The 144,179-nt window shown below is 42.5% G+C and overlaps 2 protein-coding genes across 3 annotated transcripts; one reads left to right on the top strand and one right to left on the bottom strand.

Annotated features, from left to right (window-relative positions):
- The first annotated feature begins 8,363 nt into the window (after window positions 1–8,363).
- On the top strand, window positions 8,364–98,991 carry waplb (WAPL cohesin release factor b). Of its 2 annotated transcripts, XM_052102775.1 has the most exons (21): window positions 8,364–8,598; window positions 9,446–9,927; window positions 31,901–32,585; window positions 40,328–40,650; window positions 42,868–42,995; window positions 45,738–45,776; window positions 61,135–61,230; window positions 74,696–74,857; window positions 77,805–77,941; window positions 78,054–78,165; window positions 79,091–79,318; window positions 80,139–80,250; window positions 80,437–80,534; window positions 81,578–81,654; window positions 85,178–85,350; window positions 88,948–89,063; window positions 89,791–89,955; window positions 91,174–91,381; window positions 91,509–91,597; window positions 94,009–94,104; window positions 96,814–98,991. In XM_052102775.1, exons 2-21 carry the CDS (start codon window positions 9,468–9,470, stop codon window positions 96,877–96,879), a joined length of 3,570 nt encoding a protein of 1,189 aa, XP_051958735.1. In that variant the 5' UTR covers window positions 8,364–8,598; window positions 9,446–9,467; the 3' UTR covers window positions 96,880–98,991. The 2 variants fall into 2 exon arrangements, with proteins under 2 accessions (XP_051958735.1, XP_051958736.1); XM_052102776.1 differs by lacking the exon at window positions 45,738–45,776.
- Window positions 98,992–100,750: 1,759 nt separating this feature from the next.
- On the bottom strand, window positions 100,751–101,310 carry atoh1c (atonal bHLH transcription factor 1c). The gene has a single exon (XM_052103471.1). The coding sequence runs from the start codon at window positions 101,249–101,251 to the stop codon at window positions 100,751–100,753; it is 501 nt and encodes a 166-aa protein (XP_051959431.1). The 5' UTR covers window positions 101,252–101,310.
- Window positions 101,311–144,179: the final 42,869 nt, after the last annotated feature.

Genomic DNA, 144,179 nt, shown 5'->3' on the forward strand with positions numbered 1-144,179 from the left:
TTACATTACATATCTACTGTAGAATATTGGAGCACCTTTTTGGGGAGGGGGGTTGTTGTTTTTTTTACATTTTTTTTTATTTTTTTTTTAATTTTACTGTTTTTGTTTGTTGTTTTTGTAAACTGAAAAACTGAAAATAAAGTATTCCAAAAAAAAAAAAAAGATTTGGGAGACTCATCAAGCCAGTTGACAGACTTATACAGACAATGTCTACACAGGGAGTATATGTAATTCATGACATTTAAACCATTAAATTAGAAAGAACAAAAAGGTTTGTTAAAGGGTGGATTAACAGAATTTATTTCTTTGTTTTTTGTTTTTACTAATTACATGTTTTGTGAGTGATGTAATTTACAGGTACATTGTTGGTGTCATAAGTAGAACTATGTAAAAGGCATAGTTTTCTATGGGTATTTTGGGGATTAGCTACCCCTGGGATACCTTAATCTCAAAAGAGAGTTCAGAACTGAACGGATCTAAAGTGATTTCAGATATGGTGACATTGTTAATTTGCGAAGACTTTGTATGTACTTCATAATCTGGTGTAAAACAGTGGGGGTGGATGTAGCAGGGATATGTTGTTACACCAGATTATAAATCATTTTTGTTATTTTAATTTGTTATTCTTTTTAATTATTATTATTTGTTTTTGGGGTGTTTTATTTTGAAAGAATATTGCGTGCTCTTATGAAAGGTAATGATCTCTGTATGCACGTCGGCTGACGTCATACGTAGGTGAGAGATTAAAATAGCAGCGAAATCAGAGTTCGTCCTCTTTCCTGCAATGCTATTAGAGAGGAAAGGCAAGAGAGAATATGTTGCAGATATCAATGCCTGTCTGTTTATGTGTTTTATCACACAGGTGCTATAATTAAATCACCTTTGGCACGACCAGATTAGTGTGGAAAATTGTTTATTAAACATATCATAGAATAAAAATAACACAACGCAGAGGAACAACCACTACACTGAGGATTGGTTCTCTTACGAGAGGTTCTCTCGTATTGCGTAAGCTAGCTTACGCTACGGGAAAGATTCATCTTTTCTGAGATATTGAAGCCAAAAAATTATCCTTAATTTTTGTATCCATTGTCAACGCAGTGCGGCAGCTGCAGACCTTGAGCGGGCTAGCTAGCGAGCTCATAGGTTGCTCTGCGGCAACTGCTGCAGCCTATAGACGAGCTTGGGCTAACTCGCGATCCAATGAGAGGCGTCCACGCCACTGCATCAAAGCCCGCCAAAAGGGCGTGACTAGAGTGCATATAAGCGTAGTTCAGTAGGCTGGAACCCTGATTTTCATCTCTTCAGCGAAGCTCTCCGCGATCGCTGACCTGGAAGCCGGCCGCCGCTTGAGGGGCATCTAGCAAGCGTGGACAGCGCTAGAAGAAGCCGGCCGCCTCAGCCACCTTCAGCCATCCTGCGAAGCTACGCCATCCGACGACGTATCCTTTTATTAAGCAAGCTAGTTCTCACGAACTATTCACAAAAGAGTACGAGCGTCTTTTTCAAGATGCCTCGCTCCACTTGCGCCTCATGTCGCGCCCTTCTCAGCACAGGAGACCGCCACATCATCTGGCGCTTCTGCCTGGGACTGGGGCACGCAGAGCTCGCCCTCACTGAGGGCGGATGCGATTTCTGCGAGGAGCTACCGATGTCGACCCCGCGGGCTCGACTCGAGCGGTCAAAGCAGAAACCGCCGCGCCGCCTTACCCTCAGCCGCTCAGGAAGAAGCGCCGCTCACAAAGGCTGCCGGAAACTGTGGTTGAAGCGACTGCCTCGCCGAGCCTCTCCTCGAAAGCATCGCTTTCACCCTCCCCGCCCCGGACGCGCAGTTGCCGCCGAGCGGCCGCGACTGCTGCCATCTCGGATGACGGCGGAGGATAAGGGCTGCTGTTCCATCATGGCTTCGACAGCGAGGAGTGGACAGGCTCCCAAGCCTCCTCCTCAGCCCAGGAATCCAGCAGGACCCGCGCCGAGTCGGCGGGAGTTAACACGCCTCACACAGGCCGCCGACCGCCTCGGGCTCGAGTGGTCACCGCCCCTGAGCAGGCACCCAACAGACTCGACGGCTGCTTTCTTCAAAGCCATCGCCGCTCTACACCCGCGGCCCGGCCGCTCCCTTCCTGCCGGAATTACATACGGAGCTTGCAAAGTCGTGGAACGCCCGTTTTCAGCCAGGACCCGCTTCACACGTCTCCACCTCTCTCGCGTCGGTGGACGGCGCCACTGAGAGAGGCTACTCCTCCATCCCCCGGTCGAGGACTCGGTAGCAGCACACCTTTGTCCGCCCTCCGCGAGATGGCGTTCCAAGCCTGTGCTCCCGTCTAAGGCCTGCAGAGCGACTTCGCCTATGTTGGCCGCGCCTATTCCGCCGCCGGCCAAGCCGCATCTGCTCTGCACTCAATGGCCATTTTACAGATCCTACAAGCAGACCTTCTTCGGAGTGGGATGAGAAAGGCAGGCACCCAGAGGCTGTTACTGATCTACGGCGCGACAGACCTCGCCCTTCGGCTACCAAAGCTGCAGCCCAAGCTCTAGGGAAGTGCATGGCCTCGCTGACTGTGACCGAGAGACACTTATGGCTAACACTAGCCGACATGGGAGAAGCAGAGCGCTCCACGTTCCTCAACGCACCGCTCTCTCCAACCGGTCTCTTCGGCTCCGCGGTGAGTGGCATTGTTGACCGCTTCTCAGAAGTCCAGAAAGCCACCCAAGCCATGAACCTCTTCCTGCCGCGTCGCTTAGCTCCTCTGCAGGCCGCTCACGTGATCAGCCTCCTGCACGAGCCTCTTCACAGCGCCCAGTTCAACAATCTCAGACTTCTCAGCGTCGACAGGGCGGCCGCCTCGATCAGCGCTCAGACAGCCGCCGCAGACCGCCTCCCGCGGGCCTCGATCTAAGGTAACGCTGAAACCCGAGCAGCCAAGTCTTCCTAACTGTGTTGAACAAACGACGGCTCAGTCCCGCCGCGCCGGACCACTGTCAAAGCTTTACCCCTGTCAGTCCCCTTCTCTCAGGCTACTACAGTGGTGAATTTAGCAGCCAACAAGCCGGTGACACTGCCCGCTTGCTCAGCACTCAAACGCCGCTTTCACGGCGACCCAAATAAATCTTGTAAAGAGCAAACATGTCTTATGTGTAGAAAAAGTACCCACAACCCAGTGTTCGCCCCTACACACAAGCATAACACATCCCGTGCCCCTATCAGAGCACGCTCTCATAAAGCGGTTACTGAACCGCTCGAAGCGCCAGAGTCAATGAAGGCGCCACAAATGCGTCGCGCGCCCATTCTCTGCCCGCTCTGTCACACGACCAGCCCTATGTGTAGAAAATGTGCCCACAATCCAGTGTTCACTTCTGCACACAAGCACTGCATGTCTCGTGTCCCCACCAGAGCACGCTCACATAAAGCGGTTACTGAACCGCTCGAGCGCTAGAGTCAATAAATGCGCCCACAAATGCGCGCGCGCGCCCATTCTCTGCCCGCTCTGTTACACGGCCAGCAACCATTCCTCTGTGTGTAAGTCCCGTGCCCATGACTATGCTTAGCGATCACGTAACAGATGTGACTCTTTCCCCATTCATTCCAATCGGAAGTCACTCACAAAACAGCCTGTTCATGCTGTCTGCGAGCAATCATGCATGAACACACTAAACGCGCTCACACATTTTGTTCAGCGTCTGTGTGCGGCAATCAGAGCGAATTGGCCATTCACCCTCTAGCGTTACGCTTCAAAGCGTGGGAAGCTATTCCAGGGATATCCAAGTGGGTGTTAAGCACAATACAACAGGGCTATTTGCTACAGTTCGATCGCCGCCCCTCGCTTCAGAGCGCGCTCGAAACCACTGTGAACACGGAAGCAGCGTGCATGCTTCGTTCAGAAATAGCAAGCCTTCTGTGCAAAAGGGCCATAGAAAAGTGCCACCCTCTCTGAGCGAGTCGGGGCTTTACAGCCGTTATTTTCTTGTTCCCAAGAAAGACGGCGGCCTCAGACCCATATTAGATCTCAGGGTTTTGAACAAGGTGCTTGCAAAAGACCGTTCAAAATGCTTACAATCAGGAAACTCCTCGCGCATGTGCGCCAGGGGACTGGTTTATTTCTCTCGATCTGAAAGATGCATACTTTCAGATTCAGATAAATCCCCGTCACAGGCCATTCTTGAGATTCGCCTCGACGGCCAGGTTTATCAATACACCGTCCTTCGCTCGGCCTGTCCTTAGCACCCGTACTTTCACGAAGTGCATGGATGCGGCGCCGCACCCCTGCGGAGTCAGGGTTTGCGAATTCTGAACTATTTGGACGACTGGCTGATTATGGCTCAGTCACATATGGAGCTTCTGTCTCACAGAGCAGTTCTCCTCAGCCATCTGAACAGTTTGGGTCTTGCAGTCAATTGGACCAAGAGCTCACTACAGCCCAGTCAGACCATTTCCTTCCTGGGAATAGAACTAGACTCCGTGGCAATGACGGCTCGCTTATCTACACAGCCACGACGCCGTGTTCAGCTGACTAGCCGCATCTTTTCAGATGAACAGCCTCACGCCTCTGAAGAAATTCCAGAGAGTGCTAGGTTACATGGCCTCAGCCGCAGCAGTACTTCAGCTGGGTTTACTGCACATGCTCGCTTCAGCATTGGCTAAACACCAGCGTCTCGCCGGGCTTGGGCCACAGGCCGCCAGCCCATCAAGGTGACTCAGACCTGCATATCAGCTCTGCAGCCCTGGACAGTGGCCGAATGGTATCAGCGGGGAGTGACAATGGGAGCTGTATCTCACCGAAAGTCATTTCGACAGACGCGCCCAACACGGGTTGGGGCGCGGTCTGCGAGGGCTCTCCGGTTTTCGCCTATGGTCAGTTCAGGAAAAGCTCCTTCACATAAATTGTCTGGAAATGATAGTGGTCGAGCACGCCGCGGCGCTTTCTCCGGTCATTCAGGGTCACCACGCCCTGGTCCGCTCGACAACAGATCTGTGGTATCCTACCTAAACCGCCAGGGCGGTGTCAGATCCAGGAACCTCTTCCATCTGACAAAACGCATACTGAGTTGGTCCCAGTGCCACCTGCGCTCGCTGAGGGCGACGCGACGTGCCAGGCCACCTGAACGACGGCCCGGACAGACTGTCCAGAGACAATATTCCCCAGGGAATGGTCCCTGCACGCTCAAACAGTCCAGACGCTATGGCACCTATTCGGCAGAGCAGAGATAGACCTCTTTGCGCCCAAAGAGAACTCTCACTGCCCAGTATTTTTCTCGAAGCGAGGACGCCGCTGGCCCAGGACTGGCCCAGACGCCCGCTTACGCCTTCCCTCCCGCCTCGCTATTGCCACAGGTAATGCAGAGGATCAGGAAACGCGTCACTCGGTGCTCCTCATAGCCCCGCTGGGAGAATCAGACATGGTTCCCGGAGCTTACGCAGCTGTCACTGACAGCCGTGGCCCATCCCAGTGAGAGCAGATCTCCTCTCTCAAGCTCAGCGGCACAATCTGGCATCCCCACCCAGAGCTGGCGCTGCATGCGTGGGTGATCAACGACTACCCGTCGCTCTGCCAGAAGGAGTAATAAACACCATCATACACGCTAGAGCCCCTTCCACGAGAAGACTCTATGCGTCAAAATGGTCTGTGTTCTCAAAATGGTGCACCGACAGAGACCTGGACCCACGGACATGTGGGGTGTCGTCGCTGCTCAGTATTTCTACAAGAGCTGCTGGATGAGGGCAGATCCCCATCCACGCCAAAGTGTATGTGGCGGCCGTTGCGGCGTTCAGCTGAACCCCTGCACGGCCAGTCATGGGGTAAAACGAGCTGGTCATCCGCTTCCTCAGGGAGCTAGAAGGATGAACCCCCGCGCTCCCATCGGTTCCTATCTGGGATCTTTCTATAGTTCTCGAAACTATGAAAGCCCCCTTTCGAACCACTTCAATCCGTGGATTTGAAATACCTTTCACTCAAAACCGCTTTTCTGACTGCCCTGTCATCAGTCAAACGTGTGGGAGACCTTCACGCGCTGTCTGTCAGCCTGCGTGTCTTGAGTTTGGACCAAGTGACTCCAAGGTCATTTTAAAGCCTAGACACGGCTATGTTCCCAAGGTGATCGGTACTCCTTTCAGAGCACAGGTCATTTCCCTATCGGCGCTGCCAGCACCGGATAGCGAACGCGACGCCAATCTCCTTTGCCCGGTCAGAGCACTGAGATTGTATACTGCACGCTCCGCTGCTTTCAGACGCTCGAGCAGCTTTTCGTTTCGCTCGAGGGCGCACCAAAGGTCTCGCCGCCTCGAAACAGACACTATCTAGATGGATAGTGGACGCTATTGCTGCTGCATACGCGTCAAAAGACCTGCCATGCCCGTTGGGCATTAGGGCTCACTCCACTAGAGGCATGGCATCCTCGTGGGCATGGTCCAGCGGAATTTCCATTCACGACATATGTGTGGCAGCGGATGGACTTCCCTCCACCTTTGTCAGATTTTACAATATGGAAGTGCCCGCTCTGCAGGCAAAACTACTAGCGGTTTAATACGCTACAGCTCCCTGGTGAGCTGCACTGATGGGACACATTCCACACAGACCGGCACCGCCGCTCTGTCGTTCCCGTCCTACTATGTGCTTATGTATTACACAATCAATGACCCGCATTCTTGCCGGCCAAATATTATTTCCCCACTCATAAGGGCTCCCCGGGTCCCCCTTAATTCCCTGGGGCTTATACAGTGGATGCTTGAGCGCGACGGCGTTGACAATGGGTTCCCGTGAGCGTAAGCTAGCTTATGCAATACGAGAGAACCTCTCGTAAGAGAACGTATCGGTTACCTAACGTAACCTCGGTTCTCTCTAGATGAGGGAACGAGTATTGCGTAGCCGGCCGTGCTTCGCGCCTACGAGCGACTTTTCGCTTCAGTCAATGAAAACCAGGGTTCCAGCCTACGAACTACGCTTATATGCACTCTAGTCACGCCCTTTTGGCGGGCTTTGATGCAGTGAGCTGCGGACGCCTCTCATTGGATGCGAGTTCAGCCCAAGCTCGTCTATAGGCTGCAGCAGTTGCCGCAGAGCAACCTATGAGCTCGCTAGCTAGCCCGCTCAAGGTCTGCAGCTGCCGCACTGCGTTGGCAATGGATACAAAAATTAAGGATAATTTTTTGGCTTCAATATCTCAGAAAAGATGAATCTTTCCCGTAGCGTAAGCTAGCTTATGCAATACTCGTTCCCTCATCTAGAGAGAACCGAGGTTACGTTAGGTAACCGATACGTTTTCCCAGCAGGACAATGCTCCATGCCACACAACCAGGTCAATCAAGTTGTGGATGGAGGAGCACCGGATCAAGACCCTGTCATGACTAGCCCAATCTCCAGACCTGAACCCCATTGAAAACCTCTGGAATGTGTCAATCAAGAGGAAGATGAATGGGCACAAGCCATAAAACAAAGCTGAGCTGCTTGAATTTTTGCAGCCAGGATTGGCTTAAAGTCACCCAAGAGCATTTTTAAAGACTGGTGGAGAGAATGCCAAGACCCATGAAAGCTGGGATTGAAAATCAGGGTTATTCCACCAAATATTGATTTCTGAACTCTTCCTAAGATAAAACAGAAGTATTGTGTTGTTTATAAATGAATATGAACTTGTTTTCTTTGCATTATTGGAGGTCTGAAAGCACAGCATCTTTTTTGTTATTTTGACCAGTTATTCTGCAAATAAATGCAAAAAATAATAACAATATTTATATTTGGAATTTGGTAGAAATGTTGCTAGTACTTTATAGATAAAAGTTTTTATTTTTATTTTACTCAAACACATACCTATAAATAGTAAATCCAGAGAAACTGATAATTTTGCTGTGGGAGCTGTACATTGCTAGTTGGACTTCTGGTTGTATGGTTCTATGTTTAATGGCTCTGTAGGCTACCTGTACATGGCACCATTATATAAAGTTTAGTCTATTCTAATATCTTAACACATTGAACAAACCAACAAAAACACAACAAATTCTTGTTCTCTGTCACTTCATTTGTCCTATAATGTTGTTGATAATCTTGAACTGACATATACTTCATAAATATACCAAATTAAGGCATTGCATATTGCATTGTGGTTCTGGTTGAATATAGCCAACATTTACGTGTATATACTTTTCACATAGTGAATTCCTTAAAAATTCCTTCATTATAAACCTAGTTGCTTCTCCTACAATTCCCAAAATTCAAGCACAAGTGCGTTTACCCCCATCGCGTTCAAGTTCAACTCCCTGTGTGAACCGACCAATCACACGCTTTGAAAATCCCACAGTGGCCCCTGATTGGACAATAGTGTTACGCCTGTATCGCGACGAGAGTATTGTGACGCAATAACGCAAGTGAGGGGGTACGCGAATGGAGGCAGTTGATGTTTCCGAGCCGAAACAATCGAGTCTGAAATAAATGAACGACAGTTAAAAAAAAGCCCGTGATTGTTTATCTTCTGTTAGAGCGCGTCAGACCTCAAATACCCGTGCAGCTGTGTCGGTGGAGGCCGTGTGTGTGTGTGTGTGTGTGTTTCAGGATTTCGTGTTTGTTGATCTGCTGTTAGAGGCCCGGATTCACTCTCTTTAACAAGCAGGCGAGTATTACACCTGCTTCAGTCCTGCTGTTAAACTTCTACATACATTTAAATCGAGGATTGAATGAGCTTTAATCATAGATATTAGATGATCTTTCATAATATTTCCTGAGTAGTCTGAGAGCATGTTTGTGTTCATCCTTATTCTAGCACTTTAGCCGTTAGCATTGTTTTTTTTTTTTTTTTTTTTTTTTATCAGCACAGAGTGATTTTAGTGTATTTGAAGTCGCTCTTTCGATTTAGTAGAGGTTACAAAGTTGGGTCAGTGGTGCTATTTGCTTAAAGAGGAAAAGGAAGTTGGAAAACTGTCAGGTAAACAGAAAACAGCTGCTATAATCTGACCCACTGATTAGCATTAGCATGTAGCTTACAAGACTACTGCTTAATTTTGTCTTTATTACTGTTTACTTGCTACTACCATGTTATTTGTCCTAAAACATGGTTATATTGGGTACGTTTTAGTGTTGTTAGTTATGCAGTGTTTTGTGTAATTGGTTTTATCTTTGCTTTTAATTGATTATTGTTGATATCAAAGCTTACAACTTCTCAAGAAGTGTTTTTCTTATGTAGGATTAAAGGTGACCTTTATAGCAACCCTGCTGTGAATCTTTATAGAGACGTACATGATCAAAAAGTGTTGATAGTTTTTTTTTTTGTTAGCACAGAAATGCAAGTATTGTAAGGTTTTAAAGAGGTTAAATCTCCTATAGCATACATGATGCGTATTTAACCTAGTTTTATTGATTATTTTCTGTTGGAAACATCTTGAGGCAAATTGTTAACGATCAGCATTCGTTTGTAAAACAGCCTGCAAGTTATTCATTAAACACTTTCTAATTGTTCACAGGGAATATGAGACAGATGCCACAATGACGTCTAGATTTGGAAAAACATATAGCCGAAGGACAGGAGATGGGACCTCCAAGTTTGACGAGGTGTTGTCCAATAAAAGGGCGACGCTCAGCACCAAATGGGGTGAGACGAAAGCCAAGGTGGGAGCGAAGAGACCTGGCTTGATGACTGATGTCTCCGATCAGACCAAGGTGTCCAAGGTACAGGAAGGTGACTGCTCAGAGGATCCTTTCGGGTTTGACAGTGACGATGAGTCTAGACCGGTCACATCTCGTAGTGTGTCCCAGTCCAAGGCCAAGGTGACGTCCACAGGGGGTTTCCAGGCCAGCATGACCCTGGAGCCCAACAGCAGGGTGAACCAGCCCGCCAGTGTGGAGGCCGTGGCTCCCAGCAGAGTCCCGTTCACTCTCAGCACTGACAGAAGTGCTCACAAAGTGCCAGAGGATCCTGGGAAGTTCTTCAACACTTCTACTACTGGTAAGTTTTTGAGTCAAAAATAAAAATTCTATCATTAATTACTCACCCTCATTTTGTACACTAAAGAAAGACAATTTGATTCATTGTACCGGTTGTTTATTATCATGCAATAATGAACACCAACTTTAAAAAGGATGCAAATGCACCACAACAGTCCTATTAAAAGTCCATATGACTTGTGTGCTTAAATCTAAGTCTTCTGAAGCCATATGATACATTTGTGTGAGGAACAAATGCAAGTCGAAGACTTCAAATCCAGTGAGCTGGTTACCACTGTGGCCAGATCATCAGATTCAGTGTGCTGAACTCGAGAACAGGATCTGTCCAGTTTGTGAAGCAGTCACTCATTCATTGAAAATTTCAGACTCAGAAGAATGATTTGTCATGAATGACTGACATCTCTACTTGATGAATAAACGTCATAACTGGCAACTTCATCTTTTTATTTAGTTAACGTTAAATTATATTTATCCTTTGGTACACATGTTTTGTTTGTGTCGATACTTGAGCCTTACTGAGGGTGCTGTGGGGTATTAATGGTAAAAAAGTTTGTTTTTATGCTGTCAGTCATTCAGATGTTTGAAACAAACTTGACTTGTTTAACTTAACAAGGATGTGTGTACGCTTTACACATTTTCACAACTCGCACACCTGACCTAGTTTTTTTTTTTTGTGGTTGTTCATTTAATCTGAAAAGTTGGAAATAACGTGTTTGATTTCCAGAACCAGTCTGAAATGTAAATATTGCTAAATTTGAGTTTACACCCCTTGTTACCTCAGAATGAGAAGACATGTGAATCACAAACATCTTGAAATGTCCTTTAGGAGTGTCTTTGCCAGTTTCTGGAAGGTTCCTGTGCTTCTGTGGTTTTTGCTGAGAGTAAGAGGTGTTTTAAGCAGGTTGTGAAAGAGTACTAGTGAGGACAACTATAGCTACGTCATCATATGTTTCTGATAGGTGCTCAGCATCATTTACTAATGGACATGAACACGTAGAAGAAAAGCATCATGGTAACCTGTCATTACTAAGGTAGTGTGGATTTTGTGTTGTAGCATCTTTGCTGTGGGTTGTTTATTTGTATGACCAAAATACAGATTTTCCGATGCATTACAAACTTCATTTGAACTATTGCGAAATACATTCTTAAATCCCAAGGTCAATCTAAAGGCTGATTTCTGCTTTTGCAGCGAATCTACGGCGTATGCTCTGTGTACTGGCCAACACGTTGGTTTGCATTTATAGTTCTGCGTTGGTGTCGGCGTCGTTCTGCGGTTAAACAAACCAAAATGCAAATTATAAATTGTAAATAAACAAAAGCAACATTGTAAATAAACAAAAGCAATGTAATTTGTGGAGACAAAAGTATTCATTAAATTATTGTAGCTAGGGTTGGGTGATAAAACGATATCAATATGTATTGCGATAAAAAACTCCATGATATCGATGATAAGCTTTTGAGTAATTTTAGATATTTAGCCTGTGATCTACATCTAGACATAAAAACACTAGCAGTTTGTTGTATGTTTCCAATGGCGCGTGCTGAGCGAATGTGAGCGAGCGCTTTCAATTCCTTCCTATGGAAGCCGAGTGTCAAGCTTGCGAGGTGGATTGTAAAATTGACAGCAGCGCGGGGCAAGCGGTTCCCAAGCGTTGGTAGTAGCTTTGTGCGGATTTCTTCCGCGTCAGTGGAAAGGCAGCCTCAGACTGTATGAAGTTGCTATTGCCCCCGCTACGCAGGTCACCGCGTTCCAGATCCGGACCCCAGATTGATTCCATCTTGACTGCAAGACATCATGACGACGGTTATGCCTTCTCCTCGTCTCTAGTGAGCAGCAAAACAACAGCGCCGGTTACATCACATCTAGTCTTTCTCACTTAAATGAAAATAGAAAAATGGTCGATTCAGACTTTTACATTTTCAAAAGTTTCTCTCTGGAGATACCCCTGAACCCCCATACAGTATCATTCCTCAGTCACGAGGGCTTCTATGCCCCCATACTTGGATATCTGTATGTAAAGAAATATGAAAGTAATTTGAAAAAAAAAAAAAAATATATATATATATATATATATATACCTTCATTATGATTCAAAATGAACAGATCATCTTATAACATTCATATCCAACTGCACACAATTGATAAATCCCTCAGACACCACCTCATTGGTGGTGTCTGGGCCCCCAATGCAGTTTTGTAAAGACTATTTAGACTGTTTATGATTTAGTTTTCTCTATTCTAAAAATGTGCAAATGTGATTGAATATTGTGTTCACGATATTGAATGATATGAAAAAGAATATCGTGATAATATTTTTTGTCATATCACCCAGCCCTTATTGTAGCATAAAAAAATGAGTTCAAAGTATGATAAAGGGCACCTATTATGGCATTTAAAATTTTCCTAATATTGTTTTGGGAGTCCACAACAACAGTTTTACATGCATGCAATGACAAAAAACACTTTTGTTGTCTTATAATATGCATTTATGTTTACCTGATTTGCTCACCGACTCCCAAATGAGTCGTTCAACGACTCATTTTTCCAAACCCCTCCTTTGCGTGACGCTAATCTGCGGTGATTGGTCGGATGACCCAGTCAGTTGTGATTGGTATACTCTGTGCAGAGATTGTCGGAAACGGAACGCCCATCACCGCTTTGTAGTAAAAAAAATCAAAATCAGAGAAGGAATTAGAGTTGATTTATGTTAGCGATCATGGCCCAAAGTTCGGTGGTAAACACCCAATCAGTTATTGTTTGCGTTAGCCCAACGCATAAATATATTGGTAAAGCACTGCATTACTAAAAGTTATTGCTCTATTCTTTATGATAACTCCAATAACATCGACAAACATTTCACATATTTCAAAAAAATTGACATTGGAGACTTAGAAGCTGCGCTGAGCGTAACTTACACAACACACACAAATACTTATTAAGCATGCTAAAAAACACATAAAAGCAACAATTATTAATAATACTTACAGGTTGTGATTCGGAGGAGGAAGCTGATCCAAATAAACTTGGTACTGAACCTTGCTTCAGTATCAACCGCTCGCTGAATCCACACTTGAAAGCATTCATGTTCAGTAAAGCAATCGTCATTAAAATGACGTGAACACAGCACAAGGTTCGGGCTATACTTGTGTGGTATAGTTGTAAATATAAACTCTAGCCACTGATTCTTCACATGCTCGTCCCTGGGCAGTGAAAAAAAGGTCGCTTTTGATATGCACTTCAGAACACAGCGTCTTGTTGTCGACATGATGTTTTCAAGTTTTCCCTGGTGTCTGCGCGCACAATGAGTGGACGCGGCCAATTTGATCACTTTTCGTCTTGACGTCACAACGAAAAGGAAAATGACTCGTTGGAAAAACGATTCATTACATTGACTCAGAGTCAACTCCTACTTTTGAGAGACAATAACTTTTTTTACGGTGAACTTTCATATGTAAAACTTTGCAGGATGTTTTTGTTCACTTAAATCTGTTACACACTACATGAAAGGTAATTTTCAAAATTCCATAATAGGTGCCCTTTAACATGTTGAAATGTAGGTACATATGATTTATTATACATGTATAAATGAGAAAAATACTGTATGCTTGCTCTTGAGTCACATAATATTAAATAAATATTTTGTCATACTTTTGAATAATAACTGTACCTCACTTGTCGAACACTAAATGGATGTCTTTTTAAAGACTTTACAATACATATAGGCAATATAACCAACTCTTACCAGGTGCTTTTAATTTGCTGACAAATTAGATTTGTTCCATTTCCATAACTCATGAAATATGTTATTTACTGTCAAACATACAAATCACAGCTGTTGAGGTCTGCGTCGACACAACGTGCAGTTAAATCTTTTACACACACAGTTACACATCAGCTTATGGCATAGGTTCAATGCAGGACTATAAATTGGCTGTTGAGAGTACAAGTTTAGTTTGATTGTTCCATGTAATGTGTCCAATAACAAACTCTACACGATCCATTTGTAATTGAATAATGTCTCTTTTAATATCCTTTCTGTTCTTTACAGTCAGTTGTTGATCAAAAACCACACTTCTTTACCACATCTGTGCTACGTGTGATTAGAAGACATGTGACTCCACTCTCGTTCATGTGCGTTCACTGAAGGCTGTTTTACACTACTTTAACACAGATTTTAGCCTGGATTTTCAGTCAGGCCGTGTCCGTGTTTGTCGGCACTAGTTGACACGCATATCTGCTCCAGTTGGAGTTGACAAAATTGTGATGTACACTCACTTAAAGGATTATTAGGAACACCATACTAATACTGTGTTTGACCCCCTTTCGTCTTCAGAACTGCCTTAATTCTACGTGGCATTGATTCAACAAGGTGCTGAAAGCGTTCTTTAGAAATGTTGGCCCATATTGATAGGATAGCGTCTTGCAGTTGATGGAGATTTGTGGGATGCACATCCAGGGCACGAAGCTCCCGTTCCACCACATCCCAAAGATGCTCTATTGGGTTGAGATCTGGTGACTGTGGGGGCCATTTTAGTACAGTGAACTCATTGTCATGTTCAAGAAACCAATTTGAAATGATTCGAGCTTTGTGACATGGTGCATTAACCTGCTGGAAGTAGCCATCAGAGGATGGGTACATGGTGGTCATAAAGGGATGGACATGGTCAGAAACAATGCTCAGGTAGGCCGTGGCATTTAAACGATGCCCAATTGGCACTAAGGGGCCTAAAGTGTGCCGAGAAAACATCCCCCACACCATTACACCACCACCACCAGCCTGCACAGTGGTAACAAGGCATGATGGATCCATGTTCTCATTCTGTTTACGCCAAATTCTTACTCTACCATCTGAATGTCTCAACAGAAATCGAGACTCATCAGACCAGGCAACATTTTTCTAGTCTTCAGCTGTCCAATTTTGGTGAGCTCTTGCAAATTGTAGCCTCTTTTTCCTATTTGTAGTGGAGATGAGTGGTACCCGGTGGGGTCTTCTGCTGTTGTAGCCCATCCGCCTCAAGGTTGTGCATGTTGTGGCTTCACAAATGCTTTGCTGCATGCCTCGGTTGTAACGAGTGGTTATTTCAGGCAAAGTTGCTCTTCTATCAGCTTGAATCAGTCGGCCCATTCTCCTCTGACCTCTGGCATCAACAAGGCATTTTCGCCCACAGGACTACCGCATACTGGATGTTTTTCCCTTTTCACACCATTCTTTGTATACCCTAGAAATGGTTGTGCGTGAAAATCCCAGTAACTGAGCAGATTGTGAAATACTCAGACCGGCCCGTCTGGCACCAACAACCATGCCACGCTCAAAATTGCTTAAATCACCTTTCTTTCCCATTCTGACATTCAGTTTGGAGTTCAGGAGATTGTCTTGACCAGGACCACACCCCTAAATGCATTGAAGCAACTGTCATGTGATTGGTTGATTAGATAATTGCATTAATGAGAAATTGAACAGGTGTTCCTAATAATCCTTTAGGTGAGTGTATATGATGGGTACACACTCCAATTTTCAATCTAGTCTGAGGATATACATTTTCTTTTTCTATTTTTCAGCTGACTATCCATGACTCCAGATGAAATCTCGTAGTGTATTATGCACCACGACTTAAATCTAAAGTTAAACGGCGAGCAGACAGTGGAAATGGAGCACTCAATAGAAACTCAAGAAACAGAGATAGTGAACAAGCTCTCAAGTGGTGTTTAACTTTTAACGATACTCACTTACCTCATCTCCCATTTCTGTCTCTAGAGGCCACGATGGCTGCGTCTTCACACTCAAAAAGGCACCTGAATGTGCTTGGGAACACAGAGGAGCAACAACAAAGCCGTTCTTATATCCATGTTTGTGTAGTCAAGTCAATTTGATTTGTATAGCACTTTTCACAACACGCATCGTTTCAAAGCAGCTTTACAGAAGATAAAACTGTAATGTCAATAATGTCCATGAATTGTGTATCATCGTTGTGTAATTAGAAAAAATATGATTGTGAATTTAGTTTAAAAATAATTAAATAATAATTGTATTAATATCCCCAGTGAGCAAGCCGAAGGTGACTGAATGATGATGACTAAATGCAGCCGGTGCCAGCCAAACATCACTTCAATCTATTATGACGGACTTCAGAGGATGAAATGATGCCAACTCCAACCTGCATCACCTCAGTCTATTTATGGACTTCGATCTTGAAATGAAATGCTTAAACTAACAATTGCCAACAAAAGCCTTCATCAGCCAATTAACAAGGACAATTGCATCTATGTGAACTTCTGCTATTAATCTAGATGGACTTCAAAGCCTGTGGTCATTAATCTTACAGTTCAAACACAATCAATGTTTAAACAATGACCCTTAACCCTTACTTAGTTTAATAATTTTAAACCATGACTTTAACTATACATAAGTAATATTTACATTACATTCATAATGTTAGTCAGAGGGGAACTGGCCCCCACAGTGAGTCTGGTTTCTCCCAAGGTTATTTTTCTCCATTAATCTACATCTTATGGAGTTTTGTGTTCCTTGCCACAGTCGCCTACAGCTTGCTCACTGGGGTTATTAATACAATTATCATTTAATTATTTTTAAACACTATTAAAAATCGTATTTTATCTAAATTATACAATGATGATTAATTGACTTTATAGACATTACAGTTTTATCGTCTGTTAATGCTGATCTTCTGTAAAGCTGCTTTGAAACAATGTGTGTTGTGAAAGGCGCTATACAAATAAAATTGGCTTGACTTGACTGTGGCAAGGAACACAAAACTCCATAAGATGTGGATTAATGGAGAAAAATTATCTTGGGGGAAACCAGACTCACTGTGGGGGCCAGTTCCCCTCTGACTAACATCATGAATATAATGCCAATGTTACTTATGTTTAGTGCAAGTCATGCTTTAAAATTATTATGTATGAACTAAGATTGATGTCTAATGTTTTTGAAGTTCACATAGATGCACTTGTCCTTGTTAATTGGCTGATGAAGGCTTTTGTTTGGCAATAGTTATTCTATGTATTCCATTATAAGAGTGTAGTCCATCAGTAGATGGATGCTGGCAGAGATCAGTGAGGTGCATCGCAGTTCAACCTGGCCGGTAATTTTGGTGAGGTTCGGTGTGGTCCATCCTAAATCCAAGGTTCAGACAATGGCATATGAAGTATCCCATGTCTTATGGTTGTAGTTGGCATCAGTTCATCCTCTGAAGTACATCATAATAGACAGAGGTGATATTTAGCTGGCACCAGCTGCATTTAGTCATCATCACTCAGCGGCATGTAGCAGTGGAGTCCAACACGAAGCAGGAATTGAGCTGGATCCAGCCGGTTCTGGTGACCTCAGGATAGAAGTCCCGAGGTTGAGACAGGGAAACAAATAAAATAATATAAGCATAGATGCCATTCAATTTATTACAGAGTTATAGATCATGATCAATGTTTCTGGTTCCGGCAGACTAAACTAAAGCAGCCCAATTGTGGGTTGGAGGATGAATTAGGTGTCTGCCTGGCTAAATAGATGAGTCTTTAGTCTAGACTTAAACTGAGAGAGTGCATCTCGAACAGTGTTAGGGAGACTATTCCACAGTTTAGGGGCAAAATATGAAAAGGATCTACCTCCTTTTGTGGATTTTGATATTCTATGAACTATTAATAGGCCAGAATTTTGCGATCTTAATGAACGTGTTGGAATATAGCGTGGTAGAAGATCACTTAAGTTCTGTGGAGCTAGACCATTCAAAGCTTTGTACGTAGTTAACAGAATTTTTTAATTAATATGAAATTTAACAGGTAGCCAATGTAATGATAATAAAATGGGGCTAATATGATCTTATTTCTTGGTTCTCGGTAGCACTCTGGCTGCTGCATTTTGAACTAATTGAAGTTTTATTTATTGATCTTGCTGGACATCCTTCCAGTAATGCAGGTCATGAATTAATTAATTCATTTTTCGGCATCAGCAACAGAGAGCATGTGCCTTAATTTAGCAATATTTCTTGGGTGGAAGAATGCTGTTCTACAAACACTGGCAATTAGATTTTCAAAGGACAGATTGGTATCAAATATAACACCTAATTTCTTCGCTGTTGAAGATGATGTAACAGAACATCCATCGAGAGTCAAATTATAGTTTAGTGGCTTATTTTTAGACTTTTTTGATCCAATAAGTAGTACCTCTGTTTTGTCAGAATTGAGTAGAAGGACATTTCTGGCCATCCAATCTTTTATTTGATTGATGCACTCTGCTAATTTCGAGAATTGTGAAATCTCGTCAGGTTTTGAAGAAATATAAAGTTGTGTATTGTCGGCATAGCAGTGGAAACATATTCCACGATTCCTGATAATATCTCCCAGGGGAAGCATATACAAGGAGAAAGCAGAGGCCCTAAAACTGATCCCTGTGGCACTCCATATTTTACTTTTGTTTGGTTTGACAATTCCTCATTTACATAGACAAAGTGGTAGTGGTCTGCTAAGTAGGACCTAAACCATGCTAATGCAACTCCACTAATGCCAACATAATTCTCTAGCCTTTTCAAGGGAATGTCGTGATCTATCCTGTCAAATGCAGCACAAAGATATAAAAGCACTAGAAGAGAAATGCAGCCGCGATCAGTTGATAAGAGCAAGTCATTTGTAACTTTAATAATTGCAGTCTCTGTACTGTGATGAGGCCTAAATCCTGACTGAAATTCTTCGTATATACTATTTCTCTGTAGAAAGGAACATATTTGGGAGGATACTACCTTTTCTAGTATTTTCAACATAAATGGGAGATTTGAAATCGGTCTATAATTGGCCAGTTCTCCAGGATCAAGTTGTGGCTTCTTAATAAGCGGTTTTATAACTGCCATTTTAAAGTTTCTTGGGACATGTCCTAAGCATAGCGAGGAGTTAATAATATTAAGAAGAGGTTCAGAAATTACAGGAGATACCTCTTTCAAGAGCTTAGTTGGTATAGGATCTAACAAACATGTTGTGGCTTTTGATGTTTCGATAAGTTTAGTTAGCTCCTCATGACCTATGATAGCGAAGGATTGAAGTTGCACATGAGGGAAATTATTAGACACTGTTTTCTGAGGTGCTATGACAGATGATTGCATTATTCCAATTTAATTTCTGATTATTTCAATTTTATCTGTTAAGAAATTCATGAAGGCATTACTTTTGTGCTGTGATGTAATATCTGGTTCTGTTGAAGCTTTATTCGTAATCAATTTAGTCACAGTACTGAATAAACATCTAGGATTGTTGTGGTTATTTTCTATGAGTTTGCTAAAATATGCTGACCTGGCAGCTTTTAGTACCTGTCTGTAGCTACCGACACTGTCCTTCCATGCTCCACGAAATACATCTAATTTTGTATTTTTCCACATGCGCTCCATTTTCCGAGCTGCTCTCTTGAGAGCATGAGTGTGATCATTCTACCATGGTGCAGGGCTTATTTCTTTAATTTTCTTTAATCGAAGTGTGGCGACATTTTCAAGAGTGCTAGAGGTGACTATATTTAGATTTTTTGTTATTTCATCAAGTTCTTCTGGGCTTTGGGATTTATTGAGTATGATATAGATCTGGAAGACTATTAGTGAAGCTATCTTTAGTGGTCGAAAGAATTGTTCTACCTGAACGATAGCGTGGTGTAGATTGAGTAACATTAGCTGATCGCAGCTTACAAGAGATGAGGTAATGATCCGAGATGTCATCGCTCTGCTGCAGAATTTCTATATTATCAACTCCATATCATAGAATTAAATCTAGCGTATGATTATGGCGATGAGTTGGTCCTGTTACATTTTGTCTGACTCCAAGAGAGTTGAGAATATCGATAAATGCTAATCCCAATGTATCATTTTCATTGTCTATGTGAATGTTGAAGTCACCAACAATTAAAGCTCTATCTACAGTAACTACAAGATCTGATAAAACAAATTAGCAAATTCACCAAGGAAATCAGAATAAGGCCCGGGTGATCTATACATTGTAGCAAGGGCAAAAGACGACAGAGATTTTTTTATTTAAATCTGACGGTGTCACATTAAGCATTATTAGTTCAAAAGACTTACATTTATATCCGGTCCTCTGAGTAACACCAAAAACGTCACTGTAAATGACGAGACGAGGACGAGGCTCATGTATATAACTATAACCTGGGGGATTAGATTCATTTAAACTAATATATTCATCTGGTTTAAGCCAGGTTTCAGTCAAACAGAGTGCATCCAAACTATGATCTGTAATAATTGAATTAACAATTAGTGCTTTGGGAGAAAGAGATCTAATGTTTAGTAGCCCTATTTTTATATGTTGTGTATTTTTAATTAGTTTGTTTTGTTCAAGTTTGACTTTAGACACATTTTTTCTAAATGATTTAGTGAGGGTATTGTGTTTGGTAGTTTGGGGAACAGACACAGTCTCTATGAGATATCCAGGAGATACAGTCTCTATGTGTTATAGTTTATGTGACCTGTGTGATGTCTCAAGGCAGCTAGCAGACGTTCGGATTAACCAGTTTGTCTGCTTCTTGACCTGGGCCCCAGTTAGTCAAATACTTCATTATTAAGACTATGAGCCAAATTACTAGAGAGGAGAGCGGCACCTGCCCTGGAGGGATGGTGTCTGGCTCTCTTTAGCAGGTCAGGTCTACCTCAAAAACTCTTCCAATTGTCTAGAAATCCTATTTTATTATTCACTTCTGTACCTCTGTCAGGCATCTTTAAATATGTGAGGGCATGTGTTTCCATATAGTGTTGCCAGATTGGGTGATGAATTGTGCGGGGATATTGTTTTTGGCGGGTTGACAAAATTTGGGCTAGTTTGGGATGATTTGGGCAGGTTTAAAAATGATAAAATCAAGAAATGCCATTGATCATGCAACTAAAATAAATAAAATGATCACACACAATTATTCAATCAAACACTGACTAAATGTGTTCAGTCCTGTTCAGATAAGCAATGAGTTGCCACATCCACTAGCATGTTCTAAATAAGCACGTGATGTGCAGGTAATGCCGGTGGATTTTAGCGATAAAAGTTAGGAAATCGTAACCATAACTACGTTTTCATCCAAGGATTTTTTGCGAAAAAAGTTTTGAACTGGGCCATGACAATCCGTTTTTGGGTCTGAACCGGTGGCAACCTTTGATAAGCACAACATCAGGACCAATATTACAGTCCTATCAGAAGGGTAACTGCTCCCTTTTGATTGCAAATCCTCCTCTTCTGATTGCTTTTATTTGTTAATTAAAATGACAGTAAGCTGGCTAATTTCAATGAATTGTTTCAATGCTCTCCCCATTTTACCCAAACTGCAGAGGAAGCGAATTACACACACATTTCTGAATGGAAACGGCTTCTGGGCAGATTTCTTTTGCGCTAAACCAAAACCTATGCGACAAAGTGTTTTAGGCATGAAATCACGCGCACCATTTTTATCGATAAAAGGCCATTTGAATGGAAATGGGCAGTAGGCGGTAAATGACTCAAAGTTTAGCATTTTCACTTTGTCGATAACAAAATAGCACGAAAGGTGAATGGAAACTAGGCTAATGACAAATTGGTGAAAAATGGGCTAGAAGTTAAATGATGCTGGATGAGTACACTGCAAATTATTTTGAGATTTTAGCACATGGTGATCATATTATTCACTCTTCTAATAATCATGTGGAGAGATCATTTTCATGAGTGAATTCGTCACCCCTCTTTAACTCATAGATGTGCGCACAGGCCTGAACACAGAATGGATGAACATCACTGTGTTCCTTCCTCACAGCTGTCTGGAAACTTTGACGACTCTGTGTATTAGCCACTTTAACTGACTGTATAATAACAGTTACGTTCAAGTTCTATTACAGTGTAAAAAGGTAGGGCAGATTATATATAATCTTTATTTTACATAATAGTTCATAAAATATTGAACGGCAAAAAGAAAATTTGAATTGTAGCACAGTGAACGACACTCATTATTTGGCTTCTTGACATGCCAGGGCAGCATTGTGTGTGTGTGTGTGTGTGTGTGTTGTCTATTTGTGTGAAAAAGATAAAAGGGGGCTAAATGTATTTTCTTTGGAAACTTTATCATTTTGTAGCTTGTGTCGTTAAGGTTGTAATGGCTATATTTTGGTATTATGGTTGGAATGCACTTAAATTTTGTTTACACTATTTGGGCTTTTTTTTTTTTTTTTTAATACATTCAGGATAGTTTTCCACAATCATTGGGCTGAAAAACTAATCAAACTATTCTGTCAACACTGTTTCCACACAAGTTTGTGATCAGATTTTGATCAGATCGACTTGACCGGTTTCGGGTAGTGAATGATCCGCAGTCATTTGCTGTGTGATTCCCAGTTTTTGTCTATAGTGATTAGGGATGCACCTATCCGATAACTGGATTGGTATCGGCTCCGATACTAAGGCTTTTAGACTGATCGGGTATCAGTCCAACGAGCCCGATCCAAATCAGATACTGTGTGTTAGTCATGTTCGTTACGATCAAGCTCCACAAATGACATAAAAGAACCATTAAAATAGTTCATATGATTTGTGCATTTTATTCAAAGCCACTCGAAGACGTTCGATAACTCTGTGAATCACAAAAGACTGTTTAATAAGTAAATATATTTACTGCACGCACAGCTCCAGCTCGTCATTGAATGATGATGCTCTGTTTACACACACACACACACACACACACACACACACACACACACACACACACACACACACACACACACTAGCTGCTATTTTTAGCCTTCACGCAATATTTGAGACATCTCAGAAGTAGATGTTCACTTCTAATATACATTTAGAACGGCACCGGATGTTCACTTTACCAGAATTTCAATAAGAAGCGAATTAAACTACTGTGAACTTTCCTACAAACAGACACATACAGGACTTCCTGTAGAGTTCAGAATGTCAAAACAAAAGCGTGAGGGTTTAAAAGTTATAGGTGCATGATTGAGATATATTATTATTATTATTATTTGTTTACAAGTTAAATGGGCTCCAAAATTAACTGTGAATGAAAAGTGAGCTGATATCTTACAACTAAATGAACAAAAAGAGATCTGAATCCTCTAAAGTCCAGATACAAGTTGAAAAAATTCAATAATAAAAACGGTTTCTTTTCTACTGATGACTTATACTGGAATTACTGTTCATTTAGCTGCTGCATTATTCAGTATACTATTTAATAATAAAGCGTTTCTTAATAATCTATACATTTATATTGAAATAATGTGTAGTTAGAGGTTTGTGTTTCTTTACATATTACAGAGTACTCCCAATTAGTTCCACACAATAATGTAAAGATATTCAAATCTAAAGATACTGAGATTTTATAGAATCGGTATCGGTGCATCCCTAATAGCGATTTTTTTTTTTTAAAGTCGCTTCGTGTGTGATGCTTAATATTTTAAAACCTGTTCAGATTTTAAAAGTCATGTTGTGTAATCAGCCTTTAAACAAGGGCTGCCAGATGATAGTCAACCAAAGGTTAGTCGGTGAGAAGAGTCTTGGTCGACCAAGTTTTGTTTGGTCGGATGGTTTCAGAAAAAACCATGAACGCCAATATTAGCGCTGGTTGGACGCTAGGTGGTACTATGGGGTAATTTTCATTCAGCAGGGTTAGGCTTAAGCCTACACAATAAAGCAAGACACCTTCAAACTTGGAACATTTTTTATTTTTCATTGATTTTTAACTCAAAATTCAAATGAATCAACTGGAAAATATTAAGTGCAATTAAAACGTGTGTTTCAACTTTTTGAAAGATGGCTTTACAACATTTGTGAACATCTCTCTGGCAAAGAACCTCATCCGTGCATTCTCTACAGGACGGGTATTTTGTTATCTGGGAAATACGTCATGTGTGTGATGGATACGAGAGGCTGACTCTTACAACGACAGCCCGGAGCTCCCAGCTGATTAAAAAGAATGAAAATCTTTAATTGGCTTGAACTCCATTTTACTTTTCCTCTGCGTAATTGCTTTTTCATGTCGTTACTCCTCCAGGGTTTGCAAATCATTTGGCTGACTAAGTAATCAATGAGGTGAAGTTAGAGGAAACTTTCACAACACTGCCACTGCATCAGAAGAGGATGTTTATACGAGGAGAACATTTATTCGGCAGTGGAGCGAAGTGTCTGGACCTGCTTATCTCATTTAGATGCTCGGCACCTTCTGTTTGCGAATGGTGAATGATGATTCTCCAATGACAGTGCATGCCGATGAGATGTTTCTTTTCTGATTAACATTTTTTATTGATTAATATAGATAACAAAGAAAAGAAAACATATATACACAGAATCAACATTTACACAACAACATCCCTGTGGTCACTCATGATTATAGACACACACAAAATATTTCAATAATAATCACACACATTTAAAGTTTAACTTTTCTCTCCACTGCCCCTAGCTTAGAGCCTTCCAAAAATGCCAAATAGCTGCCCCATTTCCCATCAAACGAATCCCAACTCTCCAGCCTTCTACATGACACTTCCTCGAAAGCTGGCATATTCCCCATCTCCGTGCTCCAGCCGACTTCCATCCCCTTAAAATAATCTGTCTGCCTGCCTTCGCATTGGTCAGAACCCATTTTTGTATGTGTTTATCCCCTATTTTGATTGGACGGTAACTCTTACACTCGATTGGATCGTTGTCCTTTTTAAGAATGATTCCATATAATCTTCTAGCAAAAGTCGAGCCAGTTCTGTAGCATAAGATCTAAAAAAAAAAACACTGCGGCAAAGCAATTTGGCCCCGGAGCCTTGCCTGTAGGCAAGGCCTTAATTACCTCTCCAAGCTCCTCCAAGGTTATCTCAGAATCAAGAGAATGTTTTTGCTCAACCATGAGTTTAGGAATTTCTAATGGTTCCACAATGTTTCTAATATCCTCATCAGTAGATGAAGACATGGAACTATAGAGATCAAGATAGAACTCTTTAAAAGCATTGTTAATATCAATGGCTGAGGTGAAAATTTTACCACCAGCAGATTTCACTGAGAGAATGGTAGAAAAAGACTCTCTCTGCTTTATATATCTAGCCAAAATTATTCCTGCCTTGTCCCCCGACTCAAAGTTTGACTGTTTTGCCTTGAATCGCCTTTCTGCGACAAAATAGTATTATATCTGTATTTCAGTCAGGTCAATTCTCTGAGGCCATCAGACGACATTCGGAGCTTCAGCTCTCCCCCGGCACTTTTAATATTTCCATCCAACTCCACGAGTTCTCGGGCTTTGGATTTTTTTGTGAATGAGGCATACTGTATGATCCGACCCCTAAGAACTGCCTTAAGTGCCTCCCAAGCCACACCCACAGAGGACACAGAGGACCAGATGGTCTCCATATAAACATTGATTTCAGTCTTTAACATTTGTTGGAAATCAGAATTTTGCCAAAGGGATACATTAAAGCGGCAACTATATGAATTATTTTTGTCTGTAAGTGGCAACATCTCTAAACTCACCAGGGTGTGATCTGAGAATAATATGTTTCCAATTGAGCAATCAACAACAGATGAAATGAGGGACTTAAAAAATGAACTATTGTTGAATAGATTTTGTGGACTGATGAAATGGTTTTTATAGTCCCTAGCAGATGGGATCAAAAGTCTCCAAATATCTGTAAAACCAAGACCTTTACGTGTTTGGATATTTAAAAATGGCAATAGGAGGAATTCAGCCATAAAAGAGTCTGATCCCGAATCTGAAGAAAATGAACCCCCACCACATACACCACGGATACTGCAGTCTGTGACAGCGTGTTAAGTAATCACTCTAATTTATATTTATTCCTTATCTATTTGTGTTATAGATATTACTTTTTATTCTTGTTTAAACAAAAACGCAACATAATGGTTAGGGCTGCAACAACTAATCGATAAAATCGATAATAATCGATTATGAAAATCGTTGTCAACGAATGTCATTATCGATTAGTTGGTCTGCTTACGTCACAGGGAGCGTTTACTGATGACGTCACTTTCATGACAACAGTCACACGCGAAATGGCAGAGAGTACAAATCAATCGGCGGCAGAAAAAGTGTAGCCCCAAGTCATCTAAGGCATGGGAGCATTTTACATTAAATGCAGCAAAGAAGATCGTTACCTGCAAGTTATGCAAAGCCGAGCTTGTGTGGCATGGAAGTACCACAGTGATGCACGAACACATGAAGAGGAAACACGTTGGTGTCACGGATGAAGGTGAAACAGCACGGTAAGCAAAAACTGTATCCTCATTATATGAAGATGTGAAAATGGTATACCCGTAAAACTTCAAATAATAGCCCGGGCTTTTATTTTCCCAAATCGTCGAACTGCACCGGCTTGTATTTGAGACAGGCCTTTATAATTTAGTTGAGATTTTGTTCATTGAGATGTTGTTCCTAGAGTCTCTAATCTCTAAAAATCTCCAAATGCTCCACGTGAAACTGCGGTCTTCCGACCTTTTACTATCGTGTCAATAGATTTTGATTAATATGCGCGAGGGAGAGAGAGCAAGACAGCGCTCGTGTTGTTTGAAGACCCGCGCGCTCTCTCTGCTCGTTTTCGCCCTGTCAAGTGCAGCAGTCATTCTATTCTACATCAATCACCGATTAAAAAAGGCTTTGTCGGGGAAAAAAAATGCGTAGCTCTACTACGTTCACAAGCTTGTTTTCAGTCTTTCTATATTTAATTTATCAATATATTCTTATAATTCATAAAAATTAAATGAATTATATATTTGAGATGTTTTTTGGAATATTGAATAAGAAACATGTTCAGTATGAACAACACTGAACAGTGACAGTTTTCCTCTTCTTCTACATTCTACCTCTGTATAAAACAGTAACATTTGTTTGTTTGTTTATTATTTATAATTTTGATATTTCAACTAAATCTGCTGCTTAATAGTTTATATGAGCACAACTCAATATTTTGTTTTGTTTATTTATATTTTGGATATTTAAGTTTTACTGTTTAAAAACTGGACAAACTTTTGTGTTTTAAGGTTTAAAATGTCCAAATTAAAGATTATATTTGTAAAACTCAATGTGTGGCTTTTGCACTTTTTAAAGTACACTTTTACACATAAATACACTGATTTAGGGTTTTATTTTGTTACAAAAAAAAATCAAATTGAATTTAAAAAACTTTATCCGATTAATCGATTAATCGAAAAAATAATCGTCTGATTAATCGATTATCAAAATAATCGTTAGTTGCAGCCCTAATAATGGTGTGTATCTTGTTGCATAGTTGGGGCATTTTCCAACATTGAAATATTTCCGTGTTTTACAAATGCTTTGTAATGCATGACAGTGCCAATTAAAGTTTACATACTTTGTACTAGCACATTTATAACTGTCAAAAGATATACTTGCAGTGCAACATGTAAACGTATGCAGGATAAAACTTACTGGTGTTTCTCGCACTGTCGTTCTTCATATATTCATCGTTCATCATATATTCAGTGTAGTGACAAACGGATATGTTGTTCATTACAATGAGTCATGTTTTTATTAAAAAAGAAAGACATTGTCTAAATAGATTGCTGTCAATACTCTATATATGCATTTGTGCTACTCTGAAAGGAATATACATGTAAAACAATGAGAACATGCTATGGGCAATTATTATTGAAAGCTGGATGCGACAAGATACACGAAGCATGCAATAAAACTAATACACATGTTCGACTGATATAACTAGGATCAAATCAAAAGAAAACTAAACAAATTCAGTGAATAATTTCTCATGAATAGTTCTAATAATAAGCTTGGAATTTTGGTGAAAACGTTCAAATACTCAGTACACATCTAACAGTCTGTAACAAATGAAGCTATACAATTAACATGGATACTCCCACTTGTCTGTCCAATATAGTTGGCACTGCGTCAACTTTTAATTTTAAGTTTCTCTGGAAAGCCTGCTTCAAACTGTGTCTTGTTTGAAAAAGAATCCACAGTAATATGAAGCGAGCAAACAAACACACTAATTCGATCTGGGACTTCATTAAAAATAAATGTCAGCCACTCTTTCCTAATGTAAGGGTCATTTGGAATCAAATGCAAAGAGTCTATTTTTCAACAACCTGGCACTGCACAATGTTTTTTAAACTTTACTGGCATCTCGGACCTCATGTTGCTCCATTAATCCTGTGTTTTACCCTGCCGTGCCGGCTCTCGTCTCATCACCCCTCTAACCACAAACCTGTGGGCAGGCCAAAGAGGTGACGATGAAGTAGTAGGCGTTAACCTGTTTATTCAGAGGCAGACTTGTTCTGATGTTATTCATCTCTATTACGTAATACAGATGAGGAAGTAGAAAACGAGTCATTTAGGAAAATCTGGTTTCAATAAAGCCTATTTTTGGACTAATGAATACATTTTGAGTTCAGAGACTTACAGTATGTTTTGTAGAACTATAACTTCTTGTATGTCAAAAGATCAAGGAAAATTTGTTTTCTCAATTCATGACAAAAGTTGGGGCGTTTGATGTGATCGTGACAGATATATGCGTATTTTGACATTTGGTCTCTTCAATAGGGGAATGTTCCAGTTGCAAAACTGGTGATATAACTGAAATTGTGTAAGTGCTGTTGTGTAATGGATTGAATTTTAGAATTTACAGCCTCTCTGCAGTTTTTTAAATGACTTCCTTTTCAGTGGACCTCAGTGGTGGTTTTGTATGTTGGAGGCCTTTTTCAAAGCTAATATTACCTGGAACATTTCACCATGTTTTGTTCTCTCTTCTAACGTGCTGTAAATAGGCTTGATTGCAGGGAATGGTACATTCATGTAAAATAACAAGTATTTTCTAGCAGACTGTAGTGCATATTGGGATTTGACTGCAGAGGTGTGATTGTGGTTTTGAAGTTCTCTAGCTGTGTTTAGCTCATTTACTTGGGTGTGTTTTACTAGTTATGGTATCAGAAAAGTTGATGATCTCAATCTGTGGTATTCAGAACGTAAAGGTGACATTTCATTGGCCTAGAAGAGGTGGTGGCTGTGGCCATGTTGAGGTCACATGTAGGGTTGCAGCGGTATACCGGTTTGAAAATCGACTGTTATCATGCCATGTACATTTGCTTCTCTATGATATTGAGAAAAAAATGCAACCGGACGGAGAATCTCACATGTGCGTGCCCATCTCCTTTATTCCTTGTCTGCCTGTCAGACTTGTCAACTTGCGACACGCACGCGCGCAGCGGAGAAAATGTCTGAGAGAAGCGAGGCGAGGGGGACTGACATGAGTGTGTGTGTTAAAGCAGTGTTTCTCAACTGGTCTATTCGGACCGGGTCGCGGACAGCAGGAAAAGAGCAATGCCATGGTTCTCCCATTGAAGATATATAATGGGGCCCGTGGCTCATTTATCGTAAAAGCGTTTTTATTTTTCATTGGATATTTCAGTTAACTTGCATTGGGCCATAGCGCGTCTCCACAAGCGTTTAACATGCTCAGGGTTGCCAGATAAGAGACGAAACACCCCCAGTTTGAGATTTATACTTGCGCAAGTAAAATATATTATTTTGTGAAATCTGGCAACCATGACTCTTCTAGCATGTAAACGGGTAAAGTTTTTGGGAAAAAAACAAGTAAACTCGCCCACTTTGCGACAAACATTAAAAGATCTATATATATATATATTTTTTTTTATTATTATTATTAAAACTGAATAATAAATTAACAGGGAAGTAGAGATCGCAAAATAAATGTATAATCTCCTCCTTTATTCAGTTTTTTAATGCCTGATAGAAAAGTATCTATCTTTGTAATGTATACATTTTAGGCAATTGCAGAATAGTCCCATTAGTCACAGATACACTTCAGAAAATTGAGTACACAACTATTTCTGGGCTTAAAAGATACAAAAACCAAATCGATGCAGAACATTGTATCTTAAAAGTAATACAATGTGACCCCCTATGCACTACTTTAAGCCCGATTTGGCCTCTTTACCAAAATAGTTAAAAATATGAATAATTACACACATCACCTTTACAAATTTGTTTCAGGATTTTACATGATTGAAAGAAACTGTTCTATTTTGACAAAATGTTATAGTTTCATATGAAATAATCTAAAGGTAGAATCTATTAGACCATTTTATATCAACAGTGGCAGTTTTAGTTAAACTTTCAAGATGTGTTTCAGCTAGTATTTATTTTTCATAAATGTATTATTATTATTACTATTATTTAAGACTAGCACACTGACCTAACCATGATAATGAGGACCCTTTCCTTCTGTGTAATATGTGTATAAATATGTAATATTAGGTAACAAACGGGAGAATAATGGGCTCATACAAAATATACTCTTTAATTTTTAAAAGGGGGAGAGAAACTTCCTGTAGATTTTGTTGTTGACGACAACAACAAAAATAATGTCACTTGATGCATGTCCTTGTACTGGAAAACCATGAACAAAACTATACAACATAAAAGGAAATGCGACCCAGGATACATTAAATACAGGTTATGTTTAATCTATGACTTCTGTCCTGAAGCAAAACCAGTAGAGAATCACTGAGTTAAAGATACAGACAGGAGCAGTCTACAGTATATGATCATTATTAATAATCATTAGCACATTACTTTAAAAGCTCACTCAGCTGATGTTATTTTTCATTTAGTAGTTCATTTAACATGTAAACTAACATGCTTTAGTTATATAACATGTTCTAGTTACATGCTATTTTTTATCATGTTTATAATTCTGTTAATTATAATTCTGTTTGCTTATTTTTTCTATTTATTTATTTTCAAAAGGGAGAATTTTTTTATACATCAATAAAAATGGTTTCAAGTTTCAATTATAATAAAGTGTTTGCTCAAAAATAAATAAAATAACCCTTTTGTTTTCACTGATAATATTAATTGTGTAATACTGTGAAACTGTGATATTTTCTGAGACTGTTATCGTACCGTGAATATCTCATACCGTTGCAACCTTACATGACCAACCAAATTCTGCTCATTTTAATCCTTGTAACCAAGTGACAATTATCTATCTGACCAATTTCACATCTTGCAAAATAAGTAAACCATGGGTGACAAATATGCCTGTGAATAGGATATTTCTGCAATGGCATCTGTACCTGAAAACTAGAGATGCACAGATTCAAAGATTGTGTGCCAATACAGAGGTACTCAACTTTTGAAAGCCGGGCGGCTGTAAAGCATGATCCCTTTAGCCTTGAAGCACACTTTTTGTTTTTTTATTGTTTTTTTTTATTTAATACAAAAAAGATTCTAGTCTAAATGTATAAAATACCCCCAAAAAATTACACTGATTGCCATATTAAATGTAGAAATGACTGTTGTCACTGTCAAAGATCGTGACACACTGGCTCCCTGGTAGGCTATACTGTAAATACCACACACACTCACACAAAATTGGGACCTCAAAATGTATGCCTATTTTATAATTGTAATCTAGATTATTAATTCGATTAATTGTGCAGTTCTTAATGCGCATGAACTAGATTGTAAATGATGAAGCTTAAGCAACCACTTTTTTAACTTTAACAAACTTATACTATTTCTTTCTGTGTCGAACTTTAAGGTGAGTAATCAAAGGAGTTGTAGAATGCAACTCTGCTGTCGTTGTCACCCATTTCAGAGTAATTCCACACATGACCTTTTCTTTCATGTTTATTCGCCCCATCAGACCTGATCATTGGCTGTTTTTAAACAATCGTCTGATAATTTTGAATTTTATGAATCGTAGTGCAGATAATTGCTTTTATCGGCCAATGCTGATGTGTTGGGCCATACATTGGTGCATTTCTACATAAAACTTTACGTTTCGCATTATTACAACCAACGTTTATACTATGTTCTGTTGTAGCCATTCTTAAACTTGCCTCTTTTCAGTATTCTACCTTCTGTTGAGAAATGAGTGGATAACATCCACTCATTTTAGTCAAATTACATCTGTCTGACTGTTTTTTTTTTTACTGTTGACTTCTTTTTCTGTAGGAAATACCCCGAGTTGGTCCATGGAGAGCACAGACCACCACAGCTACTCATGGTACAAAAACCCTTCTGAAAGTGACACGAGACCTTTAGCTCAGACCGCCACATTAAAGTCTGAGAAAACAGAGGACAAGGATTCCTATGATGCCTGGAGTGCTGTTGTAGGTCTTGGGGCATGTTCCACATCCCTTTTCACCGGCCCCAAAAACCCTTCATCTACCATGTGGGCGTCCAGTAGTTACAGTCTCAGCAGCATTCAGGACAAAACTGCCACAGAGACTCCGTTAGAAGAGCTTAGCCAAGGGGACTTTAAGGTTCCCGTAGAGCCGTCTGAAAGCGAGGACCACTCACAATCGCTGCTCAGGGCCTCCAACTGCAGAACGTACTGCAGACCCAGTAAAAGCAAGCAGCCTGGAGGAGCCGATGGCAGTGGAAGCGCCTCCGATTGTGGCTCTGTGGGAGTGTTGCACAACAGTGGGGCTGAGAGCGCTGTTGAGATGATGTCAAACAGAGGTCGTACAAGAGACTACACTGTGCTCAACCCGTCCTGTGTGTCGATGTTTAACGTCACCTTCCAAGGCTCCATGGACCGCAGTATAGAGGAGTACACAGCCAGCGCCACAGCTGCTGACCCGGCAGATGCAGGAAGACTGAAGAAGAAAGCAGAGATGGAGAGCAAACCTCTCAGGTAAAAGTGTGATACAGTAAATGCACTGTTATAATCACATGTTCAGATGAATTCTTGCAAGTGCTGCATTATTTTGAGTCATAACTCATACTTTTTTGTACGGGTGTAAGAATTCACTTGTTTTCTCGATTCATCGATTACTAAACCCATCTATATGCATAAATCTTAAAATATAATATTTAAAATCAAGGATTGTTTGTGTTGCTCGATAATCGATTAAAACAGCTAAAAATCAAATTAATTGTGATTTCAGAAAAATAGTATACGATATTTTTGAAAATATAAATATTGAATCACTTGTGCGATTTAAAGGAGTCATGCGCATGCGACTATCACATAAGCACACAGCTTGAAAGAGCGCTTCTGTCTCACGTTTAAACCATTTGATACAGCTTCCAACTTGTTGTGTGGCCACTACTGAAATAAAATGCTTTATTTGTGGGGAAACTTTAAAATAGTGATATAATATTGCCATTTTACTGGTATCATTGTTTAGTCGGGACTTGGCATGCAGAAAACATTTAAGTTGAAGTCATCTAGTTGATAGCTTTTCTGTTATAGCTTTAAAAATGTATGTAGTCAAATGTCAGTTACTTTAATGTTGTAATATTTGGATTAGTTCACTTTTTCAGGCCCCCCACAGTCATGAAAAGCCTGGAAATATCAGGGAATTTTTTATTTTTAGATGTAGAATACTTATTATTGGCACATTGCACTCTGTTGTATTTCAAGTAACCTGAATGCACAAGTATTTAATGTGTTTTGTTTCAAGTTTCTTTTGGTGCAATTCAGAAAGTATTTAGACCCCTTCTTTTTTCACACTTTGTTATGTTGCTGCTTTATACTAAAATACTAAAAACATTCACATCAATCTACAACTCCATAATGACACTGCAATTTTTTTTTATAACTTTTCAAATGTGTTTTAAAAAGAAAAAAATGAAATATCGCATTGATTTAAGTATTGAGATTTGCTATGACAATTGAAATTTATTTCAGGTGCATCCCATTTCTCTGGATCATGTTTGAGATGTTTCTACACATTGATTTGGTCCACCTTTGGAAAAGTCAATTGATTGGACAGATTTGAAAGGCAAACATCTGTTTATATAAGGTCTAACAACTGAAAATCAAAAACCAAAACATGAGGTCAAAGGAACTGCCTACAGAGCTCAGAGACAGAATTGTGTCATGGCACAGATCTAAGGAAGGCAAAAAAAAAGAAGAAAAAAAAGATTTGGCTGCATTGGAGGTTCCCAAGAGCACAGTGGCCTTCATAATTCTTAAATGGAAGAAATTTGGATCAACCAGGACTCTTCCTAGAGCTGGCTGCCAGGCCAAATGGAGCAGTCTGGGGAGAAGGGCCTTGATGGTCACTCTGGTTGAGCTCTAGAGATCATGTGTGGAGATGGGAGAAACTTGCAGAAGAACAAAGCTCGTCGTATAATACCCCAAAAACTTGAGGCTATAATCGCTGCCAAAGGTGCTTCAACTGAGTTAAGGGTCTGAATACTTCAGTTTTTACTTTTTAATACATTTGCAGTTATTTAAAAACAATTTTTGCATTGTCATTATGGAGTTGTAGTTTGATATGCTAAAATTCCTAATTTGTTTATCATAAGGCTTCAACAACAAAATGTGAAAAATATCTTGGGTCTGAATACTTTCTGAATGCACTGTAAAATCTTAAGTAGTTTTTCTTGCTTAAGACACATTAGGGAAGTATTTAAAGAATACTATAAGTGCTTTGAAAAAAATACAGAATGAAATCATTAATTAAATCAAATTGAATCTTTTTGAATCTGATAAATAAACAAACAAACAGTGAATTGTAAATGTAATCGATTTACTTTCAATCCAAAGATTCGCACCCCTGTTGGTTTGATATGTGCTCCACAACGACTCCTGCTATATCGTTGATACTTTTTTGATTCTGTTTTTTTGGTTTCTGTTTTATTATTTTTGTTTTGGTTGTTTTTGGTTTTGCTTGGTATTTTCTTTGTTTTGGTTTACCAATACCACTTACCCTCCCCTGAAATCGATTCTAATTTTTGAACTCTCAGTATCAGCTGAGTGTTGTTTTTTTCTTAATTGGTTCAGAGTTCTATACCTCACTTTGTGGAACTGATTGGGAGTACTCCTTTTATTTGTGAAGAGAAACAAACCTCAAACACATTATTTCATTATAAAATAGAGAAAACAATTATATAAAAAAAAATTGTGTTGCCTATTAAGAAAAACTTAACTAGTCTACTGGAATAGATAGTAATTACAGAAAAAATCTTCAGATAAAAAGGAGCCAGTTTTCTTGGGACATTTTTTTCACATTGTATCTGGACTTAAGTGGATTCAGTTCTCTCACTTTTTTCTCCCCAATTTTTACTCAACACAGTTATTATTTTCAAGCCCAGTCAACTTAAATAATATTGTAATTGGTAATATAATTAATTATCATAAAAAAAAAAATATATATATTATACAACAGTTAATTCCGGTCCTCGAATATGATTGGAAGAGATGTGTTCCAAGAGTGCTGATTTGTATGATTCCACATATGTTCAAGCTGTTCCAAATGTGTAAGAGCAGATAGATGTTTTTTTTTTCTTTAACATTAAAAATTTGAGCCAGCAAGTGAGGCAAAAGAATAAGTCTTGTGTGTGTGCTATGAGTGGTTTATCTGATGTTGACAAATTGTGTCGGTGTAACGATTACCCTGTCTTGTTTCTCTGTTGCCCTTTTGTTTACCATTTGTTGTCACTTTTGCATTTCTTAGTTTTCACTTTAGTCCCTTAGGTAACTCCATAGTCCTTGTTAGCGTTCGTGTTCACTGCTCATTGTTTACACCTGCCCCTGTTAATTTGCCTTTGGTTTCTGTTAATCACCTTGTTATCTTGTTTGAGTTCTGTTCTTTCATTGGCCCCTTTTCCCATGTTTGTGTATTTATACCCCGTGTCTTTGTTCAAGTCTTTATCGATCGTTGTTTGATGTTTGCCTGATGTTTGCGTCTCTCCCTTGTTCCCTGTTTGTCTCTACCGTGGTTACCTTATCTAGTTTATGTTTCTTTTCCCCATCGTGGGTTGTTCTTTTGTTCATTTAGTGTTTTGTTACCAAATAAACTCAAACTGCGTTTGGATCCGCATCTCTTCGTCAGCCTCATTATTCAGACGTAACAGAACGATCGATCACTATGGATCCAGCAGTTATACGGGCCAACTGCCGGTTGCTCAACCTCAAACAAGAGGGCCGCCCTGTTGAAGACCATATCAGCGACTTCCTCGCGCTGGCGAAGTTCACAGACTTCTCGGACTCAGCCCTGGTGGTCTTCTTCAGGGACACTTTACACGGTTCGCTCAGGGAGCGTTTGCCGCCGGCAACGCTTGGTTGGACTCTCCACGACTTCCTGGAGGCGACCTTACTGGTCTGCGGCTCACCCTACACCGTGGTCTTCGCCGAGGAGGATTCCACCTCTCCTCCCACTGTGGTGACTCCCCAATCGTCCAGCCCCACCTGTCAGCGAGCCCGTCCCCACGCCAGTCGCCTTCCATGAGCCAGCGCGGCCCACTGCGTCTGCCCGGAGGAGGGAGAGAAGACGGGCTTCCGCCTCCCGGCCCGCGCCAGCCCCGGTCTGCGAGCCAGAGCCCACGCATGTCACGGTGAGCGAGCTAAAGCCCACGCATGTCACTGTGAGCGAGCCTGAGCCCTCGACCGTCCCCGAGCCAGTGCCTGTAGCCTCAAATGTCAATGAGCCAGTGCCGCAAGCCTCAAACGTCAATGAGCCAGCGCCTGTAGCCTCGACCGTCCCTGAGCCAGCGCCTGTAGCCTCGACCGTCCCTGAGCCAGCGCCTGTAGCCTCGACCGTCCCTGAGCCAGCGCCTGTAGCCTCTACCGTCCCTGAGCCAGCGCCTGTAGCCTCGACCGTCCCTGAGCCAGCGCCTGTGGCCTCGACCGTCCAAGAGCCAGTGCCAGAAGCCTTGACTGTCCAAGAGCCAGTGCCAGTAGCCATGACCGTCCAAGAGCCAGTGCCAGTGCCAATGGCCGTGACCGTCCAAGAGCCAGCGCCTCTCGAGCCCCCTAGGGTTCCGCCTCCCAAGTCTCTCAAGTCTCTCGAGCCTTCCAGGGCTCCTCCTCCCGAGCTTTCCAGAGCTCAGCCATCCGAGTTTCCCGAGCTTTCCAGAGCTCAGCCATCCGAGTTTCCCGAGCTTTCCAGAGCTCAGCCATCCGAGTTTCCCGAGCTTTCCAGAGCTCAGCCATCCGAGTTTCCGAGCATTCCAGAGCTCAGCCATCCGAGTTTCCCGAGGTTTTCAGAGCTCAGCCATCTGAGTTTCCCGAGCTTTCCAGAGCTCAGCCTTCCGAGTTTCCCGAGCTTTCCAGAGCTCAGCCTTCCGAGTTTCCCGAGCTTTCCAGAGCTCCGCCTTCCGAGTTTCCCGAGCTTTCCAGAGCTCCGCCTCCCGAGCTTTCCAGAGCTCCGCCTCTCGAGCCTTCCAGGGCTCCGCCTCTCGAGCCTACCAGGGGTCCGCCCCTCAAGCCTCTCGAGCCTCCTAGGGCTCCGCCTCTCAAGTCTCTCGAGTCTTCCAGGGCTCCGTCTTGCAAGCCTCCCGAGCTTTCCAGAGCTCAGCCTCCCGAGCTTTCCAGAGCTCAGCCTCCCGAGCTTTCCAGAGCTCCGCCTCTCAAGCCTCCCGAGCCTTCCAGGGCTCCGCCTCTCAAGCCTCTCGAGCCTACCAGGGGTCTGCCCCTCAAGCCTCTCGAGCCTCCTAGGGCTCCGCCTCTCAAGTCTCTCGAGTCTTCCAGGGCTCCGTCTCTCAAGCCTCCTGAGCTTTCCAGAGCTCTGCTCTCCGAGCTTCCCAGAACCCCGCCTCTCAAGCCTCTCGAGCCTTCCAGGGCTCCGCCTCTCAACCCTCTTGAGCCAACCAGGGCTCTGCCCCTCAAGTCTCTCGAGTCTTCCAGGACTCCGTCTCTCAAGCCTCCCAAGCTTTCCAGAACTCTGCCTCTCGAGCCTGCCAGGGCTCCGCCCCTCAAGCCTCTCGAGCCTGCCAGGGCTCCGCCCCTCAAGCCTCTCGAGCCTGCCAGGGCTCCGCCCCTCAAGCCTCTCGAGCCTGCCAGGGCTCCGCCCCTCAAGCCTCTCGAGCCTGCCAGGGCTCCGCCCCTCAAGCCTCTCGAGCCTCCCAGGGCTCCGCCCCTCAAGTCTCTCGAGTCTTCCAGGACTCCGTCTCTCAAGCCTCCCAAGCTTTCCAGAACTCCGCCTCTCGAGCCTGCCAGGGCTCCGCCCCTCAAGCCTCTCGAGCCTGCCAGGGCTCCGCCCCTCAAGCCTCTTGAGCCTCCTACGGCTCCACCCCCAGAGCCTCTCGAGCCTCCTGCAGCTCCGCCTACGGGGCCTCCTACGGCTCCGCCTCCAGAGCCTCCGATTGCTCCGCCTCTCGATCCACTCAAGCCTTTGACGGCTCCGCCCCAGAGCCTCCTGAGCCTCCTACGGCTCCGCCTCTCGAGCCACTCAAGCCTTTGACGGCTCCGCCCCCAGAGCCTCTTGAGCCTCCTACGGCTCTGCCTCTCGAGCCATTCAAGCCTTCGACGGCTCCGCCCTCAGAGCCTCCCGAGCCTCCTATGGCTCCGCCTCCCGAGACTCCTCCGGCTTCCCCTCTCGAGCCACTCAAGCCTTCGATGGCACTGCCTCCCGAGCCTCCTACGGCTCCGCCGCTCGAGCCACTCAAGCCTTCGACGGCACCGCCCTCAGAGCCTCCTATGGCTCTGCCTCCCGAGCCTCCTCCGGCACCGCCTCTCAAGCCACTCAAGCCTTTGGCGGCTCCACCCTCAGAGCCTCCTACGTCTCTACCCCCAGAGACTCCAGAGTCTTCCTGGTCTCCGCTCCTAGAGCCTCCCACGGAGCCGCCTACCTCGGCTCCGCCTCCTGAGCCTCTCTCAGCTCCACCTCCTGAGCCTCCCGAGCCTCTCCCGGCTCCGCCTCCGAAGCCTCCATTGGCTCCGTCTTCAGAGCCTTCATCGCCCTCGCCTCCTTCGGCTCCGCCTCCTGAACCTCCTTCAATTCCTCCTCCCGAGCCTCTCCCGGCTCCGCCTCCGAAGCCTCCATTGGCTCCGTCTTCAGAGCCTTCTTCGCCCTCGCCACCTTCGGCTCCGCCTCCCTTGGCTCCGCCCAACTCTGTTCCGCCTCCTGACCTGCCCAAGGCCTTACCACCTGAGTCTGCCATGGCCCTGCCTAAGCCTCCTTTGGCGCCGCCTCCTAAGTCTTCTATGGCTCCACCTCCGAAGTCCTCCTTGGCTCCGCCTCACACGGCTCTGCCAGCCTCAGTCCCGTGGCCTCTTCCCAGGCCCCCCGACCCAGTCCCTGTCCGGTGGCCTCCACCCAGGCCTCCTGACCCAGTCCCTGTCCATTGGCCTCCTCCCTGGTCCCCCAAACCTGTCCTTGCCCTGTGGCCAGCTCCCAGACCACTGAAACCTGTCCCCGCCCGGTCGATACCACCCCGGCCTCCCAAACCTGTCCCTTTGTGCCCCCATGGACTGCCTGGTTGTCCCTTGTGCCCCCGTGGACTGTCTCATCTCCCTTTGTGCCCCCCGTGGACTGTCGCATCTCCCTTTCGCCCTCGTGGACTGTCTCATTTCCCCTCGTGGCCCCCGGACTTCCTGCCTGCCCTCTGTGCCCCTCGGACTGCCTCCTTGTTCTTGTGCCCCCCTGGTCTCCTGTCTGCCCCAGATTTCCTGCCTGCCCAGTGTTCCCCCCTGTTCTGCCTGTCTACCTATGTGCCCACTTGTACTGTCTGTTTGCCCCTGGTGCCCTCATGTTGTTCTTATGGACTTTTGTCTTTTGTTGTGTGTTTGTTAGGATCGTCTGGAATCCGATCTTTAAAGGGGGGGCTATGTAACGATTACCCTGTCTTGTTTCTCTGTTGCCCTTTTGTTTACCATTTGTTGTCACTTTTGCATTTCTTAGTTTTCACTTTAGTCCCTTAGGTAACTCCATAGTCCTTGTTAGCGTTCGTGTTCACTGCTCATTGTTTACACCTGCCCCTGTTAATTTGCCTTTGGTTTCTGTTAATCACCTTGTTATCTTGTTTGAGTTCTGTTCTTTCATTGGCCCCTTTTCCCATGTTTGTGTATTTATACCCCGTGTCTTTGTTCAAGTCTTTATCGATCGTTGTTTGATGTTTGCCTGATGTTTGCGTCTCTCCCTTGTTCCCTGTTTGTCTCTACCGTGGTTACCTTATCTAGTTTATGTTTCTTTTCCCCATCATGGGTTGTTCTTTTGTTCATTTAGTGTTTTGTTACCAAATAAACTCAAACTGCGTTTGGATCTGCATCTCTTCGTCAGCCTCATTATTCAGACGTAACAGTCGGTCAGTGAGCAAATTGTTTTGATGTCATCCTGAATTGTCTAATTCCATGATTGCTCTGATTACTACTACACAATAGCTGACTAATAGAGTTAAACTAACAGCTTCAACATTACTTCCGATCACAGCTAATTAATTATGTGATGAGTTTAAACTAGTCATTTTTACAGTTTTATTGGTTAGCTTTGCACAGATTTTTGAGTTGCCAAAAAGTATCCAAAATATTCATCCTAAAATTGGATAAATTCATTGAAAAACAATGAACACCAAATTATCAAGGCTGTGTGGATAAAACAAAACTGGATAAAAGTCTTTCATGTTCATTATTTATTGATTGATCAAGCTTTGCCTCATTGAAGTTACATGTGCACTGTTCTGACTGTTTGTTTGTTGGTTTTGCAGTCGATCCAGACCCAAACAGAGGAAAGTGAAGAGCAGTAAACTGGAGCTCTTTGGGTTTGATGATGCCGACGCTCTAGTCGAGGATGACGACAACTGTGCTTCCGGAAGCTCCAACTACAGGATCAAATACTTCGGCTTTGATGACCTGAGTGAAAGCGACAGTGAAGATGAAGAGGGTTCCTCTGAAAGGAGGAAGGCCAAGAGGAAGGCTGCTGCGGGCGTAGTGGGTCCATTGATTTCTATAGAGACGAATATGGACAGTTCTCCACCCAGAGAGACACAGAGCAGACACACAACAACTCATGGCCACAGTCTCAAACATGGTAAGTATTTACACGTACACATTCATACTGGTAACCTAGCTGTACTTTTAAGCTCCAAACATACTCTATTCAACACTTTGGCCAAGCATTCGTGTTTGCACATTTGATATTTATATTTAGTCCCCCAGTGAGCAAGCTTAAGGCAAGGAACACAAAACTCCATAAGATGTTGGTTAATGGACAAAAATAACATTTGGGGAAACCAGACTCACTGTGGGGGCCAGTTCCCCTCTGACTAACATCATGAATATAATGCCAGTATTAGTTATTTATGTGCTGTACAAGTCAAGGTTTAAAATGTGTAAACTATGTAAGTGTTAGGGGCTAATGTTTAAACAAAAGCTTTTGTATTAACTGTAAGATTAATGACTAATGTCTTAGAATTTACATTCTTATTTAACTGCGGAAGTGGAAACAGATGCATTTTCTTTTGTCATTTGGCTGATGAAGGCTGCAATTAATTTATCTATTTTTTTAAGAGTAGATCATCTTTTGACCAAGGTGATGCAGGCAGAGGTCATTACGGTGCACTGCAGTTAGACTATAAGCTTGTGGCAGGTTCATTTCCAGTGGAGTCCATCTTAAGTCCAAGTTTCAGGCAGCATCCATTGAAGTATCCCATATCTGATGGTTTGTGCTGGCATCAGTTTATCCTCTGTGAAATCCATTGCAGTAGACTGAAGTGATATCTGGCTGGTACAAGCTGCAGTTAGTTGTTCTCACTCAGCAACACATAGCAGTGGAAGCCATCATGCAGGACCAGAGTGGAACATCAGGCAGGACCAGAGCTGCATCTGGCAGGCTCTGGTAACCTCAGGAAATGTATTCTGAGGTTGAGACAGGGAAACAAATTAAATAATATAAGCATAGATGCCATTCACTTTAAAGCATCTTTATAGAATATGAGAAGTGTTTCAGGTTCCGACAGACCTAACTAATGCAGCATAACTATGTATTGATAGATAAATTAGGTGTATGCCTGGCTGTAAATAAAGAGTCTTTAGTCTAGATTTAAACTGATAGAGTGTGTCTCCACACAGCCATCATACCGCTCAGTAAGGAGACGCATTTCATCTCCTAGATATGATCATAATTTGGTGCGAAAAGTGCAAATTAATCCCAAAAGAACAGCAAATGACCTTGTGAAGATGCTGGGGGAAACAGGTAGACATGTATCTATATCCACAGTAAAACGAGTCCTATATTGATACAACCTGAAAGGCTGCTCAGCAAGGAAAACAAATACTGCTCCAAAACCAGCATAAAAAAGCCAGACTACAGTTTGCAAGTGCACATGGGGACAAAGATCTTACTTTTTAGAGAAGTGTCCTCTGGTCTGATGAAACACAGATTGAACTGTTTGGCAATAATGGCCATCCTTATGTTTGGAGGGAAAAGTGTGAGGCTTGCAAGCCGAAGAACACCATCCCAACCTGAAGCATGGGTGTGGCAGCATCATGTTGGGGGGTGCTTTGCTGCAGGAGGGACTGGGGCACTTCACAAAATATATGACATCATGAGGAAGGAAAATTATGTGGATATATTGAAGCAACATCTCAAGACATCAGACAGGAAGTTAAAGCTCCTTCACAAATGGGTCTTCCAAATGGACAATAACCCCAAGCATACCTCCAAAGTTATGGCAAAATGGCTTAAGGACAACAAAGTCAAGGTATTGGAGTGGTCAAATTTGTGGGCAGAACTTGAAAAAGCATGTACGAGCAAGGAGGCCTAAAAACCTGACTCCGTTACACCAGTTCTGTCTGGAGGAATGGGCCAAAATTCCAGCAACTTATTGTGAGAAGCTTGTGGAAGGCTCCCCAAAACATTTGACCCAAGTTAAACAATTTAAAGGCAATGCCACCAAAGATTAACAAAGTGTGTGTAAACTTCTGACCAACTGGGAATGTAATGAAAGAAATAAAAGCTGAAATAAATCATTTTCTCCACGATTATTCTGACATTCCACATCTAACTGACCAAAGGCTGGGAATGTTTTCGAAGATTAAATGTCAGGAATTGTAAAAAACTGAGTTTAAATGTATTTGACTAATGTGTATGTGAACTTCTGACTTGAAAACAACTGTATGTCCTTGTTTAATAGTATAGATTATCTGTACTTGTAAACAAATCAGAAAACTAGTTTTCATAATCCTTCAGAGACAGTAGCAGCATTCAGCAGAGACAAAGCTGATGTTTGTTTGCTGTTTTTTACAGCTTCATATCCTCTGGAGTTCCCAGAGGTCCATTTCCCCTCCCTGTCCGAGACAGTGAGGAAACCTCAGGTCAAAGCTCAGGAGAAAGCCAAGGACAGCAGCAGGAAGATCTTCAGTGGACCCAAGAAGGTGAGGCTGACATCAGCGCTTCATATTCTGTCTGTCTTTTTCATCTTTCAACTGATGCTTTGTGATGCCAGTGTGTGTTTGGAGAATACGTTATTCACTAAGAATTGCTCCTGCTGTTAGCATTGTTTATTTTAACATTTTACCACCCAAATTCACTGTATGAATTATATAAATCATGTCACTTTAAAGTGCAGTATAAATCTAAACAGTTTAGTAATTGTGAACCGGAGGAACAAAAACAATCAGACAAACAATTTCAACAATGTTTTGAAATATTTTATCTTGAATTTTATTGGATTTTAATTTATACTGAATAAATATATATTCGGATTTACAGTGCATCCGGAAAGTATTCACAGCGCTTCACTTTTTTCCCACATTTTCTTATTTTACAGCCTTATTCCAAAATGGATTCAATTCTTTATTTTCCTCAAAATTCTACAAATAATACCCCATAATGACAACATGAAAGAAGTTTGCTTGAAATCTTTGCAAAAAATAAAAAACGAAAAAATCACATGTGCATAAGTATTCACAGCCTTTGCTCAATACTTTGTTGAAGCATCTTTGGCACCAATTACAGCCTCAAGTCTTTTTGTGTATGATGCTACAAGCTTGGCACACCTATTTTTGGGCAGTTTCTCCCATTCTTCTTTGCAGGACCTCTCAAGCTCCATCAGGTTGGATGGGGAGCGTCAGGGCTCTCCAGAGATGTTCAATCAGGTTCAAGTCTGGGCTCTGGCTGGGCCACTCAAGGACATTCACAGAGTTGTCCCATAGCCACTCCTTTGTTATCTTGACTGTGTGCTTAGGGTCATTGTCCTGTTGGAAGTTGAACCTTCGCCCCAGTCTGAGGTCTAGAGCGCTCTGGAGAAGGTTTTCATCAAGGATGTACATTTCTGCATTCATACATCTTTCCCTTGTTCCTGACTAGTCTCCCAGTTCCTGCCGCTGAAAAACATCCCCACAGCATGATGCTGCAACCACCATGCTTCACTGTAGGGATGGTATTGGCCAGGTGATGAGCGGTGCCTGGTTTCCTCCAGACATGACCCTTGCCATTCAGGCCAAGAGTTCAATCTTTTTTTCATCAGACCAGTGAATTTTGTTTCTCATGATCTGAGAGTCCTTCAGGTGCCTTTTGGAAAACTCCAGGATGGCTGTCATGTGCCTTTTACTGAGGAGTGGCTTCCGTCTGGCCACTCTACCATACAGGCCTGATTGGTGGAGTGCTGCAGAGATGGTTGTTCTTCTGGAAGGTTTTCCTCTCTCCACAGAGAAACGCTGGAGCTCTGTCAGAGTGACCATCGGGTTCTTTGTCACCTCCCTGACTAAGGCCCTTCTCCCCGATTGCTCAGTTTGGCCGGGCGGCCAGCTCTAGGAAGAGTCCTGGTGCTTCCAAACTTCCATGATGGAGGCCACTGTGCTCATTGGGACCTTCAATGCTGCAGAACTTTTTCTGTACCCTTCCCCAGATCTATGCCTCGATACAATCCTGTCTTCGGAGGTCTACAGACAATTCTTTGGACTTCATGGCTTGGTTTGTGCTCTGACATGCACTGTTAACTATGAGACCTTATATAGACAGGTGTGTGCATTTTCAAATCATGTCCAATCAACTGAATTTACCACAGGTGGACTCCAATCAAGTTGTAGAAACATCTCAAGGATGATCAGTGGAAACAGGAAGCACCTGAGCTCAATTTTGAGTGTCATGGCAAAGGCTGTGAATACTTATATACATGTGATTTTTTCTTTCTTTTTTTTTTTTTTTTTTTTTTTTATAAATTTGCAAAGATTTCAATCAAACTTCTTTCACGTTGTCATTATGGGGTATTGTTTGTAGAATTTTGAGGAAAATAATGAATTGAATCCATTTTGGAATAAGGCTGTAAAATAAAAACATTTGGAAAAAGTGAAGCGCTGTGAATACTTTCCAGATGCACCATATATATAGTTATATTTAACCCTGTCAGAGAAGCAAGGTATTATATTTGTTGATTTTATCAAAATAAAAGGTGCCCTACTGCCATCATATAAAGAAGGGATGTTTGATTTGCTGTCCTTTGGTTTCTTTACACTACAGAATTTTAGTAAAGGTTAAAGGAACTTTACTGTGTTATTTTTGGCTTTTATCTATAATGGCAGTAATGTTGTTATGTGGCTCACTCCCGCTGACAGTTCAGCCATTATAAAGACTGCTACAGCGTTTCTTCTGTGCAGACCTGATGCTCTGGAGTTATCATTAATTTACATTAAACCTAAAAATAATAACTTGTTTTGGTCCATTCTGACCATAAGCACCCAGTAAGGGACAATTTCATTGGGTCCTGCATTTGACATTAGTAGTCTGAAGTTTTCAAGTATTAGTTCACTGTATACAAGTGTGCAGTTTAGGAATACACAAGTGCTAGAAGGACACTGCTGCTTTCAAGTCTAGCATACTGCTTAAATGTATACCATTATCCCTCAGGGTGTCTTGGACTGCTTTATGATGCATCCTATGAAAACAAAAACACCGGTGTGTTGACGGAAGTCTCCATTGTGCTCTTTAAGCAAACAACCCCATGTTACTCCAGTGGAACTGTTTGTCCACGTGTGTTGAATGACCACATTGACAAGTGTTTTTGTTTATTATAGGGTTTTGTCTTATATTGGCAACATTTTAAAGAAATGTTTGAGGTTCAATACAAGTTAAGCTCTATATAATTGTGACTCATCGTATGTTTTTTTTTTTTAAAGACCGGAAGAACTGTGGTTCCAGGAAGGCACATATTAAAGGTAAAATGGAAGTTAACGGAGCAATTCTATAAGCATTTATTTACTTGCTGTTTAGCCACAAGACCCACTCATGTGATGGTGTGATAGAATTGCCTTGTCTGTGCAAAGTTCCCCAGCTCTTTTTTTTTTTTTTTTGTAAAAAGATGTAAGATAAACAAATGATGAAAGGCAAAATATTAAATGCCATGGTGATATTTACGGAATAATCCATTATTTTGAAATATCAATTTCTGCTGATGGTTTTGGAGCAAAACTACAAGTCAAGTCTGCATCATGATTTTATTTTTATACAGAGATAGGTTGGTCTATTGCTAAATTCAATTGACCTCAGCACCCCTTTTTGCATTATACAGTGTTTTGAAAAATATTTGCCCCCTTCCTGATTTCTTCTGTTTTTGTGTATTTTTCCATTCTAAATATTTTTAGATCTTCAAACGAGATACATCATAAAACAAAGGAAATATATTCAATTCCTTTTTCAATTCATTTTTTTATTGAAGCAAAAAAGTTATCCAACAAAAAACTGCAGTCTTGAAATAAATAGCTGGTTGTGGCACCTTTAGCAACAACGAATGCAAACAAATGCTTCTGATAACTGGAGATCAGTTTTTCACAACACTGTGGGGGAATTTTTGTCGTACTCTTCTTTGTAGAACTGTTTTAGTTCAGCCACATTGGAGGGTTTTTGATTTAAGGTCCTGCCACAGCATCTCAATCGGGTTCAAGTCAGGACTTTGATCATTGGGTTGCTGCATAATCCAGTTTCACTTGAGCTTCAACCCACAGACTGATGACCGGACGTTCTCCTTTAGGATTTTTTTGGTACACACCATCACACTACCACCACCATGCTAGACTGTAGGTATGATGGTCTTTTTCTGGACTTGTGTGTTTGATTTATGGCAGATGTAATGGGACTAGAGGTGTAATGGTTCAAATTTCTCAAGGTTCAGTTTGTATCATGGTTTTAGGGTCACGGTTTTGGTATTTGCTATTCAGAAAAAAAATATATTACCTACAAATCCAAAGTAAGAATACTGTATTTTGTAACAAACACTTCAACAGGTTTGCCCTCATTAAAAATGTAGATTTTACTACAGTAACCATATTTTAATCACGGTATTTGTAGTGAAATTATAGCAACCACAAAATCAATATGATTACTGTCATGGTTATAATATATAGTAAAACCATGGTTAATTGTATCAAAACCATGATCTCTGTTAAGAAAACCCTTGGTAATAGCAGTCATGGTTACTACAAAATTACTACAGTAAAACCATGGTTCATTTTCTTTAGGGACCTAAACTTAATACCTGCACTGTTACGCTACATGCATCAACAAAGTGCATTTCAAACTCAACTCAAAATATATTTAACATTTGGATGCTCTATATCACTATAGAAGGAACCTTGCTATTAATATGGATATGAGAAGGATCTGGGATGTCGCAGCTCGAGTGTTTTAATCATATGCTGAAATTCGACATCTTTATCAACAAAGTATGGCAACATAACTTAATGGCAATGAACCCCACAAGCTTTTTAGTTATGGTTTCTTGTATGTCTGAATTAACACTGAGTGCCTGCTTAAAAACGGAAGGGAGTGTGTGTTGTTTCGGCTCACCTGCATCTGTCTGCGCCACACTCTATCTTTCCGCTCGTTTTCTCCGCTCGGCTCTTGCCATTTTTATCTACACTTAATGCGTGCAGAACAGTGATGTCATCAAGTTAACCCACATGAATCGGGCATCTGGTCATATTTCGGCATGTAAAGGGCAAGAGAAAAAACACATATGAATGCACGTGCTCTCAGATCCCTCAGATTTCACTGTCTTAAAAAACATCATTCATCTGTAATGGATATCATGAACATGGGTTTGGAATTACTTTAGTAAACATTTGTTAGTCAACACAACTCGACAAGACTTAATGTTCTTCTGGGTTAGCAGTGGTTTTCACCTCGCCACTCTTCCATGGATGCCATTTTTGGCCAGTGTCTTTCTGAAAGTGGAGTCATGAACAGTGACCTTTATTGATGCGAGAGAGTTCCTTGGATGTTGTCCTTGCCTTTTTTGTGATTTCCTGGATGAGTTGTCGCTGTGCTCTTGGAGTCCAAAATTCTAGCGTGAAAGCACCCATAGACCTCCATTGTTAAGTGCATTACTGTATGGTTATATATATATATATATATATATATATATAAAAACATTATTTTTTGGAAACATTTAAAATGATCAGTTATTTTCTGTGGTAATCGACAGCATGTCAATGATGCTGTCTATAGAGCATAAGTTGTATTAAGCCCAGAACTTTCCTATGTGTCTTGTCTTCATTTATGGCATAGTTGAGAGAGAGTGGAGAGGGATGATTTTATTCATGACAGTGAAGAATGTGAGGTGTTTGAAATGGGGCAAAGCTCAACATCATGGTGAGTTGTACTGCCACAGCAGAACATGCCATGGCAAAACCAGCTCGCCTCTCTACACTATGAATTTTCCTGCATGAGTCATTTATGTGAAGACATTTCTTTAGCCCTGTTGTGCACCTCTATATTTTGTTCCTCAGGCTGACTGCTGGCATGTATCTCTCTCTCATTATATTGTTTCCTCAGTATTTTACTGTTCTGTGAAGGGTTGGAATTCAAGAACTGGGTCCAAGTTCATGAAATGTTCTTAAGAAGAAAATACTTTTTGTGTGCTGAGTGACTCCAGCCAGGTCTCCTAAGCAACCAAATTGTCCCGGTTGCTAGGGAGGGTACAGTCACATGGGGTAACCTCCTCATGGTCGTGATTAGTGGTTCTCGCTCTCAATGGGGCGTGTGGTGAGTTGTGTGTGGATCGTGGAGAGCTGCATGATCCTCCACATGCTGTGAGTCTACGCGGTGTCATGCACAACGAGTCACGTGTGCTTTTTAGGAATACTAACAGCCCAATTCTAGAAGATTATTGTTTATTGTTTAGCTTACTTTTGAAAAAATACCGGCAATAAACTGAGTACACCCCTAAGTGAAAATGTCCAAATTGGGCCCAAAGTGTCAATATTTTGTGTGGCCACCATTATTTTCCAGCACTGCTTTAACCCTCTTGGGCATGGAGTTCACCAGAGCTTCACAGGTTGCCACTGGAGTCCTCTTCCACTACTCCATGACGACATCACAGAGCTGGTGGATGTTAGAGACCTTTTTCTCATCCACCTTCCATTTGAGGATGACCCACAGATGCTCAATAGTGTTTAGGTCTGGAGACATGTTTAGCCAGTCCATCACCTTCACCCTCAGCTTCTTCAGCAAGGCAGTGGTCGTCTTGGAGGTGTGTTTGGGGTCGTTATCATACTGGAATACTGCCCTGTGGCCCAGTCTCCGAAGGGAGGGGATCATGCTCTGTTTCAGTATATCACAGTACATGTTGGCATTCATGGTTCCCTCATTGAACTGTAGCTCCCCAGTGCCGGCAGCACTCATGCAGCCCCAGATCATGACACTCCCACCACCATGCTTGAATGTAGGCAAGACAAACTTGTCTTTGTATTCACCTGGTTTCCACCACACAGGCTTTACAAGTTTATCTTGGTCTCATCAGACCACAGGACATGGTTCCAGTAATCCATGTCCTTAGTCTGCTTGTCTTCAGCAAACTGTTTGCGGACTTTCTTGTGCATCATCTTTAGAAGAGGCTTCCTTCTGGGACGACAGCCATGCAGACCAATTTGATGCAGTGTGTGGCATATGGTCTGATCACTGACAGGCTGACCCCCCACCCCTTCAACCTCTGCAGCAATGCTGGCAGCACTCATACGTCTATTTCCCAAAGACAACCTCTGGATATGACGCTGAGCACATGCACTCAACCTCTTTGTTCGATCATGGCGAGGCCTGTTCTGAGTGGAACCTGTCCTGTTAAACCGCTGTATGGTCTTGGCCACCGTGCTGCAGCTCAGTGTCAGAGTCTTGGCAATCTTCTTATAGCCTAGGCCATCTTTATGTAGAGTAACAATTATTTTTTCAGATCCTCAGAGAGTTCTTTGCCATGAGGTGCCATGTTGAACTTGCAGTGAACAGTATGAGGGAGTGTAAGAGCGATGACACCAAATTTAACACACCTGCTCCCCATTCACACCTGAGACCTTGTAACACTAACGAGTCACATGACACCGGGGAGGGAAAATGACTAATTGGGCCCAATTTGGACATTTTCACTTAGGGGTGTACTCACTTTTGTTGCCAGCGGTTTAGACATTAATGGCTGTGTGTTGAGTTATTTTGAGGGGACAGCAAATTTACACTGTTATACAAGCTGTACACGCACTACTTCACATTGTAGCAAAGTGTCATTTCTTCAGTGTTGTCACATGAAAAGATATAATCAAATATTTACAAAAATGTGAGAGGTGTACTCACTTTTGTGCGATACTGTACATGCCTTTTCATTACACAAACTTAAATTAGCCTTACCATGTTCTGTAGACAAAAAAAACAATGACATTTTCAGAATGTTCTGGATTTTTCTCAAGACTATAAACTATCAGAACTATTTGTCCAATGCTGAGTTCACTTTAAGAAAACCAAATTTTGAACACTTTAAATCTAACCCTCTTTACCTAAGACCACATTTGCTGAACTTCTTCAGGAAATTTAAAATGTATTATGAAGCTAAAATAAATTTTAGATGACAGTCAACTTCAGTTGGTGGTTAAAAATTGCTGGAGAAATATGCAGGACATAATGCAGTTGTGATGGCGATGATTTAGATTAGATGATCGTTCAAAATATTGAATATCAGGAATGTATCATATGTAATCCCTGATACACCACATCGATGTTTCTTTAATATCTGTGCACACATCATATACACATCAATGGATGTTCTTATTCTAAGACTGAAAGTTTCTCCCACTAGTTGGTGCGATAGGTGCAACATCAGGACCAATATTACAGTCCTATCAGAAGGGCAACTGTTCCCTTTTGATTGCAAATCCTCCTGATTTCATTTATTTGTGAAATTAAAATTACAGTTAGCTGGTTAATTTAAATGAATTGTCTCAGTACTTTCCCAATTTTACAAAGATTTATAAAGAAAACAATTGGGGTCATCTGGCAATTAGCGATATACACTCACCTAAAGGATTATTAGGAACACCTGTTCAATTTCTCATTAATGCAGTTATCTAATCAACCAATCACATGGCAGTTGCTTCAATGCATTTAGGGGTGTGGTCCTGGTCAAGACAATCTCCTGAACTCCAAACTGAATGTCAGAATGGGAAAGAAAGGTGATTTAAGCAATTTTGAGCGTGGCATGGTTGTTGGTGCCAGACGGGCCGGTCTGAGTATTTCACAATCTGCTCAGTTACTGAGATTTTCACGCACAACCATTTCTAGGATTTACAAAGAATGGTGTGAAAAGGGAAAAACATCCAGTATGCGGCAGTCCTGTGGGCGAAAATGTCTTGTTGATGCGAGAGGTCAGAGGAGAATGGGCCGACTGATTCAAGCTGATAGAAGAGCAACTTTGCCTGAAATAACCACTTGTTACAACGGAGGTATGCAGCAAAGCATTTGTGAAGCCACAACACGCACAACCTTGAAGCGAATGGGCTACAACAGCAGAAGACCCCACCGGGTACCACTCATCTCCACTTCAAATTGGAAAAAGAGGCTACAATTTGCAAGAGCTCACCAAAATTGGACAGTTGAAGACTGGAAAAATGTTGCCTGGTCTGATGAGTCTCGATTTCTGTTGAGACATTCAGATGGTAGAGTCAGAATTTGGCATAAACAGAATGAGAACATGGATCCATCATGCCTTGTTACCACTGTGCAGGCTGGTGGTGGTGGTGTAATGGTGTGGGGGATGTTTTCTCGGCACACTTTAGGCCCCTTAGTGCCAATTGGGCATCGTTTAAATGCCACGGCCTACCTGAGCATTGTTTCTGACCATGTCCATCCCTTTATGGCCACCATGTACCCATCCTCTGATGGCTACTTCCAGCAGGATAATGCACCATGTCACAAAGCTCGAATCATTTCAAATTAGTTTCTTGAACATGACAATGAGTTCACTGTACTAAAATGGCCCCCACAGTCACCAAATCTCAACCCAATAGAGCATCTTTGGGATGTGGTGGAACGGGAGCTTCGTGCCCTGAATGTGCATCCCACAAATCTCCATCAACTGAAAGATGCTATCCTATCAGTATGGGCCAACATTTCTAAAGAATGCTTTCAGCACCTTGTTGAATCAATGCCACGTAGAATTAAGGCAGTTCTGAAGGCGAAAGGGGGTCAAACACAGTATTAGTATGGTGTTCCTAATAATCCTTTAGGTGAGTGTATATACTCACATTTCTGTATGGAAATGGCTTAAGGGCAAATTTATTTTGTGATAAATCAAAACTTATGCAACAAAGTGTTTTTTTTTTTAATGTCATCACGCACACCATTTTTATCAATAAAAGGCCATTTGTATCGAAACGGAGAAGATGTGAAATTTCTCCCAAAAAAAAATTACGATAAAAAAACACTGCGAAAAATGGGTGGTAAATAGGTTCTCTTACGAGAGTTTATCTCGTATTGCGTAAGCTAGCTTACGCTACGGGAAAGATTCATCTTTTCTGAGATATTGAAGCCAAAAAATTATCCTTAATTTTTGTATCCATTGTCAACGCAGTGCGGCAGCTGCAGACCTTGAGCGGGCTAGCTAGCGAGCTCATAGGTTGCTCTGCGGCAACTGCTGCAGCCTATAGACGAGCTTGGGCTGAACTCGCATCCAATGAGAGGCGTCCGCGCGCTCACTGCATCAAAGCCCGCCAAAATGGGCGTGACTTGAGTGCATGTAAGCATAGTTCGTAGGCTGGAACCCTGATTTTCATCTCTTCAGCGAAGCTCTTCGCATCGCTGACCTGGAAACCGCGTCGCCGTTCGAGGGGCATCAAGCAAGCGTGGACAGCGCTAGAAGAAGCCGGCCGTCTCAGCCACCTTCAGCCATCCTGCGAGCTGCACCATCCGACGACGTATCCTTTTATTCAGCAAGCTAGTTCTCACAAACTATTCACAAAAGAGTACGACCGTCTTTTTCAAGATGCCTCGCTCCACTTGCGCCTCATGTCGCGCCCTTCTCAGCACAGGAGACCGCCACATCATCTGCGCTCTCTGCCTGTGACTGGGGCACGCAGAGCTCGCCCTCACTGAGGGCGGATGCGATTTCTGCGAGGAGCTACCAATGTCGACCCTGCGGGCTCGACTCGAAGCGTTCAAAGCAGAAACCGCCGCGCCGCCTTAACTTCAGCCGCGCAGGAAGAAGCGCCGCTCACAAAGGCTGCCGGAAACTGTGGTTGAAGCGACTGCCTCGCCGGAGCCTCTCCCTCGAGCATCGCTTTCACCCTCCCCGCCCCGGGACGCGCAGTTGCCGCCGGCGGCCGCGACTGCTGCCATCTCGGATGACGAGGCGGAGGATAAGGGCCGCTGTTCCATCATGGCTTCGGACAGCGAGGAGTGGTCAGGCTCCCAAGCCTCCTCCTCGGCCCAGGAATCCAGCAGGACCCGCGCCGGAGTCGAAGGGGAGTTAACACGCCTCCTCACACAGGCCGTCGACCGCCTCGGGCTTGAGTGGTCACTGCTCCCTGAGCAGGCACCCAACAGACTCGACGGCTGCTTTCTTCAAAGCCATCGCTGCTCTACACCCGCGGCCCGGGCCGCTCCCTTCCTGCCGGAATTACACACGGAGCTTGCAAAGTCGTGGAACGCTCCTTTTTCAGCCAGGTCCCGTTCCCACGTCTCCACCTCTCTCGCGTCGGTGGACGGTGCCACTGAGAGAGGCTACTCCTCCATCCCCCCGGTTGAGGACTCGGTAGCAGCACACCTTTGTCCGCCCTCCGCGAGATGGCGTTCCAAGCCTGTGCTCCCGTCTATGGCCTGCAGAGCGACTTCCGCCTATGTTGGCCGCGCCTATTCCACCGCCGGCCAAGCCGCATCTGCTCTGCACTCAATGGCCGTTTTACAGATCCTACAAGCAGACCTTCTTCAGGAGTGGGATGAGAAAGGCAGGCACCCAGAGGCTGTTACTGATCTACGAAGCGCGACAGACCTCGCCCTTCGCGCTACCAAAGCTGCAGCCCAAGCTCTAGGGAAGTGCATGGCCTCGCTGACTGTGACCGAGAGACACTTGTGGCTAACACTAGCCGACATGGTAGAAGCAGAGCGCTCCACGTTCCTCAACGCACCGCTCTCTCCGACCGGTCTCTTCGGCTACGCGGTGAGTGGCATTGTTGACCGCTTCTCAGAAGTCCAGAAAGCCACCCAAGCCATGAACCTCTTCCTGCCGCGTCGCGCTAGCTCCTCTGCAGGCCGCTCACGTGATCAGCCTCCTGCACGAGCCTCTTCACAGCGCCCAGTTCAACAAACTCAGACTTCTCAGCGTCGACAGGGCGACCGCCCTCGATCGCGCTCAGACAGCCGCCGCAGACCGCCACCCCCCCGTGGGCCTCGATCTAAGGTAACGCTGAAACCCAAGCAGCCGAAGTCTTCCTAACTGTGTTGAACAAACGACGGCTCAGTCCCGCCGCGGCCAGACCACCGTCAAAGCTTCGCCCCCTGTCAGTCCCCTTCTCTCAGGCTACTGCAGTGGTGAATTTAGCAGCCAACAAGCCGGTGACACTGCCCGCTTGCCTGCACTCAAATAAGACCCAAATAAATCTTGTAAAGAGCAAACATGTCTTATGTGTAGAAAATGTGCCCACAACCCAGTGTTCAGCCCTACACACAAGCATAACACATCCCGTGCCCCTATCAGAGCACGCTCTCATAAAGCGGTTACGAACCGCTCGAGCGTCAGAGTCAATGAAGGCGCCCACAAATGCGTGTGCGTGCCCATTCTCTGGCCGCTCTGTCACACGACCAGCCCTATGTGTAGAAAATGTGCCCACAATCTCACACATTTTGTTCAGCGCTCTGTGTGCGGCAATCAGAGCGAATTGGCCATTCACCCTCTAGCGTTACGCTTCAAAGCGTGGGAAGCTATTCCAGGGATATCCAAGTGGGTGTTAAGCACAATACAACAGGGCTATTTGCTACAGTTCGATCGCCGCCCTCCTCGCTTCAGAGCTGGCTCGAAACCACTGTGAACACGGAAGCAGCGTGCATGCTTCGTTCAGAAATAGCAAGCCTTCTGTGCAAAAGGGCCATAGAGAAAGTGCCACCCTCTCTGAGCTGAGTCAGGGCTTTACAGCCGTTATTTTCTTGTTCCCAAGAAAGACGGCGGCCTCAGACCCATATTAGATCTCAGGGTTTTGAACAAGGTGCTTGCAAAAGACTGTTCAAAATGCTTACAGTCAGGAAACTCCTCGCGCATGTGCGCCAGGGGACTGGTTTATTTCTCTCGATCTGAAAGATGCATACTTTCAGATTCAGATAAATCCCGTCACAGGCCATTCTTGAGATTCGCCGACGGCCAGGTTTATCAATACACCGTCCTTCCGTTCGGCCTGTCCTTAGCACCCGTACTTTCACGAAGTGCATGGATGCGGCGCTCGCACCCCTGCGGAGTCAGGGTTTGCGAATTTTGAACTATTTGGACGACTGGCTGATTATGGCACAGTCACATATGGAGCTTCTGTCTCACAGAGCAGTCCTCCTCAGCCATCTGAACAGTTTGGGTCTTGCAGTCAATTGGACCAAGAGCTCACTACAGCCCAGTCAGACAATTTCCTTCCTTGGAATAGAACTAGACTCCGTGGCAATGACGGCTCGCTTATCTACACAGCCAGCGCCGTGTTCAGCGACTAGCCGCATCTTTTCAGATGAACAGCCTCACGCCTCTGAAGAAGTTCCAGAGAGTGCTAGGTTACATGGCCTCAGCCGCAGCAGTACTTCAGCTGGGTTTACTGCACATGTGCCCGCTTCAGCATTGGCTAAACACCCGCGCGTCTCGCCGGGCTTGGGCCACAGGCCGCCAGCCCATCAAGGTGACTCAGACCTGTATTTCAGCTCTGCAGCCCTGGACAGTGGCCGAATGGTATCAGCGGGGAGTGACAATGGGAGCTGTATCTCGCCGAAAAGTCATCTCAACAGACTCGTCCAACACGGGTTGGGGCACGCGCTCGTGCGCTTTCTCCCGGTCATTCAGGGTCACCTGGTCCGTTCGGACAACAGATCTGTGGTATTCTACCTAAACCGTCAGGGCGGTGTCAGATCCAGGAACCTATTCCATCTGACGAAACGCATACTGAGTTTGTCCCAGCGCCACCTGCGCTCGCTGAGGGCGAAGCACGTGCCAGGCCACCTGAACGACGGCCCGGACAGACTGTCCAGAGACAATATTCCCCCAGGGGAATGGTCCCTGCACGCTCAAACAGTCCAGACATTATGGCACCTATTCGGCAGAGCAGAGATAGACCTCTTTGCGTCCAAAGAGAACTCTCACTGCCCAATATTTTTCTCGAAAAGCGAGGACGCGCTGGCCCAGGACTGGCCCAGACGTCCGCTTTACGCCTTCCCTCCCGTCTCGCTATTGCCACAGGTAATGCAAAGGATCAGGAAAACGCGCGTTGGGAGAATCAGACATGGTTCCCGGAGCTTACGCAGCTGTCACTGACAGCGCCGTGGCCCATCACAGTGAGAGCAGATCTCCTCTCTCAAGCTCGCGGCACAATCTGGCATCCCCACCCAGAGCACTGGGCGCTGCATGCGTGGGTGATCAACGACTACCCGTCGCTCTGCCAGGAGGAGTAATAAACCCCATCATACACGCTAGAGCCCCTTCCACGAGAAGACTCTATGCGTCAAAATGGTCTGTGTTCTCAAAATGGTGCACCGACAGAGACCTGGACCCGTGGACATGTGGGGTGTCGTCGCTGCTCGTATTTCTACAAGAGCTGCTGGATAAGGGCAGATCCCCATCCACGCTCAAAGTGTATGTGGCGGCCGTTTGCGGCGTTCGCTGAACCCCTGCTTGGCCAGTCATGGGGTAAAAACGAGCTGGTCATCCGCTTCCTCAGGGGAGCTAGAAGGATGAACCCCCCCGCGCCCCCCATCGGTTCCTATCTGGGATCTTTCTATAGTTCTTGAAACTATGAAAGCCCCCCCTTTCGAACCACTTCAATCCGTGGATTTGAAATACCTTTCACTCAAAACCGTTTTTCTGACTGCCCTGTCATCAGTCAAACGTGTGGGAGACCTTCACGCACTCTGTCAGCGCTGCGTGTCTTGAGTTTGGACCAAGTGACTCCAAGGTCATTTTAAAGCCTAGACACGGCTATGTTCCCAAGGTGATCGGTACTCCTTTCAGAGCACAGGTAATTTCCCTATCGGCGCTGCCAGCACCCGATAGCGAACGCGACGCCAATCTCCTTTGCCCGGTCAGAGCACTGAGATTGTATACTGCGCGCTCCGCCGCTTTCAGACGCTCTGAGCAGCTTTTCATTTCGCTCGAGGGCGCACCAAAGGTCTGCCGCCTCGAAACAGACACTATCTAGATGGATAGTGGACGCTATTGCTGCTGCATACGCGTCAAAAGACCTGCCATGCCCGTTGGGCATTAGGGCTCACTCCACTAGAGGCATGGCATCCTCGTGGGCATGGTCCAGCGGGATTTCCATTCACGACATATATATGGCAGCGGGATGGACTTCCCCCTCCACCTTTGTCAGATTTTACAATGTGGAAGTGCCCGCTCTGCAGGCAAAACTACTAGCGGTTTAATACGCTATAGCTCCCCTGGTGAGCTGCACTGATGGGACACATTCCACACAGACCAGCACCGCCGCTCTGTCGTTCCCTTCCCACTATGTGCTTATGTATTACACAATCAATGACCCGCATTCTTGCCGGCCAAATATTATTTCCCCACTCATAAGGGCTCCCCCGGGTCCCCCCTTAATTCCCTGGGGCTCATACAGTGGATGCTTGGTGCGCACGGCGTTGACAATGGGTTCCCGTAGCGTAAGCTAGCTTACGCAATACGAGAGAACCTCTCGTAAGAGAATGTATCGGTTACCTAACGTAACCTCGGTTCTCTCTAGATGAGGGAACGAGTATTGTGTAGCCGGCCGTGCTCGCGCCACGAGCGACTTTTCGCTTCAGTCAATGAAAACCAGGGTTCCAGCCTACGAACTACGCTTATATGCACTCAAGTCACGGCCCATTTTGGCAGGCTTTGATGCAGTGAGCGCGCGGACGCCTCTCATTGGATGCGAGTTCAAGCCGCAGAGCAACCTATGAGCTCACTAGCTAGCCCGCTCAAGGTCTGCAGCTGCCGCACTGCGTTGACAGTGGATACAAAAATTAAGGATAATATTTTGGCTTCAATATCTCAGAAAAGATGAATATTTCCCGTAGCGTAAGCTAGCTTACGCAATACTCGTTCCCTCATCTAGAGAGAACCGAGGTTACGTTAGGTAACCGATACGTTAATGTTCTCAAAGTGCTGGATTATTTTCTGAAGCATCTGTTGGCAAATTGACAAGTCTTGAATGATCTTTGCTCTTGAAGGACTCGGCTGTTTTTGGAGGCTCCTTTATATACTATGACACAATTGCCTCACCTGGTTAACATCGGTTTCACATCGCCTTGTTATTTCAACTCATAAAATTGTTATTAGTCTTAAATTGCCCCTGTCAACTTTTTTGGAGCGTGTTGCATTCATCTGATTTGAAATGATTGTACGTAAAAAAAAGTTAAAAAAAGAGAGATAAATCATATAATGTGTAGTTGTGGTGCATTCAATATATTTATAGGGTGAATATAATTTACAAATCACTACTTTTTGTTTTTATTAGCATTTTCATACTGTCCCAACTCTTTCAGAATTGGGGTTGTATCTCCAGGTAGGAATCAGTAAAATTGGGATGATGAACACTGGTGTCTTAACTTGACACTGCATCCTTAACACAGCGCTTATGACTAGAGACACTAAAAACTAGTGAGGCCAAATTGAGATGCTCAAAGCCTCCATCTGACACGAGTACCAACAATAGACCAACAATTAAAAATAGCAGAATTAGGCCAATAAGAGTTATATTTAATGATATGAAAACTATATTTTGACTTGTAAAAACACTTTTTGAATTGTCTAAATGCTTTACTTGTCTGCTGCCATAGTATGTGCATATGATGTAATGTTTTTGAAAGATCTTAATTATATTTATTTTATATTATAGGCCATTTATAAATGTTTTAATAGGCTATACTTTTGAAGCAGTGAGGATTTTAATGTTTGCAGATTGCCCCAATTCACTTCCATTGTCACTGGAACCCAGAAGACGAGGAGGAACTAAATTAATTTATTGCAGAAAAGGGCAGTATACATGTGAGAGACCTGTCTAGCCCTGTTGGGTCTCTGACTTGGCAGCATTATTCCCAGACTTTACAGGGGATTCCAACTTGCTGATAAAACTCTTTTGGGGGTTGGTTTTGTTTTCCCTCTGCAAGACCTTCTGGAAGAGTCAAACCAAGTTTGAGCAATATTGTATGGGGTGCAGCTAGACTTTCACTCCCCACTAGCTTGAAGAACACTTCTTAATTACAGCAGATTAAAAGCAGTCTCCAGCATAGTTATGTCCAGGGCCAGACTCTTCTCTTTTCATTATTATTAATAACCCAGTCTCAGTGTTGGCCAGTGGACTGTGCCTACATCTCATATGGTTGCCAAGTTAACTTTTATCACCCCCTCCTCTCTTGGCTGTTTGTGCGCCATCAGTGCCTGCTGTTTGAATCTATTTGGCATCCTTTGCAAGTTGTTCTTCTACAGAGTGTTCCTGCGGTCTGCTTTCAATGCGCTCCTGCTGAGACAAACGACCTGCACTTCAATTCACACTCCGCCAATACAAACAAGCCGAGAAATGTAGCACTTCTTAATGACTTTTAATTACAGACTTGATTACAGATGGAGATGGAGTATAGCCACCTTTGTACAAGGTATAGCAGAAGGCTTTGTATATTGAATAATATTTAAAGGCAATTATCTGTACTAAAGTGTTTTTGGATGTCAGAGTTATTCTGTTTTTTCACGATTGTTTTGAACCAGAGTTTGAATCCTTCATCTTCCAGCCCCACAAGTCTCATCAGAGGTGTTTGCTTAAGCAAGCTTTGGTATTGTATTACTACTTTGGGAGTTTATTCAGATCTTTTACCCTAAGTGTTAAACTTCAGTGCATAACTTGTTCCGCACCGTTTGTGTGGTGGACTGATGATTGAATGATACCTCAATATATGTGGCTTGATGTGGAGAGCTTTGCTATTACTTTACCAAGCAATCAGACATATTATTTTTAACTGGAACACAATAAAACAGGCCTAAAATCCTGTGGACTTATATGGGATCTCCCATGGTTATTATATGGAGCAATTCGAACCATATCTATCTACTAGGGGGTGGGCTCTTTTAACCCAGCCACCAATAACACACTACACTCTGCCTAGCAATGCCAAGTGTGTACCCATAATCCTCTAGCAGTGACATAGCAATGCCAAAAAATGTAAAAATCTAGTTTCACACTATTAGTCTACTACCATTCTGAATATTAGTGACAGCTCTTTACCACCTTAGATAAAAAAACTCAAAAATGTTAAGAGTTTATGGATAGGACGACTCTTGCATCAGTCTGCTGCAAATGCAATTTAAGAGATAATTAGTAGCTCACTTGAAATTAGAGTGGATAGTGTTCATACGATTTTAGAATTGTACTCTTGTCCATTTTAACTACTCAAAACCCAAATTTTTAAACTAGACACACATTCACAAAAAATCTTGAGGCTAAAACTCTTAAAAATGATGTGCATGTCACATTTGTAAATAGGAGTCCAACACTTAAAATAGGACTCCAGAATCACTGAGTGAATCACAAACAATCTGAAGCATGGCTGCCACATAGAATTAGAATATTATAATGACCTTTTAAAAGTCAGGAGGGTATTTTCATTATTGTAAACCTAGTTAGGGATGCAGTCACCTCTCCCATGAACTGAAACAACTTCACTGCAAGGTTTTGAGTGAAATATTAAAAGTGCTGAAAGTGATTTGTATTTTGTATGGAATGTATGTAGAAAATGTTTCTTCTTCCTGAAAGATATCACTGACATTAGTGTCATGAGATATCTCACCAGTCTCTGTGACAGCTCTAGACTCTGTAAACAGGCGGCGTTTTCGTAAGAGTGTGCATGTCTAATTTAATGGTTCAGTCTCATGAAAGTTCCAGTTTTAAGGAGAAACTCTTAGCTGGGAACTCTATGGAGAACTAGTGGTAAGATAAAAATCTTTGTGAAAACGGGCCCTGAGCTCTAACATTTAAAGGACTCTGGTCCTCACTGATCACTCAGTGTGATAAGACCTTCATTATAAATATTTGTTTTTCATTCTTTCTGCAGTCTCCTACTAAAGCTGTGTATAATGCGAGACACTGGAATCATCCAGAGCCAGAAGATCTGCTTCCTCCACCTCCATCAGGATCTAAAGCTCCTCCAGTGAGTACGACAACACCTACTTCACCTTTAGAAACCCACATATATACAGCACAGGATACTTCAATGAACACTACAACACCTACACCCTTTCACACCAAACGCTTATTTTGTCCTCAATGAAGAATTTTATTAGAAATTATGGATTCCTATGGAGCCTTTCACATTCACTGACAAAGCGGTGTTTTTGTGTGAGTGTGTATTTTTTTTTAATTACTTGGTGATTAAACACTCCAACCAATAATATTTGGATGTTTGGATTATGTGTCAAGCCACTGCAATTAATAAAAACAGCGTAAAAGCTGTAGCACCGATAGCTCTTTTGGCCAATGACATTAAACGGTATCTTAAGGAAATAATAGTAATAAAATCCTAAACTGGCAGTGAGGATGTGTATTTCATTTGCATCCATGATAAAACCCCTGTGGATTCTGAAAATGATACTGCTGCATCTCCGCCTTTCCATCTCGTGGCATCTTTGACTAACACTATTTAATAATTAACTTTACGGATGTTACATGACTTTTCTTCACCAAATATGAACGCTATTGCTACTACTTATTAGTACACTCTCAATACTTGCATATTTGTTTTTGTTTACCACAAAATGATGTAATCGTTATTGCAGTGCTATCGTACTAGAGTTCTAAAATATTTTGAGTCAGGAGTCGGACATAAAATGGGTTTCGTTTGTTGCGATTTGTTTTTTAATAGTTGCATTAAACAGTCTCGAGGTATTTATATGTTGTCACATTCATAACTGCACAGTTAAAACATGCAGTGTTTTGAACAAATTTAAATAACACAAGTAGGTGTACATGACAATAGCATGTCATCAGTATTGTTCCAATTGACAAATGTTTTTATTAGTTAATGGGTCATGGGTATATGAGGACAGAGGTGATTAAAAATGTAAAACTGTTTTTAAAATCTAGTTTAAAACGCATGTTTTTTTTTTTTTACGTGAAATTGAATATCCATGTTTGTTTAGCACATTTTTGGATACATTTATAGCATTTTCTACAAATTAAACAAAAACAATTTAATGTTGTGTAACCCAAGTAAAAGGTATTCAAATACTTTCTCTGCAGCTGGAATACATGATTGTTCACAACTCAAAACAGTAGTGTGTGTTTGTGTGTGTGTGACTACTATCATGAATTTTTCATTTAAGAATATCAAGATGTTTATGGTTACAACAAATTACCAAAACAAAATGTGCCTTTTCATAAAAAGGTCCAAATTTAATTATATGACTAAAGTTTTGGTTTTTGGTGGGTTTTTAACTTCTCAAACAATCTTTTTGTTACACTACCAAATTTTGATTTGGTGGACAAAAGTTTTTAAAATATAAGTCATATTTTTATAAAAAAAATTATTCACTGCTTTATTTTAAAAAAAATAATAATAATAAATATTTTTCTGCACTTCTCGTGCAGAAATAATCCTGAAATATTTTCTTTTCTCAAGAATTTCAGCGTGGGGTTTTTTTTTTTTTTTTTTGGATCATGTGACTTTTTTTTTTTACTAATAAATAATATCAAAATTACTTTAAACTCAGTAATTGAAAACCTGTTCAGCATAGAAGAGCTGTATTCAAGTAATGGAAGATTAATTAATAACAGATTGAAAAGATCTGGACAAAATGAGTATCTTGTCTTTTGACCCAAATATTATTTTTACCCTCAATTCTTTCTAATCACCCCTCAGACTGCTGTGTACATATTGCCATTCAGGTGAATTGAAATGGTATGTGAAGTATCTCAAATGTCAAACAAACTCATCATTACTGCTTCATTTTCCCGGAAAGATGGAGTCTATAACAGGTGCCACTCACTGTACCGCAGTAAAATTGACTGTCCATCACCTTTTGTAAAGGCGTGAATATGCTAACACTGAGTTTTCTCGTTGCTTTTGGTGTGAAATAGCCTTTATAAACTCACACATACACAGTACAGGAGACTAGTGTGTATTCCACTCCAACTTCTACACACAGGGTCAGTCTTCTGTTATTCTGACACTTTTCATATACCACAATGTTTATTGTCAGCCATATGTGGAAACTCCTACAGCTTGGACTCGACTCTCACATGCACAAATGTGAAAAACATTGCTGCTCTTGTTCCTCTTTAATGCGTCTGACCACAGACCACTGAGCTGTTGGGCTGTGATTGTTTAGCACTGGAACTGGTCTGTTATAATCAACATGGAAATGGCATTCACAACCAATTTTACTTCTCTAAAGTGATTCTGAGTGAAACTGGATATTTAACAAGAAAAATGCACAGTGGGACTTGATTTTATTAATCTAGAATTGCCATGAATTTAGAATGGCTGCAAGTTATTACACTTTGATAAAAGATAATGAAGACAATCATTTTGATATATCTTTGTGATAATGTGCACTGATGAATCAGAATGAGCTTTATTGTCAAGTATGCTTACACATACAAGGAATTTATCTTGGTGACAAACTTCCAGTGCACAAACAGTGCAACAACAAAACATAGATAATAAAAAGTAGAATGCAAATAGAAAATATAAGTATATATAGAAATGCACAATAAGACTATATATATATATATATATATATATATATATATACACAGCGCTTCACTTTTTCCACATTTAGTTATTTTACAGCCTTATTCCAAAATGGATTCAATTCTTTATTTTCCACAAAATTCGACAAACAATACCCCATAATGACAACGTGAAAGAAGTTTGTTTGAAATCTTTGCAAATTTCTCATATGGGTTCTCACAAAAAAAACTCACATATACATACGTATTCACAGCCTTTGCCATGACACTCAAAATTGAGCTCATGGCACCTCATGAGTCCACCTGTGGTAAATTCAGTTGATTGGACATGATTTGGAAAGGCACACACCTGTCTATATAAGGTCTCATAGTTAACAGTGCATGTCAGAGCACAAACCAAGCCATGAAGTCCAAAGAATTGTCTGAAAACCTTCTCCAGAGCGCTCTGGACCTCAGACTGGGGTGAAGGTTCATCTTCCAACAGGACAACGACCCTAAGCACACAGTCAAGATAACAAAGGAGTGGCTATGGGACAACTCTGTGAATGTCCTTGAGTGGCCCAGCCAGAGCCCAGACTTGAACCTGACTGAACATCTCTGGAGAGATCTGAAAATGGCTTTGCACTGATGCTCCTCATCCAACCTGATGGAGCTTGAGAGGTCCTGCAAAGAAGAATGGGAGAAACTGCCCAAAAATAGGTGTGCCAAGCTTGTAGTATCATACACAAAAAGACTTGAGGCTGTAATTGGAGCAAAAGGTGCCTCAACAAAGTATTGAGCAAAGGGTGTGAATACTTATGCACATGTGATTTTTTTTTTTATTTATTTATTTATTTTTTTAAAAACATTTTTTATTTTTTTATTTTATAAATTTGCAAAGATTTCAAACAAACTTTTCACGTTGTCATTATGGGGTATTGTTTGTAGAATTTTGAGGAAAATAATTAATTTAATCCATTTTGGAATAAGGCTGTAACATAACAAAATGTGGAAAAAGTGAAGCTCTGTGAATACTTTCCGGATGCAGAGTGTGTGTGTGTGTGTGTGTGTGTGTGTGTGTGTGTGTGTTCAAATTCAAATCTGTTATATACAGTGCCAGGGAATGTAATGGCAGAAGAGGTTGGATGAATATAAAAGACTTAACTGTGTGTTGCACATAATTATTGCACAATGGGGCAGTTTTAACTGTTCATGAGATGGATAGCCTGAGGGAAAAAACTGTTCCTGTGTCTGACGGTTCTGGTGCTCAGAGCTCTGAAGCGCCGGCCAGAAGGCAACAGTTCAAAGAGGTAGTGGGCTGGGTGAGTGTGGTCCAGAGTGATTTTTCCAGCCCTTTTCCTCACTCTGGAAGTGTACAGTTCTTGAAGGGGCTGGCAGGGGGCAACCAATAATCCGCTCAGCAGTCCAAATTATACTTTGTAGTCTTCTGATGTCTGATTTCGTAGCTGAATCAAACCAGACAGTTATTGAAGTGTAAAGGGCGGACTCAATGAGTACTGCGTACAACTGTATCAGCAGTGCCTGTGGCAGGTTGAATTTCCTCAACTGGTGAACGAAGTACATCCTCTGCTGGGCCTTTTTGGGTCTCTCACCTCAGGTCCTGTGAGATTGTAGTGCCCATGAACCTGAATGACCCCTCTGCTGCCACAGTGCTGTTTAGAATGGCGAGCGGGGTCAAGATGGGTGTTCCTCCTGAAGTCAACCATCCTCTCCAGTGTTTTAAGCGTGTTCAGCTCCAGGTTGTTTTGACTGCACCAGACAGCCAGCCGTTCAACCTCCCTTCTGTATGCAGACTCATCGACATCTTGGATGAGGCAGATGACAGTGGTGTCATCTGTAAACTTCAGGTGCTTGACAGAGGGGTCCTTGGTGGTGCAGTCATTGTATACAGAGGGAGAAGAGTAGTGGGGAAAGCACACATCCCTGGGGGCACCAGTGCTGATCGTACAGGTGCTGGAAGTGAATTTCACCAGTGTCAATAACTGCTGCCTGTCTGTCAGAAAGCTGGTGATCCACTGTCATCTGAGATCAACTCTATCTAGAGGTGGGAACAGAGAGTTGGTTTAATTTAGTCTGGAGAATAGCTGGGATGATGGTGTTGAAAGCCAAACTGAAGTCCATAAAAAGGAAGGTTGAATTGGAGGAGGGGGGATGAGGGTGGTTGCAGTTGGTGTTTGTGTGAAGAAGGTCAGAGTGGGTGTGGAGTGTGAGACTGCTTTACAAATCTACAGTAAAACACATTCAGGTTGTCAGCTAGATGTTGGTTCCATACAGTGTTGGGGGATGGTTGGCTTGAAGTTAGTAATGGCTTTCATGCCTCTCCACACTGATGCAGGGTCGTTAGCTTCTTTTAGCTACTCTAATCTCCTTTGTCAGTGTTTTTCTGTCCTGAATTGTGCCTTTTTATTAAGATTTGCACACACGGCCATATTATGTCATTCTCTTTCTACCAGCAACCTTTTCCTACCTTAATTTCTCTCAACACGTGTCAACCTAATGAAAACAATCCTGCACAAATGAGACCCCCTGCATCTGCTACCACAAGTGAAGCCAGTGTAATGTTATGAACACTGACTACGATTCACTCCACCTGTTTGTGAGCATTCTCTTTTTTTTTTTTTTCTCCAACTTTTTTTATTGAGTACATTTTTCATTTTCTTTTAACACCAGGTGACAAATGTATATAGTTAACAATAAACATTACAAAGTGGGATCTAAATGACACCTGTACCCGATCCAGCCCCCACCCCACCATGAACTAACCCAACACAGGCCACTAAACGAGGACAGACACACAGACCCATGCATACCAACAAACGTTTACCAGTAGAAACACACAAATAATTTTTATATATATATATATATATATATATATATATATATATATATATATATATATATATATATATACAGTGGGTAATGGAAAGTATTCAGACCCCTTACATTTTTCACTCTTTGTTATATTGCAGCCATTTGCTAAAATCATTTAAGTTCATTTTTTTCCTCATTATTGTACACACAGCACACCATATTGACAGAAAAACACAGAATTGTTGACATTTTTGCACATTTATTAAAAAAGAAAAACTGAAATATCACATGGTCCTAAGTATTCAGACCCTTTGCTGTGACACTCATATATTTAACTCAGGTGCTGTCCATTTCTTCTGATCATCCTTAAGATGGTTCTACACCTTCAATTGAGTCCAGCTGTGTTTGATTATACTGATTGGACTTGATTAGGAAAGCCACACACCTTTTTGTATAAGACCTTACAGCTCACAGTGCATGTCAGAGCAAATGAGAATCATGAGGTCAAAGGAACTGCCTGAAGAGCTCAGAGACAGAATTGTGGCAAGGCAAAGATCTGGCCAAGGTTACAAAAAAATTTCTGCTGCCCTTAAGGTTCATAATAATCCTTAAATGGAAGACGTTTGGGATGACCAGAACCCTTCCTAGAGCTGGCCGTCCGGCCAAACTGAGCTATCGGGGGAGAAGAGCCTTGGTGAGAGAGGTAAAGAAGAACCCAAAGATCACTGTGGCTGAGCTCCAGAGATGCAGTCGGGAGATGGGAGAAAGTTGTAGTAAGTCAACCATCACTGCAGCCATCCACCAGTCGAAGGAAAGATGAATGCGGCCAAGTACAGGGATATCCTGGACGAAAACCTTCTCCAGAGTGCTCTGGAGCTCAGACTGGGCCAAAGGTTCACCTTCCAACAAGACAATGACCCTAAGCACACCGCTAAAATAACGAAGGAGTGGCTTCACAACAACTCCGTGACTTTTCTTGAATGGCCCAGCCAGAGCCCTGACTTAAACCCAATTGAGCATCTCTGGAGAGACCTGAAAATGGCTGTCCACCAACGTTTACCATCCAACCTGACAGAACTGGAGAGGATCTGCAAGGAGGAATGGCAGAGGATACCCAAATCCAGATGTGAAAAACTTGTTGCATCTTTCCCAAAAAGACTCATGGCTGTATTAGATCAAAAGGGTGCTTCTACTAAATACTGAACAAAGGGTCTGAATACTTAGGACCATGTGATATTTCAGTTTTTCTTTTTAATAAATGTGCAAAAATGTCAACTATTCTGTGTTTTTCTGTCAATATGGGGTGCTGTGTGTACAATAATGAGGAAAAAAATGAACTTAAATGATTATAGCAAATGGCTGCAATATAACAAAGAGTGAAAAATGTAAGGGGGTCTGAATAATTTCACGTACCCACTGTGTATATATATATATATATATATATATATATATATATATATATATATACACATACATACATACATACATACATACAATAATCAATAAATAATAATAATACTAAGATAATTAGGTCAGTGAAAAGTTAAAAATAAAATATAGGGACTCAAACCTCCAAATCAGGGGACAGGTTGAGAGAGTCAACCAGCCCCAGGAAAGGGTTCCACATGTCCATAAATGTTGAGGTAGCCCCTTTCAATGAGGATCTGAGCTTCTCCAACCTCAGATTGTCAAACACTTCTTTAATGCAACGATCATGTGTGGGGGGGCGGGGAAGCTTCCAGCTGAGCAGAATCAGCCTTCGAGCTAGCAATGATGTAAATGCCAGGGCCCGCTCCAACGCAACAAGGAGGTCAGTGTCTGGGGAAATGCCAAAAATGGCTGATAAAGGGCTGGGAGGAATATTGTGTCCGTAGGCTCTACTCAAGGTGTCAAAAACGTTCATCCAAAATGTTGTCAGCTTAGGGCAGGACCAGAACATATGCGTATGATTGGCAGGGGACTGGTTACACCTGCTACAGGTGTCTCGGACAATAGGGTATATTTTAGACAATTTTGCATTTGTGTAATGAACTCTATGAAGGATCTTACACTGGATTAGACCATGACGGGCGCATATAGAAGAAGAATGAACCATAGCCTGAGCACGACCCCATTGTTTGTCCGTGAAAGCCATGTTCAATTCGCCCTCCCACGCGGCTTTTGAAAGGGCACCAGGGTCTGCAGAGGTTGATCCTAGTGACTCGTACAATACAGAAATGCATTTTCTACGATTGGGATCTGTCGCTGTGGAGGTGAGTGTGAGTGTATGTGTGGCCCTGCGATGGACTGGCGACCTGTCCAGGGTGTCCCCCGCCTTTCGCCCAAAGTTAGCTGGGATAGGCTCCAGCCCCCCGCGACCCTGTACACAGGATAAGCGGTTGACGATGGATGGATGGGATCTGTCGCCAAGAGGGAGTCCGTCAGGGTTTCGGGGGGGGGGGGTTTGGAAAGTGGGGAAATGTTTTCTTAACAAAATCTCTAATCTGAAAAAAGCGGAAAAGGTGCGATTTTTGGCAAGTTGTGAAGAGAAGAGAGCTCTGTGAAGGATGCAAATATGCCATCCTTGTATAGGTCCTTAACACAAATGGACATGAACACACATGATTTTGGAGCAGTGGTGTCAAGATGGAGGGACCCTGTAAACCTGAGCACTTCCTAATCTGACTCCAGATCTTAAGCGAGAGGGATACGATCGGGCACGAGCCTGCATATCCTGAGGGCAAAGGGAGTTGGGAGCATAGGACCGACCGCAACGGGAGGCGTGCACTTGAACGCTCCAAATGTACCCAGGCAGGAGGTGAGGCGTCCCCACCCATCCAGTATAAACGTTTTTGCATGTTAGCTGCCCAATAGTATCGTCTAAAGTTGGGGAGGGCCAGGCCCCCCTCGGACTTAGGGGACTGTAAATTCGTTTTGCGGATCCTGGCAGGTTTGCCGCCCCATAGAAATTTAGATATCACTGTATCCAGCTTGTCGAAAAAAGATTTGGAAATGAACACTGGGATGTGCTGGAACAGATAAAGGAATTTGGGGAGGATAACGATCTTAATCAAATTTGCCCAGCCTACGAGGGAGAGTGGTAGGACTGCCCATCGGTCGAAGTCACTTACAGTTTTTGCAACCAGAGGTGAGAAATATTTGCGGAACAAGTCAGACACGGCCGTTGTAGTATGAACCCCCAAGTAGCTAAATCCGTCGTTACTCCACTTAAATGCCGATAACGAGCGTGGGAGCTGCTTAGCCAGAGAGTTTATCGCCAAGAGCTCACTTTTCTGGTAGTTGAGCTTATATCCGGAGTATGTACCGAACCGTTCCAAAACATTCAAAATGACAGGGAGTGAAGTGACAGGGTTAGAGATATATATAGGAGAAGGTCATCCGCGTATAGTGAAACTTTATGAGTTACGCCAAATCGTGTGATGCCCTTGAAGCCTTCCTCCGCACGGAGCCAAATGGCCAGAGGTTCTATCGCTATGGCGAATAGGAGTGGAGACAGGGGACAGCCCTGTCTAGTGCCTCTCTGAAGTGAAAAAGGGGGTGATAACGCGTCATTAGTTTGAACCGATGCCGTCGGGGATGAGTATAATAATCTGACCCATAGAATAAAATTCCCACCCAGACCGAACCTATCCATCGCCTCATACAGATATCCCCACTCGACCCTGTCGAATGCCTTTTCGGCATCGAGGGACACCACGATTTCCGGGATATCAATATTTGATGAGTGAATGATGTCGAGTAGCCGTCTAGTGTTATGGAAAGACTGTCGGCCCGGCATAAACCCTGTCTGATCTAGCGAAATAATGGAGGGCACTAACCGTTGAAGACGGAGTGCCAGAACCTTTGCGAGAATTTTGAGGTCTACGTTGAGAAGTGAGATTGGCCGGTAGCTGCCGCAGAGCACGGGGTCTTTCCCTTTCTTAGGAATTAGGGAGATGGTGGCTTTAGATAGGGTGTCCGGAAGGCGACGCTGATGAAAGGCCTCGTTGTACATATCTTTTAGGGCTGGCGCAAGAAGAGTGGAAAAGGTTTTATAGTACTCTACAGTGAAGCCATCCTGTCCTGGGGATTTACCGCTCTGTAGGGAATTAATGGCTCTCTGAATCTCAGCGGTGGTTATAAGGGCACCTAGGTCGTTCACTAATTCTGCGTCTATTTGGGGGAAAATCATATCATTAGGTGTCTCGTCCGCAATGGGGGGGCAGCCAGAGGTATATAGGTCAGTGTAAAATTCAGCAAATATTTTATTAATGGTGACAGGATCAGTGTGCAACTCGCCTGAGTTGGCTCTAATGGCAGGAATAAGCAGTGAGGTTGCCTCAGCTCTGGCCTGATGGGCCAGAAGTTTCCCCGCTTTATCCCCCGACTCAAAACAACGCTGTCTAGATTTGAGCAAACGGAGCCTGGCTTTGTTATTCGATAAGAGATCAATGTCTGTCTGGAGTCTAAGACGCTCTCTGTAAAGGGTAGGGTCCGGGTTAACCGCATATTCGTCATCAATGTTCTTAATTTTCTGTAACAGGTCTAACATTTGTGACGCTTCGACTCGTTTTGAATTAGACACAAAGGAGATAAGCTGTCCTCGAATATAAGCCTTCGAAGCCTCCCAAAGTACACCTCTGTTTGTGTCTGGCAAGTCATTCAGCTCAAAAAAAAAGTGATCTGGGAGTGTATAAATTGCTTGTAGGGATCTTCCGCTAGTAAAGAAATTTAAACCTCCACTGTCTGAAGGGGCTGAAGTGAGCACGAAAGTGTAAGTCGAGGGAAGTAGGTGCATGGTCCGATATTGCGATACTGTGGTAAACGCTGGATTTAATTCTGGAGAGCAGTCTGTTGTCTAGAAGGAAGAAATCTATGCGTGTGTAGATGTGGTGCACATGAGAAAAGAAAGAGAATGTCTTGGTCGTGGGGGAAGTGTGCCTCCATGGGTCAGAGAGGCCCAGTCGTATGGCGAAATCATGTAGAGTTTTGGCTGATTTGCTTAAAGAGTGCGGTTTGTTTGACGATCTGTCTAGTATGGGGTCTTGAACCAGGTTAAAATCCCCGCCTATAATTATATGATGATTATCAATGTTTGGTAGCGACGTGAATAATTTGGATATGAATGAACAATCATCCCAGTTAGGACCGTAGACACTGGCCAAGATGACGGGTGTATTTTGTAATTTGCCAGAGACGATAACAAAGCGACCATTGAGATCTGATACGACTTTACCTGGTTCAAACATGACGTTTTTACGAATCATAATGGCGGCGCCTCTGGCCCTTTCATTAAATCTGGAATGAAAAACATGATCCACCCAACCCCTTTTTAGTCGTGTTACCTCCCTGTTGCGCAGGTGGGTCTCCTGAATAAAAAACACATCACCTTTGAGCTGTTGCAAGTTGGTCATTATCTTATCACTCTTAGTGGGGCCACCCACCCCCCGCACATTCCATGAGATGAATCTAATTATATTGTTCATGTCTGACATACCTTATTGATATTCATTGAGTAGGCGAAGCAGGGACTGGGAGTGGAGGAGAGAAAAACAAAAACAAAAAAAAAACAAACACAACAGATGACAACCACACACACGCACACGCCTCTGTCCTGGAAGACCCCAATAACAAACAATATTTTCAGTGTCCATTGCACAGCGGTGTGTCTCATACACTTCCGCGGGAATTCCTAGTGCCCTTAATTCCCACAAACAGCAATATAGTCCAATGTCAGAACAGTACCAAAACAAACCGAAACAACCCGTCGTTCGGACAGCATCTTTCTCCAGTGTCTGCCAACGCAGCCTAACAAAAATGCTAACATCAGCCATAAAGTCATGCATAAACATTGACAGTAAAAGGAAATAAGTAAACAGGTGAATAAAAGTGAATAAAGGAGCTCTAGATTAATATATATATATATATATATATATATATATATATATATATATATATATATATATATATATATATATATATACACATATGCACACGTACATACACATACATATACACATACCCACACACACAACAATAAGCTCCAAAAGGATGTAGCGCGTGCATACTCGTATCACCATACATACACGGTCACGCGTGCGCACATATAAAGTTATATATCAATGCAGCCGAACAAAAATGCTAACATCAACCGTAAAATCGCACCCAAACAATGACAGTAAAATAAAATAAATAAATGGGTATATATATATATATACACACACACACACACACACACACACACACACACACACACACACACACACACACACACACACACACACACACACCATTAATAGGCTGCAAAAGGATGACGCGCGTGTATACATCACCATACAGATACGGTCGTGCGCGCGCGCGCCCACATATAGAGTAACACATACATATACGGCATACACACATCCCAGAAGCATAGCTGAGGTAGCCTACATCGCAACACTATGCACTGGTCCACAGCAGGCAGATCCCAGCTAAATATTCAAAACAAGTGTACTCGCTGAACGCAAGATCTACCGACCGGGCCAGTGGAGTCATTAAAGTGCGAAACACAGTGCACAGATAATCAGAAGTGAAGCTAAACTTACTTGGGGATATCCTTGGTACAGAAAGTATGTAGTAGCATTAGCTATTTATAGCTATAAGTCCAGGAGCAGTCTTACCAGCTCAGCAAACAATAAAGCAAGGGGGTTATCCTGTCCTAGCCATCCAGTAGTTAATAGTGGACCACAGCCGGGGGGCCTCAATTTACAGTAGCCCTTGGAAAGGGAGCAGAGCTGGCAGCAAACCACCAGTCATGCAGGTCTGGCTCCGCCGTCACAAAGCCAAGCAAGTTACGTCATCCCTCCTCCGTGGGTCCCGAGCTGCTTTGACGTTGAGAAGCGATGAAAACCTGAGCAGCTTTCAAGGATGAGAGGTGGCGTCGTGGCCCGGCTTCGGGTCTGATGAACAGCCTGGCAGGGAAAAGGAGAGTCGGTTTAAGGCCCAGGTCGTATAGTTGCTTCATCACGGTACGGTATTCATCATTTCCGGGGAGTAATCCTCGAAGATGTGGATCTGAGAGCCCCTGTAGCTTAGTTTGCCCCGTAGACGTCGAGCTTCATGCACAACCGACTCCCGCTCTTGAAACTTAAGGAAGCGAATGATAACGGGCCGGGCTTTGCCGCCAGGCCCCGGCTTTGGAGCTAGGGTGTGGTGGGCTCGGTCAAGTTCAGGGGTAGAGTTCAATATTTGATCGCCGAAAACCTCCGCCAAGACCTGAGAGAAAAAAGCCGTAGGATGAGCGCCTTCTATGTTCTCTGGAAGGCCCACTATCCTTATGTTGTTTCTTCTAGAACGGCCTTCCAGGTCAACGAGCTTAGTCTGTAGCTTGGCGTTCGCTTCAGATATTGCGGCCAGCTCTGCTTCCATGGCCGTCATGTCTTGACTCGAGGAATCTGCAAATGTCTCCAAGGACGAGAGATGCTGTTGGTGGTCGAGTAAGGTATTCTGAAATTTATCAACCCGCTCCTCGAGTTTGGAGAACGCGGTGTTGAATTCCGCCTGGAACTTAGTCATAAGAGAGACCTCGTGTTTGGCTAGCATATCTGCTAGCGCGGGTAGCACGGTGTTCAGAGAGTCGTTTTCTCCTTTCGATCTACTGGTCATTCTCTCAAGCAGCGATGCACTGTCGAATATACTTAAATGTTGGGGATCGTTTTTAAAACTTTTGTTGGACTGTAAGAAAAGTTTTGAACGTAGAGGTTGGGAGCAGGGCAGAAACGCGACTCACTCTGTCATTTCCTACACCGGAACTCCCGTTTGTGAGCATTCTCATTCGATCAGCACCTCCGTTTGCACAATTCTAATTCTTAATAATAAAAGGAAATTAGAATGTTAAAAATATTTTGTTATTCATTTTCAAAGTGTGTGGAACTTGGCCATCTTTGGAGCGTGATTTGTTGGTTTTATTTAGCAGGATTGCTGTTGGCTATTTATTCTGTTCTGTGAGCAGTCTATAATGGTCTTTCGCCCTATCTTTAGTCACATGTTATATAAGCAGCAGTGGGTTGCTTATTGGCAGCTCCTGTGAATCACAGCACTGCAGTGTTTCCAAACATGTTGTTCTGCTGTATTTCTGAGTGGTTGTTTTTGCACAGGCCGCTTCATCAGGAGACAATAAAGAGTCAAACTCACACAAGGATGATGGTGTGTTCAAAGCTCCGGCCCCTCCTCCCAAAGTCATCAAGTCTGTCACTATCCCCACAGAGCCTTACCAGGACATGGTCACAGCGCTCAAATGTAGGAAAGAACACAAGGAGGTGAGTGCAAACCCTTCACATTTGGTGCAGAAACTTGCTGCATGACATCACATCAAAATATCTTCCTCACTACACAGATTTAAAAGCGAAGTGTGTTACTTCTGTGCCACTAGGAGCTTCAAACAGAATTGCAAAACTAATGGCTATATTTAGAATGGAATACTTCCTTATTACAATCTGAATACATGTTTCCCAAACACTTTCTGCCATTCTTCAAACAAACAAATAGTCCCATGACAAAGTTTGAGTCGGTGAGTACTTTTATGTGCAGTATAAAATTTGTTTTCAGTCTTAATAAAACAATAATTCGTCTTTTTTAAGTGTCATGTAAACGCTTTAGTGTGGCTGAAATTGTACTAGTCCGATTTTTGCGAAGTCCAACTAGATAATGCTATTGTAACTCTGCTTCGTCCAGCATGCATGCTAGACCACAAGTGGTCTCGCTGTTGTGCGCATGCTTGCTACAAAAGACTAGGGCTTCTAACCAGCCATATAATGTGGGATCATCCGCATTTAAGAGAACAGAACTGTGTTCTATAATAAATCTATACAGAACTCAGTTTTTCTGGTATTTAAGCATCTCACACCCAAACAGTTGAAAACGTTTAAGTATTTGTTGCGTTTGAATCATTTTCACATTTGTCAATGTTAGAAATTGCAGATTAGAATGGAAAGCAAATCAAGAGAAAAGGACCTGAACACAGTACTACTAATACTGTACTTGACCGTAGTGGGGAAAGATCATTGACAATTTGCACACTTTTTCTTTTGCATTTGAGCAAAAAAAAAAAAAAAAGGTTCATTAAAATTGCTGCAATTTTTCAGGAATAAAACATTTGAAAATATGATAAATTAGGGCTGAGTATAGGTGGCCACCTCACAGTGTCATGATTCGGTTCTGATTCACAAGCTTTCAATTCTCATTCATTTGGGTATATTTCAGTTATAATGTCCATTTTGCTAAAGTATCCATACAATATAGTGTTTGATTATATCGACACCCCTATGATAAATGTTTCTCACCATTGTGATTTCTGTGTACACTAAGTACATTTACATCACAAAATGACATTGCATTATATCAGTGCTAGTTCTGGAGGACAGAGAGAGCTAAATGATGGTGAGAAAATCTGTGACACAATACAAAATGACAGTATAGGTTAAACACTTCAAATGATCAAATCTTTTGTGGCTTAATATAGCTACTACAACAATCAGGAAGACAAACAAGGGATAATGAAAATGTTCTTTAAAGGATAGCAAGTTGTTTTCTCTAGACATTGTAATCGTACATTAGGTCACGTTAACCCTTTTAGATTGTCCCGTTAATCAAGCCAACACAAAATAAAATGTGCCGGTGCTATTTGGCTGCAAGAACCCGCCAACCCACATGTGACGAGTTTTTAATTCCACTTATTCTTTCAAATATTCCATTACGCATTTTGTCATGAATACCTGGACAGACAAATGAAGACTGTCAACGACGCTGTGTTGGGCTGGTCATGATGCTCATACAAACAGATCAATGTTTTGAAAGCACCATAGAGCCACAGTGTTTGAACGCTTCAGCAAATCCACCTATAAATGGCAGGCATACAGTTGTCTCGCACATTAACCTTGGAGAAAGTATTATAACTTTTGGTAAATTAAGAAGCAACAATGTTTTTGGAAGTTTGATGAATTCAATTTCAGCATATCAGACTGAAAATGTTTGAGGCACGTATGTGTTGTGTGGTACAAATGAAGAAACATTCGGATTGGGAATGGCTTTACTGCTGAGATGAGACATTTGTTATGCACTACACATTTGAATATTTGGCAACTCTATTCTAAAGAGCCATGCTGGAGCCTATTAAATTTGGAAGTCAATGGCACAGAACCAGTAATAACGGCATAAAGCTTTATCTTAATATGCAGACAAATGTAGTGCAGCTGTTTTTGAATGGCAGCACACTGGAAACTCTGGCATGATCATTAGGACTGTTTTAAATAAAGTAATACACAAAGACCTATTGATAGTGTCCAGAAAGCACTGTTGTTTTATGGTGTGATCATGTTTTACAACTCTCTGCCTTCTGAGTTGGGCTCTGAAAAACTTTTGCACTCAAGTCATTCATGTTTTTTCTTTTTTTAATTTTAATAAAAAAAATAGTTCTCCAAATAATTACAAATCTTTTACTCACACTCATGTTTTAAAAAACACTTTACAATAAGGTTAAATTCATTAATATTACTTTATTATTTTACATGAGCAATACTTTATTAATCTTTTTTTAATGTTATTTTCAGCATTTATTTTGTGTTGAAACTTATGTAAATACATTATGAACTAGCATGCTTACCAGCAATGAATAGCTGTTTTTATAAATGAACATTAACCAAGATTAATAAATGCCATTTAAAAATATTGTTCACTAGTAGTTCATGATACCTAATGTTAACAAATACAACCTTATTGTGTAGCAGTTTTGGATTGTGATTTACAATGTCAAGTTCCAAAAAGTCTTCAGACACCATCTTATTACTTTGTGTGAGTAACAGGCTGAAATTCAATCCATTATTCATTGAAAATCTTCCCCTCCGCCATCTCAAGTCTCATCTGCGTTGGCTCACTGTTAAATCTGTCACCGCAATACAAGCAAGAAGCAGCCAAATTGGTGCGCAGTCTTCAAGGCAAGATTTTAAAGTCGACACTTTATGTGGATATTCCTGTTTAGACATTCTGTAAATAGGCCTTGAGTGCTACAGTTGCTTGGCAACCCCAAAAGACAAGATGATGTAGTTTTAGACCTTTTCTTTGTGATAAAATACATCTCATTTTCTGGATGTTCTCTTCAAATTCTCAATGCCTTTAATTTAACAGTCTGCTCCGTTTAAGTGGCAGATTCAGTCTGCGTCTAATGCGTAAGGATAATCGACAGCACTATTTCTTTCTCTTGCTCTGCAGTTATATACTGTTGTCCAGCATGTGAAGCACTTCAATGATGTGGTGGAGTTCGGGGAGAATCAGGAGTTCACTGACGACTTTGAGTATCTTGCCACTGGTCTGAAGACTGGTCAACCCCTCAACACACGCTGCCTTAGGTACTGTAATATCCTCTCAATGTATTCAACGTGGTTCATCTTAAATTTGTTTAATTGTTTGCTGTACTTGGAGTGTTTTTGCACTAAAGCATGTTTGTGTCTTTGTGTGCAGTGTTATTAGTTTGGCCACGCGGTGTGCCATGCCCAGTTTCAGGATGCACTTGAGGGCTGCTGGGAAAGTGGCTAATGTCTTTAAAACTCTCAGTGATGCACCTCAACACACGGTAAGACCCGGCCTAATTCCCTTTTTAACAGTCTGGTTCCAGAAGTAAAAATCCCATTCATTTTCTCCATCAGAGATTGATTTTTATATATTTTTATAATGCTTTCAGGACAAACTTACCGTGAGCTCCGGGATATGTTCCGTGATTATATGTGCTTCTTTAAAAGCCAAAAGTCAGTGTGATTTCTACTTCATACATATATATATATATATATATATATATATATATATATATATATATATATATATATATATATATATATATATATAAATTAAAATAATCATGTTTAATAGCTTCCTGATAAAGAACTACACTACCCATAATACTGAAGAGAGATCCACCAATCAGAGTAGTTGATATTATGCAAGCAATAGTTTTTCATGATTTAAAAAGGAGCTCAGCAGCTATTATGATCTCCCACAAAGCATTATGTATCACATATTCAGATCGATTTACGTGTCAAACTCTTTATTAAATATTTTTTAAATCTCTATGCAGAAAATAAATGGGGGAAATACTTCATGGACACCTTTGTTTCCTATAATGAAAAGAACTTTGATTTCTGTAACCATTTTGATTTTCATTCAAATAAACATACACATTTAATCATGTTGGGGGAAAAAAATGAATCGTGAATAGTCCGTGAATTTTGATAAATTGAGGAATTGAGATAAATGGACCAGCCCTACTAAGATGTACACTTTACGTTATATTCATGGATATTTCTTCAACTTTAAGTGGATTAATAAATACAAAATAAAAAAACATTTCCAGAAATCCACAGTGCTAAATGTTGAAGAAATGACCTCATATGCATTTTAACCTGACACCTTGATGTTGATTTAAAAAATAAATCATCATGCACTTAGGTGTGGACCTCCCAAATGTCTTCAGCTGGTGTTTTTCTTTTCTGTTTGTGACCCAGAATCTAGCTCTGTGTACAGCCTCTCTGATGTACATTCTCAGCAGAGACCGCTTGAACATGGACCTGGATCGAGCCAGTCTTGATCTAATGATCCGGTTACTGGAGTTAGAACAGGACAAATACACAGCTGATCAGCTGACAGCGAAAGAGATGAACAAAGTGAAAGAAAAGATTCGCAAACTCTGTGAGACGGTTCACAATAAGCATCTGGACTTGGAGAACATCACGGTAAACTTCTCTTACTTGTTTATTCAGCCGTGTATCTTCCTCCATTGCAGCAGAGCTGTTCGTTTATACCCACAACCTCTCCAGTGCAGCAGGTTTTGAAATGCACTTTTGCATTTTTTTCCTTTGTGGCCTTGTTCAACACTGCACACACATCTGATATTCTGCAAGTGATGAAAACTGATAAATCTTTCAGGCAGAATAGTCCATATCTGGTGTAGGTACATCGATTGCTACTGTAATGACAAGTTCAACACCAAGAGACTTTTCTCATACAATAATTGAGTAGCTGTGAGTGTGGAAAGAGCTGATGTCTATCATGGAATCTCACCACAGTGCTGAAATCACAAGGCACATGAGACATTTTACACATTCATAAATATATTGTGCCTAAAACCACTTACTCGTCCACTTGTTCACTATTCACTACATAGTGACTGTCACCTAGTTTGCTGAATGAGAGAAGAGTTAGCAACCATGAGAGAATTCAGACTCACTCCAGACAACATTGCAAACTTTGTATTCATTTGCAATAAAAGCTTGAAGCCAGAATGTATTCTCATGACACACTTGTGCTGGAGAACTATGACATATGGTATTAACCATTAGATATTGGTTAATCATTTTCAAGCCATTTTTACTGGTGATTCCAAGATTATCACAAGTCAATATTCAAATCAAAATTTATAATAATACATTTCCATGTTTGATTTAAGAACATTTTCTTTGACTTTTTTAGAAACTGTATCACCACTTTACATCCAGTGTAAAATCTGGTTCCTGAATCATTGATATTGGTAATGTCTTTTTAACGGTTTCTCAGACGGGACATTTAGCCATGGAGACGTTGTTATCACTGACGTCGAAGAGAGCGGGTGACTGGTTTAAAGAAGAACTCAGGCTTCTGGGAGGCCTGGATCACATTGTAGATAAAGGTACATAAAGAAGCTTGCGGAGAGTTGGAGTTCTGTTTACTATGCTATTTGCTCTTAAAGAGCAGGAGGATTGTTAGATAATTATATTAAGTGATGAGTACTTCTTGTCTGCGTTTTTAGAACATTCGAGATACTTTTAGTATAAAATGCCTTTTACGAGTGCTAGATGTGTGTGTTTCCTTGCAGTGAAAGAGTGTGTGGAGAATCTGAGTCAAGAGGATGATAAGGAGAATCTAGTGGCGTCGTTATGGGGAGCTGAGAGATGTCTGCGTGTACTAGAGAGTGTAAGTTTCCTTTTTTCCACACTTCTGAGTTATGATTCTTTGATCAGGTGGAGTATAAGGGTTTTATTTAAGCAATAAGGCAAATCAATGATTAACTGAGCCATTGACAGTTTATGTAAATGAACTGTTTAAAATAACCTATTCCTTATATTTTGCGTTGGGTACTCAGATTAATTTTAGTGAGTCAGTTCTTTGAGATGGTTCATGTAAATTAACTAGTTCACATAAATGATTTGAGCCTTAAAAGCACAGCCATAAAAGGACTTTTATTTGAAGAACCCTATTCCTTTAACAATTACCTAAATTAACCATGGTTTTACTATAGTATCATTGTAGTAACCATGACTGTATGAACCATGAGTCATTTTTTGGGTACTATGGTTTTACTACAGATACTAAGGTTAAACCACTGTTACTGTAGTACAATCATGGTTTATATTTATACGGGAATGTCACCCTAATTAAATATGTGATATTATTGAATTGTACAAAGAAAGAAATTATATCATCCAATTGTTATATATCTAATGATATTTTCTTCTTTAAATATATTTAATATAATAGCTTTTTATTAGCAGTTTTTATTATGTTAAGCTAAATGTATTTATGTTTTTGCTATTTTAGTTGAGCTTTGCAGATCTTGTGCATTGCACTTATATTTATCTACAATGTTTTGCCCTATGTATACTTTTTCAATTAACACATATATTATTATTAATTCATTCATTGGGCATCTGTGCCAGATCATTTGAAAAAGTGTCAGTTTTTGTGGAAGTTTTTCACAACCCTTATTTCAACAAAAAGTTGCATATTTGGTCACCGCAAAATAAATCAACTGAATTTCACCTCTGCTGGGATTTTCATAATGCTGTTTTAAGCATTGTGTTTACATTTAATTGTTTTATTTCATTTAGACTCAAACCTAGCGTATCTCTGTTGGGCCAACTTTATAAAGGGTAGTTGTCTAGAGTTAATTGTTTCATTGTGAAATTATTTCTTAGCTTTTTCAACTTGTTTTTTTTATATGCAATATTTTGATTCAGGTATCCGTTCACAATCCAGAAAACCAGGGCTACTTGATCGCCTACAAGGACTCCCAACTCATAGTGTCATCAGCAAAGTAAGAATAAAAAAAAATAAGCCCAGTTGTTAAGTAGTCTAGCTGCAGTTTTACAGTAATGCATCTGTAGACTTGTAATGTTCTTGTGACTTGAGCCGCTGGAGGCGTGTGTTCAGGCAGGGTGCAGGTTCAGAAAATTTACAAATTCGGTTTCCAAATGAAATGGCAGAGAGTGTCGAACACCTTTAATTATCCATTTTGGTAAATGTAGCTTATCTTGTGTGTCTGAGGCAGTCTGTCTTCTCTTCCGCTGTTAATGTAATTCAGAGCTGATGTCCCAGCACTCTAGACGGGGTCAAACCCTTCAGAGTGCACTGTGAAGTAGACATACGAGTTCAGTACCATGAGGGGGGATTTCAATGAGTCAACAATGCCGTCTCAGCAAGGTTCAGCTGCCTCTAATTTAATTAGAGAGAATGGCAGGCTGCTTTAATAATGACCCCACTAATATATGAACCCATGAATCTCTACATCCGCTTCCATCTCACACACTAATGACATCTCATAATGCTAAGTGCATTAGAGGCATTTGTATGAAGCTGATTGCGCTGTAGCTATCTCAGGCAAGTGACGGTGTGAAAACGAATGCAAAAGTAGCTAATACCTATCATGCAGTGTTATTAGTTGCCCTCATATTTAGTTTGAAGGCAAAAAAACATTACTGTTAACCATAGGTCTACTTTAACGCTGTGAAAGCATGATTAATACATGTTAGCTGGGTTACTTTAAAATTAATTCCAAAGTAAAAGGTCATGAATTGTCATTTTTAATTATCTCAATGAGCGTTTCACAGGAGCAAGACCATATCAGAATTTGTACTAGCATATATGGGCTGCCCTGTGAATGTGCTCAATGATTGACAGGCAGAAAGTCTGATGGCGGCTAAACAAACGATCATGTTATGGGCTGCAAACATCTTTTTCCTCACTGTTTACTGAGCTTAAGGCTGTTACAGTGACAGCTGTAATTTTTCTTGGCATTTGTTTCAGTGATTTTTGACAGGTAATAGGGACGTCATTTCATAAAAAAATAAAATAAAATTAGTGCCTTTATAAGTAATAAACTTAATATACATTTTTTTCACATTTGTGACTTTCACACATGTGAAAGGCTTAATGTACAGTGATGAGCCAAATCATTATAACCACCTGCCTAATATGCTGTTGGTCCTCCGTGTGCCACCAAAACCACGTTGACATGCCAATGCATGGACTCTGCAAGACCTTTTAAGGCGTCCTGTGGTATCTAGCACCAAGACATTAGCAGCAGATACTTTAAGTCCTGTAAGTTGCGCGGTGGAGTTGCCATGCTCAATCGGATTGAGATCTGGGGAATTTGGAGGCCAGGGCAACACCTTGAACTCTTCATCATGTTCCTCAAACCATTCTCTAATAATGTGTGCAGTGTGGCAGGATGCATTATCCTAATGAAAGAGGCCAATGCCATCAGGGAATACCATTGCCATGAAGGGGTGTACCTGGTCTGCAACTATGTTTATGTAGGTGGTCAAATTGACGTCTGCATGAATTGCCGGACCCAGGGTTTCCAAGCAGACGTTTGCCCAGAGCATCACACTCCATCCTCTGGCTTGTTATCTTCCCACAGTGCATTCTGGTGCCATCACTTGATGTCCACTTGATGTAAAAGAAAACCGGATTCATCGGACCAGGTTATGTTCTTCCACTGCTCCAAGGTCCAGTTCTGATGCTCATGTGCCCATTTTAGGTGCTTTCAACAGTGGACAGGGGTCATCATGGGCACTCTTACTGGTCTGCGGCTATGCAGCCCCATACGCAACAGGGTGCGATGCACTGTGTTGACACATTCCTACCGTAACCATCGTTACAATTTTCTGTGACTTGTGCCACAGTAGACCTTCTGTCAGTTTAGACCAGATGGAATAGCCTTCGTTGCCCTTTGCATCGATGAGCTTTGGATGCCCACACCCTGTTGTCGGTTTGTGGTTTGTTCCTTGGACAACTGTCGGTAGGTACTCATCACTGCTGACAGGGAGAACCCCACAAGCCTTGCCATTTCAGAGATGCTCTGACCCAGTCATCTGGCCATAACAATTTGGCCCTTTTCAAAGTCACTCAGGTTTTTACTCCTGCTCATTTCTCCTGCATTCAACACATTGACTATGAGAACTGATTGTTCGCTTACCATCTAATCTACCCAGACCTTGACGTATGGCCTTGTTAGGAGTTGATCAAAGTTATTTGCTTCATCTGTGAGTGGTCATAATATTTTGGCTCATCGGTGTATGCTGTGTTGTCTGTGGGACGACATCACCTTTCATTATTGGTGTGAGAAACCAGAAACAGCGCCACACACTAACCTCTATCCATTCATTGTATAACACTAGATAATGTTAACAATGAATGGATAATTTCTTGACAATAAACAGGTAATTTGGAGTAGAAATGAACTTCAGACTTCCCAAAACATGTTATCAAATGTAAATAAATAAAAATAAAACTGTCAAACAGTGAAACAATGCACTCTAATAAAAGCACAGTGCATGCTGGGATAACCAGCTCCGAAAAGTAAAATTTACTTATTATATGTACCAGCGAAATTTACTCAAATGAGCGAATAAATATTACAACATTATTTATTTTACGTTATGATTGATACTTGTGGAACCATTGTAGAGATAACAAACAATCCTAAATATTAAGCTAGATCACTCTACATGATTCTTCATGTTTGAATTGTGTACATGTTTAGAATTTACTTTGTTACTTATTCAATGTTGACAGTGTTGGATTGATTACTTCTGGAATGTAATCCGGTACTGATTTCATAAAACTGAAATTGTAATCGGTAAAGTAACCTTTTAGATTACACTATTTACTACATACACTGTCTTCAGTGATCAGTTAGAAGCTGTGCACTTCTCACTGTAGCTGTAATCTACAGAATGTTTCCCATCTTGAGAGCTACTCAAAACACATTGTTAAATTGCTGATTGATTTAGACATCACTGTGCCAGGGGTTCACATTAAATTAAACTAAAATCTGCATTTGTATTAGCACTATAATGCCCTGCACCCTACCTTTATCAAGCATCGTTATGTTTGTGGGTTTTCTACTCTAGGATAGTTTTCATCCAAAAATGAAAATACTGCTGTATCCTTCCCACCCTAAAGATTTTCAGTAAATTACCACGTCATTTTTGGTAAGACTGACTATAGAGTCACGTGGGCTTTTCCGAGCTTGACAGTATCTTTCATTGTATGGAAAAGCAGTTTGGCCCTAAAAATACTTTTTTGAAATCCATAGAAGAAAGACCAATCTCACTGTCTTTTGAAAGCCATGTTTTGGTGGCAGAATGACAGAATATTAAATTTATTGTGTTGATACTACTCATTTCTTTGAATAAACTAGACATTTAATATGTCTAACTGTAGTTGAAGCAGCATGTTTAGTGTGTGTGTGTGTGTGTGTGTGTGTGTGTGTGTGTGTGTGTGTGTGTGTGTGTGTGTGTGTGTGTGTGTGTGTGTGTGTGTGTGTGTTTCAGGGCGTTGCGTCACTGTGAAGAGATGATTCAGAGGTACAGTCGTGAAGTAAACAGAGGTCTGTGTTCATCAGGAACGCCACTGCCATACTGCAGCAACAGTAATGTGGGGAAAGCTGTAGAAGATTGTATGAGAGCAATCATCGGAGTCCTGCTAAACCTCACACATGACAACGGTCAGTACACTTGAATATTACACCAAACTAGAGATGTGTAAAAGGGCTGGGCGATGTACAATCAATATTTTGGTTGCTTTGGAAGCCTGTCTGGAGTCACTTAGCACACCCTGGATTTGAACTCATTTATGAACACAATTATTTATTAAAACATTTAAAAATTCAAATTGCACCTTAAATGAAACAAAAAGCAACTAATAATGAAGTAGTCAAAAATCGTATGTAAACACCTCACCAAATCCAAACATTTACTTTTTCCAACTTCCTCCACCAGCCATCATACCAAGGATCCATCTACAACAACAGGTGGAAAATGACTAATACAAATTAAGATCTAAAGACAACTCTAAATATAAACATAATAATATAAATAGCCACAAGCGGCAATCATTGGTGGCCAAGTACATATGGAAAGATTACCAAAGTTATCCGATTTGACATAAAAGATCCTGTAGATGCCATTGATATACAGTGCATCTGGAAAGTATTCACAGCGTTTCACTTTTTCCACATTTTGTTATGATACAGCCTTATTCCAAAATTGATTAAATTCATTATTTTCCTCAAAATTCTACAAACAATAGCCCATAATGACAACATGAAAGAAGTTTGTTTGAAATATTTGCAAATTTATTAAAAATAAAATAAAAAAACAACTTGATTGGAGTCCACCTGTGGTAAATTCAGTTGATTGGACATGATTTGGAAAGGCACACACCTGTCTATATAAGGTCTCATAGTTAACAGTCCATGTGAGAGCACAAACCAAGCCATGAAGTCCAAAGAATTGTCTGTAGACCTCCGAGACAGGATTGTATCGAGGCACAGATCTGGGGAAGGGTACAGAAAATGTATCTCAGCATTGAAGGTCCCAATGAGCACAGTGGCCTCCATCCGTAAATGGAAGAAGTTTGGAAGCACCAGGACTCTTCCTAGAGCTGGCCGCCCGGCCAAACTGAGCAATCGGGGAGAAGGGCCTTAGTCAGGGAGGTGACCAAGAACCCGATGGTCACTCTGACAGAGCTCCAGCGTTTCTCTGTGGAGAGAGGAAAACCTTCCAGAAGAGCAACCATCTCTGCAGCACTCCACCAATCAGGCCTGTATGGTAGAGTGGCCAGACGGAAGCCACTCCTCAGTAAAAGGCACATGACAGCCATCCTGGAGTTTTCCAAAAGGCACCTGAAGGACTCTCAGATCATGAGAAACAAAATTCACTGGTCTGATGAAAAAAAGATTGAACTCTTGGCCTGAATGGCAAGCGTCATGTCTGGAGGAAACCAGGCACCGCTCATCACCTGGCCAATACCATCCCTACAGTGAAGCATGGTGGTGGCAGCATCATGCTGTGGGGATGTTTTTCAGCAGCAGGAACTGGGAGACTAGTCAGGATCGAGCGAAAGATGAATGAATGCAGAAATGTACATCCTTGATGAAAACCTGCTCCAGAGCGCTCTAGACCTCAGACTGGGGCGAAGGTTCATCTTCCAACAGGACAATGACCCTAAGCACACAGTCAAGATAACAAAGGAGTGGCTATGGGACAACTCTGTGAATGTCCTTGAGTGGCCCAGCCAGAGCCCAGACTTGAACCTGACTGAACATCTCTGGAGAGATCTGAAAATGGCTGTGCACCAATGCTCCCCATCCAACCTGATGGAGCTTGAGAGGTCCTGCAAAGAAGAATGGGAGAAACTGCCCAAAAATAGGTGTGCTAAGCTTGTAGTATCATACACAAAAAGACTTGAGGCTGTAATTGGTGCCAAAGATGCTTCAACAAAGTATTCAGCAAAGGCTGTGAATACATGTGTGTGGTTTTTTTTTTTTTTTTTTCGTTTTTTATTGTTTTTTTTTTATAAATTTGCAAAGATTTCAAACAAACTTCTTTCACGTTGTCATTATGGGGTATTTTGAGGAAAATAATGAATTTAATCCATTTTGGAATAAGACTGTAACATAACAAATTGTGGAAAAGTGTAGCGCTGTAAATACTTTCCGGATGCAGTGTAGTTTTTTGTGTGTGAGGGTTAGGTAAGCCTTTGGTAACCCTAATTCTTACTCTAACCCTGAAGGCCTGAGTATACTTCAGAGTTGCTGGTGGCCTGATCATGCGCCACCAAGATTTTCTCTACCCATGGAGGCGATCATTGTCTGTGCGCATCATAGGCGCATGTGCCAGCAATTGACATTGCCGAAAAGAGTATCACAAGTAGTTGTAGTGTGCATGTTTCGCATGCTTTCGTATTTGCTCGCAGTCTGAGAAGTTTACTTTGAAAATCAACTGAAGTATAGGAAAATTAAGTATAGCTGGGCCTCAACCCAAACCCTAACTGCCTGTTAAAGTGCCCCCTATCATCACAAATTGATGAAATTTTGCATGTGACCTCAGAATGTTCTCTTTCCATGTGATAAGTTTTGTTAGGTTTGAAAATTGTGCTTACAAGATACAGACCAATTATCCAAATGCTATTGGCTTATATCTTCCGAATATCAAAACTAATTAAAAAAACAATTTGATGACTTTGTCTGGAGGGTCTGCAGATGCTGTGTACCAAATTTTGTACAATTTGGACGAGTTTAAAAGCGTAGGTTTCTAAAAAACAATATACATTAGGTACGTTTACTTATGGAAATTAAAATCTGTGAGACCATATGATTTCCGGGCACTGAAGGATTTGGAGAAACTGAACTAAAATCTTCTAGTTATCTGGCTTTGGATTTGTTAGCAAAAACCTGAATTTGCTTATAGTGCCACCGTGTGGCCGATTCTCATGAAATTTGATGTACAGCTTCACGGAAGCTAGAAGACCCTTTTTGTGTATATTTAGTTTCAGGACCATATTCTATTCACATATCAAGGTGCATATTTAATTTGAACTTTGTTGATCACACGAATGCGGAGTTATGACAGTTTTTTCATTGTAGCACCCCATTAACAGAATTGCAACCCCAAAATGTCCTGTGGACTATGTATACTGAGTTTGGCCCCCTAATAATTGAAATATAAATAAACCATTATCTCTAGAACATTCAACACAACCCACATAATTTGTACTTGCATAAAATGGTGACAACAGTGTTACTTCACTTATTCTGTCCTTAAAATATAAAACACTATTTGATCTATTATTTGTAAGACTAATAAACACAAATTAATGCTGCCTAATAATTTCCACTGTGCTCCTTTCAAATGTGTTTGTGTTCCGTTAATGCTGTTATTGCTGCCTAAATAAATGAAACAAAACTCAATTTTAGGGTCAAGGTGATCGAGTTTTTGATTATTTTATGATTTAATCACTTTCATCTTTGTTTCTGAAACAGAAAAGAATCTGAGATGCTGAATAAAACAATAATGCTTCATCTGAAAGGCTTGAAGTCAGGAAGAGTCTTTTTTGCTTTGGTTTTGTTCACTGTGTGGATTGAATTTCTGTTAGCAGTGCTGCTTTGGCTAGCTGCTCGCTAACATCACTCCCAAAACCTTCAGCATAACACTGGACTACTCAGCCATATGGCTCACAGAACAACAATCAGAGACAATACCTAAATGAATCTTGGAACTTGTATATGCAGTGACTGAGCATGTTGTTAATCTGTGTCTAGAATGGGGCAGCACAAAGACGGGCGAGCAGGACGAGTTCCTCAACACTGCTCTGAACTGTGTGCTCAGGGTCCCGCAGTACCTGCGGCAGGAGCAGAGGTTTGACATCAGAGTCCTGGTGAGTACACACCACTGCTAATGTTAGAATACACTCGATACATCAAATAGGACCAGTACTACAAGTGCTTTCAAGTTATTTTAATTGGGGAAACCCACACAGCGGTGTTCAATTGTGCAAATCATGTTTTTATGACTGAAAATATTTCTCAAAATTTTCGACAGAAGTAAAATCTGTTTTATTTCTTATAGTGCTGTGTTTCTGGAAGTTGATTTGATTTTAACCCTTTAACGCATGCCACATGTCTTGAGTGTCCTGGGACCTCATTCCACCCCCTATAACTCATCCATTTTTTTTAGTTATCCCCCACATCTTTAGTATCCCTCAAACTTTGTCTTATAAATAGTGTAACTATAAAAAAAAAGTTTGTAGAGTCGTTAGTGACTCGAGATATTTAATAGTCGCAACACAATCTCTGTTTATTACAAGACAAATGAATACTTGATTCATACAAATGACAACTATATCACATTGATTTTTCCCAATATATATTATTTTATTATTTTTTAATATACTTCAAATTGCAGAATGTTTATTCATCCCACACAGAGCCTTGTTTTAATTTGAATCAAATGAACTATGTGGTTGATTAATGTCTAAACTGGGTTTTTAGCTCTGTTGGTGTCAGTGTCATGGTTACTGTTGGTCTAAATTAGATAATGTATGTTATTGTGTGTGTGTGTGTGTGTGTGTGTGTGTGTGTGTGTGTGTGTGTGTGTGTGTGTAGGGTCTGGGTCTGCTCATTAATCTGGTGGAGTACAGTGCGAGGAACAGACACTGTCTGGTGGAGCTGCAGATGGAGGGAACTGAAGTCTGGGACTCCATGTGTGTGTCTGATAAAGACGAGCTGAAGACTGAAGGTTCTCCCAGTGCCATCGCTGCTCTTGTGAAGGTAAACGACTGCTGTACAGACACAGGTCAATACTGATTTAATGACCATGCTCTTCATAAGTACATTTCTATTTGTTGTGATCTGTTCTTACTGGGTTGTTTGAAGGAAAGCCACTAGGCTTTTTCCAGCCGGGATTCTCACTTAAGAGGGTTATTACATTTAAATACATGAATATAACATCATGCTGTTCTAAACTTGAATGACTTTCTTGCCTCTGTTGAACACAAAGTGAGCTGTTAGGCAGAATTTTCATTTTTAGGGTTAACTGTTCCTTTAAAGATGTCCAGAACAAAATACGCCATCCAGCAGGAAAATCATGCCAAACAAAGAAATCAGGAAAATATGTTATCTACTATTGATGAAAACATCTTAGCTTTCTAATGACACCTAATTGAGCTTGTAGTCCACTCAGAGGCCGAGATATTCAAAGAAATAATGAGGGTGCTTGAACTGAAAACTAGTCTGAATGTCTATGGACGAGCACATCTGTGAGGGCTAAAATGCGTTAGAGCATCACCTACAGTTCACATCTGTATATTGTGATGGAATGTGAGAGAGAAATAATACGTCATTCTTTTTTGCCATCTAGTGGAATAAAATGAGACTTTTCAAAGTGAGGTAGAGTGAACAGAACCAAAAAACAATTCTGTTTATCATAAGATTATAAACACATAAAATATTATTTATGAATAATTGGAGTCTTTTTATTTTATTTGGGGGGTTCTCTGAAACGCGAGACCAATGTTTTACAGTTAGTTTACAGTATGTGTGAATGGGGAGCTTTTAAATATATGTGTGAAAAATTGCATACGGCAGCCCAAAAATGAGCCAGAGTTTAAGGGGTTAACATATGCCTGTTCAAAACACTATTCAGTATAACTTCATGGTGTTGTTGCATATTTCATATGGGATTAGGTTAGGCAATCCTATCTTATGGCATTTACAAAAAGGGGTCTTAAAGGTTCTGTTTACTTTTAAGGATTAGAGATGGTGGAAAATGAAAATGTAAAGCTAAATGACAGCTTTTGTTTTTTGGATTAAAATAAAAAATGAAATGCTACAAAAGTGTAGAATATGATTTATACTGATGTTGATCAGTTTTGAATAAATACAAATACAAAGCGATTGCTAATAAATGATGCCATGTCATATATTAGACTATATGATGTTAATCTTATGAGATTAATGATATGTTTCTCTGTTTGCACGCAAATAAAGCTTTTCCTGCAACGTGAGCATGCGGCCGTGTTGGCAGAGGCGGAGACTGATGACTTCATCAATGATGTACCCAAACCCAAGTTGGACCAAAGTGGAGAGTGGCAGGAGACCAATGAGGAGATCCAGTGGGTGGCATCAGAAAACAACAGCACAGAAGATAAGAAGAAAGAAGAAGAAGAGGAGGATGAAGAACTAGATCTTAATAAAGGTAGAGAGACCTGAGGCTGATACACTTTTACGCTGTTTCATTCAGTGACCTTTTGCCTGCGGTGATGTTTAAAAAAAAAAAAATGTTTTATTGGATTTATTTGCCAATTTTATTTCATTTTTTTCAGCTCTTCAGCATGCTGGCAAGCACATGGAGGACAGTATTGTGGCATCGTACACTGCACTGCTTTTGGGCTGTCTCTGCCAGGGGAGCCCTGTAAGTAACACACACAGACAAAATATTAGTGAGGAGTGATCTCATAAACACAAAGATTTTTATACAGCGGTGTTGATAATTGCTTAAACAAAACCTTTCATTTCCTGTGATGAATGAACTGGAAGTGATATCAATCAAAACTTTTAACATCACTATGACTTATTATTTGATCAGTTCGCCAATAATTAATACATTTTTATATTATTTCTAAGATTATAACTGGGCACCTCATGCAACATGAGGATGTTATGTGTCAAGAGTGTAGCACAATTGTTTGAAATTGTGAAATTTATTGTTGCAGAATAAGTCTTCCCATGGTCATGGACAACCTGGAAATATCTGGGAATTTTTAAATAATGTTTTCCAGGGAAATATCCATAGTGAATATATATTTTAGTATTTTCCCTCTGCTTTAAAATGTGTCCTTGGTTAGAGATTGCCCTTGTTTAAAGTACAACATGCTTACGAGCCATAGTAATGTCAGATTTGTCAGTGAATTGTTCTTTTGAGTCTCTAAACGGTTATGAAATTGGTCAAATTTGACTAAATGATTAAGCATAAGTAATGGATAAAGTTCTGTCAGTCCGTTGTTATCACAAAACCAACCCTGATAGGGTGATCAGGACCACAACGCTGAGCAGAGAACTTTTAAATCCGCCTGAAGGGGTTTATTTTGCCATAACAACTGGCTGACTGTATATTATCCCGCTTATTACACAGCTTCTAACCAAATAATAAACACATGGGAATTAAATATTGATTTGCACTGTAATAATGTGAGAAGAAATCTCTGAAGAGCTGAATTCCACCTCCGGTTTGTGTCAGAGATCTGTTGATTATTTAGTAAATAATGACCGTCTGACTGCTCATTATCCAACTTATTACAAGACTACTTGCCAAATAAATGCACATGAAACATCGATTTGAGAAATTATTTTATTAGCTTAACTGTAGAGATTGCAGTGATCCGAGAAGCAGCAAAGTACTGCCCCCCCCCCCAATAATTGAATTGAAAATGATAAAATAAAAAACAAATCATCTTTTCACTGAGAAATTTTTTTTGGATTTAATGAGACACAAAGTTTTCTTCGTCCAGGGGGTGCTTAAAACTGCATCCTCCATTCATCTGCATTTAACTATCAGAAAGTGTTAACTCTCCTTGGAGAAATGTTTACACTAGATAGTTATTTTTAATAAACATTGATAATTGCAAGGATTGTGAATGGAAATAAGCCTCCGCAGTCTTTATAAAAGTATTTTTAAATCCTCATCCAGTTATATAAAATGAATGATTTGATAACGGGCCAGTCTTCCGCGCCCCCCTACAGGCCGTGCTCCACACTTTGAGAACCACTGGTTTAAAGTAGGAATTAAGGGAACAGTTCATTACTAGATGCACTGACATCATTAGTGGTATTTGCTAAGGCACACATTGCTCATACTTTGGGTCAGAGATTAGACGCCCTCCCCTCCAAATCCGAACACAAGTGGTCACAGGAGATGCAATTAAGTGACCAGGTATAAACAGCGATGTGTCGTGACCACATGTGATAGAATCACCCAAGATGTATTGTAATACCAGGTGGAAATGGGGTCATAGAGAAGTCAGAAGGGGTGCAGGACTCTTGAATTGACCAGTAAACAACCATCCCGAGCACTTCAACCACATAGTGACACTAAACAGCTCACAGAGAATACATGGCCACCAATGAAGGAAGATGCTTTCTCCCCTTTAATAGTGTAGTTACGGCATCTACCTGCAGGGGTGAACCAGTCAAACCTTGACCCCTGGCAAACATTCCTTTTGTCATTGCAGTCTTTGAGTTTTGTTTGTCTAAATTGCAGTCTTAAAGTTTCAGGGTATCAGAAGAAAGCCCCCCCGAGATGAGTTTGACAGTATTAATGGCTTTATTTTCAGGAAGTTAATTGGGCTATAAAATTGGTTGTAATGGACCTTTCCTTTTCTCCTGCACACTGTTGCTTTCTGCCTGACACTGTCTTATCTGTCTAGCCAGTAAACACAAACACAGATGGCCGTTTATACTCGCGTTATTTCACAGCAATGGATTTGTCTTTGTTTACTTTGAAGCTCACTTTTGATTGCGTTTTTTGCAAAACAAAGAGATTTGACACAACTAGGCTTTTCTTTTGGAAGACAGAAGTGTAAGTAAAGTTGGACATCTTACTGCTTGTGGCTTCGATTCTCATTATAGGTGTCATAGCATTTGGAAGGAGGCAAACTGAAATGTTTGATGATTTGGATGTATTGTTGAAATCACTTGGAGATCACTGACAGAAATGAGATGCTTTGATCAACAGAGACTTGTGTTAGAAATCTCCAGACTCTCTTCATGCTGTCTACTGTAACCTCCAGGGAGAAATGTGTTTCTAATGTTGTGTGTCTCTTCTAGATGAATGTGACTACTGTGAGGGAAAACCTGCCAAAAGGGGATTTTTCAGTCTTGACAGAAATGCTCAAGAAGTTCTTGAATTTCATGAACCTTACAGTAAGTGCGCAAGACATTTGTGGTCGACGAATAAGGGTTTCCAGTGGCTGATGTTAGGGTTATCATGATACCACAATATCAATAGCAGAGAAAGTACACAATTCTTGTTAACGATTTCAATACTACAGCATCACACACACTCCTTTTAAGTTCAGTATTTATTGACATTTAAAATGAAACATTTAGCAGATGATTTTATTCAAAACCACATACAAAATAAGGAACATGAGCAAATCATCATGCAAAAGACAACAATATCTGCAGGATCGCTCTAAGTTTTATTTGTAGATCGAGAACTACAGAAGGTAGAGCAGAAGTGTGTGTGTGTGTGTGTATATTTATATATATTTTTATATATATATATGCCATATGTCTGTAGACTATTAAATATGAACTAAATAAATGAAACCAATGGACTGTGTAGCCTTTCTCAATCAGTGGTAATCTTGTCATTGAAATTACTGACGAAAATGTTGTTGACACGTTTTTTTTTTATCTTAACAATAATCTGTTTAAATGAAGACAAAAATGTGAAAAGAAAACGGCAAGATATTAACAGTGCACTGACACCGTTTCTTACTAAAGAAAGGAAAATGTCAAAAGAAATCAGCTATACCTGCAACATAAGCATCATATTACAACTTACATGTGCACAGACAATGAAGACGATGAACAGGTGAACTTGAACTAAGTCATGCGCTAGTCAGAATACAGCCTTGTCTTAAAAACACTCAATATCAGAAACTGTCAAAACCTCAGTATATTTCATCTATTATTTCACTACAGTTTTCTCTGTTTAATCTTACATATTAAACATATCTTTAATTAGAATTAGATATTATAATTCAATTATAAAAAGTAATTGTTACTAGGTTATACATTTTTTTCCAAATGTTGATTTGATTCAAGTTTGATACGTTTTTGTCATTTTACACATTGTCAACAAAAATATTTTTTTTGTTGAATAAAACTTACTTATTCAGAGTAAAACAGACTAAAATAAGCAAACATGACAATGAAATACTGACCAAATGTAAAGAGAATCTTTGACAATATAACAAAAATTATGACCAAAATAAAAGTGAGAGAAAATGAACAAGTTTTAATTAAAAAAAAAAATGCAAGTAATTATTGAAGTAAACCGTAATAAAATAAAGAATAAGGAAACAAGTGATTGAACAAACACACAATAGAAATGAAGGAATTGTGTCCGGTATTTAACAACAGTATCAGATGTTCAATTCAAATTCATAGAACTGCAGCTGAAAAAAGCAATCAAGTCAAATAGAAAACTTTGTATTATGGAAATAATGAACAAAAAAAATATCATCACATACAACTGTCTACAGTTATGACCATTAAAAAGCTGAATAATGTGATTTGTTCAAACTCTGTTGAGCACAACAGTCTGATTCTAAAGTTAAAAAATTAATCTCAGTAGGCTCTTATTTTATAATTTTATAATTCTCTTAATAATTCATCCAAAAATGAAAATCCTCATGTCGTCCCAGATGTGTGTGACTTTCTTTCTTCTACTGAACACAAATGAAGATTTTTAGAAGAATATTTCAGCTCTGTAGGTCCTCACAATGCAAGTGAATGGTGACCAGGGGCCGGTTGCATAAGCAGCCATTAACTTAAGACCGCATCTAACAAGTAGTTTGACTAGCTAAAGATGCCATAGAAAGCCTGTTGCATAAAAGAAGCTCACAGTTTTCTTTAGTAAGACAGTCTAATTTGCATTGCATTGTGGGAAAAATAAGACACTGAACTGCTTAAAAAAATGGCCGACAGTGGATGCTCAATACATTTTTTATTCGCTGAGAATATTTGATTATTAGAGGACTACAGTGCTTCAAAATGTATTTTAATGAACACATTTAGTGATTTAACCCAAATAATTAAAAACACAACATTTTGTTACCATTTTTGAAGTCAAAGTCGTCAACCAAGTCTCAGCTCGCGCCCCTTTCAGCCCCCACTGGCTCAGCTGAATGTAAAGAAAGGTTAGCCTGAGGTGTGCTGTCTTACATTTTGGTCTTTAATTAGACTGATCTAAGTTTTTATGCAACTGACTGAAAAAATTAAGACCAACATTTTAGACGACTAACTAGTTTTTTGACTTACTAACTAGTAAGACAGTTTTATGCAACCGGCCCCAGAATTTTGAAGCTCCAGAGCTGAAATATTCTTCTAAAAATCTTCATTTGTGTTCTGCAGAAGAAAGTGAAATACATCTGGGATGACATGAGGGTGATGATCGTTTTCACTTTTTATTGATTTAAAACATACTGTGAGCTCTGAGGTTGTTATTCAATGGTGTATACTTCTGTGGAAGACATCACTCTGTGTTATTTCAACTTCATTTTAAAAAGAATTCATGAAAAAATCACGTTTAATAACATCCTGCTACCCATAATCCTAAAGAGAGATCAACCTATCAGAGAAGAGCTCTGCAGCTCCGCCCACTCACATGATGCCCTGTGAATGATGCAATCGAGAAAAATCAATGAAATTTAAATATATTATTTATATACATCTAATAAACAACTTAAAATGAATAGTTAAAATCAGTCCTGGACATTACCATAATTTTCATGATCTTTTACATCTAACTATTGTGTTATTGTAATATCAATACCCTCATGTGTTCATGAGAAACCAGTTATATGGTTTGTGACTGATTGTGTGTTTAATTGTTCATTTCAGTGTGATGTGGGCACTGCGGGTCAGAAGTCAATCTCCAGAGTCATTGATTATCTGGAACACTGCTAGTGTGACCATGGAGATTCATACACAGACTTCAGCACACAGCATCATCATCATCATCATCAACCAGTATCTTCATTACTCCGACTTGACAGAATGAAGCGTCAAGCACATCATACACTGAACTTCATTAAAGAAGCTCTATTGATTTTGAGTTTCTTCTTCAAGTGTTCTTTATCGTTGCATTGAGTGATGGAGAATCGTGTCACTTCTAAAGTCCTCCTTTACACCTCTTCTGAACTGTCGCCGTATATTTTCACTTTCACAGCTTTGATCAAACTTTGTTAAAAGCTGCTCCCTCCCTTCTGTTTTTCTTGTTATTCCACTATAAAGTCTGTCAATTTCCGATTGCTCAACACTGACCCCAAAGATTGGAGGGTGAATCTAAAACACCATTCAAGATTCTGGTTCTCTTTGAAATAGCAGAAAGACCTGCCCTCCTGGTTCAAATCCATTCTCCACTTCAGTATGTGCTCCTTTTGTGTTGCAGAAGTTCATTTTTAATCCATAGTGCCGTGTCAGAGGTCTCCAATTGAATAAATTACGTCTCTCTTTATTTCACGAGGGAGGAGAGGGATGAAACGTTTTTAGAATGTTTTAGTAGTCGTGACACAAGCGTTTGTGGCAATTGCCGTAATGGTGGCAGTGGTAATTGTGGAGGTAAAGTCGTTAACGACTCTCATTTTCAAACCTTAGTGGCCCAAAACTGCCATTTAAAAACCATTTGGAAAATGCTTTTGAATAATGCGCGATACACAAGGATTAATTCGAATCTTTTCTGACCACAGTGAATTTGAATACATTAATAGGTGTTTTAAAGCCAGGAAATCTTTTGGGTGTGGGTCATGTTTAGATCGTAACCAAGTTTATTTCAGTTAGGGTGAACACTGCAGCAGGACACCATTTAAAGGTTGCAACAAACCTCGCATCAATATGTTCACTCCACTTTTAACTAGTTTCTGGAGGGTGTCAAACTAAAACTATACATGATCCATTTTGAGTGCAAGACTGAAAGGAATATTCCGGTTCAGTACAAGTTATGTTCAATGGACAGCATTTTTTGTCATAATATGGATTACACAGAAATCTTTAAAAAAACCCAAATGTGTGTTCCAGTGAGACACTTCCAATGGAAGTCAATGGGGTTTAATCTGTAAACATTAACATACTGTTTCAAAAGACACAAACAATATGTGTGTAAACATGATTTTACTGTCATTAAATCACTTACTAACCGCATCAGCGTGAAGATATAGCAGATTCATATTGTTTGTGTCTTTTGAAACAGATTAAACCCCATTGACTTCCATTGGAAGTGTCTCACTGGAACACACATTTGGGCTTTTTTAAAGAAAAGGAGGAACGAGTTCAAATTATTTTCTGTGTTAATATTATGACACAAATGCTGTCCATTGAACATAACTTGTACTGAACCCGGAATATTCCTTTAAACACTTGACTTACGCTGTTGAGGCCAGTAGATTTCAGTTTTGACCCAGACGTTTTCTTCATATGTTTGTTTCATGAGTGTTCTAATGAGTTTCATTTGGTGTCAAATGTTCAGACATTTGCTGCTGTTGGTAAAATCCTTAAATGTGCATAGACTTAAGTAAAGTTGCTGTTCTTCAATGTGCACAATGCTCATCACAAGGTGGTAAAACAAGCTGTTTTTTTTGTTTTTTTTTTACTTTGTATCATTTTTGGGTTTTATGTGTATTTCTAGGGGTCATTTTTTTCCTCACAGCTAAACGGCTGGTTTTCACCCCGTCACACAAAACATCAGTCATGATGGGTATTTTCTCTGTGGGGTCATGGGCTGATTCAGGTCGCTGTGTGTGTGAGCTCCAAATGTTACTGCAGGATTGAATTCACACGCTGGACATGAATGAAGCAACATGAACTGTAAATACTCATGTAAATATTGTGCTGTTGGAGAACTTGATAGACTAATTTTCTGAATCCAATCTTTTTTATTTTATACCGCATTTTTCTCAGTTGTGTTTTTTGAGGTAAGATTAAAGAGTTATCAAAAAGCCAGCTGCAGGAACATTTGTACCAATTTCAGAAATAATGTCTTTGGTTACTTGTACATAATTTTATCTCGAATAAAAATGGCTACTTTCAGTACTTGTTTGACTAATTGTCATCTTTGGTGTTTGCAGTGTTTTAGTGGTGTTACTCTAAATAAGTACTCTGTTACAAGTTATGTATTCTCTAAAATGTTATCAGATTACTTTTTAGAGTAAGCTATCAGTTATCATATCTCTGATTATGTTACTTTTAAGTTACTTTCTAAATCAAGTTTTGCATTTAAATTGAAAATGTCAATATTTCCTCATTCATTGTCCCACACTCTTCAGCCGTCACTGAAACTAACACATGTACATGTGAATTCATATTTAATATATATTACTTTAGCACAAGTAATGTACAGTAATCTGATTACAAGATTTTAAAATGCAATACAGTTGCTAATTACTTTGTAATCGGATACACCGCCACTGGTGTTTGCTAAGGCAAGCGTCAGTGAGGTACTGTTGCTTGGGGTCAATGAAACTTTGTGTTAAACTTTGTGCCATTCTGGATGTCTGATTTTCATCTGGAGGATAAAATGAGTGAAAACTCTTAAATGAAAGGAAATAAATAATTTAAATAACTCTTAAAGAGACTGTGCTGTTGTGATCCAGTTCAAAGTGGACGATTGCTAACATTTTTGGAACAAATTAAGCAATTTTTCAAGTACTTGACTAGAAATAAATGTGTTTCTTAATTCCCTGTATGAAAACATCTCCGGAAAATTTTTACTTTCATAAATTGAGAGAATTTTTCAAAGCGTAGTGAAAATGTAACGTGGGCTTTTAGCGGTCAAACCTTTTCTGTATTCACACAATGCAGCCAATGAATCTATTCCAAATGATGTTCATTTTTCAGCAAAAATATATTTTTTTGTATTCATGGTATATTACACATACTATATTCAGTCTAGAAAGATATTGTTTTATTAAACAACAAATGTATCATCAGCATCAACAGTCCTCATTAGATTTACATAGTCAAATATCTTCACTGTTAATGAATTTACCTTTACTGCTTGTAATAAATGATATTTCATATAAACTGCGGTTCGTTGGCACACTTTTCATTCCTCAACTAGGTGCAAATGTTCGTTTTCAGTCTTGGGTAAAGTATTCAATATTATTCAATATTCAACAAAACTCAATAAATATTTGAAGTTGTGTATATTGGGTTTGATTGACACACTGATAAAACATTAAAGCTAAAGTTTATTTTAAACCAGGACAACATGGTTAATACTAATAATCATGAAATAAATTTGATTAATTAGTGGTTTGGAATATTATGGAGTATTTTCTACTTATATAAACAAAACATTTTAATGACATAAATGACAGGAACTAATTCCATCATTTACTTGCCTTGAATGTAATACTCCTAAAACAAATAATTTATACGTTAATCTGAATACATTACAAATGCTTATAAATAATTCATAGGTAAGTGTGTATGATGGTTATGTATTATTATCTGTTTTGTGTTGTGAATTGAGAACTTCAGCTCAATGAAACCTTTATTTTTTAGTCAATCCAAAACAAAATATGCAAAGAAAATCACAGTTTTTTGTGGCTTCCGCAAACACTGAATAGACTTTTTACCCAGAACACCTGAGCATCATGACGGTAGTGAGCTTCACTTAATGGCGTTTTTAACTAATGTAATGTGAATTTAGTAGAAGGCAAACTTTGTTTAATCAGAAAATATTTATTTGTATCAAAAATCTCATGAATTGATTCCAAATATTTTATATTTGAATAATATTCCAGACGTATATTTATACAACAAATAATCAATGTCCGAATTATTTGGCCCCATTGCTTCTCTCCAGCAGGTTGATCTGTAAGAGTTCGGGTGTTTCAGGGTCACGGCAGGTTGGACGCCCGAAATCCCCCTCGTATGAATTTGTCCTGCAGGTGGGAACAGTTTTCTGCTCTTGTTTGGTCTCTTGTCCCTCCATCATCAGTAATGTCTGGTCACCGTTTCTGTCCTCCAGCAGCTCGCTCAGAGTGCTGATGTAGATCTGCGCCATCTGAAGCGTCTCAGACTTGGACAGTTTCCGCTCGCTCTCCACGCTGGGAATGACGCTCCTCAGGCGGTCAAAGGCCAAGTTCAAGCTGAGCATCCTCCTCCTCTCGCGGGCGTTAGCGGCCAGTCTGCGGCGTCTCCGCGCTCGGGCGATGGTGCTCTGGTCTTCAGCGGGATACGCGAGTGCGGACAGGCGGAGCTGAACGAGAGCACACGGGTCCTGTGGACGAGCTCTGCCGGTCTCTGTCCAGATGAACTGCGCGTCCGGACGGGACATGATGGACTGACGCTCCAGAGGACACAAGAGGCGATTTAAGGGGGACGTCCACGCGTGGTGACGGGTCGTGTGCGCGGAGAAATGAATTGAAATGATTCTCTTTGATAATCGCCACAGGGAGTCTATTAACACAGTTCATCAAAAGTGGATTAGATCCGTGTCAGTGATCACTAACGGGCGTCCTGACACTCACGAAACGAATCTCTCCCATTGTAATCAATGACGGACGCCACTTTATTGTCTGAAATAGGGGAAATGATTTCACTTACTATATCACGCGTTCATCTTTTGCCATGGACTTTATTTGTAGCAAATAACTTCTGACAGTTGCATTAAAGCCCTCTCGTGAACTTTCTGCTCAACTCATTTAAATCATCTTTTTTTCCAACCGCACACGCAGTTTTAGCAACAAAATAAAACATAATAATGATGATTTAATAAGAGGTAAATGTGAATATCAGTGGATTGCCGTTTAAAATAAAGCAGGTTATTTATCCATTGAATGTTGCTGAAGGCAACGAGCTCGCTGCTGATTGGTCCGTGCTTTCTGTACGTCATTTACAATGTTCATGTCGACGCGTCCAGTCAAGCTGCATTCACACTGCCAGCAGCGACAAAACGACCTCATCTCATTCATTTTCAATGAGAGCTGGCGACTTCGGCAACACAAGCGTTGGCGACCGGATGTGGGCATGTCCAGCGATGCGACAAATTTGAGAAACATTTAACTTTATGCAAATGAAGAGCGACTTTCGGGAGCGACAGCCAATACGAGAGAAAATGGTAGAGCTCACATGATCCTAATATTTTAATAATAATATTCATTGTAAAGAAACAGTGTTGTTTAGACCTAACCGCCAGCCACTGGCGACATGCAGTGACAAAGTAGGTGGTAGTGTGAACGCAGCTTCGCTGTGTCTCGTTTGGAAGGGTGCATCCTCCGGAGGTCACATTTGTCAGCCACATACATCGTCGAGGCTCAGTCTGCGTTGGTGTCCAGAAGGTAACTCCTCAGTTACCTAAAGTCTCGAGAGAGCTGTACTGAACGTTCACACACTGTCTTTAATGTTTATTTAGAGTTCTACAGAAACCATACCCCTAACCTTAAAACCTACCACTAAGTCTAACCCTAAACCTAGCCTCAGTAACCGCGAATGAGACACTCGCGAGACTGCCGGGGGTTTATCTTCCAGACACAGCCGCTTCAATTGTTTGCGGCGTGTTGCGTGCGTCAACTGAGGGTCCGTTGTAGACAGTATGTGAGCCATAAATTAAGATTGCTCTTGCCTTACTAGAGTAGCTTAAAATGTAAAATATTTAAACATACTATATATGTACTACTAAAAGGTTTTCTAAAGTTTGAACACATGACTGAATTTGTTTAACATTTATGTGACATAAACTTCATGTTTAAAAGTCATTTAAACTATGTATGAATGTGTCTGGAGATCCCAGCAATGCTGAATCGTGATGTTTTAAGCCTCTCATTCTGGATCCAGTCTAGAAGGGATCCCTCTCTCGCCAATCTCGCCAGATTCTTGCACAGCGTTAATTTGAAATCGCACAGCAAGCACGCGTAAAAGATTATATCAAATTGTTTGTTTTGATGAACAGTCAGTTTTGACGATCAATTCAAGCTCTAAAATAAATTTTTCACATAATAATGTATAACTTTAGCTCCGCCTCTGCTGCTTTTGGTCATGAGATATTGTTGGTCAGAAGTCCATCATTCAGTTCAGACGTTGAGAGTCTAACTGGGTGGACAAGTGATAACATTTCGCCTCTTGTATAAGAAGCCCCGGGTTCCAATTCACTCAGATGCAAAGATTTATTACACTATATCATGAGTGGAGACTCGTTTGTTTGCATTTTCTTTGCGATTCAACTGGAAATGAGCGAACACAAACTATATCCGCAAGATTTGTTTTACATTTCCCAGTTCTAAAAGAGATTTAATTCATGAATTATTATTAATGTCAATTAAGTGACAATAACAGAATCTAAGATTTTAAATAATATGTGCCTTAACATGAACTTATGTCAAAATATTACTGTATCCAACCGTGTCAGACAGATACTATTTACACCCCTAATTAAATGCTGACAGCGCATCACTGCAGTGTGTTTAGAGTTCCACAGACACCCTACACCAACCTATCACTACTACCAAATCAAATCCTTTTATTGTCACTCAACCATGTACACAAGTGCAACAGTGGGTGAAAGTCTTGTGTGCAGTTCTGAGCAACATATCAGTCATGACAATTACAATAAACATCTGATTTACAGTCCATGACTCGGGTGGCTGGAGTCTCTGATGATCCTCCGAGCTTTTTTCACACACCGCCTGTTATATATGTCCTGGAGGGAGGGAAGCTCACATCTGATGATGTTTCTGGCAGTTCGCACCACCTTTCGCACCTGCAGGGCTTTGCGGTTGTGGGCGGTGCTATTGCCGTACCAGGCGGTGATGCAGCCAGTCAGGATGCTCTCTACAGTGCTGGTGTAGAACCGTGTGAGGATGTGGTGGTTCATTCCAAACTTCCTCAGCCGTCTCAGGAAGAAGAGGTGCTGGTGAATCTCCTTCACAACGGCCTCAGTGTGGACTCAACCTTTATATTCATTATAATAAGTACTATTAAAGAAAAATATAAAGAGTGGAGACAGGAAACAGGATTAAACCCAGATCACCCGCATTGAGAAGAACATTTACAACATCGTATCACACTAAGCCATTGCAGAGGCACTAAAGGAGCAGTTTGTCTTTAATTTCTTTATTTTTATCAGACTATTTCAGTACAAATAGCCACAGTATGTGGCAGGTATTGACATCTAGTGCAAATAGTCAATCTATGATAATGATAATAATCATGTTAAACGATTGATTTTTCTAATGCTTTCTATCATTAATACACCAAGAAAAGCACAGACGAAAGCATCTTAACAGAATGTGCACGCAAGAGAAGTTGATGAGACAGAGATCCCTTAGACACGACCGTCATTCTGTGTCTGCGCTGCATGTGAGGTTTGTTGAGACGCGCTGACTGCCCTCTGCTGACGTGGCTCATAAAAACACAAACTTACATGTACTTGAAGCTGGAATTGCTCTGGTAGCTGGAAATAGTGTACTTTTATTATGGAATTTACATACGGCTCTGGAGATGTGATAATATTGGTATAGCCCTCATATTTTTTTTTTATTTTTAATTTTATTAGTATACTTAAAAACAACCGCATCTGTGTTATTATTTATTGCACGGCTCTCTGGAATACTCGATTCTGATTGGTCAATGTGCAGTCTGATATGTGTGAGTAACAACTGCACATACAGGGTTTAAGTCATATCAGACCGGTTATCTGGGTATTGCGAGTCATCTTTTACTAATAACATAATTTGAACTCAAATCAATGTTTCATGTCCATTTATTGTTTTATTTGCAAAGTAGTCATGTAATAAGTGGGATTATGTCTAGTCAGTCAATTATAATTGTAAAATAAACCCTTTAGGCACAAGAGTCCTCCGATTTGCGTCATAGTCCTGATCACCCTGTCAGAGTTCATTTTGTGATAACAACCAGCTGACTGGACATTATCATTTACATCATTCAATTGCACTAACCTAACATGTTCAATCGACAGCCCTTATATATATCAGATGGTAATACCAATCTATTGAGGATTAACATATGTTCATGTACCAGTGTACTTTAAAGAAAACCATGGTACTTTATTACAATTGCTTCCTCTAGAACTAACAATGTGTTACAATAGTAATACTAATTACATCTGTTGTGCGTTTGTATTACTCAATACTTACATTAAGTAGCTAGTTGACAAACAATGTTTGTTGTTGTTGTTTAGTGTTATATTTGCAATGATGCATAGATGACAGTGGTTTAATTGAAAGCTTTTTACTCAGTGTCATATAATCTACTCATTGTACATGAAACATTCTCAGACAATAAGAGCAGTTCATAAAGGTCTAATGGACATGCCACATCCGCAGCGTTCAGTCTAATCCAATTATGCAGAGAACACACCACCAGCGCTCAAACCCCCCACACACACTCCACATACTGCAATATTCAAGAGCAACAAAAGCAGATTCAGTGTGCCCAGTGTTGTGGCCGGGCAGGTCTTGGCACACTTCGCATATTAAAGCTAATGAAGCGCCTCATTGAGGCGAAGACGCAGGCTGAGATCAAACCAGCGTGGGGCGGGCGTATTCGGGGAACCCCACGTAGATGGTCATTTGGGGTGGATTCACGCCTGTCAGAGCGAAACCAGGCCGAATGAAAGCAAATTCTCATTGAGGGGATTAGTGCCACAGGATGAATCAACACTAGCAGCTTCTTTTCACATGGTGCCAATAAAGCCACATTTTGCAGGGCTCACGAGCCAAAAATCGAAGCTGCCCATATGGCTGTAAAGCGATACTTGTCACAATTCATTAAATCTTACCATACACCCTGAGATGAGTTGGATGTTTTGGCCAACAATATCCTATCAAGCAGGGGGTTTTCAGTGCAATGCAAAATGTATGAAACGTTTGCCTTGTAACAGATGAAAAAGCATGGTCTTACAATGCATGCATGATTGCATTCTTTGATATACCTTAAAGTACCACGCAAATGCTTTTGTTCATGAGTGTGGTAATCATAAAGTGCCATTATCATCTTATGCCATCGCTGTACAATCCCAGATAGCACATGCACACCCCTGAGATGTCTGTTTTATATCTTTTCATGTGGAAAGCATCACAATCTAATTAAAATCTGCTAAACATCTTAAAAAGATCAGATTTACAAACATTCTAAATCATAAATGTCTCAAAGACATCTGCCGACTGTCTTATTGACATCCGAGAGGAAACATCTTAAAGGGGTCATCACATCCTTGATATTTAGACGTATAAGAGGTAACTGTACTATAAACACATACTGTATATTTCAGAACTCAAAACTTCCTCCCCAGTCTAAAAAGAGCATTTATATTTATCACCCTGCTGAAACGTCTCGTTTTGAAATCTGTGACGTCTAGACACATTGTTCATTTGTATTTACACATTCCACGAATATCATCACTGTTTGATAGTTTATGTGTGTTAAAGGGCACCTATTATGGCATTTAAAATGTTCCTAATATTGTTTTGGGAGTCCCCAACAACAGTTTTACATGCATGCAATGACAAAAAACACTTTTGTTGTCTTATAATATGCATTTATGTTTACCTGATTTGCTCACCGACTCCCAAATGATTCGTTCAACGACTCATTTTTCCAAACCCCTCCTTTGCGTGACGCTAATCTGCGGTGATTGGTCAGATGACCCAGTCAGTTGTGATTGGTATACTCTGTGCAGAGATTGTCGGAAACGGAACGCCCATCACCGCTTTGTAGTAAAAAAAATCAAAATCAGAGAAGGAATTAGAGTTGATTTATGTTAGCGATCATGGCCCAAAGTTCGGTGGTAAACACCCAATCAGTTATTGTTTGCGTTAGCCCAACGCATAAACATATTGGTAAAGCACTGCATTACTACAAGTTATTGCTCTATTCTTTATGATAACTCCAATAACATCGACAAACATTTCACATATTTCAAAAAAATTGACATTGGAGACTTAGAAGCTGCGCTGAGCGTAACTTACACAACACACACAAATACTTATTAAGCATGCTAAAAAACACATAAAAGCAACAATTATTAATAATACTTACAGGTTGTGATTCGGAGGAGGAAGCTGATCCAAATAAACTTGGTACTGAACCTTGCTTCAGTATCAACCGGCTCGCGAATCCACAGTTGAAAGCATTCATGTTCGTAAAGCAATCGTCATTAAAATGACGTGAACACAGCACAAGGTTCGGGCTATACTTGTGTGGTATAGTTGTAAATATAAACTCTAGCCACTGATTCTTCACATGCTCGTCCCTGGGCAGTGAAAAAAAGGTCGCTTTTGATATGCACTTCAGAACACAGCGTCTTGTTGTCGACATGATGTTTTCAAGTTTTCCCTGGTGTCTGCGCGCACAATGAGTGGACGCGGCCAATTTGATAACTTTCCGTCTTGACGTCACAACGAAAAGGAAAATGACTCGTTGGAAAAACGATTCATTACATTGACTCAGAGTCGACTCCTACTTTTGAGAGACAATAACTTTTTTTACGGTGAACTTTCATATATAAAACTTTGCAGGATGTTTTTGTTCACTTAAATCTATGTTACACACTACATGACAGGTAATTTTCAAAATTCCATAATAGGTGCCCTTTAACAGTTGTGCTTGAGATGAACAGTTTAATATATAGTGTCCATTCACTCATGTGCCATCTGCAGTGGAAGTCATTCACACATCTGCCCAAAGGAAGATGCCTCTCTTATCATTCTTTTGTCTGTGTTCTGAATAGGAACACTCTTTTATAAACATATCTTTGCTGTAGTATCAGTGTCATCATAAATTACAATAACAGAGTGTAAAAAGTTCATATTATGGCCATGTGTAGCATGTTAGCGCAGTAGCGTCATGAATTTAGAATCCAAACAAGATAAATTAAACATTATCTACTGCAAATATATTACTTTAAATACTCATCCAGTGGTTAAAACAGCTTCCTTTACTGACCTCATGTAAATTCTACTCTTAGAATGAGGCATAAAGTCATTTATAACACATTTTAATGTCACATTAGTTCAGGTCATATTTAAATGCTCCTCTAAACGCCTCTCACAGCGGTGTGGCGGGTGTCTGAACCAATATAACGTTGCTCGACTGTTTAGAACTTCTTTTTGTCTCTGAATGTGAATGCAGAATAACTTCTCCCAAAGAATATTTGGGCCTTTATAGACATATTGCAGATGAGGAAATGATTTATAATAAATTATTATTTTATATAATAATATAATATTATTATTGGGAAATGTTAATGCTGACTCATAACTGATTTAAAACAGTAAATAACTCAAATTGACATTTAATTTATTTCTTTTTACAGTTTATGCATTTGGCAGACAATTTTATCCAAAGCAACTTACAGTGCATTGAACGTATACATTTGATCAGATGGTATGTTCCTCTGAAATCGAACCCATGATCTTGCCATTGCTATTGCTCTGCTCTACCAACTGAGCTACAGGAACAACTGGTAGGGACATAAATTATGTCATGATTCTTAGGTTTTGTGATTGGTTATTCATCACATCAATCATCATTAGTTAACGTGATGACACTCCACAAGGAACTCACCTTCTCTGTATAAAACCTGGAAGTGACAAGAGGAAGCAGGCTTGGTAGAATCTCTGATTGATGTATTAGTGAAACAACCATTTTGATGTTAAAGCTATGTTTCTTAATGGTTTCATTTTCTTTCCTAAGTTTATGTAGCTTGGTTAATTTGTTGTGACATTGCATCGATTAAAATACTCGTTTTGAAACTAACTTCCCAGACTCAGAGAGAAGGGATAGGGTAGCATGTCACGTGATCTACACTACACTACATAGAGTTTGACTATACACACCAGGTAAAGAGCAGTGTGCTACCCTCTGTATTTATGTTTGTTTAGTTAGCATAGTTTAGGTAATGCTTTCATATCTTTATATTCTTTGTTAGCTTAGGATTTAAAAGATGCAAGATAGCAGAAGTTTTGTTTTGTTGATTTCTTTGCTTTAGCAACGCTCATTGTCCTTCACTCCTGTGTCTGGTTTGTCTTTGTCTTACCATTTGAATATATTCTGTAAATAGTTATTTGTTGTTTCACTATTGCTCTGTAATTATGATTGGGTGTATTGCTACGATTTGTTACAAAAAGAAAAAAGAATTATATTTAGTAGTAACCATATCTGTCTCTGCCTGAAGTTTTCAGTAACCGAACCCGTTTTCTTTTCATTTAATTCTCTTAATTTAGTTAACTTTATCACTTATATGTTACTCTTATTCCCTTAGACAGCTAAAAGGAGGACATTCAGATTTTCGGAGCCAAGCACATGTGTGTGTGTGTGTTCGTCATCACTTTGCTGTCAGCTGGATCTACAGTGCATACAGCAGTCACCCTCGCATGGACGAGTGTTGTGCTTCCCATTGGTGCTTCAGTACACAGGTGTAAAGAGAGAGTATATTTTCAAAAAGAGTATATTTCCTTCTAAAAGAGCTCACACAAATGGCTGGCGTCTTTTTAAAGATGTCCTTTCGCCTTTGTGCTACTGGATGTGGCCATTATCTCTCCCCACCGGATGGCAACAAAATCTGCCTCGACCATTTGGGTCGCCAGCACGCTGAGGCAGCTTTTGTGGAGGTGTCATGTTCACATTATGAGAACATGCCCATGAGATCGTTGCGGTCGCAGCTCTCTTCCTTCTTCGTGAAGCAGAGAGCCACCATGGCTGCTTTCCAACCCGGTCTGTCTTGGGTGGAAACCCATGCAGCGGGGTCAGTGAGCACCTTGGGCAATTTGGATGTAGAGATGGGAGCGCTTCCTCAGGGTCAATCCTTGTGGTCCTCCCACCCTCCAACACACTCGTTCTGCCTCTCTGGGAGACCAAGGTCATGGCACGTGCCCTGTGCCGGACGATGTCCATTATGGTGGTCCAAGAGCGGCATCTGTGGCTCAACCTTGATGATGCATGATGACGGGAAGGCTCACTTTCTCGATGCGCCCATCCCGCAAGGGGGTCTTTTCAGTGACACTGAATTCGCTCATCAGTTCTCAATGGTGAAGAAGCAGACAGAGGTTTTCAAGCACATCCTGCCATGGCGCGACTCTGCCACCCACAGGCCTCCGAGGTCTAATGCCCCATCTTCCACTCGCCAAGGCCTTCCTCCGGTGTCGGCCCAGGCTCCCCAGCCACCGCAGTCCAGAGAAATAAACCTTCTCGCAGGAAAGCGGCACCACCTGCCAGTCAGCCGGCCGCCAAGAACTACGGATGGGCTACGAAAAAGAGCAATTTCCTCATTCCCGGGTCATTTTCAGATACTCAGCCCTCACGGCCCTCGCGCTTGCGACAGGCGAAGGGTGGCACACAAGGACTTCTACAGCCCGTATTTTATCGTGCCCAAGAGGGAGGGGGGCGCGCCCAATCCTAGATCTGCATACCTTACACAGGCTTCCCTTCAAAATGTTGATGCAGAAGTGCATCCTGGCCTCAGTACGACGTCAGTATTGGTTCGCGGCCATCGACCTGAAGGATGCGTACTTTCACGTATCGATCCTCCTCTTCAGTCTGTCCCTGTCTCCTCACGTCTTTACCAAAGTCACAGAGGCTGCCCTGGCCCCGCTAAGGGAGAAGGGCATTCGCATTCTCAAATATCATGACGACTGGCTGATTCTAGCTGACTCGCAAGATCTATTGTGTGCACACAGGGACCTCGTGCTTCTTCAGCACCTCAACCAGCTTGGGCTTCAGGTCAACTGGGAAAAGAGCAGACTCTCCTCTGTGCAGAACATCTCTCACGACTCACGAACGATCATGCTCAGTCAGTGCTGACCTGCCTGAAAACCTTCAAGCGGAGGACAGCGGTGCCATTGAAACAATTTCAGAGGCTCCTGGGGCAAATGGCATCCTCGGTGGCGGTTCTCCCCATTGCCTCCGAACTTTCAGCCCTTGGTCAGATCTGGCATTTCTAGGGGCAGAGGTCCCCTTAGAGCAGGTCTCGAGGCATGTCGTGGTTACAGGCAGGCAGTATCGGGCTCTGGACAGGGCACATCAACTGCCTAGTGTTGCTGGCAATATCGCTGGCCCTGCGGAGGTTTCGGTCGTCGATCCAGATCATTTCTGAATAAAGCAAAGGTGATTGGGGCTCTCAAGATCGAACCCCTAATGTCACTACATCGACACAATGCCTCGTTTCCTCCATCAGGGAACAGAGGTTACATCTGTAACCAAGACATTTTGTCCTAACCAGCCACAACTGTAACATATTGCAAGCAACGGCACACTTTGTCAGTTGTTTGGTTTCTATTTCTGTGGCTTGCACTAGGTAGCCCCACCCAAAGTGAAATCTCATTGGTCCAACATCGCACTCCACATGATTGCATATAAAATACCATATTTTATTATATTTATTTATTTAAAAAAATAACATTTTAGTGGACAATAATGTGCAAAATAAAAAAAATTATGTAAAAATTGTAACAGCCAAAATGTATAAATGTTTCAAAATATTTGGTTAAACTACTTACAATCATTTAAACATGAAAAATAGTAAATATTAATATGTTTAATATGTAAAAATTAAACAAAATGTGAAACCTGAGCTCCTGAAATAAAAGCACCATCTCCCTTCAGACATCTTTACATTCTGCAAGATTCCATTTTTTACTCATCTGACGGTTAGTTTTAAGGGTGGGGTTTGGGTTAGGGTATATGGTTAATAAAATATGCATTCCTCTTACATTACTTCCCAACCAAAAACTGCACATGTGTTAAGCACAAGGAAGCGTAATCAAGCTCTCATGATCGGGCCAACTAGTCTACAGATGTCAATATTTTTAGCTTTATTTTACATTTTCACATTGAGATTAAATATATTCATGCAAAAGCTGAAAAATTTTGCTTTCAGAGGCTTTATATTGAGTTAGGATGAAAATAAGGTGCATTTCAAAGAGTTCTGAGACCAGTGCAGACAGACAGCACACTGGAGGTTAAGTCATTCACTAAATAGGGAGCGTCCTATAGCATTCTCTCCTAAAATCTGATGAAAAGTTCAGTTTCAGGCTGCAGATGATGTTTGGATCACTCAACATGTTTGACACACATGGGACAATGATCATCAGTACATAGATTCACAGTTTATAATGGATCATTTTATTTGAACATGGTTGACAGTGATTGGATGATGCTGGACATTACTGTGAATATTAATTATTTATGCTAATTTATGATGTAATGTCTTTAAGTGTGGCGTCGTGGTAGGTCCTACCCAAGGGGGGAGGAGTTACTACAAACATGGTGACCAAGGACAGAGGGCCGCCTGCCCAAGGAAGACACGGTTTACCGGCAGGGAAACCATTTGGCGGAATATACATCACACAGGTTTGCCTAGGGGACAACCAGCGCATATGGAGCACTTACCTCAGTATGGGGGCCTGGGTGACGCCCGTACTGGGGTGGCAGCGAGCCTCTTCCACTAGGGAGGAAGAACGTTCAGGGTTCACACTTCTAGCGAACATAATTGGGGAAAGAGCGTACGTCTTCACCTCAAGGGAGGGGAAAGGCGCTATGCACAAGCGATACACCCGGCCAGCTGACCTGAACTTACCTGTTTGCTGATAACACATGGGACGAATCTGGCTCAACCCTGAGGTTATAGAACCTTGCAAAGGTGTTAGATGTTGCCCAGCCTGTGGCTCTACATATGTCTGCTAGAGAGGCACCATGGGATAATGCCCAAGAAACCGCAACACCCCTGGTAGAATGGGCTCGTAGGCCAGCAGGGGGCGGCACGTGCTGGGCGTGGTATGCTATAGTGATGCATTGACGACCCAGTGAGCGATCCTCTGTTTGGAGACAGTGCTTCCCTTCCGCTGTCCTCCGAAGCAGACAAAGAGCTGGTCGGAGCTTCTAAAGCTCTGCGTGCGATCCAAGTAGATGCGAAGAGTGCGCAGCGGACACTGCAACGCCAAGGCTGGGTCTGCCTCCTCCTGGGGCAGCGCTTGTAGGTTCACCACCTGATACCTAAAAGGGGTCGTGGGAACCTTGTGCACGTAGTCCGGCCATGGTCTCAGCATGACGTGAGAGTAAGCCGGACTGAACTCTAGGCACAGTTCGCTGACAGAGAACACCTGCAGGTCCCCTACCCTCTTGATGGAGGTGAGCGCCGTTAGGTGGGCGGGCTTCAGAGAGAGTGCCTTTACCTCTGCTGACTCAAGGGGCTCGAAGGGAGCTCCCAAGGTCCAAGGACCACAGAGAGGTCCCACGAGGGAACGAGGCACGACCTGGGGGGGTTTAATCTCCTCACGCCTCTCAGGAACCTGATGATCAAATTGTGCTTCCCTAAATACTTAAAGTCCACTGCATCGTGATGTGCCGGCTACATACACTTTCAAGGTGGAGGGGGACAGCCATCCCTCCAACTTTTGCAGCAGAAAGGAAAGCACTGATCCAACTGCGCATCTCTGGGGGTCTTCACCTTGGGAAGAATACCACTGAGCAAACAGATGCCACTTCAGGCCGTAAAGGCGCCTCATTGAGGGGGCTCTCGCCTGAGTGATCGTGTCTACCACCGTGGGTGGTAGGCCACCTAAGTCTACCGCGTCCTATCCAAGGGCCAGACATGGAGATTCCAGAGGTCCAGTCGTGGGTGCCAGATGAGAAAGAAGGTCCTTCCTCAGGGGAATTTGCGAGAGGGGGGCTGTCACGAGGAGCATGAGGTCAGAGAATGAAATCTGGGAGGGCCAATAAGGGGACACTAACAGGACCTGCTCCCCATCCTCCCTGACTTTGCACAACGTCTGTGCAAGTAGGCTCACTGGGGGAACGCATACTTGGCGCAACCACAGGGAGCAGCTGTGTGCCAAGGCATCTGTACCATAGTGTGCAATGGGAGGATTCTGGGGAAGCGAACAGGTCTACCTGTGCTTGACCGAATCGACTCTAGATCAGCTGGACCACCTGAGGGTGGAGCCTCCACTCTCCCCTGGGTGTAACCTACCGTGACAGCACGTCCGCTGTGCAGTTGAGGTGGCCCGGGATATGAGTGGCTCGCAGCGACTTGAGCGTAGTGTAGACTCCAAAGGAGGAGACACCGGGCGAGTTGTGACATACGGTGAGAGTGTAGGCCACCTTGGCTGTTGATATACGCCACCGGTGCTGTGTTGTCCTTCCAGAGCAGCATGTGCTTGCCCCGGATCAACGGCAATAGCCTCCTTAGGGCAAGTAGTATTGCCAGCAACTCGAGGCAGTACATAGTGCCCATTGCATATGGCAACCCAGCCCCGTTGGGAGGCATCTGTTGTAACCACGATGTGCCTGGGGACCTGGCCTAGGGGAACTCCTAGGAACACTAGGTCTGACCAGGGGCTGAGAAAACGGCAACAAGCCTGTGTGACAAGGACGCGGTGTGTGCCGTGGCGCCATGCTCGTCTCTCATTCGGGTCTGTAGCCAGTGTGGAAGTGGTATGGCCTGCTGTATGTCCTCTCATATGCATCAACCCAAGCAGCGTGACCTTCGCTGAGGATACCATATACTGAGGATTTCAGTGGGACCAACGTGTTCTGTCTGAACGCATGCAGACAGCTCTGCACTGACTGCGCGCGCTCGTTGGTGAGGCGCGCTGTCATTCAGACCGAGTCCAACTCCATACTGAGAAAAGAGATGCTCTGAACCGGGACGAACTTGCTCTTTCCCAGTTGACCCGAAGCCCAAAGCGGCTGAGGTGCCTGAGAACCAGGTCCCTGTGAGCACACAACATGTCCCGTGAATAAGCTAAGATTAGCCAGTCATCAAGATAGTTGAGGATGCGGATGCCCACTTCCCTTAGTGGGGCAAGGGCTGCCTCTGCGACTTTCGTGAAGGCGCGAGGGGACAAGGACAGGCCGAAGGGGAGGACTTTGTACTGATATGCCTGACCCCCGAAGGCAAACCGGATAAAGGGTCTGTGTCGAGGAAGGATCGAGACATGGAAGTACGCGTCCTTCAGGTCTACCGCCACGAACCAATCCAGATGCCTGACGCTCGCTAGAATACGTTTCTGAATGAGCATCTTGAACGGGAGTCTGTGCAGAGCCTGGTTCAGAACTCGCAGGTCGAGGATTGGCCGCAACCCGCCGCCTTTTTTGGGTACGATGAAGTAGGGGCTGTAAAACCCCTTCTTCACCTCGGCTGGAGCGACAAGCTCTATCGCGCCCTTCTGTAGAAGAGAGACAATCTCTGCATGCAAGGGTATTGCAAGGGTGAGAGGCGCTCTGGCCCCAGGAACCAATCATCGCGTTGGCCTTGAGACGGAGCTGCTGCACCCGAGGGTGGGAGTCCAGCCCTTGTCCTCAGCCTAGTCCTCAGACATGACGAACCCACTCTCCGATGCCACGAATGATAGCTCATCATCGTCAGGCGCCTGAATGAGATTGCAGGTCTGCCATGAAATGAACTGGCAAACTCGCTCCAGTGCTCAGTTGGAGCATATGAGTGTGACGGGGAGTGGGAGGTCCGTGGGGGAATACCCGGCTGAGAGGCTCCCACTGAGGTCCCCATATCGCCCCCAGTGCTAACTGACCCCGCCTCATACCCGTAGGTAGAAGGACCGAGTTGGGGAGTCGCTGGGGTGGCTTGCACTTTTACGAGGGCGAGTGAGGACATGAACCATCCACGAACGCTGACTCCATGTGGGTGGCACCCAGACACGAAAGGCAGCGATCGTGGCCATCAGACGGGGAGAGACATCCACCACAACCAGGAAATAAACACAAACGAAAAGGCTTCTTGAAAAAGACACTTTCTGTTTGCGCCACACCGTGAACTTTTTCTGCTGCTGAAGCGCCCAGGGGTGTATGCTCAGCACAACATAGTGTGCGAGGGGGAGAACCGCTGGAAAGTGCCGTAGATCCAAAAGCGTGTAGGGATAAATGGAGGAGGCAGAGGAATTCAGCTCTGTGACTTGCTCGCTTGGCTCCGAAGAAGATATCTGATGTGTGTTTGCAGTGTCACTCCTTTTATACCTTTGTATGTCCGGGGGAGTGGAATGCAAATTACACATGCCAGTTTCCATTGGCCTTTTCTTAAGAGATGTCTGGGCTCCGCAGGAGCGACCACTAGTGTCAATTCATCGACACAATGTCGAGTGAGTGACAGATAGGGAACTCTGCTGTAACTGATGAAATTAAGAAAAACTTTTATCAACAAACAGGTCTTTGAATGAACAGATGTCTTTACCATACCAAGTGAGAAGCAATGTGTCTGACAAGGAGAAAGAAATGAATGATTAGCAATTACTGGGCCACAAATGGAGCATTTATGCCATTTGAAATGTCTTCTGATTTGGGAATAGATCTTAACTGAATGAGAAACAACAGAAATTATAAAGGTAATGGTACAGGAATGGATAATGCTGAGAAAATGTATCCCAGCCAAGAGGAGGGGGAACACACATGATTTTCTGGCTCAGTCCAGTCAGTCGCCATCCTGAAAAGACCAGCTGCTGGTCTCCAGCTTATGTTGTGTTTTGGGTGCTGGTCTCACAACATGGGATGCTGGTGTCTGGTGGATCAGCACCAACCAGAATAAACCAGCCTAGACCAGCGTGGGAATTGCATGGGTCAGTCCCTCCTGAAAATCTCAATGATAGAGCCCTTACATTACATGATTAATAATATACCTGAAAGTGAGGCAATCTTCAAATACGTTTTTGACCACATGTATTTTTTTTTTATACGATCACAAAATGTTCTAGACCCCCTTGAGACTTGGGGCTGACCACATGTGACCGGATCATCCGAAACAAGCATCTTAATGCCAGGTGCAAATGGCGTCCTAAAGACTCTACTCTTTAGGCTCAAACAAGTTTCAATGTAAAAACGTAATGAGGTTTTTTTACTAGATGTAGTTTTGATGCTGTTTTTCCTCAAAGACAAACTCGGCTGAGATCAGGGCCATGTTGTTTTGTAAGTAAGTAAAAGTAAGTAAAATGTATTTCTAAAGCACACTCAAACACAGCAAAGCTGACCGAAGTGCTGTACAGATGAATATACAATACATTAAAATAAAACAAACACGCCAAGTACAGATGAATAAAAAATTAAATAAATTCAATAAGGTCAATCTCATTTAATACCGCAAAACGCTAGAGAATAAAAATGTGTTTTAAGTCTACGTTTAAAAATAGACCGTGATGAAGCTTGTCTAATGTCAAGATGTAGCTGATTCCATAGCCTAGGGGCAGCAACTGTAAATGCTCTATCACCCTTGCGTATACAACGTGACCGAGGAATATGCAATAACATTTTGTCTTCTGATCTTAAAGACCTAATATATGACGGGGCCTGGTTATTAAGAGCCTTAAAAACAAACAACAGCATTTTAAATTGAATCCTAATATAAACAGGAAGTCAGTGCAGAGAGGCCAGGATTGGTGTAATATGATCCCTTTTTTTAGATGATGTCAAAAACACATGACTCAGTGTGTCAAAGGTTTAATCCTTTACCGACAGCCCAGTTTGTACTGAACTGATATCAGTTGGTTTAAATGAAATTAAATGATGCATTGCATATAGCAAAGGCAAAACATTATGTCCACGCAGGAGGACAGGGGTTCCAACGAGGTTAATGTAATAAGCTTTAAAGAGAGTCACTATCCACTGCCATTGTATTGAACTGGTAAAGTACCATGATAGTCATTAAAACATCTCCTGTTGTGTTCTGAAAATAAAGTTATACGGTTTGGAATGACATGAGGGAGAGTAAATGATGACAGAATTTTTCATTTTGGGTAAACTATCCCTTTAAGGACACAGCACTCTCTCTCTCTCTCTCTTTCACTCTCTTTGTTAATTGTGATCACCCATCACTTGTTCCTGCACTAAACATCTGGATATCTTGGGAATTGTATCAATAGCCAAATTCAGAGAATTTCCAAGAAGTGGGCGGATGAGAGAGAGATGGGACTTGCCAGGATCACTGACCCCCTGACCTCTACTCCTCAGGGTCATCTGCTTCTACTCCCACCTCTCATTTGTTTAATTTCACACTGCTGGGAAGTGATAAAAAACCGTGCGTGTATGTGAGAGTGAGTGTGTGTGTGTGTGAGTCTGTGTTTGTATGTGAGTGTGTCTGTGTGTGTGTGAGTGTGTGGGTGATACTGAGTGAGTGTGTGTGGGTGAAAGTGAGAGTGTGTGTGTGTGTGAGGGTGGGTGAGAGTGAGTGTGTGTGTGTGTGTGTGTGAGAGAGTGAGTGTGTGTGTGTGGGTGAGAGTGAGATTGTGTGTGTGTGTGAGTGTTTGTGTGTGGGTGGGTGAGAGTGTGTGAGTGTTTGTGTGTGTGTGTGTGTGGGTGAGAGTGAGCGTGTGTGTGTGTGAGTGTTTGTGTGTGGTTGGGTGAGAGCGTTTGTGTGTGTGTGTGTGTGTGTTTGAGTTAGGAGATCAATTATGTCAATGGCAGAGATCAACAGTGTGTTTGTGTGTGTGTGGGTGAGTGTGTGTGTGTGTGTGTGACAGGTCGACTCAGCCTAAAATGAGTACCTGGTGCGGTGTGTAAAACATCGCCACTGGGGAGACATAGGCGGTCGGGCGTGGTGCTGGTCACCCACCCCCTCGTGTACCGTTCCGGCCTTCATAGGTGCTCGCTAACAGCACTTGCCCCTACAGTCTGTTAAGGCTAAATGGGGGATCTTTGTCTTTGTCTTTGTTTGTGTTGTGTGTGGGTGGGTGAGAGTGTGTGTGTGTGTGTGTGAGTGTTTGTGTGTGGGTGGGTGAGAGTGAGAGAGAGTGTGTGTGTATGTGGGTGAGATTGTGTGTGTGTGTGAGTGTTTGTGTGTGGGTGGGTGAGAGTGTGTGTGTGTGTGTGTGAGTGTTTGTATGTGTGTGTGTGGGTGAGAGTGAGCGTGTGTGTGTGTGTGAGTGTTTGTGTGTGGGTGGGTGAGAGCATTTGTGTGTGTGTGTGTGTGTGTGTGTGTGTTTGAGTTAGGAGATCAATTATGTCAATGGCAGAGATCAACATCGGTTCGATCTTAACAAATTACAAAATCTGCTAGTACAGTGAGATGAAATTCGCTTTTTTTATGTAATTTGCATTCTTTGAAAAAAGCCTAAATATCTTATGCAGAGTTTCTTTTCTTTTTATGTACATGTATTTATTGTTTACTTTTCATAATTTATCATAATATATTTCTTGATTTTTCTCTGGTTAGTGCATCTATGGTCTCCCTTTTCAGAAGGGCCAAATGCAACGCAATTATGAAGCCTTTTGTTATACTTCACCACAGTCACGGCGCTCCTGCTATCATTTCCTAAGCAGCGTAAATGTGCTGTCTAGGTGCTGCTACTGTGGCATGGCTTTTGGGACCCATGGAGCTTTAAGAGTTCCACGACACCACAAATGCAGTTTATTTGAAGCATTAAAATTACTTAATAATGGCAAAGCATTGTTTATCTTTGCAGGGGGTAAGTACAAATGCTCGTCCTACAGTATTCCAGTAGTAGTATATTGTCCCCATCTTCTGAAGACCAGGGGGATGCATGTAAGAGCAAGAAATGTGTTTTAGCTTAACATAAATGTAAATGTTCACTTGAAAGTTTACCCTAGGTTAACTATTTCTGCTGCTCCAAACTTACTTCAAAACTCAGTGTACACAATGATATTTTCTTCCGATCATATGTGGATTCTATTCTTAGAATGTGGCAGAAAATATATTATGTGTAGCTTTCTATACGATCCTAATGGCTACACTGGTTAGCATTTCTCAAATTATTTATTGTAAAAATACCAAAACCACAGAAAAAAAAAAACACATTGACAAACCATATATCGTTGCAATTGTGTATTTATTGGTTTCATGTTTCATCTGTCAAAGTGTTCTAATGGTTTTCTGTTAAACTCTATTAGTGCGTTCCAGACAACTCAGAGATCTGAACTTCTACTTGAAAATATTGACTGGAACGCCACTCAGAGTTGGACATCTGACTTGTTAAGTATGTTCCGCAAGCATTTGATGCATGTTGTACATTTTTAGCTTGTATTTGACCAAAATCCCATTATCGCCAGCAAGCAAACACAGTAATATGTATCATGGTGTCAAAATATAAGTTAGACACTGAACCTGTCGTCATCCATGTTTCCTGATCTTTCTAACAACAAAGCACTTGAACGCAACGTACTCATAATTACCACTTCAGAAGAGGGAAGAAGGATAATTCTGATTCATAGCACATGAATGCAGAAACTGTGCGTACTATTATATATGATGTGTACATATGAATGTGACGTGTGACTGACTGGAACGCATTGAGGTAGGAAGTGGGAAATTTCAATTTGTGTATTCCACCTCTGGTGTCTGGAACACAGCAAAAGCACCCAAGAGGAAAACATATTCTCCTTTTCAACAGTGTTCAAGCGGCCTCAGTCTACTCATACTGTATGAATGGAACACATCATATGAAAGTTAAAATGCTCCTCGGATCGCATCATTTATGTGGAGAGATGTCATAATGATGATTCCCCTTCTGTCGCTCTCTCCACGTTGTGTCGGAGAAGCGACACTAGGGGTCTCTCGAGCGCCGATATTCACCTCTGACCTATTGAAAAGGGCCAATGAGAGTTGGCAGTCAGTATTTGCATACCCCGCCCCCGCATACGGGTATTTAAGTGGAGCAAATACGGAAGTTTAGTCAGAAGATTTCTTCGGAGCCGATGGTCTGTCTGCAGTTTGCTGCGAGTTTACACACCACTTTAAACGTTCCTGTTTCCTCTGACGATCTGCATGCTGTTGGATCTTGACGGCGCACAACAGTGGCTTTCTCCTTCACATTGCACGGCCTGCATTGTTGCCCCTGAGCGCTTCGACAGCGCAGACACACACACACATTGTGTATTTAAAAGAGTAAATTCCTATTAAAAGAGTAATTTCTCTAAAAGAGCAAAACACAGCAGCGTCGAACGTCCTTTTCAGGATGCGTCTTTTTCAAGATGCCCTTCCGCCCCTGTGTTGTTCCTGGATGCGGTAGAAGCCTCTCCGCTTCAGACGGCCACAGGCGCTGTCTGGTGTGTTTGGGCCACGATCACACCGAGGCGGCGTTTGTGGATGGTTCATGTTCTCACTGTGAGAACATGACCATGACCACGTTGCGGTCGCGGCTTGCTTTCAACAGAAAGCAAGCCTCCCCAGCTGCACCCCACATTGCTCCTTCTTCCCACGGGATTGAGGACGATGCGGTTGGCGCTGGGGGCGATTTGGGGGCGGCAGCGGGTGCAGTTTCGCCGGGTAGCCCCCCGCGAACCTCCCGTTCCCCGACACGCTCGCTGGTCCCCGTCCATGCTCGCGGCGATAGCGGCTCACCTCATGGCCTGGCTGTCTATCCTCCCGAGCCCGAAGCAGATGAGCTCGCCGCTGCATCGGAGAGTGTGATGTCTGATGCCGAGGACTCCCCTGGACTGCCGCCTTCGGGCCAGCAGGCCCAGGCTGAGGCCGACGCTCAGATGTCTGACATGCTTTCCTGGGCCGCCATGAGCGTGGGGTTGGATTGGAACCCTCCATCCTCCCCACAGCCTTCACGGTTGGATGACTGGTTCCTGGGGGCAGCGCGCCGTTCACGGCCTCGCATCCCCCTGGTCCCGTTTTTCCCGGAGGTGCATGACGAGCTGACGTCTACGTGGAGAGCCCCGCTCTCCGCCCGTCTAGGTGCCACCCGCTCCACTCTCACCACCCTCGACGGTGGAGAGCGCCACGGATACGGGGCGATTCCCCAGGTCGATAGGGCAGTTGCGTACCATCTATGCCCCGCTAGCCCTACCTCCTAGTGTGGCCGCCCCGTACTCCCATCCAAGCCCTGTAGGACAACATCCTCGCTCAACGCGAAGGCCTACAGTGCGGCTGGATGCGCTGCCTCCGCTCTGCATGCGATGGCCCTCCTGCAAGTCCACCAGGCCAAAGCACTCAGAAACATGCATGGGGGTGGACCTGATCCTGATGTGCTGCAGGAACTGCGCTCAGCGACCGACCTCACCCTGAGAGCGACGAAGGCCACAGCGCAGGCACTCGGACAGGCGATGGCCACCCTAGTGGTCCAGGAACGCCATCTTTGGCTCAATCTGGTCGAGATGCGTGAGGCCGACAAGAACCGCTTCCTGGACGCACCTGTCTCTCAGGTTGGCCTTTTCGGCAACACCGTCGAGGACTTTGCCCAACAGTTCTCTGCGGTGAAGAAGCAGACGGAGGCCATCTCTCACATCATGCCCCGCCGCACACCTGCCGCTACAGGCCCTGCCCCGTCTGCTCGCCGAGGGCGTCCACTTGCGGCAAAGAAACCAGCTCCTGCTCCGCCTCAACCCGGGCCCAGCTCTCAGCCCCAGCGTCGAGCACCCCGCAGGCGGCGCACGCCCCCTGTCTCACGAAACCCCTCTAGGACCCGGAAGGCTCCCAAGCGTTCCTGAGACAGCTGACACAGAGCCGAAGACATTAGCTCCGGAGGTGGTAAGACCGCTCTGTCCCCCGGTGGAGGGCCGGGAGGAGTATCCTTTGTTTTTGGGCTGTGGTACCCACATTCTCAATAAAAGAGCTATTTCCTTTGCCTCTGGGTCACCTGGCCCGCAAATGCCTTCTGCCTGTTCACGACTGTCCCCTGGCCGGCCGGTTCAGACGAGTCTAGAGGACGCCAGCATCAGACCTCCTCCTCAGTCACGAACTCGCCCCCTGACGGGTGCGCGGAGCAAGGTAAGTGCTTTGAGTCTATTCTCAGCACCTCAGCCTCAGGCCGCAACGAAGCCGCCCGACGCTGCACTACCTGTTCCGCCCCGCTGCGAGGCCCTGCCGGGTACGTCCAAAATACTCGTCCCTTTGGTGCCCCTAGTGCAGAGCTGGGAAGCGTGGCTTTCGCTTCCCAACGCATCACGCTGGCTGCACCGGACCATTCGACTCGGTTACGCAATTCAGTTTGCCCGGCTCCCGCCCCCCTTCAAGGGCGTCCGCTTTTCCGCAGTACACGGCGAGCATGCCAGTTTCCTGCGCACGGAAATCGCGACCCACTTAGCCAAGGGTGCGGTGGAGCCCGTCCCTCCAACCGAAATGAGGAAAGGTTTCTACAGCCCTTACTTCATTGTACCCAAGAAAGGCGGCGGCTTACGACCAATCCTGGACCTGCGAGTTTTCAATCGGGCCTTGTTAAAACTCCCGTTCAAAATGCTCACGCAGAGAAATATTCTGGCTGGTGTTCAGCATCTAGATTGGTTCGCAGCGGTAGACCTGAAGGACGCGTACTTCCACGTCTCAATTCTGCCACGACACCGACCCTTCTTACGGTTCGCGTTCGACGGCCAGGCGTTGGGACACCTGCTGCAGGGGATTTGGGAACGGTTTGGCAAGGCCCAGGTAGACCTGTTTGCCTCCCAGGAAACCTCCCACTGCCCGCTCTGGTACGCCCTAACAGAGGCTCCCCTTGGGACGGGGGCTGTGGTACCCACATTCTCAATAAAAGAGCTATTTCCTTTGCCTCTTGGTCACCTGGCCCGCAAATGCCGTTCTCACGGCAATCTGCTTTCAGATTACGACAGTCCCGGTACACCGGACGCGGCGATCCCGCCTTCAAATGGTATAATTGATGTAAGATTTTGTGTAAGGTACGAGTTGGCTTTCGATCTCCTCGTGAGACTTTGCCGCTGGCTCTACCAATTTCACTGCAGACTATACTTCAGTAAATTTTTGACTCTTTTAACTCTTTCCCCGCCAGCGTTTTTAAAAAAAAGTTGCCAGCCACCGCCAGGGTTTTTGACGATTTTCGCTAAACTTTAATGGCCCGCAGAATATTTTCTTCCATGAATATATGAAGATGCTATATATCAAAATAAAGATCTGGGCCTCTGCTTTTAGGCAAAAAAAAACGATTTTATTTTATCTTCATTTGTTCTTTTTTATTGCGACTTGAAGAGAGGTAGGTTTTGTCAAAAAACAACATTTCAGACAAAAAGCTGAGAAAAAGGCATGTTTATATCTGATATTTTGAGCTTCTCATACTCCACTTCTTCATGTTTGAGACGATCGCAGTCTGTTTCTTTGATCAAAGAGTTACGTACTCTTTCAAAACATGCGCAGGGGTCTTCCTTACCGTATAACACCTAAAACATGGAAACCCGTAAAATTCCGTGTTTGGCGGGGAAGCGTTTTTTCATAAAACACGGAAAATTCCGTGTTTGGTGGGGAAAGAGTTAATTGAACTTCTCGACTCCTGGTCTTCTTTCTCCATATCTGGTCCGGGTCATAACTGTTATACCCCTAACAGTTTGGTGGAGGATTCAGCGGGCAATCACTCCGTGGTGACATCTCTGGCAAATCAGCAAACAAGGTAGGAAGCTTTTATTAATTGTTAGGGCTGTCTGACTAGAAGAGATTTTGAAGGGGAGCGGGAGAGCTTCACTCCGACGAGGCGAGTGAAGAGTAATTTAATTATACTATTGAAAGTATAAGAAGTCGCTGAGAGAGCTGTTAAGGGTTAAAACAGCAAACAGCGCAAATGAAGCGTGCTCTGTGGGGGGCCCAGGTGGGCATTGGTGTAGCACCACCCCGGCAGAGTGCGTCCCTGGACGGGAGGTCCAGTGGCACCGTAAACCTGCTCAATCTCTTCCACCTCAGATAGGGGTACCCCGAGCTTAGTGAATCAGGCAGTTAGAGATTCAGATATTAGGTATAAAATAAAATAAAATACAATAGGGATTGTTTTGCCAGGGATGCATCAGGAGCGGTCCCAAGTAAATAAATAAATTATGACCCGAATTGGTATGGATCAGTATATGTGACCAGGATGTTTGTGAAGAATACTTTGTGGTGTATTGTGTAGAAATCCAGTATTGCTGCTGCTATAGTTAATTTATCCGCGTAAAATATTTGCTGCTAAAATCTTTTCTGTAGTGATTTTCAACTGTGACCAAGAAAAATGACTGATAGAGGGAATTTTCTGAGTAGTTCTGACCAAAACGAGGAGGGCACACGCTGTAAACAGCTCTGCTCTGATGAGCTCAAATCAAAGAAATTTGCACAGCTCATTAAGAAAATGGTCGGTCAGGGGTTTGATTCTGATTGGAACGTCATGCAGCAGATTGACTGGCTGCAGAACAAAAAAGACGCTGATAGGGCCAAATATCTATCCGTGTTTGCCTATTCATGGATTTGTAAACTGGGTGGTATACCTTTAAGCCATGAAGAGGCAATTCCAAATATGATGGACGGATGGTCTAGTTTGATTGCCCAGCGTGATAGAGTGGCAAAAATTATTGGGCAGGAAGTCGGCTGTGATCTGTGTAGTTTGAGTAAGGGTTTCGAGGCTGTTTGTGAGAAGGCAGAAAATGCTGTGAAAAATGAGACAGTTCCCAGTGCTCCCTTGGCCCCCACCTGCTCTTCTCAGACTGCTCAGGCAGCTGCTGCTTTCAGCGCTGCTGATCAGACTGATAATCAGAACGATGGGCCATATGCTGATGTGCGCGGATTGTTGAATGTGGCTGTTTCGCGCCCCCCACCTTATGACATTTCGGAGATTCCTGCCGTGCAAGCAAAGCAGATTAAGCAAAAACCGGAGGTCGGAAATCTTAACTTGTCCCCCAGAGAAATGTCTAAACCCATTGAGACGGCATTCGCCGCCCCAATCCGACATCAGGCTTGGGGAGGATTGAATACTGAGATGGGTGCTGGCTGGGAGGATGGTCAATGGGTCAGACTCACAGCGGCTGAGAAAAAGTTTGCTTGCAGGGTTGGAACCTTTTAAGTTGTATAACCCAAACAAAATTCTATGGGACAGGCTAGAGGCCATTGCTAGGCAACAGAATCTGGGGATGGCAGATATACAGTCTTTGGTTGAGGGTTTGGTTCTCACCAGCAAATTAAGGGCGGTTCAGATTGCTCCTTTCCACCCCAGAGTCCCCACAGATTGGCCTGAGTTTTGTTAAGCTTACTCAGATTACAAGTTACGCGTGCAAGATATTTTGGGTCGGGGGTTTTTTCCCTGGACCAGTGTGACACAGATTAAACAGAGGGCTGGTGAAAACCCCTTAGAATACATTGAGCGCTTTCGCATAGCCTATGAAACGTACTGTGCTGCAAACAACAACGCAGAAGATCTTGATTCTGCCATAGTGATAGAATCCGCTACAGGCGGATTGAATAAACAATACCGAGACATGTTGTTGAACAGTGCCATTGACATCAGATATTGGGAGGATTTGCTTCGTTGGTGCTCTGTAAGCTGTAGCCGTTTGCAAACACGTGATGATGATGTTAATGTGGGTAAAGTATCTGCTGTGTCAGTTGAAGTGGAAATGAGTCCCCGCAATAACATAACCTGCTATAATTGTGACGAGAGAGGTCATACCTCTAGAGATTGTACCAAGCCTGTTGCCAGATGCAGAAATTGTAACAGAGAGGGCCACATTGCTAGACATTGTCGTAGTGGTAAACAAAAAAATCACAGAAATGAGAAAAAGGAAGGTCCTAAAAATGATTTTTCTGTCAACAGTGATGCTCTGAAGCTTAACTCTCTGACTACAGCTGACCTCAAAAAGCTGAGGCAGCTGATAGGGGACGAATAGGGGTCAGCGGCCTCCGGTTCATGTAATTATGCAGACACCCGCCCATTCATACATGCGTTGTTAGGAGGCCGGCAATGCCTTATTTTGATTGACATGGGCGCGACTGTATCAATTACAGATCTCGATCTTGAGATCACTTCTGAAACTTTGTATATAAAGGTCTAAATGGCACAAATGTATATCATAAATCTTTTCCTATCCCTCTAACCATTTCTAACTCTGAAAAAGTCTATTGGACTGAATTTTGGGTAGGGAAAAATACTGTAGGGACTCTAATCGGTGTTGACATTCTGAAAGAACTCGAAGCTGATGTTTTGCTTTCTCAAGATAAGCTAGTGCTTGGCTGCAATGAAACAATTCGCTTATCTCAGAGTTGCCCCCACCATGAGTAGAGATGTGCGGTGGCTGAACCTGCTAGTCTAACTGAAACTCGCCCTGAGTGGAAGTTTATAATTTCCAAATTTCCTGATGTATGGGCAAAAGATAAATATGATTGTGGTTTAGCACAGATTCAGCCACTGAGCATCCCAGTTCCTTTGCATGAAGCCAGAAGACAATATCCTTTGAAAAATGAAGCTCAAAAGGGAGCTGACACTGTTGTAGATGAACTATGCAAACGGGGGATTGTGATTCCCTGTTCCTCTCCCACTAACTCTCCCATGTGGCCTGTCAAAAAGCCGGATGGGAGCTGGCGTTTGACCATTGATTACACTTCTCTGAATTCAGTGTCTGAGAAAATGCACCCTCTGGTGGCCAACCCCGCAACTATCCTACACGAGATAGGATCTGAACATTGTCTTTTTACTGCTTTAGACATTTCTAACGGTTTTTGGACTTGTCCCCTAGCCAAGGAGGACCAAGGCAGATTTGCTTTCACCAGCAGGGGTCGCCAATGGACATGGAGTCGTTTGCCACAAGGTTTCTGCAACTCACCCACACTGTTTCATCAGGTACTAGCATCCTTCATCAATCCGGTAAGAAAACAAATTGAATATGACGGATCTGTTGTCCTACAATATGTGGATGACATTTTAATTGCTAGTCCAACCAAGTTCAAACATTTGATTGCTGTACAGACTGTTTTGAATGCCCTCCAAAACGGGGGATTCAAAGTGAACTTGAAGAAAGCACAGCTAGTACTGCCTGAAGTGACTTATTTGGGGCAAATTGTGGGTGTGCACGGCAGACGCATCACTCCTGAACGAGTTAAAGCTATCGTTGAACTTCCAAAACCAAACACGGTTACTGGTCTAAGGCAAGTAATGGGTCTTTTGAATTACTGCTGCCAGTATGTTTCTGAATACACTGAACTTACTAAACCACTCACAGAGGCGCTGAAAGGAGGAAAACCTGGATCGGAGCTGATCGACTGGACTGAGGAGATGGAGGAGGCGTTTGTGAGTATCAAAGAAACTCTTGCTTCCTCCCCAGCATTACGTCATGCCGATGCCAGCAGGCCGTTCCATCTATGGACATGGGTGGGAACTCGAGCCTATTCAGCAGCCCTGGGTCAAAGGGTTCCAGGAAGAAACTCCTATGGGATGGTAGGATATTATTCTGCTCCTATTCCTGTTTCAATGGCAGGACAGCATCCGTGCCTGTTGATATGCGACTGTGCAGAGTGGGCTGTAAAGATTACCGAGGACATTGTGACTCATCAGAAGGTGATACTGCACACTAGACACCAGATTCTGAAATTGTTAACAAACACTCGTTTAGGCTCTATCTCTAATCAAAGATGAGCTAAATGGGAGGCCACTCTCTTGAGTAAAAATGTGGATATAAATATTGACATTGGAACTGCTATCAACCCTGCCTCTTTACTTCCAGAAGAAGGAACTGCACACAACTGTGCCCGACTGATCGAGACGGACAGCCAGAGCCCTCTTCAATCTGAACCACTTTCTGATGCCATGAAGTTGTTCGTGGATGGTTCCAGCTTTCATGAACAGGAAAACGCTTCACTGGCTGGGCTGTTGTAAATGAACATGGTGAAACTGTTGACTGTGGTTCTCTTTCAGGAGGAGGGGCTCAAGTGGCCGAGCTGGTCGCATTGACACGAGCATTGCAGTATGGCCAGGGGAAACGAGTCAGTGTTTACACTGACAGCCGTTATGCATATGGTGCTGTTCATGACTTCGGCCCTGTGTGGAGACGCAGAGGATTTCTAACCACTGCCGGTCTGCCGATCTCTCATCAACAGCAGGTAAAAGAACTTATGAATGCCTGTGATCTTCCTGCAACAGGAGCAGTTATCAAAGTCACTGGACATGCAACGGACAGTTCTCCTGAGGCCACAGGAAACCGAGCTGCTGACACAGCTGCCAGAGAGGCTGCAACACAGACTGAGACTTGCGTGAGTGTTATGGCTCTTGCTCCTCAGGAGAGTGAGACCCACAGAGACCTTTTTAAACTCTATGATGAGGATGACCCTGAAGAGATAGAACAATGGACAAAATTAGGAGCTCAGAAAAATGCAGAAGGACTGTGGAAATTTAATGAGCGTTTTGTTTGTCCTGTTTCTGCTAGAACTGAACTAATGTCTTTGTATCATGGTTTGGCACATGCAGGTCCTGAAAAACTACATGCAATGATTTCCAAAACCTGGTGGTGGCCCCGACTGAGGGCTTCTTGCAATGATTTTTGTAAGAGATGTCTAGTATGCCTTAAGGTTAATTCTTCCTCTAAGCTGAAAATTCCCTTAGGACATGCCCCTCGACCTCAAGGGCCGTGGACACACCTCCATATTGATTTCATAGGTCCACTGCCCCCTAGTGGAGGTTTTACATACATTCTAATGATTGTTGATCTGTTTTCCAGATGGGTTGAGGCATTTCCATTGAGAAACTGCACCGCAGATGCAACCGCCACGATTATGTTGAATGAAGTTTTCCCAAGATGGGGTTTGCCCTTACAAATTGATTCAGATCAGGGTACACATTTTACTGGGAAGGTGATGAAAAATGTCATGAAATTGATGGGGGTGAGGCAACACTTTCACATTCCATTTAGGCCCCAATCTAGCGGATCTATTGAACGCACTAATCGTACGCTTAAAACTTCATTGAGAAAGAGATTGTTGGAGTGGGGGAAAGGGTGGCATGCGGCTGTCCCAGCGATTTTGTTAAGCATGAGAGCCAGCCCTAACAAGACTACACAGCTCAGCCCTTTTGAGGTAATGACAGGTCGCTACATGCGGCTGCCCTGGGATGCCCCCTTGCAACATGAGGGACCATCCGGGCCTTTGAAAGACGCTTTACAAAATTATCTGAAAGCTTTGGATGACAGTCTGCGAGACACACGGGTTAGTTTTAGCACACGACAAGCAGATCGAGATAATGTTGAGCAAAAAGACATGCCTGCTTTGCCTGAAATAGGTGACAATGTAATGTTACAGCGGGAGATAGTTTCCCCCTTAGGTCCGAAATTTGGTGGGCCTTATCAGGTGGTATTGACCACTAACACCTCTGTTCTACTGGACAGGGGGGTTTTGGGTACCGTATGGAGACATTGTTCACAGGTGAAACCACTTGAAAAGTGTAACAACTTACTACCTCGGGATCATTAAATGTCTGTCGTGTATGTTAAAATTCTAGAATTCTAGAACAAATGTTTTATCATTACAGATGGCTGAATCCGATGACATACTGAAGCTGCTAATTCTTCAAGAAGAAGTGCGTAGTGAGAGACGACTGAAAGTGAAACGAGCTTTCATCCGATTGGTACTTCCGCTCTCGTTGGTATTTTTAATTCTGATCGCTTTATCATTTTTGATGTGGATTCAAATTTCAATTTGGACAGGGAGATTCCATGCGTTTTCAACTCATTGGGATTGCGAGGAGATCGATAACCGTCCATCATGGGTACAATACCCATGTCTAAATTCATGGTCTAAATTTAATTCCGACCATGTACCAAAAGGTAAATGATCGTTGTTATCGTCTGGACGGAACTGAGACAGTGACCTATTGGCTTGGTCTCTCCCCAAATTATCCCGATACTACCCTCATTATGCAAAAAGGTCGGTGGATGAGGAGTGGAGGCGTTGACCTGTTTGAAGGAGATTTCAGTTCAATGAGCTGGATCCCTGACCACATAGCTTGTGAAAACATGAGTGCATGCTCTATACGAATGGATATGGTTAATCGATATTTGTTAAAATCTAGAAAAGGTGAGAGTAGAGCAGAACGAAGGAGGCGTCAGGTAGCAGATGTGAATGACTCCCACATGATTTTAGGTGGAAAAGCAGTGAAACTTCCGTTATACCCAAGTGCTCCTGATCCTCGCCACATCATGTCATACTATTTTCCCAAAGCTAAGAATGAACTTGGTTACAACAAAGTCGTTAAAGATGTAGCTATTGGAGATGAGTGGTTTGACAGGGCAAAACAATTTAGACAATTTCTGAGTCCAATTCCTTCAGTACAGGAAATCAGAGATCTAGAGTCTAAGACTCCATCAGAGGACTGTGCTAAACACAGGTTGACACACCCCATGGGTCCTGCATGGCGTCCAGTTGATAAGAGTAAGAAAGCCAACGAAGCAGAGCTGTCTCTTTGTGTTGCAGAGTTGAAGCAGAAGACTGAATATTTTCCTCGGTTGAAGGCGCAAACAGCTCGGCAGAAATTTATCACTGCATTTCTGGAACAGATAAAAACTAATGATCCATTTGCAGGTTATGAGTATTTGAATTATGTATGGCTTAAATCTCAGGGCACTCTATGGTATACTGATTTGGAACCTCCGTCTGCTATAGCCGTAGCATTGGTTTTGGCTTTTTCGGTAGGAGCAATATTTACTGACATGACGGAAACAGTGGAGGAATATGTGGAGGAAGCTTGGGAGGAGTTTGTGGCTGCGTCAGAGGATTTGGTCATGGGAGCTGTTAAATATGTGTTATATGCTTTTGGAGCTCTTTTGGGAGTGGGTGTCCTCTGTCTGTGTGTGTGGATGTGTGTTCGTTTCTGTTTTTCTTATGTATGCAGGTCTGCTTGCAGTAACTTGAACCCTTCCGAGGAGGAGAACCGACTGAGAAAACTGACGACACGCTTGGAAGAGAAACTTAAGAAGGATAACATCCATGCCCTGTTGTGAGTGGAAGGTGGGAGAGCCTTCGCGTGGGGACTGGGAATTTTTAGTATCCAGCATGTCCGCAATGAGGCGAAGAGACAAGTGTGACCCGTCAGGGAAGCATGCGTTACCACTCCACCTTCCGTAGTGACCTCACTTGGTTGACCAGACGTGGCGGTATTGGACCCCACATTGGTCTAAAACGGGGGACTGAAGGGTGAGGGTCAAAATCCCTTGGCTCTTCAGATATATCAATACATACATCAATACAATATATATATATATATCCTTTTATATGAATATCTATCTGTATTCTGTTGCTTAACTTCTTTAATAAAGTGATGAATTAACTATATGCATGATCACATAATCAATTCTATTTTCTTATGCATAATTGAAATATACTTTGAATCATATGTGTGTTGAATGTTAATTAGTCTCTTTTAGGAACATTCCAGAGTCTCTCTGTCCTGCACGCCGGCTGAAGGTCTTTTGGGGATAAGCTTATTTGTGACGCTCTCCAGCCTCTCAGGGGAGGGGGTCAGGGGGAATGCATTAAACATGTGTTCCAGATGTATTCTGTGTTTGATTGTTACCTTTCCATGACTAATTATATGGTTTAAAGTCCTATGTAATAATACCTGAATAGTAGAAGTGTGATTTTCTCTTATTATTTCTTTAGGGAAGAAATGTATGTTATTTCAACCCTCTCCTCTGCCGAGGAGTGAATATTTTATCTCTCTGTTTTGGTTCAAATGGCCTGATAATGTGTGCTCTGGCTCTCTTGTGCCCAGAGAAGAACTGTCGTTCGTCAGTGTTTTGTGTGTGCGTTTGACCTTCTACCCAGTTTTTGAACCCAGGGATGCACACCAGGCCGACTCGAAGATGCCCCGCGACCATCTGCGAGGTCACTTCAGATGTAAATCTCGGGCTCGGACGACAAGTGCGCTGATTAATGTTGATAGGCCGCATAGCTGTCTATATGTTGTGACTGTATGTTCTTTTAGCCAATCAGGAGTAAAATAATGGAATGTACGTCCTTGCAAATGGTATAATTGATGTAAGATTTTGTGTAAGGTACGAGTTGCTTTCGATCTCCTCGTGAGACTTTGCCGCTGGCTCTACCAATTTCACTGCAGACTATACTTCAGTAAATTTTTGACTCTTTTAATTGAACTTCTCGACTCCTGGTCTTCTTTCTCCATATCTGGTCTGGTTCATAACTATTATACCCCTAACATATTCATTTATCCAAAGCGACTTAGAAAAGAGGAAGAACATCAGCAAATCATCTTAGGGAGACAGTGGTACAAAAAGTGCCATATTGCAAAGTTTCACTATCATCAGAATAGTATACAAAATAGATTTAAGTGCAACAAGAAATGTAAATAATTTTTTTTTTTTTTTTTAGTGACCGGTTAAGTGCTTTTGGAAAAGATGTGTTTTTAGCCGTTTTTTGAAGATAGAGAGTGAGTTAGCTTCCCGGATTGAGTTGGGAAGGTCATTCCACCACCGTGGTATGATGAAACGGAAAGTGTTTTGGTGCCTCTTTGTTTTGGTACGACAAGGCGACGTTCCTTAGCCGACCGCAGGCTTCTGGTGGGAACGTAGCTCTGCATAAATGTTTTTAGGTATGCTGGAGCAGACCCAGTGACTGTTTTATATGCCAGCATCAGGGCCTTGAATTTAATACGTGCATGAACCGGGAGCCAGTGGAGAGAGACAAAGAGTGGTGTAACGTGCTCTCTTAGGTTCATTAAAGACCAGACATGCTGCTGCATTCTGGATCATTTGCAGGGGTCTAATAGCACATGCAGGAAGGCCTGCAATGAGAGCGTTACAGTAGTCCAGTCTAGTTATGACAAGGGACTGAAGGAGCAGTTGTGTGGCATGTACAGAGAGGAAGGGTCTTATCTTCCTGATATTGTAGAGTGTAAATCTACATGATCTTGCAGTTTTTGAAATGTGGTCTGTGAAATTTAGCTCATCATCAATGGTTACCCCTAGATTTCTGACCGTTTTGGAAGGCGAAACTGTAGTTGGACCCAGCTGCAAGGTGATGTTGTGTTCAACAGCCGGGTTGGCTGGAAAGACAAGGAGTTCGGTCTTGGCAGGGTTGAGTTGAAGGTGGTGTTCCTTCATCCAGGCTGAGATGTCTGCCTGACAGGCAGCGATTCGAGCAGTCACTGTGGTGTCATTGGGCTGGAAAGACAAGTAGAGTTGCATGTCATCAGCGTAGCAGTGGTAAGAGAAACCATGTGACTGAATGATGGGTTCCAGTGATGTTGTGTATATGGAGAAGAGAAGTGGCCCAAGCACTGATCCCTGAGGTACCCCAGTAAGTAACTGGTGTGGCTTGGATACTTCCCCTCTCCATGCTACCTCAAAGGACCTTTCTGAGAGATAAAAGGTCAACCAGTCAAGCACAGTTCCTCTGATGCCCAGAGTAGAGAGGGTGGAGAGTAGGATCTGATGGTTGACTGTGTCAAAGGCAGCAGAAAGGTCCAGCAGAATCAGAACGGATGATCTGGATTCAGCTTTCGCCTGTCTCAGTGACACTGTGACAGACAGCAGGGCAGTCTCATTGGATGACTGATTGTCATCCAGCAGCTTGTTCTGTGAGTTTTCTGTGATTGAAAACTGCCCTTTCAAGTGGCTTGTTAGACTTTTGACTTTTGACCTCAAATCTTTGACCAGTAGTGTATATTATAAATATTTCAGACAGTGGTTTGCACAGAAGCGGGCAGCAGGGATGTGAGCCCTTGCCCCTTTCATTCACAAATATAAAAGTGTGCTTCTGGTCGTCCTGCCTCAAGTAGATTTGGGACAGATTCCAATCTCAAGTGATCTTCCCTATGCCCTACTCACTCCGAAGTGCCAATTCCTTGAAGTGGGTACCCTAAAGGGAACATGACCCTTTAAGAATAGATGAATTTTCTCACCTTCGTTGGAAAGAGCTTTCAAGTGGCATCCGCTTCCTACAGCAGTGACCTTTGAGGTTATAATATACTGTTTGGAATTCATCCCAGAACATCAAAGTGGTGTGGCCTCAGAGTGGACTTTCTATCTGACCCGTTACTCATCTATGTATTGTATTAAGTTCATCAAAAATAATAATAATTAATTACAACTGATTTTCCAACATCACATACTTGAAGTGTAGACAGCTTTATTAATTATAAAGGGAGCGGTCGTGTTGCTTTAGTGTAGATACAAATTTTAAGAATTGAAGGAGTCTGATTCAGCCAAAACCGGTTTAATTTGTTTAAACAAATAAATCATTAGACTAATCACTTTCAAATAACTACCATGTTATTAAAACTTTTTGGACATGTAGGCTACCACGGTAACCATTCAGAACACTATCATTGTGCCATGGTATAAAATAGCATTACATTAATGTGAAAGTGTGGCATGGGGGGTGGTCATGTGTCAGTCTGCGGGAGAGAGAGAGCAGTAAGGCTCATCACCTGGGTTGTAATTATAGTGATGGCAGAGGGAGACATGAAAAGGCTCGCCAGAGCATCAGAGAGGGGAGAGAGTGACCAGCAAGCACAGCAGCCACGAACTGAGAGAGTGCTTTCATTTATTTATAAACTATTTACTTGGTTTTGACGGTTACTGCCGGTTGTGTGTGTGTGAAGCTGAAGATTAAAAGACTGACCTTGAACCTGCTTTGTTGTCTTCTGACTCGTCTGTTGCCCACAAACTAAGATCCTTTCACAGAAAGGAAATGAAGTGAAAGTACTATAGAAAGTGTCAGTTCTATAAATAGGATGATGAGGTTACAGTGGAAGCAGCAGAGGTTAGGATGACAGGATGAAGTAAGGGAGCAGAGATGGGGATGCTGCATGGAAGAAAAGAGTAATGAGACAAGAGATTAGAGAAAAAAAAAGCACTTTGCTGTTACCAGGGTAATACCATGGTACGGAATGATTTCAGTCATGATCTATAGCAGTGACAAAGAGGGAGTCTATGCATGATACTATGGATACTGAGAAAACAAAAGAGAAGCAAAATTAGAGCCTTGGTCAGTCTGAATAATCTTGGGAATACCAAAGACCAATATGAACAGAGTTAAAGCTTTCACCACAGATTTTGCGGTGATGGTGCAGAGGGGATAAGCAGCAGGATGTCGTGCTGATACACACATAACTGTAAGCAAATAAATACTGCCAAATTTTGATCTAGGCAAAGAACCCACACAATCAATGATCTGGTGTTTAAATGTCTGACTAATGGCAGGAATTGCACACAATGGAACAGGTGTATTTTTGCTGTCATTGGTCTTTCTTACACCCAAATGACCAGCAATGTCACAATGAGCAGTCAGTAGAACCTGTATGATGGGGTCACCTGAAAAACTGGCTTCATGAGGGATCCATTTTCTCAACCACATCCCATCCTGCAATAAGTAACCATGAAGTACATTTCTAATTTGTTAAAAAGGCAAAACATAATCAAATAGTCCTGTGAGAGTAGAATCAGCTTGCTGTTCGACAATCAAGTTACTCCTGGACACAGAAAGAGATTCAGGTAGGGAACACTTTGGCTCCACATGTATACTGTCTTCAGACCTAGGTACACAGGGAGAAGATTGGTTAGCATTCATAGATTGGGTCACTACACAAACTGTAAATACAGAATACTTTATACGTGCTGTAACGGTGGCAGCTCCCTTATCAATTTAAATTAAATAATTAAATAAATTGATCTAAATAAAGCTGTTCGGGTGCCAGACAGGAGTAAGCCTGTCAATATACAAAATGATGCCACAGATAAGCTCTAAAAGCCACCAGCTACATACATACAAATTACCTTTCAAAATAATAAGGCAAGAGAAAGAGATTTGAAGTTCATGTCCAGGTTATATTTTTCCAAACAAAAATCAACATATTACATGTACCTTTTTACACCTTGACTCAAACACTTGCAGAAAAGGGAAACAACAACAAAAAAAAAACAATGAAATAAAAAAATAGAGGTATGGCAGAGGATCCACTCCAATCCGCATTTAATTTGGTAAATTCAAGAGTCCATATCTCATCAACAACCATAAAAAAAAAGATGAAAAGGGAAAATACAAACAATATTATATTCAAGAATTGTTCACTACTAGAAATGAAAAGAAAGAAAAAAAAGTTTATACTCACACAACTATTGATGAGGTGCAAGAATGAATGTGTTGGTGGAAGTGGCGCTGGTGTTTGTGTGTGTGTGAAGCAAGCCACACAGCCGAACCGCTACTCTTGATAATTAGGGGTCACGGCTTTGATCTGGGAATCAAATGTAAAGATTACCAGGGAAGTGAAGATATCTGGACTGAAATTCCTTCAGCTCTTGAGTTCACCCACGCTCTGCACTGGAATTCGAAGCTTGAGCACAATTCCTCGGAACACTCCCGACATCGCTCCAGCCCTAAACACAGCATGCGCTCAGCTGATGAGACGGCGACTTTCTCCACTCAGGTACACGCTTCGCACACTTTCTCCTTCTTACTTCCTATCACCCTCTCCTTTGATGACTCCACCTTATATATATATACACACGCGACCATTAACTCCCATCCGTTTATTATGGTCATATTTTCTCCGAGGGGCGGCAACAACAAAAGCTTGTTTGTTTGTTTTTCAGCTTCGCCACAGTGCACTCTCATCGGACTCTTCCGATGATAGCAGAACAAGAGGATCCACCAGAGACAGAGGACCGTCATGCCAAACCCTCCAACCTGCTAAGTTCTTACCCAAGATTACACCCATCCCCTCGCAAACTGCACGCAAACTACTACTTCTCCCTCAACTAAGACAGATGACAACACTATTTTATGGAGAGGAACAAAGTGTTTCACCTGATTCCCTGAATAAGGACACTGGTCCCAATATCACTTTCAATGGAAAACAATAAAGCATACTCAAAAACTAATAACACTGAAACACCTGTATCTCAAAAACTTTTAACTGAAATTTTGTCACACCTATAGATATATTATAAGGGCTCGCCTAAAGATGCGTCAGTGCACACATGCATCAGATACAAGACTTTCACCTACTGTTGCACTTGTGTACATGGTCGTGTGACAATAAAGTGATTTGATTTGATTTGGACACCTTTGAAGAGTGTCACTTTGTGTCGCATCATAAACACTGCGTTTTTAGGTCACTTTGTCAAGATAAATGTAGTTAAGTTACAGTTTTTGAGATATCATTCATGTCTGTAGCAGTTGCCAAAAGTTCTCTTCATATTTTATCTCAAGCATGCTCTTCACTGACTCCTTTGTCCTTGGTAACTACACAACATTTGAAAAAACTTTATTAGTAAAATGACGCCACAACTGAGGGACAGTTTAATTTATATAAAAAGTGATATCATTAACACTCAATTAATATTGAAATAGCTTTTCACTTTTTATATCAATATTTGCTGAGAACCTCTGTGTACCTCTGAACTTTAGAAAAGGCCAATGAGAAATTGGCATACAGGATTTGCATGTCCCACCCCCGGACATATGGGTGTAAAGGGAAGCGGGCGTCTGTCTGTCAGTCAGGTTTTTGCACTGAGGAGCCAAGAATAAGGTACGACCGTTTACAGTGGTAGGTTCAGTGTCATGGCAGAAGGGACACAATGTCTCGTTCCCTCCCTCAGGTGGACCATGTTACATGAACTGCTGACACAGGTGCAAGCAGGCTGCTGCATGCTAGAAGCAACTGTATCGGCCGCACGTAATCCTCTCCAACACCCCCTAAAAAGGTGTCATATACAGACCTTAGGTTTCCAGCACCCCTGAGGGGGGAACAGGGGCTACATGACTAGCATGGGAGCAAGCCCGACAGCCGCGGCCTTCTCTCTCTCTATGTCTCTCACATAGAGTGTAAAACGGCTGGGGCTATCTTAACGCTATGAAATGCGTCGGGGAAGGCGGTCTTTCCTGATCCTATTCTTTCATGGGGAAAATACCCTGCGGAGGCCACATCCTGCCCAGATTAGGGGGAGGTGATATGTGGCTAATACGCCACGTGGGTTGTCAAGCCACACATGGGAGCGCTGTGGTGGTATGCCCTACCTGATGAGGGAAGACCTCTACAAACACAGCGACCAGGGGCAGTGGGACTGCCCAAGGGAGATGCGGGTCCGCGAATATTGTGGTGTGATATTAGTTTATATGAATAAAACAAATTATCCCTTAAATGCATACCCAGGACCTCATTCCACCCTCTGTATCTCATCCATTTAAGCCTGTGGAGCCCTACCCCAGTACAGAACACTTGTGGCTCGTAGTGGGTCTGGTCTCAAATTCGTCCGCTGAATTCGCAGGCCAGAAGGCTAAGGAGGAAGAACATCCAGGAAGCGAAAACTTAGTGACTAACCTGGGAGAAAAAGCGCACTGGATCAACTTGGTGAAGGGCACTAGGTGTAAGCGGAACACCCGTTCCGAGTTCTACCAGCTCGGACCTGACAGAACACGGGACGAGACCCACTCAACCCTGAGATTGTAGAATCTTTCAAAGGTGTTGGGTGTTGCCATCCCGCTGCTCTGCAGATGTCTGCTTAGGGAGGTGCCCACGAGGATGCCACACTTCTCGTTGAGTGTGCTCGAACCCGCAAGGGGGCAGGCACGGCCTGAGTCTTGAAGGCCAAGGAACTGGCATTGACGACCCAGCGGGCAGCCTCAGTTTGGAAACAGCGTTCCTTTTCCGCCGTTTGCCGAAGCAGAAAAAGAGCCGCTCAGAACATCTAGAGCTCTGCATGCGGTCCAAATAGATACACAAAGCACGTACCGGACACAGCAACGAAAAGGCTGGGTCTGCCTCCTCCCGGGGCAGCTTGCTTGCAGGTTCACGACCCAGTCCCTAAAGGGGGTCATAGGAACCTTGGGCACGTAGCCCGGTCGCGGTCTCAGGATATCGGGAGTATGTGCCGGACCAAACTCCAGGCAAGTGTTACTGACAGAGAATGCTTGTAGGTCCCCAACCCTCTTGATGGAAGCTAGAGCTATCAGGAGGGCCGAGTTCAAAGAAAGGGCTTTGAGCTCAACTGAGTCAAGCGGCTCGAAGGGGGTCTCTGATATGGAGTGGTGGTGGTGTAGTGGGCTAAAGCACATAACTGTTAATCAGAAGGTCACTGGTTCGATCCCCACTGCCACCACCATTGTGTCCTTGAGCAAGGCACTTAATTCCAGGTTGATCTGGGGGGATTTTCCCTGTAATAAATGCACTGTAAGTCGCTTTGGATAAAAGCGTCTGCCAAATGCATAAATGTAAAATGTAAATGTAAATGATGTCCCAAGAGGACCACTGAGAGACCCCAGGAGGGGCACAGGCTTGGCCAGGATTCAGCTTCTGGCACCTCTAGGGAACCTGATAATCAAGTCGTGCTTACCAAAGGACTTGCCGTCCACTGCGTAGTGGTGGGCCGTGATAGCAGCTACATACACGTTCAAGGTGGAGAGGAAAGCCTCCCTTCCAGCCTCTCTTGAAGGAACGAGAGTGCTGACCGAAATGCGCATCTCTGTAGGTCTTCAGATTGGGAAGAACACCAATTTGCGAACAAGCGCCACTTCAGGGTGTAAAGATGCCTGGTAGAGTGTCTACGACTGCAAGTGATAGGTCACTCAGATCTTCTCCCGTGGAGGTTCCAGAGGTCTGGGCGCGGGTGCCAGAGGGTGCCCCGTCCCTGAGAATGAAGGTCCTTCTTCAGGGGAATTTTCCAGGGAGGTGCTGTCGCGAGGAGCGTGAGATCCGAGAACCAAGTCCGAGTGGGCCAATAAGGTGAATTGTTCCTTGTGCTCTCTGATCTTGCACAGCACCAGTGCAAGAAGGCTCAATGGGGGAAATGCGTACTTGCACAGCCCCCGGGGCCAGCTGTGTGCCAACACATCTGTGCCGAGAGGGGTTTCTGTCAGGGAGTACCAGAGCGGGCAGTGTGTGTTGTCCTGGGAGGCAAAGAGATCTACCTGTGCCATGCCGAATCTGCCCCAAATCAGTTGAACCACCTGGCGGTGGAGCCTCCACTCTCCGCTGGGCGAAACCTGTCACGACAGCGCGTCCGCCGTCGTGTTGTGGTTGCCAGGGATATGAGTGGTGCGCAGCGACCCGAGTCGCTGATGACTCCAAAGGAGGAGATGGCAGGTGAGTTGTGACATATGACGAGAGCGCACGCCACCATGGCGATTTATGAACGCTACCGTCGCAGTGTTGTCTGAATGGATCAAGATGTGCTTGCCTCTAATCAGCAGGAGAAACCTCTGCAGGGCAAGGAATACAGCCTTCAACTCCAGGCAGTTTATGTGCCAACGCAGCCCGGGCCCTGTCCAGGAGCCAGCAGCAAGGTGCCCATTGGACACGGCACCCCAACCCAGTTGAGAGATGTCTGTGGTGACCACGAGTTGTCTGGACATCTGCTGTAGGGGGACTTCGGTCAGCAGAAAACAGAGGTTTGACCAATATTTGAAGGTTTGATGACAGGAGGGGGTGATTAACACATGGTATGTGCCGTAGTGCCATGCCCATCTTGGGACTCGAGTCTGAAGCCAGTGCTGAAGTGGTCTCATATGCATAAACCCGAGCGGCATGACCACGGCTGAGGATGCCATATGCCCCAGGAGCCTCTGGAATTGTTTTAGAGGATCCGCCGTGCCGGGCTCAAGGAGAGCAAGACCTGACCACTGACTGCACGCTCGTGCTCGTTCATGAGGCACGCTGTCATTGAGACTGAGTCTAACTCCATTCCGAGAAAAGAGATTCTCTGAACCGGGGCGAGCTTGCTCTTTTCCCAGTTGACCTGAAGCCCTAGATGGCTGAGGTGCCTGAGCACCTGGTCCCTGTGAGCGCATAGTAAATCTCAAGAATGAGCTAGAATGAGCCAATCGTCGATGTAATTGAGTATGCGGATGCCCACTTCCCGTAGCAGGGCAAGGGCTGCCTCTGCGACCTTGGTGAAGACGAGAGGGGACAGGGACGGGCCGAAGGGGAGGACATTGTACTGAAACCCCTGACCATCGAATGCGAACCGTATGGAGGGTCGACATCGAGGCAAAATGGAGACGTGGAAGTATGCGTCCTTCAGTTCTAACGCTGCGAACCAATCTGATGCCGAATGCAGGTTCAAATCTGTTTCTGCTTGAACATATTGGACGGGAGTTTGTGTAAAGTCCGGTTGAGAACTCGCAAGTCCAAGATTGGCCTAAACCCACCGCCTTTTTTGGGTACGATGAAGTAAGGGCTGTAGAGACCCTTCTTCATCTCGGCTGGAGGGTAGCAGAGTTGTAATCTATGCTGGTTTCACCGTGCATTGAAGTGGAGCGAATACCACTGAAATGAGGCAGGAGCCTGGCAAATTGAATCGTGTAGCCGAGTCACATTGTCCTGGTTAACCAGCACGACGGGTTGGACAGCGAAAGCCATGCGTCCAAGCTCAGTGTGAGGGGCACGAAGGGACGATCGTTTTCAGCGTACCGGGTGGGGCTTCGCAGCAGAGGGAGCAGATAAGAACACGTCAGGAGGCAAAAGAACACGTCCTGAGGCTTAGTTGCTGAGAAAAGTCTCAAAGCACTTACCTCCCTCCATGCACCAGGCAGGGGGTGGGTTAGAGACTGAGGAAGAGGACCTGGAATGACGCCTTCAGAACTTGTCAGGGCCAGCCTGCCGGAGATGGGCAGTCTTGGGTCCGGAGGTGAGGTAACTGCATCCGGGGAGCAGGGACTGTAGGATTTTGGAGCCAGGGAGTGAGGAAATTGCTCTTTTATTGAGAATGTGAGTATCACAGCCCAAAGGGTGTGCGGTGAAAGAAAATAAGGAAAATTACGATTTTCCACCCGGCCCTCCACCGGGAAACGGAGTGGTCCTGATACCAGCTCCGGAGCGAACATCTGACTGCCCGGGCCTTCCCTCTCAGGAGCGTTTAGGAGCTCAACGCTGGTGCTGAGATAAGGGGCCTGGGTTGAGGCGGAGCTGCCTGTTGTTTAGGCGCAGGGAGACACCCTCAGCGGGCAGGCAGAGCACGGACTGCGCTGGAGTGGCGCCGTGGCATGATGTGGGATATAACCTCTGTCTGCCACTTTACCACTCAAAACTCTTGGGCGGTGTCGCCGAAAAGGCCAAGCTGGGGGACGGGAGTATTGAGAAAGCGTGCCTTGTCAACGTCGTGCATCTTGACCATGTTCAACCCCAGAAGTGGAGAGAAATTGACCGCATCCAGGCATCCATGTGCACTACACAGAGGTGGAAAGATATCTTTAAAAAGACGTGTCCTAAAAATTACGTTCATTAGAGAAATAAAACTCTTATAGGAGGAAACACTCTTTTAGACAGAAGCGCTGTCAAAGCACCCAGGGGCGTGGACTGCACAGCGTGCAGAGAGAGAGAGAACGCAGAAGAGTCCATTAGTTTGGCACATCTTGATTTGGGAATATTTTCCCACTCTTCTTTGCAAAAACATTCCAGATCTGTCAAATTGCGAGGGCATCTCCTGTGTACAGACCTCTTCAGATCTCCCCACAGATTTTCTATAGGATTCAGGTGTGGGCTCTGGCTGGGCCATTACAAAACATTAACCTTTTTTTTGCTGAAGCCATTCTTTTGTTGATTTGAATGTGTGCTTTGGATCATGCTGAAAGGTGTAAGATCTCTTCACTTTCAGCTTTCTAGCAGATGCTAGAAGTTTCTGTGCCAAAATTGACTGGTACTTGGAGCTTTTCATGATTCCCTCCACCTTCACCTCCAGAAACGAGAAGGTCACCAGAACCGGCTGGTTCATGTTGGACTCCATTGCTACGTGTCGATGATGACTAAATGCAACTGGTGTCAGCCAAAATTCACTTCAGTCTATAATGATGGACTTCAGAGGATGAACTGATGCCAACTCCAACCATAAGACATGGGATACTTCATATGCCTTTGTCTGAACCTTGGGTTTAGGATGGACCACACCGAACCTCACTGAAATTACCAGCCAGGTTGAACTGTGATCTATGCCTGCAGTACCTCAGTCTATTGATGGACTACACTCTTGAAATGGAATAAATAGACTATCAAATAATTGCCAACAAAAGCCTTCATCAACCAATTAACAAGTACAATTGCACCTATGTGAACTTCTGCAGTTAATCCAGCATGGACTTCTAAGAATCATTAATCTTACAGTTCATACAAAATCACTGTCCCTTAATACTTACTTAGTTTAATAATTTTAAAGCATGACTTCCACTAAACATAAGTAACAATGGCATTATATTCATGATGTTAGCCAGAGGGGAACTGGCACCCACAGTGAGTCTGGTTTCTCCCAAGGTTATTTTTCTCCATTAGCCAACATCTTATGGAGTTTTGTGTTCCTTGCCACAGTCGCCTTTGGCTTGCTCACTGGGGTTATAAATACAATTATTATTTAATTACTTGTTTTTAAACAAATTTCACAATCATATTTTATCTTATTACACAATTATAACTCATAGACATTTTAGACATTACAGTTTTATCTTCTGTTAATGCCTGATCTTCTGTAAAGCTGCTTTGAAATTATGTGTGTTGTGAAAGGCGCTATACAAATAAAAATGACTTGACCTTCACTAAAAACCCAGCTCCAGCTAAAGAAAAGAAGCCCCAAAGCATGATGCTGCCACCACTATACTTCAACATGGGTATGGTGTTCTTATG

Source organism: Xyrauchen texanus, chromosome 33 (genome assembly GCF_025860055.1).
Source record: "Xyrauchen texanus isolate HMW12.3.18 chromosome 33, RBS_HiC_50CHRs, whole genome shotgun sequence".
Lineage (NCBI taxonomy): Eukaryota > Metazoa > Chordata > Actinopteri > Cypriniformes > Catostomidae > Xyrauchen > Xyrauchen texanus.

Bases quoted from the DNA above. Each gene is read 5' to 3' on its own strand.
- atoh1c (XM_052103471.1), bottom strand. From the start codon at position 101,251: ATGTCCCGTCCGGACGCGCAGTTCATCTGGACAGAGACCGGCAGAGCT.
- waplb (XM_052102775.1), top strand. From the start codon at position 9,468: ATGACGTCTAGATTTGGAAAAACATATAGCCGAAGGACAGGAGATGGG. The intron at 40,651-42,867 runs GTAAGTATTTAC...TGTTTTTTACAG, and splicing joins TGGCCACAGTCTCAAACATG to CTTCATATCCTCTGGAGTTC. The intron at 89,956-91,173 runs GTAAACGACTGC...ACGCAAATAAAG, and splicing joins CCATCGCTGCTCTTGTGAAG to CTTTTCCTGCAACGTGAGCA.